We start from the raw sequence: 144,179 nt of genomic DNA, 5'->3' as shown, positions 1-144,179 counted from the left end.
TCCAATGCAACCTTCATCCCCGAATGCCCTGAAGGGGGCAAACAGGGGGTTAGATTGGGTTTGGTAAGATTCAAAAGGAGAAGTTTGGTTTTTTTATAACAGGGGTATGGTCAGATTCCCATTTTCCACCAGGGAAAACACAGTGGAAGATGTCACAATTCTTTTTTCATAATTTTTATGGTTCCCTGATGAGGTCCAATGAAATTTAAAAAATGGGTTTTTAAATGAAAGTTTCTAGCTGTCATGAATTTAAAAATTGTTTTTTTTGTCACCCAGTGGGAAAACCAGCTGTGAAGAGGGGAGGTGATAATAAAATTCCCCCCAGAATTGTTGGGAAAATTCTTTTCAATTCCTAGTAGAGGAATTGATTCTATATATTTTGTCTGGGGAAAACCAGTTATATACTATTGTCCATGAGACGTTGTCATTTTTATTGAAGAATGTTATTTACAACATGAATATTTTAAATGTATACCTAATTTAACAAAAATTTCACCACTAATGGGCCCCCCTGATTTTCCACAGAGAGAACACGTAATTTTTTATGTTGATCAACTCGAGGGCCGTTCAAAAGTATAACATCGGGGTTGTAATTTTAGTTCAACCCCGAAGGTAATTTATTTAAAAAAAATTGAACATTGTTGGAAAATTTAATCCCCATTATTTCTTGCACTTTGCTGTGTACTGGGGCTGAACGCCTGCAAGTAATGTCACAGTTGATCCACACTATCCCCCCTGGGCTGTCAAGGGGGGGAGGGAACTTTGGTGGTGCGGTATTAAAATGCCATCATCTTCACTAGAGGTAGTAAATTAACAGACTATTAGAATGTTTGAGCATACGAAAGTGAGGATGATATTCGTTCAGGGGAAACAGAGGCTCGTGAGAGAAGGGGGACTGTGGGGGTCCAAGGAAAATTAGGGAGGGAGTTACCCTGGGGAAAATTCCTGTTAAAAAGGGTCAGCCCCAAAACAGGGAGTAGGCACCAATTTTTGGGGGTTTTTTGTTGGTGTTACTTATCGGGTGAGGGAGGAAACCTGGGTTTCAAGGGGGCATCCCCAGGGGACTTTGGCTTTTTTTTAGATGAGAAGGCGCTTGTTATGAGAAGGCTTCATAATAGCCTTCACATTTTCTGGGGTAGGATGGGGGTGATCCCATTAGTCATTAAAGATCATTTAAAACCCCAGAGCAGAGTTGAATGTCACCACCCATGTCTTTTGGGCCCTCATATACATTAGTTGTTTCCGTCATATCCCCGGCTGTGGATACCCGGAAAATAGGGGGATGAGACTGAACCTTTTGTGTTTGTGTTTTTGAAAAGAGGGGTTTGATTGGGGGCTCCAAGAGGGGCAGAATTCCCAAAAATTGAACCATTTAGAGACTTAAAATCCCATTTTATCCAGGGAGAGGGGAAGGTTTGGGGCATGTTGGGGGGCCCGGGGGTGGTTTCTTTGAAGGGACAGTTTTTGGTCAAAATTTTTTGCTTTTTTCCTTTTAGGGCAAATAGCAGCAGCATGATGTTTCCGTTTCAGAGGGCGATTTGGGTGTATTTTTATTATTCATTTATAAGAATTCAAAAAAATGCCAAATTGCCCTTGAGTATGGATTTTTTGGGTTATGACCAAAGGATAACATTTAAAACATTGTTACACTGAAAACGTTAAAGAGATTTGGTCAGGGGCATCTGGGGCCAAAAAATTTGCCCTTTTTGAAAACAAATTTTGGTCTCCCGGGGGTCCAAGTATTAACTTTAATTTCCTTGTTGTTGTTTGGGGTTTGAGAATTTATTTTTACACCCCAAATTAGAATTTCGGCAAGTCCCCCAATTTCTTCCCAAAAATGTTTCATGAAACTGTTGATTCTGGCCACAAAAACATCCTCTGAGTTTATAGCCCCAGGTAACTGGGAAAACCGAAATCTTATTTTCAAGGGCATCATGCTTTAGTAGTTAGTAACTTTCTTCCGAAGAGGGGATGCTCCCGGTGGGTTTTTAAAAAATCCACTGGGGCAAAGGAGTTGAGCAAAAACGGAATTTTTTCATTGACATTTGATTTCCATCAAAGAAACTTATGATCCCCCGCCAGATTCAGGAAGGAAATCTGGCAAGGAGTTTTAACAAAAAAGGGGAAATTTCATGTTATACAAAAATCCATTTCAGCTGACTTAGAAAGGGCAGCCCCTTAAAAGCCCCCCCGAGAGGGGGGGAAAAGGGGCCAACAAAAACGGGATTTTAAAAAACACACGGGGGCCCCGGGTGGTCAAAAAGCTTTGGGTTTCTCCAAAGGAACGGAAAAAAAAAGATAGGAAAAAAGAAGGATAGCAATGTTTTAGTGTGTTTGTGTGGGCCAAAATGTAGGGGGAGGGAGGAAAGGATGGGGGGGTGGGGGTGAGAGGGGTGCAAAGGGGTCACCGCCTACCCCCTTTATGGATGGGGCCGAAGTCCCCTCAGCCTGTGAAGAACACAGGGTAACCAAGAAAATCTGAGCAACAGTGTTCAGAGTTGCCAGCTGAAGAGCAGGAAGAGACGCCTTCCACGGGGCTGGGGGGCTTTCCCTTTCGGTCCCACCTCTTTTAAATTGGGACCCATAGCCCCAGAAAAGTAGATGGGAAAAGGTTCAAGGGAGAATATTTGGTTTTTTCCCGAAGGTTTGAATATTCTACTTCCTACCACCCCATTTTTTTATTCTTTTTTAACAGGGGCAAAATTTGGAGGGAGAGAGATTTTTAATACAAAAGGAATAATCATGGATGTGAGAGAAAATGTCTAGAATATTGTTAATGTTTGTCAATGATTATAATACGAAAAATTTGCTTTTTAGAATCGGTGCCCAAAATACAGCAGGCACTTTTGATGCACTTTCCCTGAGCCCAAGGGTCTCTGAGTCTATGGGAACAATAATAATGATCGGCAAATTTAATTTTTTGACTTTTGGGGCCCTTTAAGCTGGCAGCACCTCCTTCCTCCTGGGATTGGGGAAGGATCAGCCCAAGGGAGATGCAATGCTAGTTCCACACCACTTCTATTGTGCCATCATCCAGGAACCAGATGTTTAGCTCACTGGTCAGTCTGACTGTGATTTCCCTAACTGCTATACAGAAGAGAAATGGTGCAAGAGGATATCCTTGCTGGACACCCTCTGATGATGTGATTTCATGCTCTCCAAACAGGAGCATTGATTCCTTGCTGTATCCAGCTGAAACAAAGGGGAAGAGACCAGGGAAATATTGTTGTACCGCTGCTAATACCACATCTCTTTTCAGGAGATTAAATGCATTCTTGAAGTCTAATTTTACCACTGCATTGTCCTCAGGCAGGTTGTTGATATACACCCTTGTTGCATGAACCACTGCTTCACTGCCTTGAGAGACCCCAAAACCAAGCTGGTTTGGTTGAAGCATCATGGCTACCTCTGCGCAAATGCTTCAGACAGCAGCTTTGGAAACGAGGCGGCGAAAAGTGTTGCCTACTACAATAGGCCTAATTTCCCCACCCTTTTTTTTAAGTGCACGAAGTGTTGCACCAAAAAAGAAAGGTTTAATTTCGTCAGGAATAAGACCAGCCAAGGAATTGTTGACGAATGTTGTGATCTCTGAAAGCAGTGTCTCTGCAATGTCCCCAATAACTGGATTAACCATTTCCTTTAAATGCTGTGGCCTTATCCCAGTGTAACCCCCAGCAGACCCAGATGGGAACGACATTATTGCTTTGTAAACGTCTGAGTCTTCCACGATCAATGGTTCCACAGTGGGGACAGAGGTGTTGGAACTGTTGGTGTCCCTGGTTTCCCTGGTTTCCGCCGTGTCAGCATCCCTGGGGGCAACTGTTTCTTCACTGGTAATGATTCTGATTGCCCCCACTATGTTGCCCTCTTTAATTTTCTTGTTCACCTGCACTCTGACTTTTTCACTGTCAGTGGAGTGAGTGGGGGTTCTGCCTCTCCTGTTTTTGTATTGAAGGGGAAGGCAAATGTGGTTATCAGTTCTAGGAAAGTCTCTTAAAGATTTAATGATCACTGAGGCTAGCCTCAATGATCATTAAAGGTTGATGGGTAGGCTCCAGGATGCACATGTTTATCGAGGGGAAACTGATATATCGGATCATTATTTAGTTGTAGCTACAGTTAGAGTAAGAGGTAGATGGGATAAGAGAAAAATGGCAACAACAAGTAAGAGTGAGGTGAAAGTGTATAAACTAAGGGAGGAGGAAGTTCGGGTGAGATATAAGCAACTATTGGCAGAAAGGTGGGCTGGTGCAAGTATGAGTAGTTGGGGGGGAGTGAGGGGTTGAAGAGGGTTGGAATAGCTTTAAAAATGCAGTATGAGAATGTGGGGCAGAAGTTTGTGGTTATAGGAGGGTGGGGGGCAGGAGGAAAGAGGAGTGATTGGTGGAATGATGAAGTAAAGCGTGTGATAAAAGAGAAAAAGATAGCTTATGAGAGGGTTTTACAAAGCAGAAGTGTTATAAGAAGAGTAGAGTATATGGAGAGTAAAAGAAAGGTGAAGAGAGTGGTGAGAGAGTGCAAAAGGAGAGCAGATGATAGAGTGGGAGAGGCACTGTCAAGAAATTTTAATGAAAATAAGAAAAAAAATTGAAGTGAGTTAAACAAGAAAGCTTAAGGAACGAATGGATTTGTCAGTTAAAAATAGAGTAAGGGAATTAGTAGATGGGGAGATGGAGGTATTGGGTAGATGGCGAGAACATTTTGAGGAACTTTTAAATATCGACGAAGAAAGGGAGGCGGTAATTTCATGCACTGGCAAGGGAAATAATCTCCCTCTCGCTTACATGCTCTAACCAGAGCCTCACTATCCTCGTGAAAACTTTTCACTGCTTTCAGTAACCTACCTTCTATTCCATACGTTTGCAACATCTGCCACATTGTCTCCTTATCCACCTTATAATATGCCTTTTCCAGATCCATAAATGCCACAAATTTCTCTTTACCCTTATCTAAATGCTGCTCACATTTATGTTTCACTGCAAGCACTTGGTCCACACACGCTCTACCCTTCCTAAAGCATCCTTGTTCATCTGATATCCTGCTCTCCGCCTTACTGTCATACACTTTACAAGGTATACTCAACAGACTTATTCCCCTATAATTTTTACTCTCTCTTTTGTCCCCTTTGCCTTTATGCAAAGGAACTATGCATGCTCTCTGCCAATCCCTAGGTACCTTACCCTAACCACTCCAAAACTATATACTAACCTGCCTTTAACATTTCTATCTTTATCCCATCAATCCCAGCTGCTTTACCCCCTTTTATTCCTCCTTGCCTGAAATCTCAGCTTTCCTATCTTCATCAACATTTAACAATTCCTCAAAATATTCCCTCCATCTTCCCGATACCTCTAACTCTCCATTTAATAACTCTCCTCTCCTATTTTTTAACTAACAATCCATTACTTCCCTAGGCTTTCAACTTATTAATCTCATTTCAATTTTTTTTCTAATATTCAACCAAATATGTTGATAACACCTCACCCACCCTCTCACTTGCTCTCTTTGTACATTGTTTCACCACTTTATTAACCTCTCTTTTTCTCTCCATAGACTCCTCCCTCCTTGTATCACTTCTACTTTGTAAAAACCTCTCATATACTAACTTTTTCTCTCTTACTGCTCTCTTTACATCATTCCACCAATCGCTCTTCTTCCCTCATGCACAAACTTTTCTGTAATCACAAACTTCTGTTGAACACTCTAACACTATATTCCTAAACTTACCACATACTTCTTCAACCCCATTATTGCCTATAGCTCATCTGTTCTCCAACAGTTATTTTTATCTTACCCTAACTGCCACCTCCTTTAGTTTATAAATCTTCACTTCTCTCGTACGTGTTTCCATTCTCTTTGTATCCCATCTACCTTTTACTCTCACTGTAGCTACAAAAGGTTATCCATGGAGGCAAAGAAGGGACTGTGCGAGAGTATAGTGGAACTAACACTTTATATGGGTGTGAAACAAGGGCTGCAAATGCTGCAGCAAGGAGGAGGCTAGAGGGAGTGGGAATGTCGTGTCTTAGGGCAATGTGACGTGTAAATATGCAGAGAAGTGTGTAGAAATTAGGAGTAGGTGAGGAGTTACTAAAAGTATTAGTCAGAGGACTGACGAAGTATTGTTGAGATGGTTTGGTCATTTAGCGAAGCTGGAACAAAGTAGAATGACTAGGAGAGCATATTAATCTGTAGGGGAAGGAAGGTCGGATAGGGGTCATCCTAGGAAAGGCTGGAGGGAAGGGGTAAATGAGGTTTTTATGAGCGTGTTAGATAGGAGTGAATGGAGACGAATGGTTTTGGGACCTAACGGGCTGTTGGAGTATGAACAAGGTAACATTTTGTGATGGGATTCATGGAAACCGGTTAGCCCGACTTGAGTCCTTAGGGTGGGAAGTACAATGCTTGCACTTTAAAGAACAGGTTAGAGATATTGTCTGCTTAGAGGAACATCTAAACTTCCATAACTGAGCGCCTCTGCAAGGACAGTGATTATGTATGAACTATGATGAAAGTTTTCTTTTATTTTCGGGTTTTTCTCACTATTTGGGTCACCCTGCCTTGGTGGTATACGGCCGATGTTCTTATATATATATATATATATATATATATATATATATATATATATATATATATATATATATATATATATATATATATATATATATATATATATATAAATAAACACTGATCTCTGGCTGAAGGAGACTCGAACCTACGAACCTTGGAACAAGATACACAGTGCTATACCATCCTCACCACACTGGACCAATACTTTGGCGTCCAGCTTGCGCTAGACGTTGATCCTTGTTCCAAGGTTCATAGGTTCGAGTCTCCTTCAGCCAGAGATCAGTGTTTGTGTATATTTCGTCAGCTCTTGCGAATTCCTTGCATTGTTAAAATCTCTAGTAAGGAGCTGATGCATGCAGGGGATGAGATGAAAAACTGTAAGCCTTCTCCCTGAAAGCTGGCTGCCTTGGATCAGCGTCTAGCGCAAGCTGGACGCCAAGGTATTGGTCCAGTATGGTGAGAATGATATAACACTGCGTACCTTGTTCCAAGGTTCGTAGGTTCGAGTTTCCTTCAGCCAGAGATCAGTGTTTATGTATATTTCGCCTGCTCTTGCGAATTCCTTGCATATATATATATATATATATATATATATATATATATATATATATATATATATATATATATATATATATATATATATATATATATATATATATGTGTGTGTGGTGTCGGTCCGAGCGTTGCAATTTTAGCATAAATAGCAACTCTCTTCATGCCGAATAAAGGAAGCGAAAATTTGAGTATGCAGTAATTTTGCAAGTGAATTAATCTTAAATGAGTTCTTCCTAATTGACTAGTTTTGCCTATTTGGTACATTATAATATATATATATATATATATATATATATATATATATATATATATATATATATATATATATATATATATATATATATATATATATAAATAATAGTAACATCCGACGAGTGATATTGATCAATAACAACACTGCGCTAGCCAGTACAACATCGAACCCATGTTGTACTGGCCTGCCTCATGGTGAGAACCACATGACGCTTTAAACCACAGGACTACCCAACCCTAAAAGAATGACGCAGCCAGCAGAGCTACCTGTTGGGCCGCCATCCGAAATTAGCGTAGAAGCTCCCACACATCCGTATGCCCTCGGATGGCGGCCCAACAGCTAGCTCTGCTGGTTGCACTATTCTTGTAGGGTTGGGTAGGCCTGTGGTTTAAAGCGTCATGTGATTCTCGCTTACCGTAAGGCAGGCCAGTACAACATGGGTTCGAATCCTTGGCTGTTGTTATTGATATATATATATATATATATATATATATATATATATATATATATATATATATATATATATATATATATATATATATATATATAGTGCGACCACTGTCAGCCTCAGAGTTATCTCTGAGTTACCAGACCTTGCCACGTGGAGGCCAGTGGTTCGTATTTAAGGTCCCCCCCCCCCCTCGCCTTTCCCAGGTTTGTGTGTCCAGGAATCCATCCGTGGGCCCCCGGATGTCTACCCTTCCTCACTTCCCTAAGGTCAGCCTCGCCTCTCTCTCTCTGCCTTCCAGCCTCAGCCTTCCCTAGGGTTATGTATCCAGGAATTCATCCGTCCGCCGCCGGATGTTTCCCCTTTCTCACTTTCCCAAGGTCAGCCTCACCAACCTGTATTCATGCCTACCCCAGGTTCATGTATCCAGGAAACCATCCGTCTACCGCCAGATGTCTTCCCTTCCGCACTTCCCCAAGGTCAGCATCAACTGCATGTATTCATGCTTTCCCCAAGTTCATGTATCCAGGAATCCATCCGTTCGTTCCCGGATGTCTCCCCTTCCCCACTTACCCAAGGTTAGCCTCAACAACAACCTTCCCCAAGTTTATGTGTCCAGGAATCCATCCGCTCGCTCCCGGATGTCTTCCCTTCCCCACTTACCTAAGGTCAGCGAGTTAGGTCAGTGCCTTCCCCAGATCAGTGTCTCCAGGAGTCCACTTGGTGTCACTTCAGGTGGAATCCCTTCCCCACTTCCCCAAAGTCAGCGGTATTCTTGCTTTACCCAGGTTCATGTATCCAGGAATCGATCCGTCTACCGCCGGATGTCTTCCCTTCCCCACTTCCCCAAGGTCAGCCTCAACTGCACGTATTCATGCTTTCCCCAGGTTCATGTATCCAGGAATCCATCCGCTCGCTCTCAGATGTCTCTCCTTCCCCACTTACCCAAGGTTAGCCTCAACAACAACCTTCCCCAAGTTTATGTATCCAGGAATCCATACGCTCGCTCCCGAATTTCTTCCCTTCCCCACTTACCTAAGGTCAGCGAGTTAGGTCAGTGCCTTCCCCGGATCAGTGTCTCCAGGAGTCCACTTGGTGTCACTTCAGGTGGAAATCCCTTCTCCACTTCCCCAAAGTCAGCGGTATTCTTGCTTTACCCAGGTTCATGTATCCACGAATCGATCCGTCTACCGCCGGATGTCTTCCCTTCACCACTTACCCAAGGTCAGCCTCAACTGCTGGTATTCATGCCTTTCCCAGGTTTATGTATCCAGGAATCCATCCGTTCGCTCCCGGATGTCTCCCCTTCCCCACTTACCTAAGGTCAGCCTCAACTACAACCTTCCCCAAGCTCATGTATCCAGGAATCCATCCGTTCGCTCCCGGATGTTTCCCCTTCCCCAGTTACCTAAGGTCGGCGGTGCCTTCCCAGGATCAGTGTCTCCAGGAATCCACTTGTGTCACTGAGTGGACTCCCTTCCCCACTTCCCCAGAGTCAGCGGTTGCCACCCTCAGTGACCTTGCTGAATGGAAACTTGGTCTTGTCTAGCTGGTCTACGGTAGTGACTGTCCAGGTAGGTGGAATTACTGGAGGGGACACACAGTAAACTGCGTCCAGTGATTACATCCACCAAGACAGCCTGGAACCGTAGACCAGCTGGACGAGACGAAGCTCGTACACAGCTCGGCCACCTCGGGGGCTAATTAATTACAATTTTGGAATTCCTCTTATGTTACACTATGAATTTATACTGAGAACAAGTTTTTTTTAACTTATTTAGCAGTTTAAATGTGTTTGTGAGCGACATTCTATGTGAAATATGTAAATATATAAAGATGAACACGTTTGAGGCACTAGTGGAGGACTGTGTGTCGTGTGTAACATGTTATTTTGTATAAATGAATGTAATATCTACGTGTTATTGTATATTGGTGTCATATGTACCTGTTCTTGTGTGTTCACGAATGTCATGTGTTCATGTTATTATGTATGAAAAAGTATCAAATTCAAGTCTTTAAATTTCCTCTATGAAAACTATAACAAATTTAAAATAATAGCTATTTCTGGTGTTTCGTAAATGAATTTGAAGGTCGGATATATACATACATGCGCGCACACTTATATATGTGTGTGTGTGTATATACAGAGTTTTACATAATGTGTTAATAAAGCTGTGTTTAGAGTGACACCTGGTCTACATGATGGCTTACTCTGTATATACTGTCTTCTGAGCAAAGTACAGTGACATCACACGTCTTTAAGACCACAGGTGACATCACACGTCTTTAAGACCACAGGTGACATCACACGTCTTTAAGACCACAGGTGACATCACACGTCTTTAAGACCACAGGTGACATCACACGTCTTTAAGACCACAGGTGACATCACACGTCTTTAAGACCACAGGTGACATCACACGTCTTTAAGACCACAGGTGACATCACACATCATTATCTAACACCAAGTTTTTTGTGTAAATCTTTACCGTCTTTCTTGCATATTATAACTTAATTCAACACTATTGCTCTCAAAACATTTGCTAAGATTAAATACATTTTTAACTCTAGTATATTTTTATCAAACCTATAAATCCACCTAAGTGTTGCTTCCCTTTATATAAGTGTTTTTCTCTTGGGTATTTCATTGTTTACACTTGATGCATATATTAATTTCCCTTTCATAATTCACACTCTTCTTTGGTACGTATATTTTGTCTTTTCCATCATTTCATCCATCATATTTCTGACACACACTTTATGGTCAACAGTCTTATTCCATTATAATTATTACATTCTTTAAAGTTTTCCCTTTTCTTTTATAAACATTATGAACAAAATCATTAAGTATTCCAGGACTTTATTACAACTGCCTCACAAACTTCAATATTAATACATTCTAAATTTACCAGTTTTATTCTTCTTATTGACTCATTTCTTATATTCTGACTGACTAACTGCTGACAGCAGAGTCAGCCAGGCTGACAGCAGAGTCAGCCAGGCTGACAGCAGAGTCAGCCAGGCTGACAGCAGAGTCAGCCAGGCTGACAGCTGTACCACGGAACTGTGCTCTTCTTTATTGTGAATTATTATGTAGTTCATATAAGTTTTCTTCTGATGTTTACTTTTCACTTTCATCTACACATACACATCACTACAAACACACTACTACGTACACATGTATATACATACATGTGTACACATACACATCACTACAAACACACTACTACCAGCACACATATATACATACATGTGTACACATACACATCACTACAAACACACTACTACGTACACATGTATATACATACATGTGTACACATACACATCACTACAAACACACTACTACCAGCACACATATATACATACATGTGTACACATACACATCACTACAAACACACTACTACGTACACATATATATATGTACATGTGTACACATACACATCACTACAAACACACTACTACGTACACATATATATACAAGTGTACACGTACACATCACTACAAACACTACTACGTACACACATATATACATACATGTGTACACATACACATCACTACAAACACACTACTACCAACACACATATATATACATGTGTACACATACACATCACTACAAACACACTACTACGTACACACATACATACATACATGTGTACACATACACATCACTACAAACACACTACTACCAACACACATATATACATACATGTGTACACATACACATCACTACAAACACACTACTATGTACACATATACATACGTGTGTACACGTTCTCATAAGCATATCTGCACTCTCCCACGCCATTGTTTAAATTAATGAGTTCTATATGAATAGTGTAAGAAAATTAAGAAAATTCTTGATCATGTTATTTAAATTTTCTTAAGAAACTGGAATGAATATTTTGATGAAATATTTTGGAAAAGGATATAAATATGTGAAGAAGTGATTAACTTCAGAGACTTGGAGTTAAAACAGAGATATTCTTATAAATTATCTTAATAAACATTTAGTTTAATTAGAATTAATTATTAAATAATTCTCTCAGTTTTCACATACTCTCTTCTCTCACCTCTTCAATAATGACATAAGAAACATTCACCACAACAGATGGATAAAAAAAAACTCGGTGATGAAAATAAAAACTATCAACCTGGATGATTCGATCTACTGATAATAAGAATTTTGGTGATGGCTGCCACAACCTGGCCAGTACGACTGTGTGTTAATGTCTCCCATACTGTTGTTATGTACTGTGATGTATCAATGTTAGCATATATTACACACTGAATGTTGTGGTGCACTATGTTGCAGAGATATATGACACACTGAATGTTGTGGTGCACTATGTTGCAGAGATATATGACACACTGAACGTTGTGGTGCACTATGTTGCAGAGATATATGACACACTGAATGTTGTGGTGCACTATGTTGCAGAGATATATGACACACTGAATGTTGTGGTGTACTATGTTGCAGAGATATATGACACACTGAATGTTGTGGTGCACTATGTTGCAGAGATATATGACACACTGAATGTTGTGGTGCACTATGTTGCAGAGATATATAGCATATAGCTGAAAAGTAATGAAAAAGACAAAACTGTAGAAGGGAACTATTGAATGAAGGAATTTGTTTCACAGGTGAAAGTTCCTCTCTGCTGTTATGTGTTTTTTCACCACCATCGTTGTGTTGTGATGTGTATAAAGTCTGTCTGATACACCAGAGTTAATAACACTGTATGTAACCTGTCTGGTAAATACCTGATAAAAAAACTTATTGACAGGATTCTTTTCTTAGGATTCTGTTGGTAGGAATCAAGTTTATAAGACTGGACGCTATTATGAGATTACTACTGGAAGGACTGTTACCAGAAGACTTTTAGTAGAAGACCTCCGGTAGGTTTCTGTGGGAAATAGTTTTGGCAACACTCTATTGGTAAGAGACTTTAGGTAGCGATTCGTTTGTAACGTATAAGATGAATAAAACGAGACTCACGATTGCCAACAAACCAAACCACGGGCGGGATTTGAACCCGCGGTCAGAGAGTCTCAAATCCCGCCCGTGGTATGGTTTGGTTAAGATGAATCAAGTCAGATGGTTTTACAGTGACATATAAAACAGTGTATTAACACACAAAACATGAAAGTAACTCATAAAACAGTACCATAACAATAAAAATGTATAGGGACACAAATCATTAGATAAACACATAAAAAAGTAAATTCAGACATAAAACAGTGTAGTGACAAATAAATAAGTACAATAACACATAAAAACACTTAATAACAAACAAACCATCATAATTACACACAAAAATATATGTAATATAAAACAGTACAATAACACAGAGGACCAGTACAGTACAATAACACAGAAGACCAGTACAGTACAATAACACAGAAGACCAGTACACTACAATAACACAGAAGACCAGTACAGTACAATAACACAGAAGACCAGTACACTACAATAACACAGAAGACCAGTACACTACAATAACACAGAAGACCAGTACACTACAATAACACAGAAGACCAGTACAGTACAATAGCACAGAAGACCAGTACAGTACAATAACACAGAAGACCAGTACAGTACAATAACACAGAAGACCAGTACACTACAATAACACAGAAGACCAGTACAGTACAATAACACAGAAGACCAGTACACTACAATAACACAGAAGACCAGTACACTACAATAACACAGAAGACCAGTACACTACAATAACACAGAAGACCAGTACAGTACAATAACACAGAAGACCAGTACAGTACAATAACACAGAAGACCAGTACACTACAATAACACAGAAGACCAGTACACTACAATAACACAGAAGACCAGTACAGTACAATAGCACAGAAGACCAGTACAGTACAATAACACAGAAGACCAGTACAGTACAATAACACAGAAGACCAGTACAGTACAATAACACAGAAGACCAGTACAGTACAATAACACAGAAGACCAGTACAGTACAATAACACAGAAGACCAGTACAGTACAATAACACAGAAGACCAGTACAGTACAATAACACAGAAGACCAGTACACTACAATAACACAGAAGACCAGTACAGTACAATAACACAGAAGACCAGTACACTACAATAACACAGAAGACCAGTACACTACAATAACACAGAAGACCAGTACAGTACAATACCACAGAAGACCAGTACACTACAATAACACAGAAGACCAGTACAGTACAATAACACAGAAGACCAGTACAGTACAATAACACAGAAGACCAGTACAGTACAATAACACAGAAGACCAGTACAGTACAATAACACAGAAGACCAGTACACTACAATAACACAGAAGACCAGTACAGTACAATAACACAGAAGACCAGTACAGTACAATAACACAGACGACCAGTACAGTACAATAACACAGAAGACCAGTACAGTACAATAACACAGAAGACCAGTACAGTACAATAACACAGAAGACCAGTACACTACAATAACACAGAGGACCAGTACAGTACAATAACACAGAAGACCAGTACAGTACAATAACACAGAAGACCAGTACAGTACAATAACACAGAAGACCAGTACAGTACAATAACACAGAAGACCAGTACAGTACAATAACACAGAAGACCAGTACAGTACAATAACACACAAGACCAGTACACTACAATAACACAGAAGACCAGTACAGTACAATAACACACAAGACCAGTACAGTACAATAACACACAAGACCAGTACAGTACAATAACACACAAGACCAGTACAGTACAATAACACAGAAGACCAGTCTTGTGTCGTGGTTTCATTACTATATAAACTGTTTTTGGAGGCTGATATTCAAATGGGAGGTGATTGATATTTGCTGTGAGCTTTCCGTTACCACGACTGACCACGAATCACAAACAACACTTAGCTCTGCTGGGAGTGCTGTATAATGTATAATGTTATTGAAATAACGAAAAAAAGCAACGAATATGATATTTAGAACATTAGATAAGTGGAACACGTACATGTGAATGAGTCACTTTGAGTAGGACCTGTCTACATAGATCTATAGGCCTATTCACTCTTCTTCATATCGTTTTAACAAAATTGGCATTCATTTTTGAGACATTATTGATCCCTCAATTTTCATCTTAAGAGGTAACTTAATGATAATGAAAAGGTCTTGATCCGAGGAACTAAAGAAATCTTTCTCAAACTCAATTTATTTGTATATTGTGTAGTTCTTCTATAATTGTAAAGTCTAAAACTAAACTGACGGTATTATTGTTCAATACAAGAATCTCAGTTAACTGAAGGAAACTGTGACTGTTGCTACACTGGAACAGTAACATTGTGACTGTTGCTATACTGGAACAGTAACATTGTGACTGTTGCTATACTGGAACAGTAACATTGTGACTGTAGCTACACTGGAACAGTAACATTGTGACTGTTGCTACACTGGAACAGTAACATTGTGACTGTTGCTACACTGGAACAGTAACATTGTGACTGTTACTACACTGGAACAGTAACATTGTGACTGTTGCTACACTGGAACAGTAACATTGTGACTGTTGCTACACTGGAACAGTAACATTGTGACTGTTGCTACACTGGAACAGTAACATTGTGACTGTTGCTACACTGGAACAGTAACATTGTGACTGTTGCTATACTGGAACAGTAACATTGTGACTGTTGCTATACTGGAACAGTAACATTGTGACTGTTGCTACACTGGAACAGTAACATTGTGACTGTTGCTACACTGGAACAGTAACATTGTGACTGTTGCTACACTGGAGCAGTAACATTGTGACTGTTGCTACACTGGAGCAGTAACATTGTGACTGTTGCTACACTGGAGCAGTAACATTGTGACTGTTGCTACAGTGGAACAGTAACATTGTGACTGTTGCTACACTGGAACAGTAACATTGTGACTGTTGCTACACTGGAACAGTAACATTGTGACTGTTGCTACACTGTAACAGTAACATTGTGACTGTTGCTACACTGGAACAGTAACATTGTGACTGTTGCTACACTGGAACAGTAACATTGTGACTGTTGCTACACTGGAACAGTAACATTGTGACTGTTGCTACAGTGGAACAGTAACATAGTGTCTGTTGTTGCTACACTGGAACAGTAACATTGTGACTGTTGCTACACAGGAACAGTAACATTGTGACTGTTGCTACAATGGAACAGTAACATTGTGACTGTTGCTACACTGGAACAGTAACATTGTGACTGTTGCTACAGTGGAACAGTAACATTGTGACTGTTGCTACACTGGAACAGTAACATTGTGACTGTTGCTACACAGGAACAGTAACATTGTGACTGTTGCTACACTGGAACAGTAACATTGTGACTGTTGCTACAGTGGAACAGTAACATTGTGTCTGTTGCTACACTGGAACAGTAACATTGTGACTGTTGCTACACTGGAACAGTAACATTGTGACTGTTGCTACACTGGAACAGTAACATTGTGACTGTTGCTACAGTGGAACAGTAACATAGTGTCTGTTGTTGCTACACTGGAACAGTAACATTGTGACTGTTGCTACACTGGAACAGTAACATTGTGACTGTTGCTACACTGGAACAGAAACATTGTGACTGTTGCTACACTGGAACAGTAACATTGTGACTGTTGCTACACTGGAACAGTAACATTGTGACTGTTGCTACACTGGAACAGTAACATTGTGACTGTTGCTACACTGGAACAGTAACATTGTGACTGTTGCTACACTGGAACAGTAACATTGTGACTGTTGCTACACTGGAACAGTAACATTGTGACTGTTGCTACACTGGAACAGTAACATTGTGATTGTTGCTACAGTGGAACAATAACATTGTGACTGTTGCTACACTGGAGCAATAACATTGTGACTGTTGCTACACTGGAACAATAACATTGTGACTGTTGCTACACTGGAACAGTAACATTGTGACTGTTGCTACACTGGAACAATAACATTGTGACTGTTGCTACAATGAAACAGTAACAATGTGACAGTTGCTACACTGGAACAGTAACATTGTGACTGTTCCTACACTGGAACAGTAACATTGTGAATGTTCCTACATTGGAACAGTAACATTGAGACTGTAGCCGGAACTGGAACAGTAACATTGTGACATTTGCTACAGTGAAACAGAAACAGTGACTGTTGCTACTGTGAAAGAGTAACACTGACTGTTCCTACACTAGAACAGTAACATTCTGATTGTTGCTCCACTGGAACTGTAACATTGCAATTGTTGCTACACTGGAACAGTAACATTGTGACTTGCAACAGTGACACAGTAACATTATGACTATTGCTAGACTGAATCAGTAACACTGAGACTTACTACAATGAAACAGTAACATTGTGACTGTTGCTACACTGGAACAATAACATTGTGACTGTTGCTACAGTAAAACAGTAACATTCTGACTCAATTACCTCCTCAATCGAATTGGTTAATGCAACCACTCCAACCCCAGAGAGATGAACCCCATCCTTTGCATACATATCACGTTTGCCATAGAATTTGTCCCAGTTATCAATGAATAGGATTGCAAGTTCCTTGCAGTACCTGTCTAGCTAGCAATTTATACCAATTGCCCTAGACATCCATTCATTGCCCACTCCCTTTCTAGGCAAGATGCTACATATGACTGGGATCCCTCCCTTAGCTCTGACTACTTCTATGGCTGACCTGTACTTATCCAGCAGCTCTTGTCTCTTGCCCTTCCCAATGTCATTGCCCCCAGCACTAAAACAGATAATATGCTTGTTCCCATGAGGAGAGATTACAAGCGCGAAGCTTGATGACATTGGAGGACAGACGAACGAGACGGGACATGATCATGATGTGTAAAATTATGAGAGGGATTGAAGAGAGAGAGAGAGAGAGAGAGAGAGAGAGAGAGAGAGAGAGAGAGAGAGATGGGAAACAGGGACAAGAAAGCACAACTGAAAGTTAGAAGCACAGCTATGTAAGGGATGTTAGAAAAGAAGCTCTTTAACCTCAAGATGTTAGAAAGTGGCACGAGGGGAAAAAAAGTGGTGGAGGCAGGATCATTCACAGCTTCAACAACAAGTGGTGGATGCAAGATCATTCATATCTTCAGCAACAAGTGATGGAGGGAGGATCACTCACAGCTTCAACAACTGAGTTTACACTGATGAATGATGAGCGAAGTAGCGACCAGAGGAGATCCGGACCAGGAACAAGGACTCTACCTCAGCAACCACATGTAAATATGTACAAGTAGACACGCACACTCACACACTCATGGTAGCATGGCAGCATGGTAGCATGGCAGCATGGGTTTAGAGCAGGTCGCTCCTCAACTACAAGTGCAAAAGCCAGGGCAGCGTGGGTTTATAGCAGGTCGCTCCTCAACTACAAGTGCAAAAGCCAGGGCAGCGTGGGTTTAGAGCAGGTCGCTCCTCAACTACAAGTGTAAAAGCCAGGGCAGCATGGGTTTAGAGCAGGCCACTTCTCTACTGGATCAATATCACATGTTGTTGGATACGGAACAATGTGGTATCTGAGGTATATGTTGTATGATACACAACTGTGTGGTATCTGAGGTATGTGTTGTATGATACACAATGTGGTAACTGATTTGTGAAGACTTACTTAAGCCTGTAAGATCTAAAGTTGGTCTTACCAAGGCTGGCTCCTCCTTAGGAAAATTATTTTTATTATCACACTGGCCGATTCCCACCAAGGCAGGGTGGCCCGAAAAAGAAAAACTTTCACCATCATTCACTCCATCACTGTCTTGCCAGAAGGGTGCTTTACACTACAGTTTTTAAACTGCAACATTAACACCCCTCCTTCAGAGTGCAGGCACTGTACTTCCCATCTCCAGGACTCAAGTCCGGCCTGCCGGTTTCCCTGAATCCCTTCATAAATGTTACTTTGCTCACACTCCAACAGCACGTCAAGTATTAAAAACCATTTGTCTCCATTCACTCCTATCAAACACGCTCACGCATGCCTGCTGGAAGTCCAAGCCCCTCGCACACAAAACCTCCTTTACCCCCTCCCTCCAACCCTTCCTAGGCCGACCCCTACCCCGCCTTCCTTCCACTACAGACTGATACACTCTTGAAGTTATTCTGTTTCGCTCCATTCTCTCTACATGTCCGAACCACCTCAACAACCCTTCCTCAGCCCTCTGGACAACAGTTTTGGTAATCCCGCACCTCCTCCTAACTTCCAAACTACGAATTCTCTGCATTATATTCACACCACACATTGACCTCAGACATGACATCTCCACTGCCTCCAGCCTTCTCCTCGCTGCAACATTCATCACCCATGCTTCACACCCATATAAGAGCGTTGGTAAAACTATACTCTCATACATTCCCCTCTTTGCCTCCAAGGACAAAGTTCTCTGTCTCCACAGACTCCTAAGTGCACCACTCACTCTTTTTCCCTCATCAATTCTATGATTCACCTCATCTTTCATAGACCCATCCGCTGACACGTCCACTCCCAAATATCTGAATACGTTCACCTCCTCCATACTCTCTCCCTCCAATCTGATATTCAATATTTCATCACCTAATCTTTTTGTTATCCTCATAACCTTACTCTTTCCTGTATTCACCTTTAATTTTCTTCTTTTGCACACCCTACCAAATTCATCCACCAATCTCTGCAGCTTCTCTTCAGAATCTCCCAAGAGCACAGTGTCATCAGCAAAGAGCAGCTGTGACAACTCCCACCCTGTGTGTGATTCTTTATCTTTTAACTCCACGCCTCTTGCCAAGACCCTCGCATTTACTTCTCTTACAACCCCATCTATAAATATATTAAACAACCACGGTGACATCACACATCCTTGTCTAAGGCCTACTTTTACTGGGAAAAAATTTCCCTCTTTTCTACATACTCTAACTTGAGCCTCACTATCCTCGTAAAAACTCTTCACTGCTTTCAGTAACCTACCTCCTACACCATACACTTGCAACATCTGCCACATTGCCCCCCTATCCACCCTGTCATACGCCTTTTCCAAATCCATAAATGCCACAAAGACCTCTTTAGCCTTATCTAAATACTGTTCACTTATATGTTTCACTGTAAACACCTGGTCCACACACCCCCTACCTTTCCTAAAGCCTCCTTGTTCATCTGCTATCCTATTCTCCGTCTTACTCTTAATTCTTTCAATTATAATTCTACCATAAACTTTACCAGGTACACTCAACAGACTTATCCCCCTATAATTTTTGCACTCTCTTTTATCCCCTTTGCCTTTATACAAAGGAACTATGCATGCTCTCTGCCAATCCCTAGGTACCTTACCCTCTTCCATACATTTATTAAACAATTGCACCAACCACTCCAAAACTATATCCCCACCTGCTTTTAACATTTCTATCTTTACCTCATCAATCCCGGCTGCCTTACCCCCTTTCATTTTACCTAGTGCCTCACGAACTTCCCCCACACTCACAACTGGCTCTTCCTCACTCCTACAAGATGTTATTCCTCCTTGCCCTATACACGAAATCACAGCTTCCCTATCTTCATCAACATTTAACAATTCCTCAAAATATTCCCTCCATCTTCCCAATACCTCTAACTCTCCATTTAATAACTCTCCTCTCCTATTTTTAACTGACAAATCCATTTGTTCTCTAGGCTTCCTTAACTTGTTAATCTCACTCCAAAACTTTTTCTTATTTTCAACAAAATTTGTTGATAACAGCTCACCCACTCTCTCATTTGCTCTCTTTTTACATTGCTTCACCACTCTCTTAACCTCTCTCTTTTTCTCCATATACTCTTCCCTCCTTGCATCACTTCTACTTTGTAAAAACTTCTCATATGCTAACTTTTTCTCCCTTACTACTCTCTTTACATCATCATTCCACCAATCGCTCCTCTTCCCTCCTGCACCCACTTTCCTGTAACCACAAACTTCTGCTGAACACTCTAAAATTAATGAATAGAAAAAAAGAACAATAACCTACAAATATAAACACTTTATTGTTAGAATTAAAAATATAAAACATTGAAATATGAACTTTTATCCTACTTGTAAGAAAAATGAAATGAAAAAAAAATGACATTTGAATTCAACGCTAATATGTACAGTTAAACTGGTGTGTCTGGTTGATGTTGTTGACACCGCGTCTTGTAGAAATTGTAGCCGTTGAAAAGCAGGGGTGTCACTAGCACGTTAAGAGACAATACAATAAGTGTTAGGGGCCCGAGACTGTTCAGCTGCCTCCCAGAATACATAAGGGGGATTACCAATAGACCCCTTACTGTCTTCAAGCAGGCACTGGACAAGCACCTAAAGTCGGTACCTGACCAGCCGTGCTGTGGCTCGTACGTTGGATTGCGTGCGGCCAGCAGTAACAGCCTGGTTGATCAGGCTCTGATCCACCAGGAGGCCTGGTCACAGAACGGCCCGCGGGGGCGTTGACCCCCGGAGCTCTCTCCAGGTAAACTCCAGGTATAGTGGTCCAAGCCGGACCCAAACGTCGGTACCAGTTTCACTCTCATAAATGCGAGTTATTTATGTATTGTTCCAGTCACTGTTTTGTGTATTATTCCAGTCACTGTTTTGTATATTGTTCCAGTCACTGCTTTGTATATTGTTCTGTTGTTTTCTTGTATATAGTTAGTTCACACTTGACTCTACGCAGACACACATCCCCCATACTGCAGGTGAACTTTTAATTAAATAATATAACATATATAAATCTTCTGATGCACTAAAAAAAAAACATACCACGGGCGAGGATAGAACCCGCGATCAGAGAGTCATAGAACCCCAGACCGACGCACTAGCCACTGTGCCAGTTAGCTACATCAATATTCATCGAATTTGGTATACTGATACACCAAAGGAAGGTTAGCATAGGCACCACTAACGCGTCGGTCTGGAGTTTTATGACTCTCCGTTCGCGGGTTCTATCCCCGCCCGTGGTATGGATTGTTTACAATCGTATCATTACGATTTCATGAGTCCAATGCACTGATAAGACCAAGTCAAGTGCTCTCAAGGACTGTATTACGAAGCAACTATTATAAATTTAGTTTTACTGGTGTTTTACAGGACTTTGAAAAAATTAAGATTTTTATTACATTACATCACATTAGCATCACTCTGTAACAATATACTGTCAACAAACAATACGTGTGTCTCTAGGTTACCCCTAGTATGGGCGATGCTTTCCCTACAACATTTCCTACCAGGAACTCACTTTCTCCTTATTAATATTAAGATCTTACATGTAGGATGAAACAAAGAATAAAGAGGAATACTTTCCTGGTAGGTTAAGCTATGTTAATATTTCTGGAGTCTCGTAGCTAGCGTCTTGTATTCCCAGGAGTGATTAACACTGCTATTGATGTCAGCTACACCTGGAGTGTCTAACAGTAATATTGATATCACTAGTAAACAACACCAGTTTTTAACAATACTATTGATGTCACTTGTCAGCTACACCAGAAGTGCTAAACAACACTATTGATGTTACTTTAGGAAGAATCATCTGCTGCACAATTAGGATATGCGGTTCTCTTGACAGCACTAGAAAAAAAAATCATTCTGAATACCAGAGATGCTGTACAGTACTTTCTTATAGCTGTACAGTACTTTCTTATAGCACAAGATCAGGAACCAGCCCCAACAACAGGAGCTATACAGCACTCCGGAAAACAGAGTCAGGATCATTCCCAACACCAGTAACACTTCATAGGTCCTCAGAGAGCACCAGAGTCAGGATCATTCCCAACACCAGTAGCTCTTTATAGCACCTCAGAGAGCACCAGAGCCAGCATCATTCCCAAATAATAAATCCTAACTAGTCATAAGTTTGATTATGTTACTCAAATATAGACACCTTGTATTGTGCCAAAACAAAACCATTCACATTGCTAAACTCAAAATTATGATGTAGTCACTTAGCCTTAATACTGTAATCTGTAAGGACTTAATGTTAAGAATCAATCTAAGTCTGCTCGAAATGCTTAGCCATGCTAGGTGTCCTAGTGGCTCCCTCTGTTATTAGTATTTTATAACATGTAAACCACAAAATACCCAAAACCTGTAAACCTCACATTGTAACCATTATAGAGAATAAACTTGAATTGAATTGAACTGAAACACCAGTAGCATTTTATAGCACGTCAGAGAGCGCTAGAACCAGGATCATTCCCAACACCAGTAGCACTTTATAGCACCTCAGAGAGCACTAGAACCAGGATCATTCCCAACACCAGTAGCATTTTATAGCACCTCAGAGAGCACTAGAACCAGGATCATTCCCAACACCAGTAGCATTTTATAGCACCTCAGAGAGCACTAGAACCAGGATCATTCCCAACACCAGTAGCATTTTATAGCACCTCAGAGAGCACTAGAGCCAGGATCATTCCCAACACCAGTAGCACTTTATAGCACCTCAGAGAGCGCTAGAACCAGGATCATTCCCAACACCAGTAGCACTTTATAGCACCTCAGAGAGCACTAGAACCAGGATCATTCCCAACACCAGTAGCATTTTATAGCACCTCAGAGAGCACTAGAACCAGGATCATTCCCAACACCAGTAGCACTTTATAGCACCTCAGAGAGCACTAGAACCAGGATCATTCCCAACACCAGTAGCATTTTATAGCACCTCAGAGAGCACTAGAACCAGGATCATTCCCAACACCAGTAGCACTTCATAGCACCTCAGAGAGCACTAGAACCATGATCATTCCCAACACCAGTAGCACTTTATAGCACCTCAGAGAGCGCTAGAGCCAGGATCATTCCCAACACCAGTAGCACTTTATAGCACCTCAGAGAGCGCTAGAGCCAGGATCATTCCCAACACCAGTAGTACTTTATAGCACCTCAGAGAGCGCTAGAGCCAGGATCATTCCCAACACCAGTAGCACTTTATAGCACCTCAGAGAGCGCTAGAGCCAGGATCATTCCCAACACCAGTAGCACTTTATAGCACCTCAGAGAGCGCTAGAGCCAGGATCATTCCCAACACCAGTAGCACTTTATAGCACCTCAGAGAGCGCTAGAGCCAGGATCATTCCCAACACCAGTAGTACTTTATAGCACCTCAGAGAGCGCTAGAGCCAGGATCATTCCCAACACCAGTAGCACTTTATAGCACCTCAGAGAGCGCTAGAGCCAGGATCATTCCCAACACCAGTAGCACTTTATAGCACCTCAGAGAGCGCTAGAGCCAGGATCATTCCCAACACCAGTAGTACTTTATAGCACCTCAGAGAGCGCTAGAGCCAGGATCATTCCCAACACCAGTAGTACTTTATAGCACCTCAGAGAGCGCTAGAGCCAGGATCATTCCCAACACCAGTAGCACTTTATAGCACCTCAGAGAGCACTAGAGCCAGGATCATTCCCAACACCAGTAGCACTTTATAGCACCTCAGAGAGCACTAGAGCCAGGATCATTCCCAACACCAGTAGTACTTTATAGCTCCTCAGAGAGCGCTAGAGCCAGGATCATTCCCAACACCAGTAGCACTTTATAGCACCTCAGAGAGCACTAGAGCCAGGATCATTCCCAACACCAGTAGTACTTTATAGCACCTCAGAGAGCGCTAGAGCCAGGATCATTCCCAACACCAGTAGCACTTTATAGCACCCCAGAGAGCACTAGAGCCAGGATCATTCCCAACACCAGTAGTACTTTATAGCACCTCAGAGAGCGCTAGAGCCAGAATCATTCCCAACACCAGTAGCACTTTATAGCACCTCAGAGAGCACTAGAGCCAGGATCATTCCCAACACCAGTAGTACTTTATAGCACCTCAGAGAGCGCTAGAGCCAGGATCATTCCCAACACCAGTAGCACTTTATAGCACCTCAGAGAGCACTAGAGCCAGGATCATTCCCAACACCAGTAGTACTTTATAGCTCCTCAGAGAGCGCTAGAGCCAGGATCATTCCCAACACCAGTAGCACTTTATAGCACCTCAGAGAGCACTAGAGCCAGGATCATTCCCAACACCAGTAGTACTTTATAGCACCTCAGAGAGCGCTAGAGCCAGGATCATTCCCAACACCAGTAGCACTTTATAGCACCCAAGAGAGCACTAGAGCCAGGATCATTCCCAACACCAGTAGTACTTTATAGGACCTCAGAGAGCGCTAGAGCCAGAATCATTCCCAACACCAGTAGTACTTTATAGCACCTCAGAGAGCACTAGAGCCAGGATCATTCCAATCACAAGTAGCACTTTATAGCACCTCAGAGAGCACTAGAGCCAGGATCATTCCCAACACCAGTAGCACTTTATAGCACCTCAGAGAGCACTAGAGCCAGGATCATTCCCAACACCAGTAGCACTTTATAGCACCTCAGAGAGCACCAGAGCCAGGATCATTCCAATCACCAGTAGCACTTTACAGTACCCCACAGAGCACTGAGCCAGAATCATTCCCAACACCAGTAGTACTTTATAGCACCTCAGAGAGCGCTAGAACCAGGATCATTCCCAACACCAGTAGCACTTTATAGCACCCCGGAGAGCACTAGAGCCAGGATCATTACCAACACCAGCAGCACTTAGCAGTACCCCAGAGAGCACTAGAGCCATGATCATTCCCAACACCAGTAGCACTTTATAGCACCCGAGAGAGCACTAGAACCAGGATCATTCCCATCACCAGTAGCACTTTACACTACCCCAGAGAACAGTAGAGCCAGAATCATTCCCAACACCAGTAGTACTTTATAGCACCTCAGAGAGCACTAGAGCCAGGATTATTCCCAACCCCAGTAGCACTTTACAGTACCCCAGAGAACAGTAGAGCCAGAATCATTCCCAACACCAGTAGTACTTTATAGCACCTCAGAGAGCACTAGAACCAGGATCATTCCCAACGCCAGTAGCACTTTACAGTACCCCAGAGAACACTAGAGCCAGGATCATTCCCATCACCAGTAGCACTTTACACTACCCCAGAGAGCACTAGAGCCAGGATCATTCCCATCACCAGTAGCACTTTACACTACCCCAGAGAGCACTAGAGCCAGGATCATTCCCATCACCAGTAGCACTTTACACTACCCCAGAGAGCACTAGAGCCAGGATCATTCCCAACACCAGTAGCACTTTACACTACCCCAGAGAGCACTAGAGCCAGGATCATTCCCAACACCAGTAGCACTTCATAGCACCTCAGAGAGCACTAGAGCCAGGATCATTCCCAACACCAGTAGCACTTTACACTACCCCAGAGAGCACTAGAGCCAGGATCATTCCCAACACCAGTAGCACTTTACACTACCCCAGAGAGCACTAGAGCCAGGATCATTCCCATCACCAGTAGCACTTTACACTACCCCAGAGAGCACTAGAGCCAGGATCATTCCCAACACCAGTAGCACTTTATAGCACCTCAGAGAGCACTAGAGCCAGGATCATTCCCAACACCAGTAGCACTTTATAGCACCTCAGAGAGCACTAGAGCCAGGATCATTCCCAACACCAGTAGCACTTTATAGCACCTCAGAGAGCACTAGAGCCAGGATCATTCCCAACACCAGTAGCACTTTATAGCACCTCAGAGAGCGCTAGAGCCAGGATCATTCCCAACACCAGTAGCACTTTATAGCACCTCAGAGAGCACTAGAGCCAGGATCATTCCCAACACCAGTAGCACTTTATAGCACCTCAGAGAGCACTAGAGCCAGGATCATTCCCAACACCAGTAGCACTTTACAGCACCCCACAGAGCACTAGAGCCAGAATCATTCCCAACACCAGTAGCACTTTATAGCACCTCAGAGAGCACTAGAGCCAGGATCATTCCCAACACCAGTAGTACTTTATAGCACCTCAGAGAGCACTAGAGCCAGAATCATTCCCAACATCAGTAGCACTTTATAGCACCCCGAGAGCACTAGAGCCAGGATCATTCCCAACACCAGTAGCACTTTATAGCACCTCAGAGAGCACTAGAGCCAGGATCATTCCCAACACCAGTAGCACTTTATAGCACCTCAGAGAGCACTAGAGCCAGGATCATTCCCAACACCAGTAGCACTTTACACTACCCCAGAGAGCACTAGAGCCAGGATCATTCCCAACACCAGTAGCACTTTACACTACCCCAGAGAGCACTAGAGCCAGGATCATTCCCAACACCAGTAGCACTTCATAGCACCTCAGAGAGCACTAGAGCCAGGATCATTCCCAACACCAGTAGCACTTCATAGCACCTCAGAGAGCACTAGAGCCAGGATCATTCCCAACACCAGTAGCACTTCATAGCACCCCAGAGAGCACTAGAGCCAGGATCATTCCCAACACCAGTAGCACTTTATAACACCACAGAGAGCACTAGAGCCAGGATCATTCCCAACACCAGTAGCACTTTATAGCACCTCAGAGAGCACCAGAGCCAGGATCATTCCCAACACCAGTAGCACGTTATAACACCACAGAGAGCACCAGAGCCAGGATCATTCCCAACACCAGTAGCACTTTATAACACCACAGAGAGCACTAGAGCCAGGATCATTCCCAACACCAGTAGCACTTTACACTACCCCAGAGAGCACTAGAGCCAGGATCATTCCCAACACCAGTAGCACTTTACACTACCCCAGAGAGCACTAGAGCCAGGATCATTCCCAACACCAGTAGCACTTTACACTACCCCAGAGAGCACTAGAGCCAGGATCATTCCCAACACCAGTAGCACTTTACACTACCCCAGAGAGCACTAGAGCCAGGATCATTCCCATCACCAGTAGCACTTTACACTACCCCAGAGAGCACTAGAGCCAGGATCATTCCCAACACCAGTAGCACTTTACACTACCCCAGAGAGCACTAGAGCCAGGATCATTCCCATCACCAGTAGCACTTTACACTACCCCAGAGAGCATTAGAGCCAGGATCATTCCTAACACCAGTAGCACTTCATAGCACCCCAGAGAGCATTAGAGCCAGGATCATTCCTAACACCAGTAGCACTTCATAGCACCCCAGAGAGCATTAGAGCCAGGATCATTCCCAACACCAGTAGCACTTCATAGCACCCCGGAGAGCACTAGAGCCAGGATCATTCCCAACACCAGTAGCACTTCATAGCACCCCAGAGAGCACTAGAGCCAGGATCATTCCTAACACCAGTAGCACTTCATAGCACCCCAGAGAGAACTAGAGCCAGGATCATTCCTAACACCAGTAGCACTTCATAGCACCCCAGAGAGCACTAGAGCCAGGATCTTTCCCAACACCAGTAGCACTTTACACTACCTCAGAGAGCACTAGAGCCAGGATCATTCGCACCATCACGGGGGCTATGCAACAAAATTATTTTATGACTTTACTCAGGCAGTAACATGTCGCAACCATTCTGAAGAACCAGAAAAGGTCTGAAAGGGTAATCATGTACGAGAGGCTTAGAAAGAAATTTATATTTTATGCCTGTGGGCCTTTTGAGTGCTAATGTGTATCATTATCCTGTTTTTGCTGCACTAATAAAAATGGAGAGGGAAGCATGGAAGATGTGACTGAATGGAACACTGAGAAAGAAGCTCGGGGTACATGTAGAAAAATTACTGCAATAAGAGGAATAATTCGCTTACATAAGTAATGGGATGGAAAAGGTGAAAGAGAAACAGTGAGTGAGAAGAGCACAGAGAACGTGAAAACCTGTTCTCACGTGAGAATGAGGAAAAATCAGAGACAGATAGACTGAAGATATGTATAGTCTAGAGACTTGGAAACGAAAATAAATGCAAGAAAAGATTTGATAAGAATTAATACAAAAAAAAAAAGCATACGAATACAAGTAGTAAAAGGAAGAAGGTGTTTGTGAAGGACCAGAGAAAGTCAGCATGTGTGTGGAACTTCCTGAACCTGGGTTCAAGTGTGTGGAACTTCCTGAACCTGGGTTCAAGTGTGTGGAACTTACTGAACCTGGGTTCAAGTGTGTGGAACTTACTGAACCTGGGTTCAAGTGTGTGGAACTTCCTGAACCTGGGTTCAAGTGTGTGGAACTTCCTGAACCTGGGTTCAAGTGTGTGGAACTTCCTGAACCTGGGTTCAAGTGTGTGGAACTTACTGAACCTGGGTTCAAGTGTGTGGAACTTACTGAACCTGGGTTCAAGTGTGTGGAACTTCCTGAACCTGGGTTCAAGTGTGTGGAACTTCCTGAACCTGGGTTCAAGTGTGTGGAACTTACTGAACTTGGGTTCAAGTGTGTGGAACTTCCTGAACCTGGGTTCAAGTGTGTGGAACTTCCTGAACCTGGGTTCAAGTGTGTGGAACTTCCTGAACCTGGGTTCAAGTGTGTGGAACTTCCTGAACCTGGGTTCAAGTGTATGGAACTTCCTGAATCTGGATTCAAGTGTGTGGAACTTCCTAAACCTGGGTTCAAGTGTGCGGAACTTCCTGAACCTGGGTTCAAGTGTGTGGAACTTCCTGAACCTGGGTTCAAGTGTATGGAACTTCCTGAATCTGGCTTCAAGTGTGTGGAACTTCCTGAACCTGGGTTCAAGTGTGCGGAACTTCCTGAACCTGGGTTCAAGTGTGTGGAACTTCCTGAACCTGGGTTCAAGTGTGTGGAACTTCCTGAACCTGGGTTCAAGTGTGTGGAACTTCCTGAACCTGGGTTCAAGTGTGTGGAACTTCCTGAACCTGGGTTCAAGTGTGTGGAACTTCCTGAACCTGGGTTCAAGTGTGGGTGGAACTTCCTGAACCTTCCTGAACCTGGGTTCAAGTGTGTGGAACTTCCTGAACCTGGGTTCAAGTGTGTGCAACTTCCTGAACCTGGGTTCAAGTGTGTGGAACTTCCTGAACCTGGGTTCAAGTGTGTGGAACTTCCTGAACCTGGGTTCAAGTGGAGCTGCTGCAACATATGTGGAACTTCCTAAACCTGGGTTCAAGTGGAGCTGCTGCAACATGTGTGGAACTTCCTGAACCTGGGTTCAAGTGGAGCTGCTGCAACATGTGTGGAACTTCCTGAACCTGGGTTCAAGTGGAGCTGCTGCAACATGTGTGGAACTTCCTGAACCTGGGTTCAAGTGGAGCTGCTGCAACATGTGTGGAACTTCCTGAACCTGGGTTCAAGTGGAGCTGCTGCAACATGTGTGGAACTTCCTGAACCTGGGTTCAAGTGGAGCTGCTGCAACATGTGTGGAACTTCCTGAACCTGGGTTCAAGTGGAGCTGCTGCAACATGTGTGGAACTTCCTGAACCTGGGTTCAAGTGGAGCTGCTGCAACATGTGTGGAACTTCCTGAACCTGGGTTCAAGTGGAGCTGCTGCAACATGTGTGGAACTTCCTGAACCAGGGTTCAAGTGAGCTGCTGCAACATGTGTGGAACTTCCTGAACCTGGGTTCAAGTGGAGCTGCTGCAACATAACTGTGGAACTTCCTGAACCTGGGTTCAAGTGGAGCTGTTGCAACATGTGTGGAACTTCTGAACCATGTTTAAACGCACTATATCGTAATTAAAATTAAACTGTTTGCTAAACCATTAAACGTTCTGATGGATGATTAGACATATTGCAGGATAATTAGACTCATGTTCAGGATAATTAGACTTATGTGCAGGATAATTAGACTTACTGCAGGATAATTAGAAATGTGTGCCGGATAATTGAAATTTCCATGGAATTTTAAAATTACTGAAGAATTATCTGTATTATTTTAGAATTATTAGACTTCCTGCAAGATTATTAGACTTGCTACAAGATTATTAGACTTACTAAGGGATGATGAGACTTACTGCAGGATAATTAGAATTACTACTGGATGTGGAGACTTGCTGAAGAATATTAAAACTTTTTGCAGGACGATTAGACTAACTGCAGGATAATTAGACTTTCTGCAGGATGATTAGACATATTGTAGGATGATTAGACTTACTGAAGTTTGATTTAACGTTCTGTGGAACCATAGGCTTATTTATTTTTAAACTTACCGTAGAAAAAAACAGACCTATTGCAATATGGTTAGAGACTTATTGCAGGATGGTTAAACTTGGTGTAGGATTTTTAGACTTAATATAGGATTGTTAGATTTATTGCAGAATGGCTAGTCTTGATGCAGATTGACTAGACTTACTATAGAATGACTAGACTCATTGTATGATGACCAAATTTACTGTAGAATGATTAGGCTTACTGTAGCATGACTAGACTAATTTTATAATGACCAGACGTGCGTAATGTTTAATGGCTAAACTTATTACAGAATGACTAGACTTACTGTTGAATGACTAAACTGACTGTGGAATGAGTAAACTTACTTTAGAATGAATAGGCTTACTGTAGAATGACTAGACTTATTGTATAATGAATAGACTTACTGTAGAATGACTAAACGTACAGGATTTATAAAAATATTGGGGTTCTTGGTGACTAGTCTTAGTTGCGTAATGACCAGATTTTCAATAAGATCATCACAATTAATGCATGATAATTAAAAATACTGTGGGATGATTGACTTGCTTTAGGGAGATTAGCTTTACTGCAAAATTATTAGACTTACTGGAGGATGATTAGATTTTGACGTTTACATGTACTGCAGGATTTCTAGAATTGCACTATAATTATTAGACTTAGTACAGGACTACTAGACTTGTTGCAAGATAAATTTATTTACTGTTAAAATATTAGACTTGTTGCAGGATATTTGGATCTGGGTTGGAATTTTTAGACAAGTGCCCTGATCAGGTCTGCTAAAGCTATGTATGGATCCTGCCTCCACTACATCACTTGCCAGACTGTTTCACTTCATGACAACTCTGTGACTGAAGAAATATTTCCTAACATCCCTGTGACTCGTCGGAATCTTCAACTTCCAACTGTGACTCCTTGTTACTGTGTCTCGTCTCTATCCACCTTGCCAATTCCTCTCAGTATTTTATATGTCGTTATCAGGTCCCTCCTATCCTCCAGTGTCGTCAGGTAGATTTCCCTTAACTCTTCCTCGTAGGAAATGCCTTTTATCTCCGGGACTAGTCTCGCTGCAAATCTTTACACTTTCTTTAATTTCTTGATGTGCTTGACCAGGTGTGGGTTCCAAACTGGTACTGCATACTCCAGTATGGGCCTGACGTACATGGAGTACAGAGTCTTGAACGATTCCTTACTGAGATGTCGGAACGCTATTCTCAGGTTTGCCAGGCGCCCGTATGCTGCAGCAGTTATTTGGTTGATGTGCACTTCAGAAGAAGTGCTCGGTATTATACTTGCCCCAAGATCCTTTTCCTTGAGTGAGGTTTGCAGTCTGTGGCCTCCATAGTCTGCCGTCTTCTTTGCCCTTCCCCAAGCTTCATTACATCACACTTGCTGGAATTAAACTCCAGGAACCATTTGTCAGATCAGGCTTGCGGCTTGTCCAGATCTTCTAGGTTACCTGATACCCGTCCGCTTGAATTCTCCTCACTAGTTTCACATCATCTGCGAACACACACACCTCTGACTCTATCCATTCACATATACATGAAACAGTACCAGACCTAGGACTGATTTTTATGGAATCCCACTTGGCATATGCACTCACTCTGACACCTCGTCACCGACTGACACTCGTTGTTTCCTTCCTGTTAGGTATTACCTGATCCATTGCTACTTTCCCTCCCACTCCTGCCTGCTCCTCTAGTTTCTCAACTAGTCTCTTGTATGGTACTGTGTCGAAAGCTTTCTTACAGTCCAAAAAGATGCAATCTATCTATCCTTCTCTCTCCTGTCATTCATTACCTTGTCATAGAACTCCAATAGGTTCATGAAACATGATTTTCCTTCCCTGAAACCGTGCTCGTTGTTGTGTATTAGCTTCTCTACTGCCTCCCTGCACATTGTGGCCACGTGTTACATCATTTCGTTTACTGTCTTTTTCTCTATCTCGCTAATCCACTGCACTGTGTGTGTGTGGGTGGGTGTATTCACCTAGTTGTGGTTGCAAGGGTCGATTGATAGCTCCTCTCCCCATCTCCTCGCTCGCTGCTACTAGGTCCACTCTCTCCCTGCTCCATGAGTTTTATCGTATATCTCCCTAAAGCTATATATGAATCTGCCTCCACTACATCACTCTCCAGATTGTTCCACTTCCTGACAACTCTGTGACTGAAAAAATACTTCCTAGCATCTCTATAACTCATCTGAGTTTTCAACTTCCAGCTGTGACTCCTTGTTACTTTGTCGAATCTCTGAAACTAATAATAATAACAATAATAATAATACTAATAATAATCTTTATTTCTACAAGTACATGTACAAGGTATACAGGCCTAGCTGATATCAGTGACATACTACTATATAGAAAGCCCGATGCTATGTAGAGCATTTCGGGCAAATTAGGTCAGTTTTGCCCCCAGGATGCGACCCACACCAGTTGACTAACACCCAGGTAGCTATTTTACTTATGTGTGAACATGGACAGCAGGTGTCTTAAATATGTCGTAATGTTTTTTCCCATACCGGGGATCAACCCCCGAACTTCAGTGTGTGAGCTGAGTGAGCTAACAATCGAGCTATGGGACACAAATAGCTATTTTTACCCATTTCTGCTGAATTACTTTCTACTCAATAAACTGCAATAAAAAACGAAAGGCACTTTTAGTAGCAAGCACAGGAACATAAAATACACACTAATTAAATTATCAGTCAATAAGAAGCAACAAACCAGGAGAGCAACTGAGACATGTCTCTGGATGACCACCAGGCAGCTCCTTTAATTCAGTATTGCCATCAATTGTAACCCTTCAGAGATGCCAGACAAAAACTTACAATACTCTTAAACTCTTTTAAACTTCATTTTAAATAGTTGTCCTGTGCTTATGTATCAAAACGAGTCTATAAGCAATAATGAAATTGGCTTAATTGACCTTTTAGTAGAAAAATATCGATATTTCAAAAAAATCATGATAATAATACAAGTACACACACACACACACACACACACACACACACACACACACACACACACACACACACACACACACACACACACACACACACACACACACACACGCACGCACACACACACACATGCAAACACAGATGAGTCAAAAAGATGTTAGGAAGTACAGTAGACCGTCATTTAACACGGTAGTTACGTTCCTGAAAACACCGTGTTAGGTAAAAAAAAACTGTTAGATGAACTGAAGAACTTATGGGAAAAATAGGGTTACGTTCCTGAGAGCCGCAAAAAAACCAATCAACTTTTTTTAGGCCTCCATATCTTACAAAAATAAAAGTGAAAATGTAATTGTAGTTCAGTGTTATGATGTATTATGTTGTTTTTACAGCTTAAGACTACAAATATGACAGAAATAATAGTATTTCTTACCTTAAATTGTGGGTGCTGGTGTTTGTGGATGATTGTGAAGAGAGTGTAGTTATGCTGTGGCCGTACTGGGCTGAGGTGGATGGTAGAGGTTCTCGTACTGAAGTTGATGGTTGTACTGGAGTGTCTAACCTGAAGCCATTCGATCAAGTGATTCAGAAAGTCAGTCAAGTGATTCAGTAAATCAGTCAAGTGATTCAGTAAGTCTCAAGTCATTCAGTAAGCCTCAAGTCATTCAGTCAGTCAGTCAAGTCATTCAGTAAGTCAGTCAAGTCATTCAGTAAGTCAGTCAAGTGATTAAGTCAGTCAAGTCATTCAGTAAGTCAGTCAAGTCGTTCAGTAAGTCAGTCAAGTGATTCAGTAAGTCAGTCAAGTCGTTCAGTAAGTCAGTCATGTCGTTCAGTAAGTCAGTCAAGTCATTCAGTAAGTCAGTCAAGTGATTGAGTAAGTCAGTCAAGTCATTCAGTAAGTCAGTCAAGTCATTCAGTAAGTCAGTAAAATCGTTCAGTAAGTCAGTCAAGTGATTCAGTAAGTCAGTCAAGTCGTTCAGTAAGTCAGTCAAGTGATTCAGTAAGTCAGTCAAGTCGTTCAGTAAGTCAGTCAAGTCGTTCAGTAAGTCAGTCAAGTCATTCAGTAAGTCAGTCAAGTGATTGAGTAAGTCAGTCAAGTCATTTAGTAAGTCAGTCAAGTCGTTCAGTAAGTCAGTCAAGTCGTTCAGTAAGTCAGTCAAGTGATTCAGTAAGTCAGTCAAGTCGTTCAGTAAGTCAGTCAAGTCGTTCAGTAAGTCAGTCAAGTCATTCAGTAAGTCAGTCAAGTGATTGAGTAAGTCAGTCAAGTCATTCAGTAAGTCAGTCAAGTCGTTCAGTAAGTCAGTCAAGTCGTTCAGTAAGTCAGTCAAGTGATTCAGTAAGTCAGTCCAGTGATGGTGGGGTGGTGTCGGGGGGTGACTGGGGACGGCGGGAGGTCTCCCCAGCTGAACCACAACAAGGCGGCCGCTTGAGGAAAAGGGAAGTTTTTTTTCCTTCCCGCAAACTGAACCGTGTTAAATTCATCATATCAAGTGTTACATAAAAATGTGCCGCAATTCTTCAGTCGTGCTGTACCCAAATCAAGCCAAATAAACTCGTGCTAAATGACGGTCTACTGTATTTGTTTAGTCATAGAGTTGTCAGGAAGTGGAATAGTGTGGCAAGTGATGTAGTGGAGGCAGGAGCCATAGTTTTAAGACGACGTATGATAAAGATCATGGAGCAAGATTACCTAGTAGCGATGAGTGAAGAGGCAGGGCCAGGAGCTATGTCTCGATCCCTGTAACCAATTACAGGGGAAGTTTTGACAACTCAAGCCCCCAAAAACCTCCCCTTGGGTCTTGAGTTTTTGACCAAAACCCCGCCTTTTTGGGGTTTGGTTTTAAAACTCAACCCCCCAGAAACCCCCCCTTTGGGGGGTTTTGAGTTGTTGACAACTCAAGGCCCCCTTGGGGGTCGGTTTTAAAACCCCAAGCCCCCAGCATTCCGGGGGTCTTGGGTTGTTGCAACTCAAGCCCAGAAACCCCCCGGGGGTCTTGGGTTGTTGAAAACTAAACCCCCCAGCATTTCCTGGGGGTCTTGAGTTGTTGACACCAGCCCAAGCCCCCGGGGTCTTGGGTTGAAAACTGGGGGCCCCAGCACCCCCCGGGTCTTGAGTTTTGAAACTCAAGACCGGAAATTCCCTTGGGGTCTTGGTTTTGACAACTCAACCCCCCAAACCCTTTTTGGGGGTCTTGAGTTGTTACAACTCAAGCCCCAGCCCCCCGGGGGGTCTTGAGTTTTGAAACCAAGCCCAAGCCCCTGGGGTCTTGGTTTTGAAACTCAGACCCAAACCCCCCTTTCCGGGTGAGTTGTTGAAAATTCAAGCCAAAACCCTCCCGGGTCTTGGTTTTGACGCTCAAGACCCCCCCCTTTCCGGGTCTTGGGTTGGCAGCTCGGGGCCCAGAAACCCCCTTGGGGTCTTGATTGGGCCCCAAAGACCCAGAAACCCCTTTCTTGGGGGTCTTGGGTTTTTGCCTCAGCCCAGCCCCCCCCTTGGGGGTTTTGGGGGTTTTGAAAACTCAAGCCCAAACCTTTTCCCGGGGGTCTTGAGTTTTGAACTCAAGACCCCAGCCCCCCTTGGGGGTCTTGAGTTGTTGACCTCAAGCCCCAGCCCCTCCTTGGGGGGTTTTGGTTGTTGCCTAACCCCCAAACAACTTTTCCTTGGGGGTCTTGAGTTGTTGACAACTCAAGACCCAGAAACCTCCTTGGGTTTGGGGTTTTGAAAACTCAAGACCCACTCAGGGTTTTGGGGTTTTTAAAAAACTCAAGAAGCCTCCGGGGGGTTTTGGGAGTTGTTGAAAACTAAAGACCCACCCCCTTTCCTTTGGGGGGTCTTGAGTTGTTGAAAACTAAAGTCCCAAAAACCCCCCCTTGGGGTTTTTTGGGTTGTCAACAACTAAAGGGCCCCAGCAACCCCCCCTTGGGGGTCTTGGTTTTAACAACTAAAGCCCCAAAGCCCGAGGTCTTGAGTTTTAAACAACTCAAGACCCCAGCCCCCTTTCCTTGGGGTTTGGTTTTTCAACCCAAAGGTTTAACCTCCCCATGGGGTTTTGGTTTTGACAACTAAAGGGCCCCAACAACTTTCCCTTCCTTGGGGGTCTTGAGTTGTTGACACCCTAAAAGGGGGACCCCCAACCCCTTCCCAGGGGTCTTTTTTGGGAACAACTCAAGCCCCCAGCACCCTCCTTGGGGTCTTGGGTTTTGAAAACTCAAGACCAGAAAAACCCCTTTTCCGGGGGTCTTGAGTTGTTGACCCCCAAGATTTTCGCCCTTTGGGGGTCTTGATTTGGGACAACCCCAAGACCCCAACAACCCCCTTTTGGGGGTCTTGGGTTGTTGACAACTCGGGCCCAACAGCCCTTCCGGGGGGGGTCTTGGGTTGTTGAAAACTCGGGACCCCAAACAGCCCTTTGGGGGTCTTGAGTTGTTGCCCTCAAGACCCCAGCCCCTTTAGGGGTCTTGGGTTGTTGAAACTCAAGACCCCCCCCTTCCCCGAGGTCTTGATTTGTTGACCCCCAAGACCCCAACCCCCTTGGGGGTGCGGGGTTGTTGACAACTAAAGGTCCCAGCCCCCCCTTTGGGGGGTCTTGATTTTGTTGAAAACCTGGGGGCCCTAACCCCTTTCCCTTGGGGTCTTGAGTTGTTGACAACTCAAGCCCCCAAAAGCTTCCTTGGGGTTTTGGGAGTTGTTGACAACTCAAGACCAGAGAAACCCCTTCCTTGGGGGTTTTGGGTTGGGGGCAACCAAGTTTCCCCAGAAACCCTCTTTTGGGGGGTCTTGAGTTTTTGACAACTAAAGGGACCCCCCTTTTTTCCACCCCTTGGGGGGTCTTGAGTTGTTGAAAATCTCAAGACCCCAAAAAATTTAAGGGGGGTCTTGAGTTTTTGACAACTCAAGATCCCAGCAACCCCCCAGGGGGGTCTTGGGGTTTTGACAACCCCAAGACCCCAGAAACCCCCCCCTTGGGGTCTTGAGTTTCAACCTAAAGGACCCCAGAAACCCCTTTTCCTTGGGGTCCGGTTGTTGACAACCCCAAGCCCCCAGAAACCCCCCCTTGGGGGTCTTGAGTTAAGAAACTAAAGGGGAACAACCCCTTTCCCTTGGGGGGTCTTGGGTTGTTGAAAAATAAAAACAACACTCCCTTTGGGGGCCCTTGGATTTGACAACTCAAGACCCCAGCAACTCGCGGGGTCTTGAGTTGTTGACAACCCCAAGACCAGGCCCCCTTTCCCAATTGGGGGTTTTGGGAGTTGTTGACAACTAAAGGGTCAAAAACCCCCCTTGCTGGTCTTGAGTTGTTGACAGCTCAAGATCCCAGCAACCCTCGGGGGGTTTTGGGAGTTATTGACAACTCAAAGACCAGAGAAATTTTTCCCCTTTTGGGGTCTTGGGTTGTTGAAAACCCTAAAGGGCCCCAAACAACCCTCCCTTGGGGGGTCTTGGTTTTTGAAAACCCGGGCCCCCCCTTCCCCCTTTGGGGGGTTTTGGGGAGTTTTTGACAACTCAAGACCCCAACAACTCCCCCAAGAGGGTCTTGGGTTGAAAACCCCAAGATCCCAGCAACCCCCCCCTTGGGGGGTCTTGGGTTGTTGAAAACTCAAGCCCCCAGCAACTACTAACAGGGGTTTTGGGGTTGGGTTGAAAACTCAAGCCCCCAAACCAACCCCCTTTGGGGGGTTTTGAGTTTTGCCCAACTAAAGGGCCCCAGCAGCCTCCCTTGGGCCCCGGGTTGTTGAAAACTCAAGACCCCAGAAACCTTCCCCCCCTTGGGGGGTCTTGAGTTGTTGACAGCTAAAACCCCGGCAGCCCCCCCGAGGTCTTGGGTTTTTGGGCCCCCAAGACCCCAACCCCCTTTGGGGGGTCTTGGGTTGTTGCCCTTTTAAAGACCCCAGAAACTTTCCTTTGGGGTCTTGAGTTGTTGACAACCCCAAGACCCCCAGAAACCCTTCCCGGGGGGTCTTGAGTTTTGACAAACTGGGGGCCCAACAGCCCCCCCCCTTGGGGTCTTGGGTTGTAAACAACTCAAGCCCCCCAAAATCCCTTGGGGTCTTGAGTTGTTGACAACTAAAGATCCGCCTCGGGGGGTCTTGAGTTTTGCCCTCAAGCCCCAGAAATTTTCCCCCTTTGGGGGTCTTGAGTTGTTGACATCTCAAGACCCCGGCACCCCTTTTGGGGTTTTGGGAGTTGTTGACAACCCCAAGCCCCAGCCCCTTTAGGTTTGGGGGTTGTTGACCTCAAGATCCCAGCAGCCCTTTGGGGGTCTTGAGTTGTCAACAACTAAAGGGCCCAGAAACCCCTTCCTTGGGGGTTTTGGGGTTTGTTGAAAACTCAAGATCCCAGAAACCCTCCCCGGGGGTTTTGGGGTTGTTGAAAACTCAAGCCCCAAACAACCCTTGGGGTCTTGGGTTGTTGACAACTCAAGACCCCCCTTTTTCCCCTTGGGGTCTTGAGTTTTGACAACTGGGGGCCCCAGAAACCCTCCTTGGGGTCTTGGGTTGTTGAAACTCGGGGCCAGAGCAGCCCCCCTTGGGGGTTTTGGGTTGTTGACAACTCAAGATCCCAGAAACCCCCCCCTTTGCTGGTCTTGAGTTGGGGGACAACCCCAAGGATCCCAGCAACCCCCCCTTTGGGGGTCTTGGGTTATTGACAACCCCAAGACCAGAGCACCCTTCCTTCATGGGGTCTTGAGTTGTTGACAACTCAAGATCCCAAAAACCCCCGGGGGTCGTTTGTTGAAAACTCAAGACCCCAACCCCCCGGGGGGTCTTGAGTTGTTGACAACTCAAGACCCCAACCCTTCCTTGGGGTCTTGGGTTTTTGAAAACTCAAGATCCCAGAAACCCCCCCCTTGGGGTCTTTTTTGGGTTGACAACTAAAGACCCCAGCACCCCTTTTTTGGGGGGTCTTGGGTTTTAAACTCAAGCCCCCAAAAACCCCCCCTTTGGGGGTTTTGAGTTTTGACAACTCAAGCCCCCAAACACCCCCTCCCTTGGGGGTCTTGAGTTGTTGACAGCTCAAGACCCCAGCCCCCTTTTTGGGGGGGTCTTGGGTTGTTAAAAAGCCCCAGCAGCCCTCCCGGGGGTTTGGTTTTGACAACTGGGGGCCCCAGAAAACCCCCCCGGGGGGTCTTGAGTTGTTGACAACTCAAGACCCCCCCTTTTCCTTTTGGGGGGTCTTGAGTTTTGAAAACTCAAGCCCCCAGCAACCATTTCCTTTGGGGGGTCTTGGGTTGTTGAAAACTAAAGACCCCACAACCCTCCCTTGGGGTCGAGTTTCAAAACTAAAGCCCCGAATTCCCCGGGGTCTTGAGTTGAAACCCTCAAGACCCCACAACCCTTGGGGTTTTGGGTTTTTCAAAACTCGACCCCCCTTCCGGGGGTCTTGGTTTTCCTAAAGACCCCCCATCCATGGGGTTTTGAATTATTGACAACTCAAACCCCCCTTCCCTTGGGGTCTTGGTTTTGACAACCAAGACCCCACCCTTTCCTTGGGGGTTTTGAGTTTTTGACAATTAAAGAGGCTCCCTTGGGGTCGGTTTTGACACTCAACCCCCAAAACCCCCTTCCTTGGGGTCTTGAGTTTTTGGGTTCAAAAGCCCCTTCCGGGGGTCTCCTCCGTTCTTGGCTGTGTTTGTGTGAAATTCTAGGTGTCACCACGTCCCTTACCTGTCATGTGTGGGAAAACTGGTGACCCCGCCACCTTTGTTTTTAAATTTTTCCCACGTCCCTTACCTGTCGTTGTGGTTCGGGGTGCCCCGCCCTTTACCTGTTGTGTGGGAAATTTGGTGACACCACGTCCCCCCTGTCGTGTGTAGGTAATGCGGTGACCCCGTCCTTCCCTGTCTTGTGTAGGTAATCTAGGTGTCCCCCGTCCCCCTGTCATCTGTGCGGGTAACTAGGTGACCCCACGCCCCTTACCTTCTGTGTGAGGTAATCTAGGTGTCCCACGTCCTACCTGTCTGGGGCTGGTATTTGGTGACCCCTCCTCCTGTCTGTGTGCTGTTCGGGTGACCCCCGCCCCTTACCTCTCATGTGGCTGGTTCTGGTGCCCCCGCCCCTTTCTGTGTGTTAATGCTGGGGTGGCCCCCGCCCTTACCTGTCATGTGTGGGGTAATGCTGGTTCCCCCGTCCTTCCTGTCGTGGTTGGGTTCTGGTGAAAAAACGTCCCCTGTCTGTTCTGGTAATCTGGGGTACCCCCGTCCTTACCTGTCATGTGTTTTTGGGGTAGGTGACCCCCGTCCTTACCTGTCATGTGCTGGAAATACGGGGTGTCCCCGTCCCTTTCCTGTCTTTTTAGGTTGCTGGGGTACCCGTCCCCCTGTCATGGGGCTGGTAATCTAGGTAACCCACGTCCTTTGTCATGTGTGCTGGAAATCTGGGTGCACCACGCCCCTTACCTTCATGGGGCTGGTATTCGGTGACCCCCGTCTTTTTCCCCTGTCTGTGTGCTGGAAATGGGTGACACCACGCCCCTTACCTGTTGTTGCGGTAATCGGGGTCTCCCTCTTTACCTGTGTGTGGGGGTAATCTGGTGGACCATCCCCCCTTCATGGGGGCGGTATCGGGGTGCCCACGCCCCTTTCCTGTCATGTGCTGGTTCTGGGTGAAACCCGTCCTTCCCTGTCGGGGCAGGTAATAAGTGACCCCCGCCCTATCTGTCATGGGGCTGGAAACTTGGCCCCCCCCCCACCTGTCATGGGGCTGGAAATTTGGTACCCGCCCCTTACCTGTCATTGTGCTGGTAATCTAGATGACACCCTAGGTGACACTACGTCCCTTACCTGTCATGTGTGCTAGTAATAATAGGTGTCACCACGTCCCTTACCTGTCATGTATGCTGGTAATACTAGGTGTCACCACGTCCCTTACCTGTCATGTGTGTAGGTAATACTAGGTGACACTACGTCCCTTACCTGTCATGTGTGCTGGTAATACTAGGTGTCACCACGTCCCTTACCTGTCATGTGTGCTGGTAATACTAGTTGACACTACGTCCCTCACCTGTCATGTGTGCTCGTAATACTAGGTGTCACCACGCCCCTTACCTGTCATGACTCACGACATCGTAATGACACGATTGCAAACAAACCATATCACGGGCGGGAATAGAACCCACGATCAGAGAGTCTCAAAACTCCAGACCGTCGCGTTAGCCACTGGACCAGCTAGCCACTTGCATTTGTGGTCACAGTGGTGCCTATGCTAACCTTCCTATGGTGTAGAAATTTACCTAGTTGGACGTATCTTATTGTGGCTAGCTGGTCCAGTGGCTAACGCGACGGTCTGGAGTTTTGAGACTCTCTGATCGAGGGTTCTGTCCCCACCCGTGGTATGGTTTGCTTACCTGTCATGTGTGTAGGTAATACTAGGTGTCACCACGTCCCTTACCTGTCACGTGTGCTGGTAATACTAGGTGTCACCACGTCCCTTACCTGTAGTGTGTGCAGGTAATACTAGGTGTCACCACGTCCCTTGCCTGTGTTTGGTCGTTGGTCAGTATTTAACGGTGTCTGATGGTTAGCCAATACAGTGAAAGATGAGCCTTGGGACGACTTACCTGGGTGTACGTACTATACCCGTAAAATGTGACACAGATATCGACGACTTCACTTTTGTCATCTCTCTGGACATTTCAAGTCACGATTTCAAAGCCTGTTCCACCACCAATGCCATTCCAGCCTGCCTTAACTTCAAGGGCACTCATCATATCTTTGCAGCCAAATGCCCACTAAGGAAGTGCTGACTAAGAAAATCATAGAAATAGCTAAGAAGAGCAGCCCCAAATCGCCAACATATGCCGCCATAACAACACTACCGTCTGATACCAAGAAATTCTTCAAGCTATACAACAGCACCTCCCCTCTCTCCACTTTGGGACGCGGTTTCTTCCAGGGTGCTGTACTGTAAGGTGTATGCGCACTTTGCTAATGCAGCCAACCCAGGCACATTCAGCACCACCATCAATGAACTATTCAAACTTAACACGTCTGCCTACGTTTTCCTTGACTGCACACCTTCAGCTGACATCCTTAGGATTCTTCCTAACGTCGTTAACTTCACTTCTCCTGCCGACCTATCTCCTACTGTCCAAACAACTGTTCCTGCACCTTCCACAACCTCGGACACCACCGCTCATGCTGCCTTGATCACCGCCTCCTAACCTGATGCTGCACCACCAGTACACCTCTCCACTGATTCTATCGACCCTCAGTCACCTTCTAGTACCAAAATAGACTTGTCTACTGAATACATGTCTGAAGAAGATATTAACGACTCTAGCACACCAACATGGGAAAGCCTTACATTCTACACTGCACCATCAAACGCTGACACCATGACCTGCACTGAACTCTACAATGGTCTCGGTGCAGGAACTGTCAAGTTTTCCTGCGAACAACCTCATCACTTCGCACTCGCCCAAGTTCTGGAATTCCTGAAGCCTCTTCGATTCACCTTTGGAAACAAGGCAAACCTGCCACCCTAATCGCGTCAAATAATATCATCAGTATGCCGCCCTCTAATGTTCTTACCTGCCTGTCCTATCCAGTGACGTAACCAGCTGCTATCTTGTCAAGTCTGTAGACCTCCAACTTCCACAAGACCATCGCAACAGAGCCTTCTTAAGTCTGTCCCATGATCGCCTGGTTGTTGGGTTAAGCCCTGGCTCTTTTCTACCGATAATGACACTCCGCTCCAACGTTTTTTTTCGCTTGTCCGGTCTGCCCAGCTGACCTCACTGGGGTCTTACCTAACCTCTCTTGATCTTGATCGTTATCTTGAACATTTCACGTGATCTGACTTGACCATGACTTGTTCATGAGATTTACTTGTCAACGGTAATATGTCCGTTCACGGTAGGGAGAATATTAGTAATGCTTTGCTTTACAAAGCAAACTCTTGCAGTTTCAACACAGATTTACCTCATTTGTCCTTAATAAATGTTCGTACACGAATGAGCAACACAGAATATAGTTCCGCAGTGGTACTTATTTGCAACTTGTTGGTAATTATTCAAGGCATTGAGAGTTTTGCTCTTTCTGGAGTTTGTCAGTGCATGACTCGGGTTTCACAAAGCACACCAATACGGCGATGAATGTTGTGTGGTTGAAGGCGACGAGGCCGTCGCCGGCGACACTGTCACTTCTTCACCGGTTCAATTTACATCCCCCAGTCCGTAATCTGTAATCCCCCTATTGCAGCCTCCAACACCTCTATTTACAGGCAGGTTGCTGGTGACATGATGTCTACATTTCTTAGGTGACAGCTCTGGCGTCTCAACACAATCAAGAAACGTAAAGTCCAGGTTACTGGGCATAATGCCACTACTTATATTATCGGGTTAGAATATTTAATGGTCTGACGATATAGAAGCTTCGTCAGATAAACCCGTGAATATATTTTGTTGGAGATTCTCCTGCTGTACATGTCAACATCTTATGTGTCGTTTTTATCTGCGCTTAATTTGTACCTCATTACTTAGGTTGTCTATATATGACAACGTTGACTGACAAAACTTCTTGTCTCATATCTGCTAATGCAAAGAAAAGGTCACAATCTACCATAGCCACTCCAGTACTGCCAGGGTGGAAAATTAGTGTGTCACACCAGCAGTGTGTCACACTGCTGGTGTGACACACTGCAGCGCCAGTTTGGAACCCTCACCTAGCCAAGCATGGATGGAAACTAGAGAAAGTGCAAAGGTTTACAACAAGACTAGTCCCGGAGCTAAGGAGTATGTCCTACGAGGAGAGGTTAAAGGAAATGGACCTGACGACACTGGAAGACAGGAAAGATAGGGGGGATATGATAGCGATATATAAAATACTGAGAGGTAGACACAAGGTTGCCAGAGACAGGAAGTTACAGAGATGGGACACAACAACAAGGGGTCACAGTTGGAAGCTGAAGACTCAGATGAATCACAGGGATGTTAGGAAGTATTTCTTCAGTCATAGAGTTGTCAGGAAGTGGAATAGCTTGGGAAGCGATGTAGTGGAATCAGGATCCATACACAGCTTTAAGAAGAGGTATGATAAAGCTCCCGGAGCAGGAAGAGTGATTGAGGTGCGACAAGTTGAAGAAGCGGGGCCAGGAGCTGTGACTCGACCCTGCAACCACAACTAGGTGAGTACATTGCAGGTGTAACACACTGCTGGTGTAACAGAGTGCTGATGTAACACACTGCTGGTGTAACACACTGCTCAAGTAACACACTGCTGGTGTAACACACTGCTCAAGTAACACACTGCTGGTGTAACACGCTGCTGGTGTAACACACTGCTCATGTAACACACTGCTGGTGTAACACACTGCTGGTGTAACACACTGCTGGTGTAACACACTGCTGGTGTAACACACTACTGGTGCAACACACTACTGGCGTAACACACTGCTGGTGTAACACACTGCTGGTGTAACACACTACTGGTGTAACACACTAATAGTGTAACGCACTGCTGGTGTAACACAATGCCGGTGTAACACTCTGTTGGTGTAACACTTTGCCGTTGTAACACACTACTGGTGTAACACACTGATGGTGTAACACACTACTTGTGTAAACTACTTGTGTAACATATTATTTGTATGACACACTGCTTTTGTAATACACTACTGGTGTAACACACTACTGCTGTAACACACTGCTGGTTTGATATGCTACTGGTGTAACACACTGCTGGTGTGACACACTGCTGGTGTAACACACTACCTGTGTAACACACTGCAGATGTAACACACTGCTGGTGTAACACTACTTGTGTAACACACTGCAGATGTAACACACTGCTGTTGTGTAACAAACTACTGGTGTAACACACTGCTGGTGTAACAAACTACTGGTGTAACACACTACTTGAGTGACACACTGCTGGTGTAACACACTGCTGGTGTAACAAACTACTGGTGTAACACACTACTGGAGTGACACACTGCTGGTGTAACACACTGCGAATGTAACACACTGCTGGTGTAACACACTGCTGGTGTAACACACTACTGGTGTAACACTCCGCGGGTGTGTAAGACACTACTGGTGTAACACACTACTGGTGTAAGACACTACTGGTGTAAGACACTACTGGTGTAACACACTGCTGATATAAGACACTACTGGTGTAATACACTACTGGCGCAATTCACTGCTGGTGTAACAGACAACTGGTGTGACACTGCTGGTATAACACACAACTGGTGTGACACGCTGCTGGAGTAACACACTACTGGTGTGATACACTGCTGGTGCAAAACACTGTTGGTGTGACACACTGTTGGTGTAACACACTGATGGTGTAACACACTACTGGTGTAACACTCTGATGGTGTAACACATTGATGGCGTAACACACTACTGGTGTAATACACTACTGCCGCAATACACTACTGGTGTGACACACTTATGGTGGGATACACTGCTTGTGTGACACACTGCCGGTATGACACACTGCTGATGTGACTCATTGCTTGCGTGACACGCTGCTGGTGTGACTCACTGCTGGTGTGACACACTGCTGGTGTGACACACTGCTGCTGTAACACACTGCTGGTGTGACACACTACTGGTGTGAAACACTGCTGGTGTAACACATTGCTGGTGTAACACACTGCTGGTGTGACACACTGCTGCTGTAACACACTGCTGGTGTGACACACTACTGGTGTGAAACACTGCTGGTGTAACACATTGCTGGTGTGGCACACTGCTGGTGTGACACACTTCTAGTTCGACACACTGCTTGTGTAACACACTACTGGTGTGACACAATGCAGGTGTGGCACACTGCTGGTGTAACACACTGTTGCTGTGACACACTGCTGGTGTAACACACTACTGGTGTGAAACACTGCTGGTGTAACACATTGCTGGTGTAACACACTGCTGGTGTGACACCCTGCTCTTGTAACACACTACTGGTGTGACACACTGCTGGTGTGACACACTGCTGGTGTGACACACTACTGGAGTGACACACTGCTGGTGTAACACACAGCTGGTGTGACACACTGTTGGTGTAACACACTGCTACACACTGCTAGTGTAACACACTGCTGGTGTAACACACTACTGGTGTGACACACTGCTGATGTAACACACTGCTGGTGTGACACACTGCTGGTGTAACACACTGCTGGTGTGACACACTGCTGGTTTGACACACTACTGGTGTGACACACTGCTGGTGTGAAACACTGCAGGTGTAACACACTGCTGGTGTGACACACTGCTGGTGTGACTCATTGCTGGTGTGAAAAATTGCTGGTGTAACACACTGCTAGTGTAACACCCTAATGGTGTAACATACTTCTGGTGTACCACACCACTGGTGTGACACACTGCTGATGTAACACACTGCTGGTGTGACTCATTGCTGGTGTGAAAAAGTGCTTTTGTAACGCACTGCTGTTGTGAGATACTGCTGGTGTGATACTCTACTAGTGTAACACACTGCTGGTGTGACGCACTGCTAATGCGAGATACTGCTGGTGTGACCCACTACGGGTGTCACACACTGCTGATGTGACACTCTACTGGTGTGACATTCTGCAGGTGTAACACAATATTGATGTAACACACTACTGATGTAAGACGCCACTGGTGTAACAGACTGCTGATGTGACACACTGCTGGTGTAACACATTGCTGGTGTAACACTCTGCTGGTGTAACACACTACTGGTGTGACACACTGCTGGTGTGACACACTGCTGATTTGACTCATTGATGGTGTGACACACTGCTGGTGTGACTCATTGCTGGTGTGACACTGCTGGTGTAACACACTACTGGTGTGACACATTGCTGGTGTAACATACTACTGGTGTGACACACTGCTGGTGTAACACACTACTGGTGTGACACGCTGCTGCTGTAACACATTACTGGTGTGACGCACTGCTGCTGTAACACACTGTTGGTGTAGCACACTGCTGGTGTATCGCACTGCTGGTGTAACACTCTGCTGGTATAACAAACTGCTAGTGTAACCCACTACTGCTGTGACACACTGCTGGTGTAACATACTACTGGTGTGACACACTCATGATGTAACACACTACTTGTGTGACACACTGCTTGTGTAACACACTACTGGTGTGACACACTGCTGCTGTAACACACTACTGGTGTGACACACTGCTGGTGTAACATACTACTGGAGTGACACACTGCCGGTGTAACACACTACTGGTGTGACACACTGCTGGTGTAACACACGACTGGTGTTACACACTGCTGGTGTAACACACTACTGGTGTGACAAACTGCTGATGTGACACACTGCTGGTGTAACACACGACTGGTGTTACACACTGCTGGTGTAACACACTACTGGTGTGACGCACTGCTGGTGTAACATACTACTGGTGTGGCACACTGCCGGTGTAACACACTACTGGTGTGACACACTGCTGCTGTAACACAATGCTGGTGTAGCACACTGCTGGTGTGGCACACTGCCGGTGTAACACACTACTGGTGTGACACACTGCTGGTGTAACACACGACTGGTGTAACACACTGCTGGTGTAACTCACTACTTTTGTGACAAACTGTTGATGTGACGCACTGCTGGTGTAACACAATGCTGGTGTAACACACTGCTGGTGTAACACACTGCTGGTGTAAGACACTGCTGGTGTAACACACTGCTGGTGTTACACAGTGCTGGTGTTACACAGTGCTGGTGTGAGACGCTGCTGGTGTAATATACTGGTGTAACACACTGCTGATGTGACACACTGCTGGTGTGACACACTGCTGATGTGACTCATTACTGGCGTGACACACTGCTGGTGTGACTAATTGCTGGTGTGACACACTGCTGGTGTAACACACTACTGGTGTGACACACTGCTGGTGTAACACACTACCGGTGTGACAATGCTGTTGTAACACACTACTTGTGTGACACACTGCTGCTGTAACACACTACTGGTGTGACACACTGCTGCTGTAACACTCTGCTGGTGTAACACACTACTGGTGTGACACATTGCTTGTGTGACACCCTGCTGGTGTATCATACTGCTCGTGTGAGATACTGTTGTGTGACACACTACTGGTGTGACACACTGCTCCTCTAACTCACTACTAGTGTGACACTCTGCTGCTGTAACACACTGCTGGTGTAGCACACTACTGGTGTCACACACTGCTGGTGTGACATTCTGCTGTTGTGACACAGTGCTGGTTTGACACAACTGCTGAAGTATTTCTTCAGCCACAGAGTAGTCAGTAAGTGGAATAGTTTGGGAAGCGATGTAGTGGAGGCATGATCCATACATAGCTTTAAGCAGAGGTATGATAATGCTCAAGGTTCAGGGAGAGTGACCTAGTAGCGATCAGTGAAGAGGCGGGGCCAGGAGCTGTGACTCGACCCCGCAACCACAACTAGGTGAGTACATTGCAGGTGTAACACACTGCTGGTATAACACACTGCTGGTGTAACACAGTGCTGATGTAACACACTGCTGGTGTAACACAATGCTGGTGTAACACACTGCTGGTGTAACACACTGCTGGTGTAAGACACTGCTGGTGTAACACACTGCTGGTGTAACACGCTGCTGTTGTAACACAATACTGGTGTAAAACACTGCTGGTGTAACACACTGCTATTGTAAAACACTGCTGGTGTAGCACACTACTGGTGCAACACACTATTGGTGTAACACACTGCTGGTGTAACACACTGCTGGTGTAACACTACTGGTGTAACACAATGATGGTGTAACACACTACTTGTGTAACATATTATTTGTGTGACACACTGCTGGTGTAACACACTGCTTTTGTAATACACTACTGGTGTAACACACTACTGGCGTAACACACTGCTGGTGTAACACACTGCTGGTGTAACACACTACTGGTGTAACACACTAATAGTGTAACGCACTGCTGGTGTAACACAATGCTGGTGTAACACTCTGTTGGTGTAACACTTTGCCGTTGTAACACACTGCTGGTGTAACACACTGCTGGTGTAACACTACTGGTGTAACACACTGATGGTGTAACACACTACTTGTGTAACATATTATTTGTGTGACACACTGCTTTTGTAATACACTACTGGTGTAACACACTACTGCTGTAACACACTGCTGGTTTGATATACTACTGGTGTAACACACTGCTGGTGTGACACACTGCTGGTGTGACACACTACCTGTGTAACACACTGCAGATGTAACACACTGCTGGTGTAACACACTACTTGTGTAACACACTGCAGATGTAACACACTGCTGTTGTGTAACAAACTACTGGTGAATCACACTGCTGGTGTAACAAACTATTGGTGTAACACACTACTTGAGTGACACACTGCTGGTGTAACACACTGCTGGTGTAACACTACTGGTGTAACACACTGCTGGTGTAACACACTGCTGGTGTAACACTACTGGTGTAACACACTGATGGTGTAACACACTACTTGTGTAACATATTATTTGTGTGACACACTGCTGGTGTAACACACTGCTGTTGTGTAACAAACTACTGGTGAATCACACTATTGGTGTAACACACTACTTGAGTGACACACTGCTGGTGTAACACACTGCTGGTGTAACAAACTACTGGTGTAACACACTACTTGAGTGACACACTGCTGGTGTAGCACACTGCTGGTGTAACAAACTACTGGTGTAACACACTACTTGAGTGACACACTGCTGGTGTAACACACTGCTGGTGTAACAAACTACTGGTGTAACACACTACTGGAGTGACACACTGCTGGTGTAACACACTGCGAATGTAACACACTGCTGGTGCAACACACTGCTGGTGTAACACACTGATGGTGTAACACTCCGCGGGTGTAACACACTGCTGGTGTAAGACACTACTGGTGTAAGACACTACTGATCTAAGACACTACTGGTGTAACACACTGCTGATGTAAGACACTACTGGTGTAAGACACTACTGGTGTAACACACTGCTGATGTAAGACACTACTGGTGTAATACACTACTGGCGCAATTCACTGCTGGTGTAACAGACAACTGGTGTAACACACTGCTGATGTAAGACACTACTGGTGTAACACACTGCTGGTGTAAGACACTACTGGTCTAAGACACTACTGGTGTAATACACTACTGGCGCAATTCACTGCTGATGAAACAGACAACTGGTGTGACACACTGCTGGTATAACACACAACTGGTGTGACACGCTGCTGGAGTAACACACTACTGGTGTGACACACTGCTGGTGCAAAACACTGTTGGTGTGACACACTGTTGGTGTAACACACTGATGTTGTAACACACTTCTGGTGTAACACTCTGATGGTGTAACACATTGATGGTGTAACACACTACTGGTGTAATACACTACTGCCGCAATACACTTCTGGTGTGACACACTTATGGTGGGATACACTGCTTGTGTGACACACTGCCGGTATGAAACACTGCTGATGTGACTCATTGCTGGCGTGACACGCTGCTGGTGTGACACAGTGCTGGTGTGACACACTGCTGCTGTAACACACTGCTGGTGTGAAAGACTGCTGGTGTGGCACACTGCTGGTGTGACACACTTCTGGTTTGGCACACTGCTTGTGTAACACACTACTGGTGTGAAACACTGCTGGTGTAACACACTGCTAGTGTAACACACTGCTAGTGTAACACACTGCTGGTGTGACACACTGCTGGTGTAACACACTACTGGTGTGACACACTGCAGGTGTAACACACTGCTGGTGTAACACACTGCTGGTGTGACACACTGCTGGTGTAACACACTACTGGTGTGACACACTGCTGGTGTAACACACTACCGGTGTGACAATGCTGCTGTAACACACTACTGGTGTGACACACTGCGAGATTTAATAGTTTGTGTGTGAATTTTCATCTGAGCTGCCTCCCGGCTATACTCCTCCAATTTAGGTGTCTCAAGTTGAAATCTCCTAGCAGTAAGATGTTTGGGGCAGGAGTTGGGAGATTTTCCAGACAGTGGTCAATTTTCTCAAGCTGCTCCTGGAATTGCTGGGAAGTTGCATCTGGATGCTTGTATACTACCATGATGACAAGGTTTTGGTTTTCAATCTTTACCAACAAAACTTCAATTACATCATTGGAGGTGTTTAGTTCTGTACAAATGAGCGACTCTGTGACATACAGCCCCCCCCCCCCCGTGTTGCTTGTTCAGTCTGTTGCATCGGAATAGGTTATAACCTGAGATCCATATTTCGTTGTCATAATGATCTTTTATGTGGGTCTCTGTGAATGCTGCAAACATTGCATTTGACTCCGTGAGCAGTCCCTCGATGTAAGGAATTTTGTTGTTTTTTGACGGCTTTTGACCCTGTATGTTTGCAAAGACAAATGTCGTTGTATTGGTGAAATTTAGGGGGGTTTTATTTGCTGGCTCTAATATCTGTTGTTGTGGAGTAGAGGCCAATGTCCGTGCCTCTGCTCCAGAAGTGTTTTCAGTTGGTGTAGGATTATTGTCATTTCTTGCCAGTCTAAATAGAAATGTGTTATATAAATTTGTGAACATGACTTAGTTGTACATGGAGCTGAACTTATCAAGTACATGGAGCTGAACTTTACAAGTTCAGAGTGAAGCAGCAACCCATGAATGGTCACGTCTTACACCAGCACTGATGCAACAAAGTAATTGTCACATAGTTTCTAGTACGATACTAGATGGTACTTGCAGAATGCATGCTGACAGCAGGAACCTGATCCGGAACTTGATGAGGAACCTATCGAGGAACCTGACCTCGAATCTAACCTGGAACCTTATTAGGAATCTGATTAGGAACTGACCAGTAACTCTGCAGGGAACCTGACTAAGAGTGTGATTAGGAACCTAGCCATAAATATTACCAAGAATCAGGCAATGGAACCTTCCAAGAACTTGACATGAAAACTAACCCTGGACTGACTAGTAAACATTCCTGCCACTAACCCTGGACTGACTAGTAAACATTCCTGCCACTAACCCTGGACTGACTAGTAAACATTCCTGCCACTAACCCTGGACTGACTAGTAAACATTCCTGTCACTAACCCTGGACTGACTAGTAAACATTCCTGTAACCCTGGACTACTGACTAGTAAACATTCCTGTGACTAGTAAACATTCCTGCCACTAACCCTGGACTGACTAGTAAACATTCCTGCCACTAACCCTGGACTGACTAGTAAACATTCCTGTCACTAACCCTGGACTGACTAGTAAACATTCCTGCCACTAACCCTGGACTGACTAGTAAACATTCCTGCCACTAACCCTGGACTGACTAGTAAACATTCCTGCCACTAACCCTGGACTGACTAGTAAACATTCCTGCCACTAACCCTGGACTGACTAGTAAACATTCCTGCCACTAACCCTGGACTGACTAGTAAACATTCCTGCCACTAACCCTGGACTGACTAGTAAACATTCCTGTCACTAATCAGTTGAACAAGTGGCCTATGCAAATCTTAACAAGTCCTAGTATCTGCCTCGGACGCAATTTAAGTATCATGCGAGAGGATCTCAGAGTTCAAAATATATTAAGCTGTGTCAACCTATTAAGTCACTTGAGAGATATGCTGAGTGAGGGAAAAGTGATGAGTGGAGTGATGCTGTCAGCGCTGAGAGGAAGTGATGAGTGGAGTAATGCTGTCAGCACTGATATGAAGTGATGAGTGGAGTGATGCTGTCAGCGCTGAGAGGAAGTGATGAGTGGAGTAATGCTGTCAGCACTGATATGAAGTGATGAGTGGAGTGATGCTGTCAGCGCTGAGAGGAAGTGATGAGTGATGCTGTCAGTGCTGCGAGGAAGTGATGTGTGGAGTAATGCTGTCAGCGCTGAGAGGAAGTGATGAGTGATGCTGTCAGCACTGAGAGGAAGTGATGAGTGATGCTGTCAGGGCTGAGAGTAAGTGATGATTGATGCTGTCAGCGCTGAGAGGAAGTGATAAGTGATGCTATCAGCGCTGAGAGGAAGTGATGAGTGATGCTGTCATCGCTGAGAGGAAGTGATGAGTGATGCTTTCAGCGCTGAGAGGAAGTGATGATTGATGCTGTCAGCGCTGAGAGGAAGTGATGAGTGATGCTGTCAGCGCTGAGAGGAAGTGATGATTGATGCTGTCAGCGCTGAGAGGAAGTGATGATTGATGCTGTCAGTGCTGAGAGGAAGTGATGATTGATGCTGTCAGCGCTGAGAGGAAGTGATGATTGTTGCTGTCAGCGCTGAGAGGAAGTGATGAGTGATGCTATCAGCGCTGAGAGGAAGTGATGAGTGATGCTGTCAGCGCTGAGAGGAAGTGATGAGTGATGCTTTCAGCGCTGAGAGGAAGTGATGAGTGATGCTGTCAGCGCTGAGAGGAAGTGATGAGTGATGCTTTCAGCGCTGAGAGGAAGTGATGATTGATGCTGTCAGCGCTGAGAGGAAGTGATGAGTGATGCTGTCAGCGCTGAGAGGAAGTGATGAGTGATGCTGTCAGCGCTGAGAGGAAGTGATGAGTGATGCTCTCAGCGCTGAGAGGAAGTGATGAGTGATGCTTTCAGCGCTGAGAGGAAGTGATGATTGATGCTGTCAGCACTGCTGTCAGCGCTGAGAGGAAGTGATGAGTGATGCTGCGCTGAGAGGAAGTGATGATTGATGCTGTCAGCACTGAGAGGAAGTGATGAGTGATGCTGTCAGCGCTGAGAGGAAGTGATGATTGATGCTGTCAGCGCTGAGAGGAAGTGATGAGTGATGCTGTCAGCGCTGAGAGGAAGTGATGAGTGATGCTGTCAGCGCTGAGAGGAAGTGATGACTGATGCTGTCAGCGCTGAGAGGAAGTGATGAGTGATGCTGCGCTTCAGCGCTGAGAGGAAGTGATGATTGATGCTGTCAGCGCTGAGAGGAAGTGATGAGTGATGCTGTCAGCGCTGAGAGGAAGTGATGATTGATGCTGTCAGCGCTGAGAGGAAGTGATGACTGATGCTGTCAGCGCTGAGAGGAAGTGATGATTGATGTTGTCAGCGCTGAGAGGAAGTGATGACTGATGCTATCAGCGCTGAGAGAAAGTGATGACTGATGCTGTCAGCGCTGAGAGGAAGTGATGACTGATGCTGTCAGCGCTGAGAGGAAGTGATGATTGATGTTGTCAGCGCTGAGAGGAAGTGATGACTGATGCTGTCAGCGCTGAGAGGAAGTGATGACTGATGCTGTCAGCGCTGAGAGGAAGTGATGACTGATGCTGTCAGCGCTGAGAGGAAGTGATGATTGATGCTGTCAGCGCTGAGAGGAAGTGATGACTGATGCTGTCAGCGCTGAGAGGAAGTGATGATTGATGTTGTCAGCGCTGAGAGGAAGTGGTGACTGATGCTATCAGCGCTGAGAGAAAGTGATGACTGATGCTGTCAGCGCTGAGAGGAAGTGATGACTGATGCTGTCAGCGCTGAGAGGAAGTGATGATTGATGTTGTCAGCGCTGAGAGGAAGTGATGACTGATGCTGTCAGCGCTGAGAGGAAGTGATGACTGATGCTGTCAGCGCTGAGAGGAAGTGATGACTGATGCTGTCAGCGCTGAGAGGAAGTGATGACTGATGCTGTCAGCGCTGAGAGGAAGTGATGACTGATGCTGTCAGCGCTGAGAGGAAGTGATGACTGATGCTGTCAGCGCTGAGAGGAAGTGATGACTGATGCTGTCAGCGCTGAGAGGAAGTGATGACTGATGCTGTCAGCGCTGAGAGGAAGTGATGACTGAAGCTGTCAGCGCTGAGAGGAAGTGATGACTGATGCTGTCAGCGCTGAGAGGAAGTGATGACTGATGCTGTCAGCGCTGAGAGGAAGTGATGATTGATGCTGTCAGCGCTGAGAGGAAGTGATGACTGATGCTGTCAGCGCTGAGATGAAGTGATGACTGATGCTGTCAGCGCTGAGAGGAAGTGATGACTGATGCTGTCAGCGCTGAGAGGAAGTGATGACTGATGCTGTCAGCGCTGAGAGGAAGTGATGATTGATGCTGTCAGCGCTGAGAGGAAGTGATGATTGATGCTATCAGCGCTGAGAGGAAGTGATGATTGATGCTGTCAGCGCTGAGAGGAAGTGATGATTGATGCTATCAGCGCTGAGAGGAAGTGATGATTGATGCTGTCAGCGCTGAGAGGAAGTGATGATTGATGCTGTCAGCGCTGAGAGGAAGTGATGATTGATGCTGTCAGCGCTGAGAGGAAGTGATGATTGATGCTGTCAGTGCTGAGAGGAAGTGATGAGTGATGCTGTCAGCGCTGAGAGGAAGTGATGATTGATGCTGTCAGTGCTGAGAGGAAGTGATGAGTGATGCTGTCAGTGCTGAGAGGAAGTGATGAGTGATGCTGTCAGCGCTGAGAGGAAGTGATGAGTGATGCTCTCAGCGCTGAGAGGAAGTGATGAGTGATGCTGTCAGCGCTGAGAGGAAGTGATGATTGATGCTGTCAGCGCTGAGAGGAAGTGATGATTGATGCTGTCAGCGCTGAGAGGAAGTGATGATTGATGCTGTCAGCGCTGAGAGGAAGTGATGATTGATGCTGTCAGTGCTGAGAGGAAGTGATGATTGATGCTGTCAGTGCTGAGAGGAAGTGATGAGTGATGCTGTCAGTGCTGAGAGGAAGTGATGAGTGATGCTGTCAGCGCTGAGAGGAAGTGATGAGTGATGCTGTCAGCGCTGAGAGGAAGTGATGAGTGATGCTGTCAGCGCTGAGAGGAAGTGATGATTGATGCTGTCAGTGCTGAGAGGAAGTGATAAGTGATGCTATCAGCGCTGAGAGGAAGTGATGAGTGATGCTGTCAGCGCTGAGAGGAAGTGATGATTGATGCTGTCAGCGCTGAGAGGAAGTGATGATTGATGCTGTCAGCGCTGAGAGGAAGTGATAAGTGATGCTATCAGCGCTGAGAGGAAGTGATGAGTGATGCTGTCAGCGCTGAGAGGAAGTGATGATTGATGCTGTCAGCGCTGAGAGGAAGTGATGATTGATGCTGTCAGCGACGCTCAACTATGAAAAACATTTTATTTTCGACTTATAACTTGTAATATATATGTATGACTCTTCTTATATTAGTTATGAATATGTCAACAGTAAAATTGCTAGATATATTAAGGTAGTATAACGGAGAGAGACTCTGGCGCCACCTTTATCCTCAGCTTCAACAAATATCTTTGAGCTGTAGCTCAACATTTTTAAGAGGATCAAGAACTATAACACAGCATCAAGACACAGGAGCTGTAGTACAACAGTTTTAAGAGGCAGAGCAACTAGAGATTATTCCAGTCGTATACTGCAAAAAAACATTAGACAGTACAAATGATGTTGCTTGATCCAAGGAATTGGAGTTACCCTGCACTTCCATGTATAAAACGTGTTCGCCTCTCAGTGACCTGTGGGTTTAGCTCGTACCTATTAATATAATGAAATTGACAAAAATTCAAGAGGCCCAAGAGCTTTAAATAAGTAAAATGACTCAGGAGCTAGATGTCAACTTTGTAGAACAATTAATTAACAAAATTTAAGATGAATTCAATGAAATATTCCGAAAAATTTCTTATTTTTATTTTGAAATTTTAAATAATATGAGTTTTAAGTTTAAAAATACGTTTAGTGATCAATACTCTTAAGTCATTGTGACCTGACCTGACTAGGTTGGGTGCCTCTATCCAGGAAAAAAATTCTCCTCCTATTCTATGTGCCTTAATTTTCCTCAATAGTCTCTGATGTGGGACCGTGTCAAAAGCCTTACTGACGTCCATATACACAATATCATATTCATTACCATGATCTACCTCCTCAAATACCGTAGTGAAAAAAGTTAATAAATTCGTAAGGCAGGAACGCCCCTATGTAAAGCCATGCTGAGCTTCGTTGATTAATTTATGCTTTTCAAGGTGGCTACGAACTGCCTCGGCAATTATTGATTCCATAAATTTTCCCACTATGGAGGTTAGGCTTATTGGTCTATAGTTCGAAGCTAAGGACCTGTCACCTGCTTTGAAAACAGGTATCACATTTGCCATTTTCCACTTATCTGGCACCATGCCAGTTTGTAGTGATATGTTGAAAAGATTAGCCAAAGGTTTGCTAAGCTCCTCTTTACATTCCTTTAGAACCCTTGCATACAGTACATCAGGGCCTGGGGATTTGTTAGGTTTTAATTTATCTATTTGCCTAAGAACCATGTCACTTGTGACCCTAATCGTGCACAGTTTATTATCGTCCTGTTCTATATAATTTATCATTTCTGGAATATCGCTGGTATCCTCCTGTGTAAAAACTGAGAGGAAGTATGTGTTAAAAATTCTACACATTTCCTTATCACTGTCAGTGAGCTGACCCGAGGAACTTTTGAGTGGGCCTATCTTGTCCCTGATCTTACTTCTGTATACCTGAAAGAATCCTTTAGGGTTAGTCTTCGATTCTCTTGCAACTTTAACCTCATAATCTCTTTTTGCTTTTCTAATTCCCTTTTTTATTTCTCTCTTTAACTGAATATATCGATTTCTTAATTGCCCCTCTCCTCTTTTGAATTGCCTATATATGCCTCTCTTTTGACCAATCAGATATTTTAATCTATTGTTCATCCATTTAGGATCATTTTTGTTTGATCTGATTTCCCTATTTGGAACATAATTTGACTGAGCAGCTAGAACTATGCCCTGGAAAGCGTCATATCGGCAACCATCACCACCTACCTGACCCTTAGTCAGGTCATTCCAGTTAAAGATTGAGACACTTATGCAGCATATGGAAATCTTTATTCAGGAAACGTTTCGCCACACAGTGGCTTCATCAGTCCAATACAAAGAGGATGGCGTAAGGAGGGGAGGAGAATGAGGTAATCAGTCCCTCAACCTGGAGTCGATGTGTTCAGTCCATCAATCTTGTAGAATGTACAGCATAGGGCCGTAGACGTGGCTTATATACTGTAGTGAGGTGACGTGAAGCAGATGGAGGCGGGGTCATAGTGGTACCATCCACTAGTCGAAGTAGGTCTTCGTCCAAAGGTTGAACAAGTGTTGAAGAATTCTTTGTAACAAGATCCCATGATGCTGCAGTGTCCGACAGTTGTGATGAATGGTTTGAAAAACCGACAAGTTGAAGATTGAGACACTTATGCAGCATATGGAAATCTTTATTCAGGAAACGTTTCGCCACACAGTGGCTTCATCAGTCCAATACAAAGAGGAAGGCGTAAGGAGGGGGGGAGAATGAGGTAATCAGTCCCTCAACCTGGAGTCGATGTGTTCAGTCCATCAACTCCAGGTTGAGGGACTGATTACCTCATTCTCCCCCCCTCCTTACGCCTTCCTCTTTGTATTGGACTGATGAAGCCACTGTGTGGCGAAACGTTTCCTGAATAAAGATTTCCATATGCTGCATAAGTGTCTCAATCTTCAACTTGTCGGTTTTTCAAACCATTCATCACAACTGTCGGACACTGCAGCATCATGGGATCTTGTTACAAAGAATTCTTCAACACTTGTTCAACCTTTGGACGAAGACCTACTTCGACTAGTGGATGGTACCACTATGACCCCGCCTCCATCTGCTTCACGTCACCTCACTACAGTATATAAGCCACGTCTACGGCCCTATGCTGTACATTCTACAAGATTGATGGACTGAACACATCGACTCCAGGTTGAGGGACTGATTACCTCATTCTCCCCCCCTCCTTACGCCTTCCTCTTTGTATTGGACTGATGAAGCCACTGTGTGGCGAAACGTTTCCTGAATAAAGATTTCCATATGCTGCATAAGTGTCTCAATCTTCAACTTGTCGGTTTTTCAAACCATTCATCACATTCCAGTTAAGCCCACCTAAGTAATTTTTCAGTCCTATGAAATCAACCAAGCGAAAGTCAGGGACAGAGACTTGATTGCCATTATTAGGGGAATTCCATGATATATTAAAACTGAGTGATTTGTGATCACTTTCCCCAAGCTCATCATTAACCTCAAGATTATTAATTAGTGTTTCACTACTGGCAAGAACCAAGTCAAGGAGGTTATTTCCCCTATTTGGCTCTGTCACAAACTGTTTTAAAAAGCAATCCTGGATCGTATCAAGAAAGTCACCTGACTCTAAATTTCCTGTCAAATTGCTCCATTCAATCTATCTATAGTTGAAATCTCCCATTAGCACAACATTTTCGTATGTACATGCCTTACGAATTTCGTCCCATAGAAGTTTACTGCACTCCCTATCAAGATTTGGGGCCCTGTAAATCACACCCAGAACCAGCTTTTCTCGGCCCTCGAGAAGCTGCAACCAAACAGATTCAGTGGCCGATGCTTCTTATTTTATATCTTGTCTAAAACAACAATTTAAATTGTCTCTGGCTTACATCGCTACTCCACCACCCTTCCTGTTGACCCTGTCAGTGTGGAATAATTTATAGCCTTGTATGTGACATTCAGAGGGCATCTCTCTATCTTTCAGATTTAGCCAGGTCTCTGTTATAGCAATAATATCTATGTTTCCTGCACTTGCAATTAATCTTAGCTCATCTATCTTATTTCTTACACTCCTGCTATTAGTATAGTAAACCTTAAGGAAGCTGCCCTCTGCTGTCCCCCTTTGTTTGCTGACCTGATCTATTGTCTTTATTTATAACTTCATGCTGAATGCCTTTTATACATTTACTGCTTCCAACCCTAGTGTTGCAACCTGCTTGTTTCACACACACCCCCATACCTCTATCTTCTATAAGTTTAAAATCATAGGCATTTCACCAATGGCCTTCTCAATTGAGTTTGCAAGTGCTACCACCCCAGCTCCAGAGAGTTTGTACCCTATCCCTTGCATACATATCATGTTTGCCATAAAAGTTGTTCCAGTTGTCAATGAATGGGATTGCAAGCTCCTTGCAGTATCTGTCTAGCTAGCAATTTACACCAATTGCCCTAGACAGCCATTCATTTCCTACCCCCATTCTAGGCAAGATGCTACATATGATTGGGACCCCTCCCTTAGACTTAATGAAATCTATAGCTGACCTGTACTTATCTAGCAGCTCTTCTCTCCTACCCTTCCCAATATCATTTCCACCAGCACTGAGACAGATAATGGGCTTGTTCCCATTACCTGACATGATATTATCCAACCTGTTAATTATGTCCCCAACACCAGCTCCAGGGAAGCACACTCTATCTCTCATCTTCTTATTCCTATTACAAAAAGCACGGTCAATATATCTTACCTGAGAGTCACCAACCACAAGAATGCGCTTACCTCTGTTAGCAGGGGCAGTAGTACCCTTACCTTCACTGGCCACTGAAGTACATTCATCCTGAAGAACAGAGAAGCGATTTCCTACCTTCAGATATTCACTCTTAACTTTCCTTATTCTGATTCTCCTCCCATTACTGGGAACCACTCGCCACTTGTAGCAGGTGCTGGACTGCACCTCACTGCTGGTAGCCGTTGCTACCTCCCCACCTACAGCCTCCTCACAGCGAGAGACAGACTGCACCTCACTGCTAGAAGCCTCATTTCCCACAATGCCAGCCACCTCACACTCTCTCCCAGACCCATTGAGGTGGACCTTCAGCCTCCTAATCTCCTCCTGGAGAAGCAAGACCTCCTCCTTCAACTCTCCAACCTCAATTTTTAAAACACTGCAGAAGCAAGCCATGCTTTGTAACCGTCCACGCTAATCCCCAAAGCAGCTCAGGGTCTGTGACCTCACGTGACGACTGACCACTGACCACTGACGACTGACCATTGACCATTGGCGATATACTCTGTACAATGCTCACCCCAAGGCTCTTCTCCTTTAGTGAGAGCTCGAGCCTTTGTCCCCCCTTTCTAAGCCTGTACTCCGTTTGCGGCCTTCTTTGCTCTTCCCCAAACTTCATAAATTTCCACTTGCTGGGGTTAAACTCCAATAGGTACTTGTCAGACCAGACCTGTAGCCTATCCAGATCCATTTATAGCCTTACATAGTCCATATCTGCTTGTATTCTCACCAGTTTTACATCACTTGCAAATGGGGATACCTCTGACTATCCTTTCCGTCATGTAATTCACGTAAGCAAAAAGTAGTACAGGTCCTAGTAGTGATCCTTGTTTAACTCCACTCGTAACATACACCCATTCCGACACCTCTTTATGGCCCATCACTTGTTTCCTTCTTGTCAGTTATGTTTTGATCCAGTGTAGTGCTCTCCTTGCTTGCTCCTCTTGTTTTTTTCCAGTGTCTTGTGTAGTACTGTGCAAAAAGCCTTCCTACAGTCCAGGAAAATGCATCCCTCTGGTAAACTAAAAGAAAACACAGTAAGTGACCGGGGTCCAGGACTATTCAACAGCCTCCCACCAGGCAGCCCTCTTGAAAGCCCCTGGCTGCCTTCAAGAGGGAGATGGACAGATACTTAAAGTCGGTACTGGATCAGCCGGGCTAGGATTCGTATGCTGGACTACGTGCGGTCAGCAATAACAGCTTGGTTGAACAGGCCCTGATCCACTGGGAGGCCTGGTCGGTCGTGACCAAGGAGGGTATTCCAAGGATCAATGCCTCAGGGGCACTGATCCTTGGAATACCCTCCAGGTAGACTCCAGGTACCTCTCTCTCTTGTTTTACTTCTGTTACCTTGTCATAGAACTCCAGTAGGTTTGCGGCACACGATTTACCATCCTGAGAGCTGTTTCAATTGTCATTTATGAATCCTCACATTTCTAGGTGCTTTACCACTTTTCTGATAATTTTCTCCATAAACTTAAATACTATGGAGGTCAGTGAGGCTAGTTTGAAGTTTAACACTACCTCTCTGTCTGTGTTGAAGATTGTTGCTACAAGCATACACAGTACCTCTGCTTCCTCCCTCACCATCCACGGAGACGTATTATCTAGTCTCACCTCTGGCATCACTGTCTTCCCTCAGTTCTTGCCACTGCTTTCTTGTTCTCTCTTGGTTGATGTACTTTCTTGTTCTCTCTTGGTTGATGTACTTTCTTGTTCTCTCTTGGTTGAGGTACTTTCTTGTTCTCTCCTGGGTGAGGTACTTTCTTGTTCTCTCCTGGGTGAGGTACTTTCTTGTTCTCTCCTGGTTGAGGTACTTTCTTGTTCTCTCCTGGTTGAGGTACTTTCTTGTTCTCTCCTGGTTGAGGTACTTTCTTGTTCTCTCCTGGTTGAGGTACTTTCTTGTTCTCTCTTGGTTGAGGTACTTTCTTGTTCTCTCCTGGTTGAGGTACTTTCTTGTTCTCTCCTAGTTGAGGTACTTTCTTGTTCTCTCCTGGTTGAGGTACTTTCTTGTTCTCTCCTGGTTGAGGTACTTTCTTGTTCTCTCCTGGTTGAGGTACTTTCTTGTTCTCTCCAGGTTGAGGTACTTTCGGTGGAATTATTCTATCACCCATAATGATGATTTCGTTGCTTCATCCTGTCCTGTGCTGTTACTGTTGTGAGAACCAGTTTGACTGCGACGTATTTTTAACCTTCTAGTACTTTCCAAGTCTCTGAGAAGTTGTCACCTGGGTCACTTCAGCCTCACCACCTATTAGGCTGTCTCACTGAGAGGTTGTCACCCTGGGTCACTTCAGCCTCGCCACCTGTTACGCTGATGATAGTCTGAGTCTCCTGTTCCTCCACCTGCCGTATTTTATCATGAGTTCTCCCTCCACGTCCCTTCAGTGTCCTGTAGCTCGATTGCTAGTGCGCTCAGCTTACACACTGAGGTACGTTGCTCGATCCTTGGTATGGGTGGAAATATTAGGACGTGTTTCCTTAAGACACCTGCTGTCCCTATTTAATAAAATGGGTACCTGGGTGTTAGTCGACTGGTGTGGGTCGCATCCTGGGACAAAATTGACCTAATTTGCCCGAAATGCTCTGCATAACAAGCGGCTTTCTATGTATCAATATGTCACTGATGTCAGCTAGGCCTGTATACCTTGTACATGTACTTGTATAAATACAGATATATTACTATTTATTATTATACTGAAGAGGCAAAATTCCAGCTACATTTTCTTGCGATATTTTTTTTTAACGGTTTTATTGTGAAGCCGGTAACTAAACTCAGGTTGGGGCATTACGCTCTGGTGGGGCAACTTGGGAAAATTTAGTTTCTCTTTGTATTTGCAAAGCGAACTCTTGTTCGCTTTTTTTTAATTAATCTTTGGTTGTAAAACCAGAGTATCATTTAAACCTGGATTGAAGACTGAGACATTTATGCAACATATGGGAATTTGTAGATGAATGGTTCAGAGAACCGACATGTTGATAAATTAGACACATGTGCAACTCTTGGGTATCTTTATTGAGGAAACGTTTCGCCACACAGTGGCTTCATCAGTCCATACAAAGGAGAATTTTGAAGAACAGGAGGAGAATGAGGTAATCAGTCCCTCAACCTTGAGTCGATGTGGTCAGTCCATCAATCTTGAATAGAATACGGCATACGTGCTGAGAAGGAGCTTATAAACCGTTGGCAGGAGAGGTGCAGCAGTCATAGGTCGTGTAACATTTGTTCAATGTTGAAGTAGGTCGTGCCCAAGAATTAGGCAAGCGAAGAATTCCCACGACCAATGACTGCTTCACCTCTCCTGTCAACGGTTTATAAGCTCCTTCTCAGCACGTATGCCGTATTCTATTCAAGATTGATGGACTGACCACATCGACTCAAGGTTGAGGGACTGATTACCTCATTCTCCTCCTGTTCTTCAATAAAGATACCCAAGAGTTGCACATGTGTCTAATTTATCAACATGTCGGTTCTCTGAACCATTCATCTACAAACCTGTCAGACACTGCAACTTCTTGGGATCTTAATACTTGGGAATTCTTCGCTTGCCTAATTCTTGGGCACGACCTACTTCAACATTGAACAAATGTTACACGACCTATGACTTCTGCACCTCTCCTGCCAACGGTTTATAAGCTCCTTCTCAGCACGTATGCCGTATTCTATTCAAGATTGATGGACTGACCACATCGACTCAAGGTTGAGGGACTGATTACCTCATTCTCCTCCTGTTCTTCAAGATTCTCCTTTGTATGGACTGATGAAGCCACTGTGTGGCGAAACGTTTCCTCAATAAAGATACCCAAGAGTTGCACATGTGTCTAATTTATCAACATATGGGAATCTTTACTGAGGAAACGTTTCGCCACACAGTGGCTTCATCAGTCCAATACAAAGCAGAATGGTGTAAGGAGAGGAGGAGTTTGAGGTAATCAGTCCCTCAGCCTGGAGTCGATGTGTTCAGTCCATCAGTCTTGTAGAAAGTACAGCATAGGACCGTAGACGTGGCTTCTATACCACACCTCCTTACACCTTTCTGCTTTGTATTGGACTGATGAAGTCACTGTGTGGCGAAACGTTTCCTCAGTAAAGATTCCCATATGTTGCATAAATGTCTCGATCTTCAACTTGTCGGTTTTTTAAACCATTTATCACATAAACCTGGCTTACTGTGTATTGTATTATTGTGTGTTATTGTATATTATTTTGACCAAGTTTATATTGTCGACTTCTATCTCGTAACCTTCATTTTGTAAAACCAGTGTATTGTTTAAACCAGGTTTACTTTGCAAAATTCTTACTCTTAGTTAATTAACACTCCCTAACACATAGTAAACAACTGTTGTTTATTAGTTTAACATTACTGCCTCGCAAATGTTATATAATATCAAGAATATTATACTCTTTAATTAAAGTTTTATTTCTACTTGTTGCATTACTGTGCAACACTGTATATACTGTGCAACACTGTATATACTGTGCAACACCGTATATACTGTGCAACACTGTATATACTGTGCAACACTGTATATACTGTGCAACACTGTATACACTGTGCAACACTGTATATACTGTGCAACACTGTATATACTGTGCAACACTGTATACACTGTGCAACACTGTATATACTGTGCAACACTGTATATACTGTGCAACACTGTATATACTGTGCAACACTGTATATACTGTGCAACACTGTATATACTGTGCAACACTGTATACACTGTGCAACACTGTATATACTGTGCAACACTGTATATACTGTGCAACACTGTATACACTGTGCAACACTGTATATACTGTGCAACACTGTATATACTGTGCAACACTGTATACACTGTGCAACACTGTGTATACTGTGCAACACTGTATATACTGTGCAACACTGTATATACTGTGCAACACTGTATACACTGTGCAACACTGTGTATACTGTGCAACACTGTATATACTGTGCAACACTGTATATACTGCGCAACACCGTGTATACTGTGCAACACTGTATATACTGTGCAACACTGTATATACTGTGCAACACTGTATATACTGTGCAACACTGTATATACTGTGCAACACTGTATACACTGTGCAACACTGTGTATACTGTGCAACACTGTATATACTGTGCAACACTGTATATACTGCGCAACACCGTGTATACTGTGCAACACTGTATATACTGTGCAACACTGTATATACTGTGCAACACTGTATACACTGTGCAACACTGTATATACTGTGCAACACTGTATATACTGTGCAACACTGTATACACTGTGCAACACTGTATATACTGTGCAACACTGTATATACTGTGCAACACTGTATACACTGCGCAACACTGTATATACTGTGCAACACTGTATATACTGTGCAACACTGTATACACTGTGCAACACTGTATATACTGTGCAACACTGTATATACTGTGCAACACTGTATACACTGTGCAACACTGTATACACTCTGCAACACTGTATATACTGTGCAACACTGTATACACTCTGCAACACTGTATATACTGTGCAACACTGTATACACTGTGCAACACTGTATATACTGTGCAACACTGTATATACTGTGCAACACTGTATACACTGTGCAACACTGTATACACTGTGCAACACTGTATGTACTGTGCAACACTGTATACACTGTGCAACACTGTATACACTGTGCAACACTGTATACACTGTGCAACACTGTATACACTGTGCAACACTGTATACACTGTGCAACACTGTATACACTGTGCAACACTGTATACACTGTGCAACACTGTATACACTGTGCAACACTGTATGTACTGTGCAACACTGTATACACTCTGCAACACTGTATACACTCTGCAACACTGTATACACCCCTCGTCCGTCTCAACATGTGTAAAAAGAAACTCATTGCGCATAAAAGGCCCTAAAATCTGGAATTCTTTATCTGAAGGTCCCTTGTCTGCCAATCACTTCAGAGTATTGTTAAAAAAACATCGCATCATCTTATAATCTAGACAGCAATACGCTATGTCAAAACCTGTTTTCATCCAGTTCTCCGTCACTTTTCTTCCAGCTTTCCTCAACTTCCATATATAGTTGGTAACATACATAGTCCCATTATATTTGTTTTGAAATTTAAAAAAACTTACTGTATTTTCACTATATTCAATCACTCCAGAAACCTGATCATTGAAACAGTTTAAATAATATGTAATTGTTTTGTAACTGACCATTTGGCATAAATTACTTTTCTTACTGTACTTTGTATTATAGTTAACAGCATAATGAGTCTTACATAATAAGTTATATCTAGTTCTTAAGTAACATGAAAGACTTATTAGTTACCCGAAATGTATTACATAATTACTGGCTTTATTTTGTTCCTACTATTAAACTAATTCATTTATCTAAATTATTTGCATGCCTCAAAAAAAAAAAATACTATCAATCATTGATCCTGAGTTGAACCTCCTTTCTGATCTTTCAATAATCAATCCACTGCAGATTAGGACTGCAAATATTACACTGCAAACCACGCCACAACTATCTTAACAACACCAGACAGTATTTACCTACAATGTCGTATCCCTAAGTAAACATAGCGATGACATCGCTGTTCCTAGAGACGCTAAAGGCAAATCCAACATTCATTATCTTGACTGAAACCTGGCTCACCCACACTACTACACACCTGCTGGCTCACCCACACTACTACAGACACAACCGAGTGAGGTGTACAGCCATACACACCTGCTGGCTCACCTACACCACTACAGACACAACTGAGTGAGGTATACAGCCATACACTCCTGCTGGCTCACCTACACCACTACAGACACAATTGATTGAGGTGTACAGCCATACACACCTGATGGCTCACCCACACCAGCACAGACACAACTAAGGTGTACAGCCATACACACCTGCTGGCTCACCCACACCACTACAGACACAACTGAGTGATATGTTCAGCTATACACACCTGATGGCTTATCCACACCACTACAGACACAACTGGGTGAGATGTACAGCCATACACACCTGCTGGCTCACCCACACCACTACAGACACAACTGAGTGAAGTGTACAGCCATACACACCTGCTGCCTCACCCACACCAGCACAGACACAACTGAGTGATATGTAGAGCCATACACACCTGCTGGCTCACCCACACCACTACAGACACAACTGAGTGAGATGCGCAGCCAAACACACCTGCTGGCTCACCTACACCACTACAGACACAATTGAGTGAGGTGTACAGCCATACACACCTGCTGGCTCACCTACACCACTACAGACACAACTGAGTGAGGTGTACAGCCATACACACCTGATGGCTCACCCACACAACTACAGACACAACTGAGTGAGGTGTACAGCCATGCACACCTGCTGGCTCACCCACACCACTACAGACACAACTGAGTGAGATGCGCAGCCAAACACACCTGCTGGCTCACCTACACCACTACAGACACAATTGAGTGAGGTGTACAGCCATACACACCTGCTGGCTCACCTACACCACTACAGACACAATTGAGTGAGGTGTACAGCCATACACACCTGATGGCTCACCCACACAACTACAGACACAACTGAGTGAGGTGTACAGCCATGCACACCTGCTGGCTCACCCACACCACTACAGACACAATTGAGTGAGGTGTACAGCCATACACACCTGCTGGCTCACCCACACCAGTACATACACAACTGAGTGATATGTACAGCTATACACACCTGCTGGCTCACCCACACCAGTACAGACAAAACTGAGTGGTATGTACAGCCATACACACCTGCTGGCTTATCCACACCACTACAGATACAACTGGGTGAGATGTACAGCCATACACACCTGCTGGCTCACCCACACCACTACAGACACAACTGAGTGAAGTGTACAGCCATACACACCTGCTGCCTCACCCACACCAGCACAGACACAACTGAGTCATATGTAGAGCCATACACACCTGCTGGCTCACCCACACCACTACAGACACAACTGAGTGAGATGCGCAGCCAAACACACCTGCTGGCTCACCTACACCACTACAGACACAATTGAGTGAGGTGTACAGCCATACACACCTGCTGGCTCACCCACACCAGTACAGACACAACTGAGTGAGGTGTACAGCCATACACACATGCTGGCTCACCTACACCACTACAGACACAACTGAGTGAGGTGTACAGCTATACACACCTGATGGCTCACCCACACAACTACAGACACAACTGAGTGAGGTGTACAGCCATGCACACCTGCTGGCTCACCCACACCACTACAGACACAATTGAGTGAGGTGTACAGCCATACACACCTCCTGGCTCACCCACACCAGTACATACACAACTGAGTGATATGTACAGCTATACACACCTGCTGGCTTACCCACACCACTACAGACACAACTGGTGAGATGTACAGCCATACACACCTGCTGGCTCACCCACACCACTACAGACATAACTGAGTGAGGTGTAAAGCCATACACACCTGATGGCTCACCCACACCAATACAGACACAACTGAGTGAGGTGTACAGCCATACACACCTGCTGGCTCACCCACACCAGTACAGACAAAACTGAGTGGTATGTACAGCCATACACACCTGCTGGCTTACCCACACCACTACAGACACAACTGGGTGATATGTACAGTCATACACACCTGCTGGCTCACCCACACCAATACAGACACAAATGTGTGAGGTGTACAGACATACACACCTGCTGGCTCACTCACACCACTACAGAGACAACTGAGTGATATGTACAGTCATACACACCTGCTGGCTCACCCACACCACTACAGACACAAATGTGTGAGGTGTACAGACATACACACCTGCTGACTCACCCACACCACTACATACACAACTGAGTGAGGTGTACAGACATACACACCTGCTGACTCACCCACACCACTACATACACAACTGAGTGAGGTGTACAGACATACACACCTGCTGACTCTCCCACACCACTACAGACACAACTGTGTGAGGTGTACAGCCATACACACCTGCTGACTCACCCACACCACTACATACACAACTGAGTGAGGTGTAAAGACATACACACCTGCTGACTCACTCACACCACTACAGACACAACTGAGTGAGGTGTACAGCCATACACACCTGCTGACTCACCCACACCACTACATACACAACTGAGTGAGGTGTACAGCCATACACACCTGCTGACTCACCCACACCACTACAGACACATCTGAGTGAGGTGTACAGCCATACACACCTGCTGACTCACCCACACCACTACAGACACATCTGAGTGAGGTGTACAGCCATACACACCTGCTGACTCACCCACACCACTACAGACACAACTGAGTGAGGTGTACAGCCATACACACCTGCTGACTCACCCACACCACTACAGACACATCTGAGTGAGGTGTACAGCCATACACACCTGCTGACTCACCCACACCACTACAGACACAACTGAGTGAGGTGTACAGCCATACACACCTGCTGGCTCACCCACACCACTACAGACACAACTGAGTGAGGTGTACAGACATACACACCTGCTGACTCACCCACTCCACTACAGACACAACTGAGTGAGGTGTACAGCCATACACACCTGCTGACTCACCTACACCACTACAGACACAACTGAGTGAGGTGTACAGCCATACACACCTGATGACTTACCCACACCACTACAGACACAACTGAGTGAGGTGTACAGCCATACTCACCTGCTGACTCACCCACACCACTACAGACACAACTGAGTGAGGTGTACAGACATACACACCTGCTGGCTCACCCACACCACTACAGACACAACTGAGTGAGGTGTACAGACATACACACCTGCTGACTCACCCACACCACTACAGACACAACTGAGTGAGGTGTACAGACATACACACCTGCTGGCTCACCCACACCACTACAGACACAACTGAGTGAGGTGTACAGACATACACACCTGCTGACTCACCCACACCACTACATACACAACTGAGTGAGGTGTACAGACATACACGCCTGCTGACTCACCCACACCACTACATACACAACTGAGTGAGGTGTACAGACATACACACCTGCTGACTCACCCACACCACTACATACACAACTGAGTGAGGTGTACAGACATACACACCTGCTGGCTCACCCACACCACTACATACACAACTGAGTGAGGTGTACAGACATACACACCTGCTGACTCACCCACACCACTACAGACACAACTGAGTGAGGTGTACAGACATACACACCTGCTGGCTCACCCACACCACTACAGACACAACTGAGTGAGGTGTACAGACATACACACCTGCTGACTCACCCACACCACTACATACACAACTGAGTGAGGTGTACAGACATACACGCCTGCTGACTCACCCACACCACTACATACACAACTGAGTGAGGTGTATAGACATACACACCTGCTGGCTCACCCACACCACTACATACACAACTGAGTGAGGTGTACAGACATACACACCTGCTGACTCACCCACACCACTACATACACAACTGAGTGAGGTGTACAGACATACACGCCTGCTGGCTCACCCACACCACTACATACACAACTGAGTGAGGTGTACAGCCATACACGCCTGCTGACTCACCCACACCACTACATACACAACTGAATGAGGTGTACAGCCATACACACCTGCTGGCTCACTCACACCACTACAGACGCAACTGAGTGAGGTGTACAGACATACACACCTGCTGGCTCACCCACACCACTACATACACAACTGAGTGAGGTGTACAGCCACACCACTTACACAACTGGGTGGGGTGTACAGAAAAACACCTGCTGGCTCCCCCACACCACTCAGACACAACTGGGTAGGGGGTACAGACCCCACACCCTGTTTTCTCACCCCCACCCCACATCCAAAAGTAGGGTGCCGACTCCACCTGGCTCCCAACCCTGAAAAATGATGGGGGGACATACACACCGCTTTCCCCCCCTCCCAGTCCCCAAATGGTGGGGGTGCCCCCCTGTTTTTTCAACCCCTACCGACAAACTGGTGAGGTTTTTACCATAACCCCTGTTTTTCCCCCCAATCGAAAAATGGTGAGGGGCAGGAACATAAATGTGACTCCCCCCCCCAAGAAAAATGGAGGGGGTAAAAATTTTAAAACCCCTGGCTCCCAAATTAAAAACAACTGGTGGGGGGAAAAAATACAACCCCCTTTTTCATTTGGAAAATAGTGAGGTGCGAAACCATTTTTGGTTTCCCCCCATACAGTTGGGGGGGTGTTAAAACTTTCAATGTGGCTTACCCAAACCCACATTGGTGGGGGTAAAACCTTTCCCTGTGACTCACCCCCCCACTTTTCCAAAACAACTGTGTGAGGTGTACAGACATACACACCTGCTGGCTCACCCACACCACTACATACACAACTGAGTGAGGTGTACAGACATACACACCTGCTGACTCACCCACACCACTACAGACACAACTGAGTGAGGTGTACAGACATACACACCTGCTGACTCACCCACACCACTACAGACACAACTGAGTGAGGTGTACAGACATACACACCTGCTGACTCACCCACACCACTACAGACACAACTGAGTGAGGTGTACAGATATACACACCTGCTGACTCACCCACACCACTACAGACACAACTGAGTGATGTGTACAGACATACACACCTGCTGACTCACCCACACCACTACAGACACAACTGAGTGAGGTGTACAGACATACACACCTGCTGACTCACCCACACCACTACAGACACAACTGAGTGAGGTGTACAGACATACACACCTGCTGACTCACCCACACCACTACAGACACAACTGAGTGAGGTGTACAGACATACACACCTGCTGACTCACCCACACCACTACAGACACAACTGAGTGAGGTGTACAGACATACACACCTGCTGACTCACCCACACCACTACAGACACAACTGAGTGAGGTGTACAGTCATACACACCTGCTGGCTCACCACACCACTACAGACACAACTGAGTGAGGTGTACAGACATACACACCTGCTGGCTCACCCACACCTCTACAGACACAACTGAGTGAGGTGTACAGACATACACACCTGCTGGCTCACCCACACCACTACAGACACAACTGAGTGAGGTGTACAGACATACACACCTGCTGGCTACATCAAGGGATGGAAGAACGCCAGTCTAATGCACTAATGAAATGAATGTACTCGTGCAATCTGCACCAGAATCGATCTGAGAATACACAGTACTGGAATAACCTTTTTACAATATTCCTTACAATACCCCTCCTTATAATACACCCCTTACAATCAAATAAAATCAAATCAAAGTTTATTCTCTATAAGGATTACAATGCAGGGTTTACAGATTTTGGTTATTGTGTGGTTTACTTGTAGTAAAATAATAACTACAGATTACTTAGATTAATTCTTAACCCTAAATTATAACAAATTGTTAAGTAAATTGACTAAATACTAAGTGACAAATACTAGTTTGTGAGTTTAGCCATGTGAATGCTTTTGTTTTGGCACAATACATAGTTTCTATATTGGAGTATCACAGGCAAACTTATGACTAGTTTGGAATCATTATTTTAAGATTAAGATACGTATTTCTGTGCTTATAGTCAAATGGGTGAGTGAGTGAGTGTAAGTGTGGACCATCTGGTGGTTTTTATGTAGTTAGTTGATGGGGTGTATCAGGGAGATAAGACGTTTCCTAACATTAGTTTTGAAGGTGATGGATGTGTCTGCTGTTCTAGAGTTTTCAGGTAGAGTGCTCAAGATTTTAGGGCCTTTTGACATACATTGAGTTTTTGTAAAGGTTTAGTCGGACACGGGGAATGTGTCCATACTCTTGCCATACTTTTCTTACTTCCCTTCTTACATTACTCCTCTTACAATACCCCTCTAATGATACCCCTCTTACAATACCTCTTACAATACTCCTCTTACAATAGGTATCTCCAGGTCACCATATACAAACACAACTAACTTAGGAAAGACCTGAAGGACTTAATCAGCTAAAGAAACATCAACTTCATTCAATGAGAAGAGCTCAGTAACAGACTTATTTAGTAACAATTACCTTACTAATACATTGAATAACCAAGACTACAAGAAAAACTAAGACTGCTATAACATAACTTGATAACATATAGACAAATGTTCTAGTTCCTCAAACAGCAGACATCTACGGACAAATATTCGAGATCCTCGAGCAGACAGTACTACTGATCACCGACCTAGTCACTAAATTATCAAACTTGACCAATGAAACTAGTAAAATCAGCATTATTCTCCAAAATAATAATTATATAGTGGAAATCATCAACTTCAATTAGCAGAGACAACTATACATTAACGTTCACACATTTCTTCATGCAATAAAACAGATTTTGCCGATTAAAAGCTAAACAAGTGCCAACAAAGAGATTAAATAACCCGTGACAAACTGACGACGTCCACAGCGCAATTGAGAAAAATTTTGTCTTACTAAAGGAAATAAAAATAAGGCTCGGAAGACAGTGGGTGGTAGTGTACTCAGCTCACACATTTGAGTCCATGGTTCGATAAACGGTATCAGTGGAAACGTTCGGGTGTGTTTCCTTAAGACACCAGCTGTAGGTGTTCATATTGCAATAATTAGGTACCTGAGTGTTAGATGACTGGTGTGGGTCGCATCCTGGTATCATAATTATCCTAATTTGCCCGAAATGCTCTGCATAACATGGGGTTTTCTGTATAGTATGTCATTGACGGCACTATGTAATGTTGTATACACGTTGTACATGTACTTGTACATATAAAAATTATTATCACTATTATTTTAAACCAAATGAACTTCCTCCTCCAAGCCTCAGAGATTGTAAACAAATTAAATAACTTCTTTGTGACTATTGGAACAATAATGGGTCCAGGGACTGTACCTCAACATTACAGACATGCAGTGCGTCCAGGGACTGTACCTCAACATTAGACACATAATGTGTCCAACGACTGTATCTGAACATTACAGACACGCAATGTTTCCAGCGACTGTATCTCAACATTGCAGACATGCAATGTGTCCAGGGATTGTACCTCAAAATTACAGGGACTGTACTTCAACATTACGGAGGCACATTACCCTGGTCAAGCATGTCAAGAAATAAGATTAATCCCGGAACTGAGGGATTCTGACTTTTTTTTGAGTTATCCTAGGTTATCTACCAGTAGTTTCATTGTGCCTATCCCTAAGCCCCAACAGTCTGATACATTTAGACCGATCTCCTTAACTAGTTGTCTTTGTAAAACTTTTGAAAGAATGATACTTAACAGACTGTACTACAGTATTAGACACCAACTTTTCCCTACCTCTATGGGTTCATGAAAGGTAAAAGTGTGCAGAACTGTATTTCCACCTTTCTCACTGCACACACCTCTACTAGTTTTACAACTTTTCTTGATCTAAAATCTGCATTTGGTATCGCGAACAGAACCGTTATACTACATGAACTAGCCAAAATGAATATTGGTGATAGCTTACTCTGCTGGATAATAGGATACCTGTCAAATAGAGTATTCTCTGTCCTCTACCTGCGGAGTACCTAGGGACATTTCTTTGGACTCGCTTCTGTAGCCTTACCTGGAGTTTGCCTGGGGGGGGGTTCCGGGGGTCGACGCCCCCGCGCCCCGGTCTTTGGCCGGGCCTCGTGGTGGATCGGAGCCTGGTCGACCGGGCTGTTGCTGCTGGCTGCACGCAGTCCAACGTCCGGGCTGTGGCTCGTACGTTGGACTGCGTGAGGCCAGCGGTGGCAGCCTGTTTGATCGGGCTCTGGTCCACCATGGGGCCTGGTCGCGGGCCGGGCCGCGGGGGCGTTGGCCCCCGGAGCCCTCTCCGGGTGGATTCTGGGTGGGGCTTTGGAGGTGAGTCTGGGGAGGTGTCTTTGGGTACACCGCAGGGAGGAGTTCTTAGTCCCATGCTATTTAATATTCTGATTAATGCTCTCCTAAATGCTGTACCTGCCTCACCTAAACATATAGCTATAAGCTATGCTGATGACATCATGATACATACAACAGGGCATAAAAAGATGAGCACCATTCTTAATGAAGTTCAAGCAATTTGTAATCGACTAGGCCTCATAATATCTTCCTCTAAAACAAAGATATTAACAAGCAAACGACATCCCCCACCCATCTATTGGCAGGGTGGAAAACATAAAACCCCCAAACTATGGTGCTAATGCTGTTACAACCCCAACTTGGGGCTAATTTTTTTTTCCCAAACACCAACCGGTGGTAATGTTGCTGGGCCACAACCCCAACTATGGTGCAACTGTTGTTGGACAACCCCAACTATGGTGATAATTTTTTGTTTTGGCCACAAACCCCAAAAAAAAGGTTCCCCGGGTTCTCCTCCCCCCCCCCACATCCCTAACTGCCAACACCAACATGGTCCCAAGTTCCCCAAAACCCCCAAACTATGGTGCTAATGTTCCACAAACCCCCAAACCCAAAAAGGTCCCAATGTTGCTGGCAAAAACCCCAATATGGTGCTAATGTTTCCTGGCAAACCCCAAACCCCAGGGCAATGTTCCGCCAACCCCCAAAATAGGGGTCCCAATGTTGCTGGTTTTACAAACCCCAACTATGGTGCTAAGGGCGGCTAAAACCCCCAAACCCCAGGGTTAATGGTTCCCCAAACACCAACTAGGGTTTAATGTTGCTGGCGGGGAAAAACCCCCAAACCCATGGTGCTAATGTTGCTGGCTACAACCCCAGCTATGGTGCTAATGTTGCGGGCCCCCCCCCAACTAGGGGCTAATGTTGCTGGCTACAACCCCAACTATGGTGTTAAATTTTTTTTTAAACAACCCCAACTATGGTGCTAATGTTGGGGCCCAAACCCAACTATGGTTAATGTTGCTGGCTACAACCCCAACTATGGTGCAAATTTTCTCACAACCCCAACTATGGTGCTAATGTTGGGTTTCCCCAACTAGGGTGCTAATGTTGCTGGCCAAACCCCAACTATGGTTAATGTTGCTGGAAAACCCCCAACCAGGTGCAAGGGCTGGAAAACCCCCCAACTACGGTGCTAATGTTGGGGCCCTAAACCCCAACTACGGTGCTAATGTTGCTGGCTACAACCCCAATTTATGGTGTTGATGTTCGGCAACAAAACTATGGTGCTAATGATGCTGGCTAAAACCCCAAACCCATTTCTAATGTTCCCAAAAACCCAACTTGGGTAATGTTCCTTACAACCCCAACTAGGTGCAAATGTTGCCTAAAACCCCCAAACTTTTGGGAAATTGTTGTTGGCTAAAACCCCCAACTATGGTGCTAATGGGTGGCTAAAACCCCCAACTGGGGGCAATGTTGCTGGTTTAAACCCCCAAACCATGGGGGAAATTTTGGCTGCTACAACCCCAACTAGGGTTTAATGTTGTTGACCACAACCCCAACTATGGTGTTTGGTTCCAAAACCCCCAAACCCATGGTGGTAATGTTGCGGGCCCAAAACCCCCAAACCATGGTGCTAATGTTGTTGGCTACAACCCCAACTAGGGTGGTTTTTCATCAACCCCAACTAGGGTTTAAGGCGCAAACCCAACTATGGGTAATTTGCTGGCTCAACCCCAAACCCCGGGGCAAATGTTGGGGCCCACAACCCCAATTTGGGGGTTTGGCTGGCTACAAACCCCAACTATGGTGGTAATGTTCTGGTTACAACCCCCCCTTCCAGGGCAATGTTGCGGGCCCTAAACCCCCAACATTCCCAAAACTTTAAATAAAACCCCCAACCATGGTGCAAATTTTGGGGCCCACAACCCCAAACCCAGGTCCCAATGGCTGGCTACAACCCCAACTATGGTGCTAAGGGCTGGCTCCAACCCTAACTATGGTTCTAAGGCCGGGCCAAAACCCCAAAATGGTGAAATCGTTGGTAAACCCCAACTATGGTTTAATGTTTACAAACCCCAACCAGGGCAAGTGTTGGCTAAAACCCCCAACTATGGGTAATGTTGCCGGCTCAACCCCAACTTTTGGGAATGTTGGGGCCCACAACCCCAGCTATGGTGCTACTGTTGTTGGCTAAAACCCCCAAACCCTTTTGGGCAAGTTGGCCACAACCCAACTATGGTGCTAATGTTGCTGGCTACAACCCCAACTATGGTGCTAATGTTGGGGTCCCAACCCCAACTAAAGGTCCCAATGTTGCCCACAACCCCAACAAATTGAAAATTGCTGGCAAACCCCAACCATGGTGCTAATGTTCTTCAACCCCAATTTGGTCCCAATTTTTTTTACAACCCCAAACCCATGGTCCCTAATGTTGCTGGCTAAAACCCCCAACTATGGTGCTAATGTTGCTGGCTAAAACCCCCAACCCATGGTGCTAATTTGGCCCTAAACCCCCAATTTATGGTGCTAATGTTGCTGGAAAAACCCCAAGGGGGGGAAAAAGAAAACCCCCTGCACAAAAAATGGTGCTAATGTTGCCCTAAAACCCCCAACCATGGTGCTAATGTTGTTGGCTCAACCCCAATTTATGGGTTAATGTTGTTCCCAACAACACCAACAAAGGGGTAATGTTGCTGGCTACAACCTCCCCAACATGGTCCCACGTTGCTGGCTACAACCCCACCCATGGTCCCAAGTTGCGGGCCCACAACCCCAATTTATGGTGCTAATGTTGCTGGCTACAACCCCAACTATGGTGCTAATGTTGCTGGCTACCCCCCAACCCATGGTGCTAATGTTGCTGGCTAAAACCCCCAAACCCATGGTGCTAATGTTGCGGGCCCAAAAACCCCAACCCATGGTGCTAATGTTGCGGGCCCAAAACCCCCCCCATGGTGCTAATGTTGCTGGCTAAAACCCCCAACCCATGGTGCTAATGTTGCGGGCCAAACCCCCAAACCCATGGTGCTAATGTTGTTGGCTACAACCCCAACTATGGGGCAATGTTGCTGGCTAAAAACCCCAACTATGGTGCTAATGTTGCTGGCTACAACCCCAACTATGGGGGCTGATGTTGCGGGCTCAATCCCAAACCATGGTGCTAATGATGCTGGCTACAACCCAACATTTCAATTTTTAAAACAACCCCAACTATGGTGAAAATGTTGCCTAAAAACCCCAACTTTTGGGAGGGTTGTTCCAAAACCCCAAATTTTCTTTTTAAAAAACAGGGTTTAATTTTTACAACCAACTATTTAAAAAAGGCCGCTACAAACCCCAACTAGGGTGGTAAAAAAAAACCCCACAACCCCAATTTGGTGTAATGTTTTAACAAAACCCCCAAACTATGGGGGTTGGGTTCGGGCCAAACCCCAATTATGGTGAATGTTGTTGGTAAAACCCCCAATATTGGAATGTTGTTCTAAAACCCCAACTTTTGGTGGTAATACAACAAACCAAACTATAGAAAAATTTGCTCACAACCCCAACTAGGGAATTTTACAAACCCAATTTGGGGAAAATTTTAAAATTACCCCCCCAAACTATAGAAATTTCCAAACCCCAAATTTTGGGGGAAAATTTGCAATTATTAAAACCCCAATTTTAATGGTTTTAAAACCCCCAAACCAGGTGAATTGTTAAACAACCCCAAAAAAGAAATTTTCCATGTTCCCTAATTTGGATAAAAATTTGGGTTAAAACCCAACTTTATTAAAAGAATTGTTCCCCCCTAATATTCCCAAAAAAAAATGCAAAAAACCCCAATAGGGTTTTAAATGTTCCTTACCCCCCTCAATTTCAAAGTTAATTTAAAAAACCCAAAAATTTAAAAAGGCACTTGGTTTGAAAAATTTAACCCCAACTATGGTCCCAATTTTGGGCCGGCTACAACCCCAACTATGGGAAGTTGCTGGCCAACCCCAGCAAAAGGTGAATGTTTGGCGGGAAACCCCCAACCCATGGGAATGTTGCTGGCTAAAACCCCCAAACCCATGGTGCAAGTTGCGGGCCCAAAACCCCCAAACCCAGGGCAATGTTGCGGGCCCACAACCCCAACTATGGTCCCAAGTTCCCGGCTACAACCCCAACTATGGGCAAGTTGCGGGGCTAAAACCCCCAAACCCATGGTGCTAATGTTCCCGGCTAAAACCCCCAAACCCATGGTGCTAATGTTGCTCCCACAACCCCAAACCCATGGTGCTAATGTTGGGGCCCACAACCCCAACTATGGGCTAATGTTGTTGGCTACAACCCCAACTATGGTGCTTAATGTTGCTGGCTACAACCCCAAACCATGGTGCTAATATTCCCTGGCTAAAACCCCCAAACCCATGGGGGGCAAATGTTGCTGGCTAAAACCCCCAAACCATGGTGCTGATGTTCCTCAACCCCAACTATGGTGCTAAGTTGCTGGCTCAACCCCAACTATGGTTTTTAATGTTCTGGCAAACCCAAAACCATGGGGGCCAATGTTGCTGGCCACAACCCCAACTATGGTGAAAATGTTGCTGGCTACAACCCCAACTATGGTGCTAATGCTGGGGCCACAACCCCAACTAAATTTAATGTTTGGCAAAACCCCCAAACCCAGGGGCTAATGTTGTTGGCCACAACCCCAACTATGGGGCAGTTGTTGGGGCTAAACCCCAACTATGGTGGAATGTTGCTGGCCAAAACCCCCAACTATGGTGAAAAGCTGGTTCAAACCCCAACTTTTTGGTGGTAATGTTGTTTTACAACCCCAACTATGGTGCTAATGTTGTTAGCTAAAACCCCAACTAGGGGTGGTAATGTTGCTGGTTAAAACCCCAACTATGGTGGTAATGTTGCGGGCCCACAACCCCAACTATGGTGGTAATGTTGCTGCTCAACCCCAAACCCATGGTTAATGTTGCTGGCTTAAACCCCCAAACCCGGGTGAAATTTTAAGGGGCCCACAACCCCAACCAGGTGGTTGTTCAAAACCCCCCAAACCCATGGTGGTAATGTTGGCTAAAACCCCAATTTGCTAATGTTGCTGGCTAAAACCCCAACTATGGGTGGTAATGTTGCGGGCCCAACAACCCCAACTATGGTCCCAATGTTGCTGGAAAAACCCCAAACCCATGGTGCTAATTTTGGGCCCACAACCCCCAACTATGGTCCCAATGTTGCGGGGCTAAAACCCCCAAAACCGGTCCCAATGTTGCTGGCTACAACCCTAACTATGGCCCCCAATTTGTTGCCTTTAAACCCCAACTAGGGGCTAATGTTCCCTACAACCCCAACTAGGGTGCTAATGTTCCTTTTCAACCCCAACTATGGTGAATGTTGCGGGCCCACAACCCCAACTAGGGGCTAATGTTGCGGGCCCAAAAACCCAACTATGGTGCAATTTTTTGGGGTTTAAAACCCCCAACTATGGGTAATGTTGCGGGCCCACCCCCCCAAACCCATGGTGCTAATGTTGCTGGCTACAACCCCAACCGGGGGTTAATGTTGCTGGCTACAACCCTAATTTGGTGCTAATGTTCCCAACCCTAACTATGGTCTAATGTTGTTTTAAAACCCCCAAAACTATGGGTTAATGGAACCGTAGAAATGATGAATACCCCATGTTAGGCCCTTTAATTGATTATGTTGCTCCCATGGATTTAGCTGGGAAAAGTTTTTTTCCCGACATTTGTTAATGCAAAATGAAGTTTCAGGATTTTTTCCCCTTGCCCCAGATCTACAAAAGTTTTAACATAAAGGAAGGGTTTTTTGGATTTCAAATATCAGTGATGGGATTGTTGAAATTAACACTGGGTATTAGAATGTTGAGAAACGAACCAGAATAATGCCAGTGAATCTTACCAATTTCTAGAGGTAAATACAAAAGATCAAAAATGGTTTGGGAAAACGTGAAATTGTTTTAAAAAAGTTTAAACCCCGGGTTAAAATTTTTGAATACTGTAGGAAAAAAGAGCTTTTCACCCTCCATGGAAGATGTGTTCTTTTAAATTCACATCCCTTACAATTTCCTCCCAAGAAGTTTCCATTGCTGGGTAACCCCTTTCCCTTTAAAATTTCTTGTTAGAGCAACTCCGGGAAGAAATTTCACCTAGCTGGCAGTAATAATTTAAATCCAAGTTATATACACTTTTGGATCAAACGGGAGTTTTCTGGCGGGGGCTGCATATGCTTTTGTTCCCAACCCCCTAAGAAAATTTGTTGAGTTGGGCATAAGAATTAACAACGGGTCTAATGAAACTGAATTGTTTTTTCCAAAGGGCTAAAGCTAACCTATGACACTGAGCTTGACTATCATAAATTACTGATTCTATGTCATCATTGAAGGCTCTGACTCATGTAATGACTGCAACAACATGCCTTGGGAGAAGCCGGGATAAAAACCCACAAATCAGGGAAAAAGGGGAATTTAACCAAACCCCTTTGGACCCCACCACTTTGGGATTACCCCCTTCATGAAAAAGTTAAATTTTTACCCAAAGAAAGAAAACCCAAAGGAGAAATGTAAAATAATTTTGGTTTTCAGCCAACATTGAATAAAAATTGGGAGAGAAGAAATAATGAAAATGATTGTTATAGGAATGGGTTAGAATGAGTAGATTTTAAAACCCCAAATTATAATAAAACATGAACGTAGATGATGTTTAGGGAGAAAGGGAAAATGTGAACAGACTGACTGATGTTGAAAAGGGCCCAGGCTTGGTTTTGGAACAAGTACTGACTGATGTTGTAGTCTGGGGGTTTAGGTTTTGGTAAATGTGTACTGATGTTGTAGTAAAGGGTTTTTAGGGGTAAAATTGACTGATGGTGGGCCAGGTTTAGGTTGGTTAAAATAGGGGACGAGTTGAGTGGCCAGGTTTGGCCATAAAAAAAGAATTACTGATTTGTAGGGGGGGCTTGGGCTTTTTTACAAGTATTTGGGAGTTTGGAGCCCGCAGATGATGATAAAAACAAAATGTAAATTAGGGGATCGGCATTGGTCACTGTTTTAAAACACTTGCTTAATTTTCCACTCATTGAGGAATACAGAGAAACAGTAAAAGCCTAGTAGACAAATTTTTATTAATGAAAAAAGATACTAAATATACTTAAATTTAAATTTTGTTTAAAAGATAAGTGAACTATAGATAAGATAAACCATTTTTTATCTGAAACCCCTTTGGGGCCTATTTCCCCGGCCTTTTTTTATCCAAATGCTCCACCAAATTTTCCAAAGGATGGGATAGGGGGTAAAATTTAAATAGCCCCCTTGGTGGAAAATCTAATCTGGGGAAAACCCGAAAAACCAAGGGAGAGTTTCAGTGCCCCCTGTTTTGGTTCCCTGTACACTCCACCGTTGAGGGGCCAAAAACACTCAGGTTGTTATTCTCATTTCCTTTGGGGCCCCCATTTCTGGGTCCAGCTATCAAAAAGAGCGGCCAAAAAAGCCCCGTGACTGGAAAGCCTTACTGCCCAGCCGTCCTTTTTAGCTGTTTCAAGCTGTTTCAACCAAGTTCCCCAGCATCATTCTGGCCCTTTCCTGAAAAAAACCCAAAAGGCCCCCTGTAAATGAATTTTTTTCCCAAAAAAATTTCCACTGCCCCAAGGTATACCTGATCAGGAGTCGAGTCCAACATGAGATCATAGTGGGGGTTTTTAAAGAATTTTCCCTTTTTATTGAACCCCTGGCGAGCAGTGGAGGGCGTCAAAGGATGAATTCGTTCGGGATTTGGGATCCAAAAAATATCCAAAGGGGAGGTGTTTTCTACAGGGGTCAGGGAAAACCCTGATTGATCCCCCCTTCGGATTCTAACAACAAATTTAGATGCGGGAACAATTTTTTTCTGGGCTGCGGGAAAGAAGACAAAAAATTTCTTTCTACTTTGGTTTCCCTCTCCCTCTAATTTTTAAGCCCTTCCGACCTTCAGCCCCATTTTCCCCTTCTTCAAAAAATTTTTTCATGGTTTTCCCCAGCAATTTTTGGATAAGAAAATAACACCTAAAAGAACATTAAATTTCACAGATTTTACACAAAATTCAAGACTACTTCCCTAGTTTGCGCAGAACAACAACAGTCTTACGTCAGTTCCCGAAGTTTATTTTTCCTGCATACTACGAATACTAAACAAAGGTTATATTTTTTCCCTTTTTCCCCCCAAAATTAAATTAAAAATGCAAAAAAAACTTCCAAACTATGTATACTACATTCTTCTCGTATACTACGTATACTCAAACTATGTATACTACATTCTTCTCGTATACTACGTATACTCAAACTATGTATACTACATTCTTCTCGTATCCCAGAACTCAAACTATGATATTACTTTCACCATCCCAGGATATAAACTATATATAAATATTCTTCTTAAAAATTTTTCTTTACCATTTGGGGGATATAGTCATGAAAATTCCCAGCACTATTTTAAATTTAGTAATTTATAAAAGGGGGTAAATTTTAGCCATCCTAGTACTTCCCACCCATCATAAACAAAGATATTTAATACTTTCCAAAAAAAATTTTTGACACGGGCCCAGGAGGGTTTTTGTTTTAACACCGCCCGGGAGGATGGCAAACCCGTCCAGGGATGGCTTGTCTAACACCGCCCGGGAGGATGGCTATTTCAACACGTCCGAGGAGGGCTTGTCTAACCCCGCCCGGGAGGATCGGTTTCCCCACGTCCGAGGAGGCTTGTCAAACCCCCGCCCGGGAGAATGGCTTGTCTAACCCCGTCCGGGGAAATTTTTTTCAACCCCGTCCGAGGATGGCTTCCCCCCAACACTGTCCGAGGATGGCTTGTCTAACACTGTCCGAGGATGGCTTGTCTAACACTGTCCGAGGATGGCTTGTCTAACACTGTCCGAGGATGGCTTGTCTAACACTGTCCGAGGATGGCTTGTCTAACACTGTCCGGGGGAGGGGTTTGGGTTCAACACGGGGCCGAGGATGGCTTTTTCAACACTGTCCGAGGATGGCTTGTCTAACACTGTCCGAGGATGGCTAGTCTAACACTGTCCGAGGATTTTGTCTAACACTGTTCCGAGAAAGGTTTTCCCCCAACCCCGTCCGAGGAGGCTTGTCTAACCCCGTCCGAGGATGGCTTTTCTAACCCCGCCCGGGAGGAGGGCCCTTTTTAAAAAACCCGCCCGAGGATGGTTTTGTCAAACCGTCCGGGGGGATGGTTTGGGTTCAACACTGCCCGGGAGGATGGCTTGTCAAAACCCGCCCGGGGAGGGTTTGTCTAACCCCGCCCGGGAGGATGGCTTGTCTAACACTGCTCAGTGGCACCCAGGGAAACCCCATCAAGTGGCGCCCGAGGAGGGGCTTGCAACACCGTCCGAGTAGAGGGTTTTTTTCAAAAATGTCCGAGGATGGCTTTCTAACACCGCCCGGGAGGATGGCTTGTCTAAAACTGTCCGGGGGAGGGCCGTCAACCCCGCCCGGGAGGGATGGTTTTCCCAACACTATCCATTTTTTTGTCTAACACTGTCTGAGGATGGCTTGTCTAACACTGTCCGAGGATGGCTTGTCTAACACTGTCCGAGGATGGCTTGTCTAACACCCCCCAGTGGCCCCCAGTCCCCCCAGTGGCCCCCCCACCGGGCGCCCGGGGAAGGGCCAGCCCGGCAACCTTCAAGTGGCGCCCAGGGCACGATACCGGGTTATCCCTTTCCCGGGCGGCCCCCGGGTAGGGCCGCCTTCCCCCGGGCGCCCGGGGCCGTGCCATCCCTCCCATACCATCAAGTGGCGCCCGGGGCAGGGCCTTTCCCCCATACCATAAAGTGGCGCCCGGGGCAGGGCCAGGCCCCCCTCCCTTTCGCGGCGCCTGGGGGCTGCCCATACCCCATCCCTTTCCGGGGCCCCAGGATGCCATGCCGCAAACCCTTCCCGTGGCGCCCAGGGCACGTGCCATGCCTGCTATACCATCAAGTGGCGCCCAGGGCACGTGCCATGCCTGCTATACCATCAAGTGGCGCCCAGGGCACGTGCCATGCCTGCTATACCATCAAGTGGCGCCCAGGGCACGTGCCGCCCCATACCATCGGGGGCCCCCGGCACGCCATCCCCGGTTACCACCAAGTGGCCCCGGGGCAGGGGCCATGCCTGCTATACCATCGGGGGCCCGGGGCAGGGCCATCCCCGCTATACCATCGGGGCCCGGGGAAAAGGCCAGCCCCCCATCCCCTTCTCGGGCGCCCGGGGTGCCGACCTCCCATACCTTCGGGCGCCCGGGGGCACGTGCCATGCCTGCAAACCCTTTTAAAGGGCCCCCCGGGGCACGTGCCATCCCTCATACCATCAAGTGGGCCCAGTGCCTTTGCCGGGCATACCATCGGGGCGCCCGGGGCAGGGCCAGCCTGCAAAACCATCAAGTGGCGCCCAGGGCACGTGCCATCCCTCATACCACCCGGGCCCCCGGCAGGGCCATGCCTGCTACCCCAAAAGGGGGCCCCGGGGCAGGGCCATGCCCCATCCACCCGGGGCGCCCAGGCAGGGCCATGCCTGTTTCCATCGCGGCGCCCAGGCAGGGCCGCCCGGGCTTACCATCGGGGTGCCCGGGGCAGGGCCATGCCTGCTATACCATCAAGGGGGCGCCCAGGCACGTGCCACCCCATACCATCAAAGTGGCGCCCAGGCACGTGCCATCCCCTCCATCAAGTGGCCCCAGGGCACGTGCCATCCCTCCGGCTTTCCATAAAGGGCCCCGGGGCACGTCCCATGCCGGGTTATCCACCCGGGGCCCGGGGCACGTGCCATGCCTGCTATACCATCAAGTGGCGCCCGGCACGCCATGCCCCCCATCCATCGGGCCCGGGGCCCCGGCCAGCCTGCTATACCATAAATGGCGCCCAGGCACGTGCCATGCCGGGCAACCATAAAGTGGCGCCCAGGAAGGCCATGCCTGCTATACCATCAAGGGGGCCCCCGGGGCACGCCATCCCCGTTAAAACCATCAAGTGGCCCCAGGCAGGGTCCCAAACCTGCTATACCATCAAGTGGCGCCCAGGGCACGTGCCATGCCTGCTATACCATCAAGTGGCGCCCAGGGCACGTGCCATGCCTGCTATACCATCAAGTGGCGCCCAGGCACGGCCATGCCTGCAAACCATCAAGGGGGCCCAGGCAGGGCCCCGCCTCCCTTCCCCCCCCAATGGCGCCCGGGGCACGTGCCCCCCTGCTATACCACGGGGCGCCCAGGAAAGGCCATCCCTCAACCATCGGGCCCCAAAACGCGCCAGCCCAACCATCGGGCGCCCAGGCACGTGCCAGCCTGCTTCCATAAAGGGGCCCCCGGGGCAGGGTGCCACCCCCGCTATACCATCAAGTGGCCCCGGGCACGTGCCATGCCTTTTTACCATCGGGGGCGCCCAGGCACGTGCCATTCCGCATCCCATCGGGCGCCCAGGCAGGGCCATGCCTGCTAACCATAAAGGGGGCCCAGGCACGCCATGCCCTACCATCTGGCGCCCGGGGCACGTGCCAGCCCGCTATACCATCGGGCCCCCGGGCACGTGCCACCCATACCATCGGGCGCCCAGGCACGGCCTCCCTATACCATCGGGCGCCCAGGCAGGGCCGCCTGCATACCATCAAGTGGCGCCCGGGGCACGGCGCCATCCCCGTACCATCAAGTGGCCCCCAGGCACGTGCCATACCGCTAAACCACCGGGCGCCCAGGCAGGGCCATGGCTATACCATCGGGGGGCCCAGGGCAGGGCCATGCCTGCTATACCACCGGGGGCCCCCGGGGTACGTGCCATGCCTGCTATACCATAAGGGGCCCCAGGCAGGGCCAGCCTGCTAAAACCACCCGGGAGCCCCGGGGCACTTTACCTTTCCGTTTAACCATAAAAGTGGCGCCCGGGGAACGTGCCATCCCTCATCCCTTTCCCAATGGCGCCCAGGGCAGGGCCATGCCTGCTATCCCAAACCCGGGGTTTCACAAAAAAAGCCTGCTATCCCCGGGTACGCCATTAAGTACACGAGTATCTTGTTGAGTTCAAAGAAACTTTTCAACAAAAAAACACATCCATTTAACCCCGGGGAAAGTATGTACGTGTATCTTTCATGATATTGAAAACGATAATGCTTGAGTCTACCACCTGTGTTCTGGACTTCATGACGGGGGACAAAGAATGCCAAAAAACATGAAATTGACGGGAGAACATCTTTTCCCCACATAAAATAGGCGGGGGCGGTCATAGATCTAAAAATCCCCCCGTCGCGAGCCACTGACCAGCTAGAGTTTTGGGACTCTGCCCCCGGGCCCAACCTTCCCCGGGGGGTAGGGTTTTATTTGCAATCGTGTCATTAGTTTTTTGGGAATCTTTCTCCTTTTTCCCGTAAAGGGGATGGCGGAGATTCATCTGAAAAAACTTGCTTTTTGTGGCCCCCCACAGTGGTGGCCCATGCAACCTCCTATGATTTATAATTATACATAATTGGATTAATTTATTGAACCCAGCGGGCCCGGGAGTGGTTTTAGCACGGTTTTAGATTTTTACGGACTCCCTGTCCTGGTTCAAACCCCCCCCGCACTGTTCCGTAGTACCATTTTTCTGAGAATTTCAAAAAGGAAAACGTTTGTAAGTGTAGCCCTTTTATACTTGATCCCTCGGTCACTGTGTGCGACTCAGAATGAATACCAGATTGTCGCCCGGGTTTCATTTTTTTTCCCCTGTGCTTAAAGTGACAGATCAGTTATCCCCCTTGCTAAATTGGTTTGCATTAATTTTTTTTCAACCAAGGAGAGTCATCCACTCCCCCGAGTTTGTTCATTCCAATAAAAAACGAAAGATTCCATTTTTCGTGTTGTTTCCCCATTTCCCAGGAACATCTTATTCTGCCCGTGGCCCCCCAGCACCCCCCCAGTGACTTTGTAAAGGAACCAGGAATTACGTATCGAACGGGCCAAGGGGTCCCCTTAGCAGAAGAGTATCCCGTTAGTAATTCCACAGTCACTAGTGAAGGGGCCCTTTCAGCTGTTCACTTTAAAAGGTGTTGCACACCCGGGAAAGGATCGTTAGCAAAACAAGCCAGATTAAAAATTTTTGGCCTCGTATGACAACGGGATATTTCTGAGATGTTAAGAAATGTAGTGTCTGCATGCAACATAAAGGTAATGCAAATTTTGGTCCTAATCCAATCCAAGTGTATCCAACTACTAGCGAACCGGGGGAAAGATTTGGGCCAGATCTGTTAACAAATTTCCAATTTTCCCCTCCGGGGAAAAAACATGGGGTCTTATGGGACCATTTCACCAGATATTGTGAGTTAGTTCCTTTTGCAGATAAATCGGAGAAGTAGCCAAAGGTTTTAAAGAACGCATTTTTGGAAAGGAACCACCCCAAGCCCCTAGTAACAGAAAAAAATGGAGGGAATTCTGAATGATTTTTCGAAAATTTGTGTACCTTGTACAAGATTTTAAAACCACCATTGTTCCTTCATCCTGCCAGCAATGGGGTTAGGGAACGAACCAATGAAATACTTGATGTCTTGAGAGCCCCCTTCTCCCAACAGTGAAATTTAAAAGAAGTCAACCGATGTGAGGGAAAAATTCGGGTTAAAGGGCACCCCACATTATGTTTTTGTAGGTGGGGTGAAAAAACTTTTTCCCTTTATGAGTTGTTATATTCAAACCTAAACCCAAAAATTAAACCCTTCGATGATTTCAGAAACCGACCAGTTTATCAAAGTTTTTTTAGAAGAACCGTGAAACACTTATAAATCAAATGAATTTACAAGAGTCCAAACCGAGAAAAAGCCATCCAAAATCAAAGTAGGTTCGAGATTTTGCTTAACTTTAAAAAACGTCTGCAATGCCAAAGCTTGATCAAAAGTTTGTTGGCCCTTATCGAGTAGTTGAACATTTTCCCCTGGCAATAAATAAAAGGAGAGAAATTAGTACTGTCAGTATACAGAATCGCATTTAGATCAAAAGGAAGGGTTAGTATGATGATGATGTTCCCCAGACTAATGTGACAGACCCCTGAAATCCCCGACCCCGTACTTTACCCCGAGAATCGTCGACGATAAAACCTGAATGTTTTTTTCCCCCATGAAACAACAGGTATTGAGAAACCCTAAATATCATTTGAACTCCCAAATTTCGTTTTGTTTCAAATACAGCATGATTTAAAAGGCCAGTGCAACAGAGTTTGATCCTCCCAGAGATGACACCATTCGCTTTGTCAATTCACCCAGCAGAGGGGTTAAAAAAAATAACCTGTATAGATGAATAATTACAGATCAACTTATGGGTTATTCAAAAATTTTTTTTGTTTTCCCTTTTCTCTCCAAATTTTGAGAGTTAAACAGTTAGATTTGAGTGCACCGAATCTCCCTTTTCTGTTAAACATTTTTCTTTTTATATTTCTTCCCAGAACCGGGGAGATCACATGAATACAGACGATCGATCAAAATTTTTTTATCACTTCTATTTTTAATCCCAATTTTGGGAGCCCTTCATTTAAGAGTTGTGTTTATAGGGTTAAACAAGTTTAAATTTGGGTAGGTTGCGAGACCCGGGTGGTTCAATGATAAAGTTTTGGGAGGTTTCTTACTTTATTGTTGTGGGGTAGTGGGTACAAAAGGCTTGTGTTTTTCCCCCATGGCCCGGGGGGGCCCACCCCAAGAGTTGGGGAGGCCTTGTGTCTTCCCCAAGCACCCCTTGTGGGGAGAGTGAGGGTCTGGGCAACTGGGGGGCAACGCCATAGGTGGCAGCACCAGATGGGGGAAAATATGAACGGGCTGGCAGACAGCATAAGGGGCCTGTGAAACAGTACAGGCTGTCACATACGCCGGCCACCCCACCCCAGCCGTCCTGACCCCAAAAACTGGTGGTAAAAAAAACTCGATCTCTCTCTGTGGGGAACAGGCACAGAACACAAAAATAAAAATATATATACATATGGACATGGAAAAATTTTACAGGGGGGGAAAAAAAAACATGTGGGGTGTAAACATCATGCCCATGGGCGGGTTTTTAAAGGGCATCACTGCACCCCCTTTCCCGTTTTGGAAAAGTTTACTGAAAACAGGGGGCATCGCTGTGGTTGGAGCGGGGTGATGTAACGGGACGGTCTGTCGGAACGGAAGGTCATTGGGGGGAGCCCCGCGGCCCCCCAAACCCTTGGGCACGACATGCTGGGCCCCGATGGGGCCCCGGCAAAACTCCCCGGGGCCAGGATTTTGGCAAGCAACCCAGAGGACATTTTGCCCGGTACTGTGCGGGGCCGTCACCCCCGGGCCCAGCGGAGCAGCGGGGCAGAGACGACCAGGCTAAACTTTCGGGGGAGTCGAATATCATACCCACCCAACGCAGGAGACCCTGGGTCGGACATCATCTGGCGGCCCGTTCATTGAAGTTTTGGAACGGGGGGATGACACAGCCCGCCGGCGGTTAACTGTGGCTTGACAAAAGGTCTTTCCCCCCTTGAAAGTTGACAGCAAAGGGGGGTTCAACATCCCCAGACTTTTTTCCCACATAAACTGCTTTCTGAAGGTCTGGGGAAAAGGGAAAAAAAAATTCGATGGGGAATCGTAGCAGGAAATTTTGCGAACTTTCATGGCGAGGGTATAAGAGTTTTCTGCACAAAGAGGGCTCCCCCAAAGAGCTGACTGATAAAACTGGCAAACGCATTGGTCACAGGGGGTGATTTAAACACAGGGTGCTATTCGGGTCTGGCTCAGCCCCAGGGACACAGGGAAACTTCACACACTCGGGGTACCCCAACATGGAACCCCGCCCGGAGGGGAATTTAAAAACACACAACATATTTTCTTTTCAATCTTCTCGAAAAACTGAAATAAACAGAAACATTTCTTTACATCGGATGTCAGGTGGGGCGGAGGGAATCAGCAGCATTGGGCGTCAGCAGACACTGGGGGGATGTCAGGCAAATCGCATGTCATGAAGTCGGGGGGCATCTTTTTGGGCGTCAATGTGATCAGGGCAGACCCAGCATGAGGCCCGGGACCTGGTTTGGGAACCCACGTGACTTGTAGATCCACGTGACATCGCCCCCCCACCCAACGTGGGGCCATGATCCACATGGCGCCAATCTACGGGATGCTGATCCATGTTTGGGGTGACTGGGCACTGAAAACAGCCTCAATGAATTCATGAAAAAAAGCAGAGAACACAACAGAGGGAGTGAGAGGGGTGAGTGGTGTATGGTAGGCTGGCGAGGTGTGAGGGGTACAGCAGGGCGAGGCAAGAAGCGCCACTTCCCCCCACAAAAAAGGGAGAAGCCACACTGGGTGCAAAAAACGCCACAAACCACCTCTGGCTTTTCTGAAAATTTTGCCGAGCTGAAAAAAACAACAGGGAACATACAAGGGATGCCCGATTTTAGAAAAAGGGGGGACGCCAAGGGGGCATGGGGCGATTTTCCGGGGGAAAAATTTTTTAAATTTTTCCCAAAATATATGCCCAAAGGTGTTTTAAAGTGTCTATAAGGGCAAAAATTTTTTGAAAAAAAAGAGTAGAACCAAGAGTTCCTTTTTTCATGCCGATGTGCGGGGGAAAGGATTGTTTTTTAATGTGGGAAGTTGAGAAAGCATGGAAAATTCCCCAAATTTTTTAAATTCACGGCGGCCTTGGGGTTTATAGGCCCCCATTTAAAAAGAAGTGTCAACTGTTCCCGGGGGGAGTGAGGGAACGTGATTTATGGACCATGGTAATAGAGTGGTAAAAAATGTGATAAGAGTAGGACGGGGGTAGGGGCCCCGCCCGGGGGTTTCCCGGGGCATACCCGGGGTTAATCCTGCTCATCGGGGGCCCGATCCAAGGGGGTGACCAATTTGTATAATAGTTAGAGAGAAATGCCCCCGGGAAAGGAATGAATCAGTGATAAAACATTGAAATTTAAAAGAATGGTTGAAATAACCCCTTTCCCGAGTGAACGTGTGACTCTACCGGGAAAATGGGGGAATGGAATCACGACTTAACCGGGAAAAAACCGACGGATACCCGCCCCCCCCGGGGAAAGAGGGAAACCCTGTTTTGGTGTAGCAGGACACGAAAAACCCAGATGGTGAATGGGAAAAAAAAGGGGTACAATCACCCACAGTTAAGTAAAACCCCTTTTAGTTTTAACAAAAACCCATGTTTGGGCCCGTGGGGGTTATGTTGTAATTAGATAGGTTAAGTGATCCAACAACAATGACCACCAGAGAAAATCGGGAAGTTGGGGGGTTATGTATAAATGTTTTCCTTTATGGGTGTATCCAGGTATCCTTCCCCCCCCCTCATTCAGCTAAAACCAATTTTAATCTATAAGAAATTAAAATTTAAATTTGGACCGTACTTGTTGCCACCCAATCCATACTGGTCTCGGGGTAGATATGGGGTAAGATTGTGAGGTCAGGGGGCCACTTTGGGGGACCAGGGGTGGTTAAGTTTTTTTCACATGTCTACACGGGGGGACTACGGTAAACAAATGATTGTCCCCAAATGAGATTACTGGTAAGGATATAATGTTGAGGTACATACAGGTAAAAAACCCTAGAAAATTTTTTATACTTTTTAAAAAAAATTCTCGAAGAAATTCGGTTTTTTTGATCCTGCTTTACCTGTGCCCGGGTGCTCAAATGGCAAAACACCAATCGAATAACTTGTTGAGAGACGGATGTTTGTTGTGAGGGGGATGAAGTGAAAAATTATTTTCCCTTTCCCCCCTCTCTGGGCAACATCTTTGGGCCACCGCTTTTCCCTCATTTATAAAAAAAGGATTATTTGGTGTTCTTTGGGGAAAGGGGGGTAAATGATACCCTTTAGAGACTTCTTTCTTTTTGTCATGGGGGTACACAGGTTGTGTGGGTTTTGCCCATGGGAAGGGAAGGGGCCCTTTCCCCCCGAGAGAGAGCTGGAGTAGGCCTTGTGTCTTTTCCCCGCTAGGGCCCCTTGTGAGAGGAGGGAGGGCAAAAAGGGAGGCAGGGGGAAGGGGGAAAAAGTTTATAGGGGGGCAGCACCAGCATGGGCGAAATGAACTGGTTTGGGAAAACAGCATAGGCTGTCTGTTATGGTTTTTACCTTTTTTAATATTGTTTCCAAAAGGGGTTTTATTTTAGTCAATTACGGGAAGCCTTTCCCTTCCAAAAATTCTCCTTTTTATAATGTTCAATTGTTGTGTACTTTGGGCATTGTATAGAATCGCCTGCCGCACGCCCGCCGCCTCCCTTGTTTGTTTAGGGTGTATGTCGGGGCAAATATTTTGCATCGCCGAGCCCCCGGCAGTACCCGTTACCAGTAACCAAATTTCCAGTAACCAGTTACCAGAGATGACTCCCCTACCAACCTTTTCTGTGGAACCCCCGACTGCTATTCATTGCCGCCATAGCATGTTTTGAATGCCGTTCCCCAGGGACTGGTGGGTCAGTCTGAGAAGAGAGGAGGAGGCAGGGCGGGGAAGGGTTTTTTCCCCTACTTTCCGTTTTTAAAAAATTTTTGTACTAACCAGCCCCACGGAAAATGTTTTTACCCCATCCACGTTATCGAACCCACATGGCACCGTGGTCGGGGTTTGGGATTTATTTCCCCACTTTATTTTGTGGGAAAATTTAAGGGGAAATTTTAGATTTATGCATTTCTTGAAGACAAAAAAAATATATTGGATCTTTCTTGGAAGACGGTGGTTCGAAACAGAAAAATATACTGAAATTTTGTCTTGGCAAACTCCTGAATTTCGGTGGGGAAAATTTTTAAATCTACCATGATTTTATTTTTAAAATAGGCAAAAGTCCTAAGAAACTAAATGTGAAGCTGAAATTTAAAAATTTTGCAGTTTGGGTAAAACTGCTCAACTTTTCCCAAAAAACCCCATAAAAATCTTTTTAAACCGTCGTAATTTATATTATATACATTTCTTTTAAATTTAAAGTAATATTTTTTTATTTTCTTATATTTCGTTTCCATTTTAGGTTACATGGTCTGAGACCAAATTTTGAGGCGAGGGTTCCTGAACCATTAACCCGAAAACCAAAAGAAACCTTTTATGTTTTTCCGGGGAGGGGTCGCTAATCAGTAGTTTTTTTTAGCAGGGGGTTCGTGGGAAACCCGACCTGCCATCCGCCTCACCCCCGCCAACAAGAAGAAAGAATGAAGTGGCGAAACTTTTAAAACGGGGTTGTATGGGGGTCCCCATGAGAACGATCCGCTGCCCCCTCCCTTACACTGCCCCCCACGATTACCATGGGGAAACGCCGCCCCAGCCATTATTTTTTGCCGCCCGTCGTCCAAGAATCCTCCCCCGGGAAGAACCGCAAATGTTTTTCCCGGGTTTAAAGTTTATATTTGCTAGGTTGGGTCCCCCGGCCAGGGTCTTTCCATGTGGGACCCGCAAAAGGTTTCCCCCGTTTTTAAAGTGTATTTATAGCAGTCGGCTCACAGTCAACGGGCCCCCGGCTTTTGTTTCAGCGAGGGGAAGAAATTTTGACAGTCTTCACATTAGTGACCCCCTTTTAAAATTTCTAGTAAATAATTACATAGAAAATTTTTTTATCTATGTATTTAACCCACTGAAAGAAAGGGGTTTACATTAGTTAATATGTTTTTATGGGTTTTTTTAATACAAAAAGTTTTACCATGGGTACTGTTCACCAGTACCCCGGGCCTGCCATAAAAGATGTAAGGAAAAAGCCAGGTTACAGCCTGGCCAGGGACAAAAAGAAAATTTTAAAACGGAAAAAATTGAGCAAGGGAAGGGGTAAAAATTGCACCTTTTTCTCCCTGGCCCAGACTGCAACCCACAAATGTAAGAAGACGGACACTTGTTTTCCCCGGCCAGACTGCAACCCACAATGTAAGAAGACTTACACACTTGTTTTTCCTTCCTGGCCCGACTTTAACCCACAAGTGTAAGAAGACTTCAAAACTTTTTCTCCCTGTCCAGACTGCAACCCACAAGGGAAGAAGACTTTCACACTTGGGTTTTCCCTGGCCAGACTTCAACCCCCAAGGGTAAGAAGATTTTGCACACTTGCCCCCCGGGGCCAAGACTGCAACCCACAAGGGGTTTTAAAAGACTTGCACACTTGTCTCTCCCTTTTCCAGACTGTAAAACCCCCAAGTCAACTGGCCCATGCTTGGCAGGTACAACCCAAAACCAAACCCACTAACAAAAAAATTGCCCAAGACTGTTCAACTGGGGCCCCCCAGCATACATAAGGGGGTTACCACAGACCCCTGGCAACCCTTTTAAAAAGGGACTGGGCAGGGACCTAAAGTCAGTACTGACCAAAAGGGGTGTGGTTCGAAGGGCAGCTTCGGCGTCCAACAAAAAAAGCCTGCTGGACCAGACTCTGATCCACCATGGGGGCCTGGGCCCCGGGCCGACGGGGGCGTTGACTGCGAAACCCTCTCCAGGGAAAATCATCAACGTTTAGCCAGGAATTATTGGGGTATATTTGGGAAAACCTACTTGGTTTTTCATAAAAACCCCTAAATCTTTTTTGGGATTCAGAGGATTAAGACTATATTATTTTCATTAAAAACACCATAGTTTTTTATTTGTAAAGGTTTTGGGAAATTTTGCGCTTGTCTTTTTTAAGTGCATCTGTTTCTTCCGACCACTGGTCAGTACCTTCCAGAAATTACATTTCGTAATTTCAAAAAGTAACTTCAATGAGTTTTTTTTTTATTATACCTTTTGGTAAAAATCAAAAAATTTTTAAAATTTTGTTTCTTCCCTTTTAAATTTTTAAGAAAGAATTTTGCAAACTAAGGAGATAAACCATTCACCCCTTTGGCTTTTTTTTAGACAACTGAGCACTATGTAATATGAAACTTTCTAATATAGGGACCATTAATTTAAAGTGGTAGTAATGGGGTTTGTTTTTCTGAGAAGGACTTCCTAAACGGGAAAAAAAATTCAGGGATTTATTCAAGCAAAAAAAAACACACACACACACACACACACACATCCCGCAGCAGAAATGAGCAGCAGCAGGGAGTAGCTGCGCACAAAGGTACAAAGTCTTGAGTATCAAGGGGGGAGGGGGTAACTGGAGGAGATGAAGGAAAGGGGAAAAAAAAATGGGGGAGAGGTATAGTTACAGAATTTTGGAACGAAAGGGAAAAAGGTGGGGAAAAAAAAGACCTTTTTGTGGAAATTTCTCGAGATTCCCGGGGGTCAAGGGATAATTTAAGGGGAAAAAGGAAAGGAATTGAACCCAGAAAACTAGGGGAAAAAAGGGGGGGAAGGGGAGGATTGTTGATTATCACTGGTTTTAGGGAAACTTTGGGGAAAGGGCCCATTTTGAGATATTGGGTGGTGTTTTTACCTGGGGACTCAAAAACCCTTATCAAACTTAAGGTGGGGCCCAAATGTCACAGGTGACAAGTTTTTTGAAAATTGGAAAGATTTGGGGGGAAAAAACTTTCCCGTCAATTTAGAAAGTAAGTAAGTAAGTAAATAAAAAATTTTTCCTTTTTTCAACAGAGATGGGAATGAGACAGAACTATACAATGGAAATCAGGTTAAGAAAAAAAAATATTAATAGGTGTACTTCAGGGCAGAAAAGGAGAGGAAATAAAAAATACAGAGAATGAAAGCAAAAGCAAAGACGCCAGAAGGAAAAAAGGGAAAAAACAGGGGATGCATCAAAGAGTGGGAAATATCTGGGTCCAAAAAAGATATGAAAATCCAAGTCCCCCCCCCCTCCAGTCCCAGAAACACCCCAAACATAATCCCGAAAAGCCATGGTCATCTCCCCCCCACACTGACAGTCCCCACTTCCCCCTCCAAGGGTAAGAACCCCTTTCCCCACAACTGACCTAAAACCCCCAAAACCCAACCCCAAACACCCTTATACCCCCAAACTTCCAATTTTATCTACATTCAAGATCTTGACCATCCACTGCAGAAAAAACTCCCGTACCTCACACCACCTACTTTCACCCACTTAACCAATGTGAAAGAAAACCAGAAATTCAGGGGTTTTTGAGAACTGAAAAGGGGAAAAGTACTGAATAAATGTAGTGGGAAATAGAGTATGCTTTTAAGAGCACCTTTAGAAGAAAAAATTTCATTCCAAAACCCAAAAAGCAGGGGGGGTTGGGGATGACAGCTCTAGACCTTTTTGGGTTTCAAAACAGCACACTTTTAGGTGCTTGCAATGTTTTCAGAAATGGAGAAAGCCCAGGGGATTGGGGTTTAGAGGAAAAATCTTTTGCTAAAAAGAGATGGGGATCAACAGGTTAGGGGCCAGAAAAAAAATGAAGACAAAATTTTAAAAACTAAAAAAGACATATAAAAGCCCATCAGTATTGAATTATTTAGTAATAATGAAAAAAATCAAAACATTAGTAAAAATATCTTTTAAAACCTTTTCCTCACACTCCTTGCCGTCCCCTCCTTTCCGTCACACTCCCTTTCCTTACACCCCTTTCCATTATAAAAGACTAACAGTCTAAACTCAAAAGTGTCTGGATACATCAGCAGGTTCCCCTTTTCGCACAAAAATAAGGGTCTAAGGGGGGAAAGGGGAAAAGATCCCGAATTTTTTAAAAAATGACCCACGACCTTAGGTAAATGCAATTTTATCTGGGAGCAGTGGGAAAACGGGGTACTGTTTAATATGTCAGTGTAGAACCGTATTTGGAACAAAGAACATATGAGAACACTGCAGCAGGCCTGTTAGCCCATACTTAGGCAGGTCCTTCCCAATTATCCCACTAAAAACATTTGTCCAATGAGTCCAGGGAAGAATCCTGGGGTATAATGAGAGGGTTTGGGGCAACGGCCCCGGGGCCGGGCTCAGACCGGCCCCGGGGGATCAGGGGCCCGATCAACCAGGCCGTTACTGCTGGCCGCACGGAAAACCCAAAGTACCAATCCGCCCGGCTGATCATGCTGACTTTAGGTGCCCACCCGGCCTTTTTGAGGGCAGCCAGGGGTTCCCTTAATTTTTCGGGTTTTTAAAAAGCCTTTGTTATAAAGGGAAATGAGCTGAAATAATTCACCAGGAGGCCTGGTCACAGACCTCGGGGGGTTTTACCCCGGGAAATCTCTCCGGAAAACCCCGGTTTTAATAACGTTTATCATATTTTATTTGGGTTCTAAAAAATTTTTTACAACCAAGAGGAGCAAGGAACAACTCCCCGGCTTCTGACTTTTAAGGGTTTTTAACAATTTTGTAGTTAAAAGACATGTATAATTTTTCAAAAGTTTGAAAAATATCAGTTTGGGTTAAACCCGAATCTAGAGGTTTGCCGGTCTGTCCCCTGGGAAGATTTAAATTGCGCCATTTGTCCTGTAGACATCACCCACAGTGCTTAAAATTTTTTCCCAAAAAGCTTTTCAACCCCCAAAACCCCAAAACCCCCCAAAAATTGGGGTAAGTTTTTGTTTTCACAGCGCGCACATAAACCCCACTTAGGGGATAATAGTTTTTTTTGACAAAAAAATTAAAAATTCCCAGTTTTTCATTGAAAAAAAATGGGGTGGGCATTTAAAAGTTCTCACAAAACAGTGAGAAAGACACTGTTTTTATCTTTTCCGTGGCAATACCCGTGAATGTCAAACAAACATTATAAACCTTTCCTATAAAACGGGAAATTAAAGTCCTGGGGCAACCCGGGTATCAGAATCTAAGAATGAAAGATTTTGATTCCACCCTCACCCCAACACCAGGCAAGAACGGTCCCCAAAAATAAACCGGGTTTCCCTATCATTCATCCAAAGACGAGATATTATTCATTATTCATGTGCTTTTAAAAAAGGTTTACCTCGTAAGCAATTTTATAGGGTTGTTTAAAAGGAAGGAGATTTTCCATGCCCCCCCCTCGCCTTTTCCATAATATTTCCCCTTTAAATCAAACTTTCAATCAGTTCATTTAAAACATGGTACGGGGTGGGGGGTTTGAACCCATGACAAAGAGGGGTCCTAAAACCCAGGCCAATTTTCAATCACTTTTAAGGCTTGTAACACCTGTACAAGGCTTGTAACACCTGTACAAGGCTTGTAACACCTGTACAAGGTTTGGTTAAAGAAAAGGTTTTTTAACACCTGTACAAGGTTTGTAAACGGTTTCAAGGGTTTTTAACACTTTAAAAGGTTTAATATTTTCACAAGGCTTGTAACACCAAAAGGGGGTTTTTAAAAACTGGGGGCAACGGAACACCTTTTAAAGGCTTGTAAAATTTTACAAGGCTTTAAAAACAAGGTTTGTAAACTGGCAAAAGGGTTGTAACACCTGTACAAGGCTTGTAATACTGTACAAGGTTTTTAACACATGTACAACGCTTGTAACACCTGTAAGGCTTGTAACATTTAAAAAACTTTAGCATATGCGTTTTTTAAAATGACAAGACTTGTAAAACCCCCACAAGGCTTTTTTAACACCGCCCAAAGGTTTTTAACAATTTTCAAGCTTGTAACACCTGTGAAGGCTTGTAACATTTACAAGACTTGTAAATATGTACAAGCCTTTTAACAAAAGCTTGAACACCTGTACAAACCTTGTAACACCTGTACAAGGCTTTTAAAATTTTACAAGGCTTGTAAATTTGTACAAAGCTTGTAACACCCGTACAAGACTTGGGACACATGTATAAGGTTTTTAACAATGTAAAAAGGGTTGTAACATTGGGGTTTTAAAAAAATGTACAAGGTTTGAAAATGTACAAGGTTTTAAACACATGTACAATTTTTAACACATGTAAAGGGGGTTTTAAAATGTACAAGGCTTTAAAACCACCCTACAGGGGGATTTGGCCCCGTTGTGTTATCGTGAGAAAATTCACCCCGTTAAGAGGTTCCCCAATGAATATCATGAACTCATCTAATTTTATCTTCCAGATAAGATAACAGATAAAAACAGGAACTCTGATTTTTTAAGTCCGGGCATTAAAAATTACTAATGTATAATCAATAATGTTAATATTTTTTGGGGTTTTTTAACGAGGTCAACGTTGTTTTATGGGTTTCAGAGATGTTAAGCATTGGGAAATTTAATTTTTTTCCAAAAAATTGATGGAAAAAATAAGTCACGACCCCACCCAGCTAATAAGAGGTCTCGCCAAAAACGGGGTTGTGGGTTTAATCAGACTGCAAAAGATAAGGGTGTGTCGCCGACCTAGCTTTAAAAGCTGTTTAATTGGTTTATCATAACCCCCCAGTGTTTTTGGGTTTTTTTAAATTTTTACTAATAACTTAGTCCAGAGGGTTGTTTTTTGGGGGATGTGTTTTTGCCCCCCAAAAGTATGTTCATTTTAATTGAAACTACCCCATCCATAAATTATCGCATTTGCTTTTCTGTTTTCGTAAGGTAAGGTCTAGGATCTGTCCCAATTCATGGAACAACTCGCCATATCTGTGAGGACAATTCTTCCTGGGTTACAAAAACCCCCCATACGACTTTAAAAAAGCTTTTAACGTTCTGTGGATAGGTCCCCGTCAACATTTATGATGAAACAAAAGGGGGACCCAAATTTTTTATCAGGAAGTTTGGGTTTTGTCCTTGTTTCCATTAAGGGCCCAGCTTGTAATTTTTAAAAAGAGGATTTGTGTTCGTGCATAGCTTGATCAACATCATTTGGGGATTGGCCAACATTAATAAAACAGGGTATTTCACTTAGAAAAACACAGGTAACCCCCTCCTTTTCTTTTTTCTGTTTCTTCCCCATCCATGGGAAAGGGGAGCCAGCAATGCCAGCAAAAAATTTTCCCTGAGTCCTTTTGTTCAAAAATGTCTTAACAGGATCATGCGGGGCCTTTAATGTTCAAAACGTGGAGCTCACGAACAGGCAGACAGGATGCTGATAGATTACCTCTGCATATTGTTTTCAGCCGGGTTTGATAGATGTGAAAGATGCGTGAGAGAGGAATTTCAGCCAAGGGGGGACCGGTTCTGTGGTCTTATTAAAGGGACAAAAAACCCCCTGCTGAACCGAGATGGGGGCATCTGGGTGGGGACGTGTCAAAAATGTTCACCAAAATGAGATTCTGGTTTGGTTTTTTCCGGGAAAAACTTAAAGAGCTGGTGGTTTTTTTCTGTCAATTTCCGTTTGCTACGACAGTGGTCTTCTTTATGGTGCCCCGGGGCCCGGAAGCAAAAGCTCTTGCTTCACATGGTGAGTGTCCGATTCGGGTTCCCGGGGGGGTTTTATTGAACGTGTTTTTTTTTTAAACCCGGTTGGGCAAAGTTTATCAATCTTTTAAAGTGGGTACCAAAGTTAGGGGGACTTTTGGGGCGCATCCCGGGACAAAAACCCCAATTTTTCCCGAAATACTTTGCATAACCCAACGACCTTTTAAATTTTATGTCACCGATGCAGCCCGCAACCCTTTTTGGGGTAAAAATTTATTTTTGTTTTCCCTTTGTGGCAGTAACTGCAGCTGAAATTCCCCCAAAAAAGACAGAAAGGGACCCTTCGGGAACCTGGGGAAACTTTAAAGGGGCCGGGGGATCTATTTCCCGCAAATTTGATTTCGGGATGATGGGGTTTTCCCCGGGGTGTTACGGAGGGGGTGACTGTGGGACCCACCTCTTCCTTCCCGTCCTCTTCAGTCCACCAAAATATTTCTGTGGGCCGTTTCCAGCTTAGCAATTGTTAAAGGGTTTTTCGATCAACTGGGGAGAAAAAAACCTGGGCCGGGGTCGACAGATGAAGCACTTTACCTGAAGACCGTTTTTAAAACAAGAAATTTAAAAAGGGTTGCCAAGAGACAGACTTTAAAAGCCAAATTACCTTTTGCTTTTTTTTTGCAAAGGGAATTTCCTCCCAAAAATTTTTGCTCTCACTCTCCCACCCCTTCCTCGACACACTTCTCTTTTCCCCCTTCAGACTCAGAGACAGAGGATTTCGCCTCCAAACCTCAAATGAGGTGGAAGATTTATACCCGATGTAGGTCCAAGGAAGAGCCCGGCCAGGGTTTATGCCCAACCCCAAACCCCTTTTTTAACTTCAGCGAGCGCGTTTCCCAGACAGCTAGACTTGTTTAAAAGGGGAAATCAATTGGGTTAAAAGAAACTCTGCGGGGATATAATTGGTGTTAATAACCTTCCAAGTGTTTTTGCACGAAGGGGTATATAAAAAGAAAACATCAAGAGATATATCTACAGATCCTTTGTCAGGTTTTTTTTTTTTTGGAGAGTTGTTTTTTGTTAGTTTGGTGTTAATTAAAAAAGGGTTTTGTGTTGTCTTCCAACTGGGCGCAATGTTAAGGGCAAGTTTGGGAAAACCATTTTTTGAATTAGGGGAAGGGTTTGGCTATTAAAATTGTTAGGTTAGGAACTTAGGGGTTTGGGTTAAAGGGTTTGGGTTTGGGTTGGGGAGGGGTTTGGGGAGGTTAGGCTAGGCTAGGGGTTTAAAAAGGGTTAAAGGGTTACAATGGAAAAAAAACTGGAAAACGATAACAGGCCCCGTGAACAGAAAAAATCAGTTACTAGGGGGACTCAATCAAATTTCAACTGTTCAAAAAATTTGTCAACCAGCCACCACTGTACTCTTTTTAATTTAAAAACAAAACCATATTTTCTGTTGGGGAAAAGGACGAGTTAAAAAAAACCCTTTAAACCCTAAACCCCGATGAACTACATCCCTTTTTATTGCTTAAGTCCTATCGACTATTTAAAGAGTGTCCTTCCCAAAAAAAATCCCAGGTCACAAACCGTCAAATTTTTGTTATTTGCTAAAATCGTGCAATAAACAAGCGGGAGGGACACTTTATGCTAACAGTTCTTGATGTTCTTGGGGAAAAGGGTAGGTAATCCAGGTACCTCAAGAAGTGAATATTAAAATTTTAAAATTAAGGTTTTTAGGTAAAAAACACTTATGAAAAAGGTAAATTTCGAAAACGTTTCAACAAAAAAACTTTAGCCCAGACAGAAAATTGATAGAAGAGACCCCGGGGGAGGAAACAATCCATCACCCTGGGAAAAACCCCGACCATGGACCAACCCTTCTCCAGACTGGGGGGACCGACCACCCAAAACTTTAAGGGGATGGGCTGATTAATCCCTTTGCGTCTTTTTATATCAACTTTTTTTTACCACTGATGAAGCCTTTCCGTGGGAGGGAAAAAATTTCGAAAAAAAGATACCCAACCGTTTCATAATGTGTTTCCCCCCCCAAAATTTTAAAAAAATTTTACGCGAAAACCTGAGTTAACAATTTTTGCCAGGTGCCTCTGGGTTTCAAAAATAAAATGTCGCTGTTAAGTTGTCATGATCAGACCAGATTAGTTCATTACTTTTGTAACTTTTCTCAGCCATCAAATCCCCGGGGTCCAGTTCCCCGGGCCAATTATGTAACCTTCAATCTTTCCACCACCCCCCACAGCATGGGTTTGGTTGGGGTGGGATAAAAACAACCCAAACTGGAAGGGTTTTTACCACTGGGCATGTTTTTTTTCTCATCCAGAACCCATATTCAGACTGAGCCGCCTCCCCTACTTATCAGAAAAAGCTTTGTTTGACATTTACTTCGCTTTAAAAAAAGACTTTCACAATGGTTTGGCGAGAACTGGGGGATGGAGAAGGAGAAAGAGAAGGAAAAAAGAGAGAGAGAGAGGAACCCCCAAAAAACCCAAAACAAAAGAAATGGGCAAAATGATGAAATAATGAATTAAATTTTTCAAAAATTTTTTGGGGCAGTTTTTTTTACCCTTTTTTACCCCTTTAAAAAAATCGGGGTTTGAATAGAAAGGGGTACTAGAATCAAAATTTAAAAATACTACCTAATTGTAGTGTGTGTGTGTGTGTGTGTTGTTGTGTGTGTGTGTGTGTGTCTTTTGTGTGTGTGTCTGTGTGTGTGTGTGTGTGTGTGTGTGTGTGTGTGTGTGTGGGGGTTTGTGTGTGTGTCTTTGTCTGTCTGGGTGTCTGTGTGTGTGTGTGTGTGTGTCTGTGTGTGTGTGTGTGTGTTTTGTGTTGTGTGTGTGTGTGTGTGTGTGTGTTTTGTGTGTCTGTGTGTGTGTGTGTGTGTGTGTGTGTTGTTGTGTGTGTGTCTTTTGTGTGTGTGTGTGTGTGTGTGTGTATGTGTGTGTGTGTGTGTGTGTGTGTGTGTGGGGGTGTGTGTGTGTCTGTGTTTTGTGTGTGGTGTCTGTGTGTGTGTGTGTGTGTGTTTTGTGTGTGTGTGTTGTGTGTGTGTGTGTGTGTTTTGTGTGTGGGGGTCTGTGTGTGTGTGTGGGGTTTTGTGTGTGTGTGTGTGTGTGTGTGTGTGTGTGTGTGTGTGTGTGTGTGTGTGTACTCACCTAATTGTGGTTACAGGGACGAAACTCAGCTTTCCCGGCCCCCCCCCTTCACTGATCGTTATGCCTCTGTCTGCTTCCCGAGCTGGGCATACCGTCTTTGGGATTGTTGCAAAAAAACCAGGGGGCAGCTCTGATGAAAAATCACACTCACGCGGGGCTTTTAAATTTTCTGCACAAAATTCAAATTTTTCCAGCAAAAATAGAGCCCATTTTGACTGAGAATACACTGACCCCCTTTTCACTAACAATGATGATCTGATAAGAAATATCACCATATCAAAAATAATATACTCCCGATCACAACATAAAGGTTCAGTCATGTATGGGGGAGCCCCAGACCGACATAATGAGATTAGTCACGAGGGGGCATTCACCAAATTCAACTTCAATAACAAAAATAAAGTGGGAACCAATAAAAACCCAAATCCCAACCGATATAAGCTGGGAAGAAAATACTTCCAAAACAGACCCCAACTTATGCCTAGAACAGGGTTAACTGGGGACTTGATTAAGGACAAGGTTTTTTCCCAAGAAAAAGGAGAAAATGTAAAACAGAAAGAGATGGCCTCCCCTTTTCAGGGACGGAAAAAAATAACAGAGCGGCTAAAAGAGGTCAAAATATCTGAAATGCGTAGGGAGACACTGGTCAGAGAAACCCGCGCATCGAACTTAAGCTAAAAAGAACTTTAGGGGTCAGGAATCCCAAAAAACTAAAAGCCATAAAAGAAATCGAAAGAAACCCCAAAATATTTTTCCCATGCCAAATCAAAAAGAGAAAACGTTTTAGTATTGGGCCCCTACTTAAAAAAGAAGGGGCCTCACGATGACAGCAAAGGGGAAAAGAGTGAGCTTTCCGGGGCCCAAAAATGACCGTTTTTTTGGGAAGCCGCCAAAGACCCAAAAGTCGAAGATCAAAATGAATTTTTTGAGAGACCCCAAAAAATTTTATTTTTAAAACAAGCCATTTGATGTTATCCTTTACGCCAAATACTTCGAACAAGGGATAATGAAAGCCCATGCACTCGCCCCAGGCCAGACTCATGGAACCCGTGTTTATCAAGAATCAAAAAAAGCCCCTATCACGAGCCTTTTCCATCCTAGGGAGGAGCAGGCATTGGGGCGTCCCAAAGGGATTAAAAAAAGGGCATAGCCCCCCTCCCCAAAGGCAGTAAAGCAAAAGGGGAAAGAACTACAGACCCAAAAGCACTAACATCCCATATCATAAAACTTTGGGTCCTAAGAAGCAAGATCACCACGGGACCCAGAAACCCATCAGTTACAAAAACCCAGGGGAAAATGGGTTTAGAAAATTTTTTCCTGTCTGTCTCAACTATTGGACCACTACGACAAGGTCCTAAAAAGCACTGGAAGCAAAAAAACCCGACAATATACAGATTTGCAAAAACCTTTTGACAAGGTGACCGGCGTAATAGCGCACAAAAAAAAGGGGAAAGGAATAAACAGGAAAAAATTTTCGATGACCCCCAATTTTCCCCACTAACAGAAACAGAGAGAAATCGTCAACAGAGTAAAGTCCGAGGGTTGGGAAAAGCTTTTTGTTCCACAAGGCCCAGTACTCGCTCCCATCTTGTTCCTCATCCCATCCGACAAAACAAGGGGGTGTCAGCCACAGCACCGTGTCCTTTTCCTTTTCAGATGACACCCGGGAAATTGCATGACAGTGTTCCCTTTCCCTTGCAGACATTCCAGGCAGACATCAACCAAATTTTTTTCAGTGGGCTGAGAAAACAAAATGAAGTTCAACGATGAGAAATTTCCCCAAATTTCCGATAGGTAAACATTTAGGGGAAAATTTAAACTTATCAGAGTACAAAAAAAATTCTGGCCACAAAAAAAGCGAAACACCAACGTCAAAGACCTAAATGATCCCTGGAGGATCTCACCCCAAAAACCCTAACATTGTATCAATCGCATCTGCCAGAAAAAAGACAGGATGGATAATTTTAGAACCTTCAAAACTAGGGGGCTTCCATGATGACACCCCTTTTAGGTCACTTGTTCTATCTAGGGGTGGGAAAATTGCTGCACACCAACAGCACCTTCAAGGGAGGGAAATTGCCGACCAGAAAAATTTTACAGAGAACTTTCACGGGCGCATAACGGAGATAAAAACCCAAAAATTGGGAGCGCTTGAGGTTCCTTAAAAACCCATTCCCCGGGAAAGCAGGAGGGGAGAGATACATGATTATAACACCTAAAATCCAGAGGGGCTAGTACCGAACTTTCACACGAAAAAACACCCCACTACGAAAGCAAAAAACTTGGGAGACGATGCACCATCCCCCAATGAAAAGCAGGGGGGGTCACTAGCACGTTAAAGACTATACAATAAGTGTCAGCCTGAGACCCTTCAACTGCCTCCCAGCAAATAAGGGGGGGTTACCAACCCGAAATTTCCCAGTCTTCGGTGGCACTGGGCAAGCACCCAAAGTCAAATTCCGGGTCAGCCGGGAGGCTCGTCGTTGGTTTGGTGCCAAACAGCAAAAGCCTGGTTGGGTCAGGTTTTATTCCCAGGAGGGCCCGGTCTCAGACGGGGGTTGGGAAGGACTCTCGGGAAACCTTCCGGTAAACTCTTCCAGGTATGTGTGGTTTTTGCCCCACTACACCTTTTTTAGGTTTTTCCACTTCCACGACTCGGGGGGAAGAAATACTCAACATCCTCCCGACCAGCCTTTAGTCTTCAGCCCTTTCCCCCGACCCTTTTTTTCTTTTGTCCCCTCTTGGGAAAAAACCTGTCTCTGCCCCCCCCTTTTCTATTTCACGCAGTATTTTTGATGTCGTTATCATGTCTCCCCCGACCCGCCTGCTCCAATGCGTCGTCAGTCCGATTTCCCCCAACCTTTCTTTTGTATGACAAACCCCTGAGCTCCGAACTAGCCTTGGCCCAAAACCTTTGGGACTTTTCTAATTTTTCCCGTGTTTGACCTGGTGTGGTTTCCAAACTTTCCGATACCCAGTAATTTGGGGGCCATGTAAAAGTGTTTCTTGAACGATTTCCCCACTTAAGGTATCGGAATTTTTTCCGGTTTTGGGGGCGCCCAAAGCTGCAGCAAAATTTTTTGGTTTATGTGGCCCTGGAAACATGCTCGGTGTTTGGTCACCCCAAGATCTTTCTCCCTGAGTGAGGTCTGTAGTCTTTGTCCACCTAGCCTATACTCTGTCTGCAGTCTTCTTTGCCCCTCCCAATCTTCATGACTTTGCATTTGGCAGGGTTGAATTCGAAAGCCAGTTCTGGACCAAATGTCCAGCCTGTCCAGGTCTCTTTGCAGTCCTGCCTCATCCTCATCCGATTTAATTCTTCTCATCAGCTTCACATCATCTGCGAATAGGGACACTTCAGAGTCTATTCCTTCCATCATGTCGTTCGCATATATCAAAAATGCACTGGACCTAGAAATGACCCTGTGGGACCCACTCGTCACAGGCACTCCACTGTGGTACCTCTTTCACGTACCATGACTCGTTGTTGCCTCCCTGTCAGGTATTCCTGATCCATTGCAGTGCCCTCCCTGTTATATGCGCCTGATCCTCCAGCTTCTGCACTAACCTCTTGTGAGGAACTGTGTCAAAGGCCTTCCTGCAGTCCAGGAAAATGTAATCAACCACGGAGGCCTGGTCATGGACCGAGCCGCGGGGCGTTGATCCCAGAATAACCTCCAGGTAACCAGGTAACCCCTCTCTCTCTTGTCTTACTTCTGTTACCTTGTGTGTGTGTGTGTGTGTGTGTGTGTGTGTGTGTGTGTGTGTGTGTGTGTGTGTGTGTGTGTTTATCCATCACTGTTTCTGAGGATATAAAACTACACTGGCTATCGTTATTACGAAGAGATTTGTCCACTTTCAGAAGAGTATGTTAAAAGCTATTTTCTAAAATAAATATTACACAGTATCCGGTATGATTATTATGTTTCCTAAGCAGTCTAATATTAATTATTAAAAACAATAAAATAACAATTCTTTTCGAATTAATTTCATTTATAATGATTTGTGGGTTGAGTAGCGTGGTAAGTGCATATTCCTTATTGCCAGCAAAGAGATGCCCGCGAGTCTGTGGTACCCAAAGTGCCACGTTGGGTCTCTCGCCCAAAGTAAGTATACCGAGACAAATGTATGACAAAGGTGTTCTTACAGAACGTTCGGATGACAATTTTTTCCAAATTAGTTTTCTATACTTCCAGTTGGACTCATGAAAACCCAAGTGGAATCATGGACTCACGAAAGAACTCAAGGACACTCAGTTGGTCCCATGGATCCCTATTTCACTCCTTTATACCCAAGGGGTTTCTTTGCTATCGATAGAACTTATTTTCTTCAAAGTGTACCAATATAAGTCAAGTTGGACCCAAGGAACCTCAATGGAACACATTTACAATCGTACTCCTGGACTCTCAGTTGGAGTCTAAATTCTAAATTGCAGCCCACGAGTCCCATCTGGATTTATGAATGCCTAAGTGACACTTGATTGGACTCGAATACTCTAACTGGTGTTGTGAAAGCTCACTTGTTTAGAGAAAAGCTTGGTAGGTCTCATTCATTCTCAAATGAGCCCATGGAAGTATAACTGGCTTCAATGACGTTCAGTTATTCACAAGAGCTCTCAGCTTAACTCCCAAACGTTCAGTTACTTTCGCGGACAGTCAGCTGTAATCATGGGTGCCAATTATCCTAATAAACATCAAGGTAGCATCAAGGATGTGCAATTAGTCTTTTGTACACCCAGCTGGGCACACAAATGTACACTCTGAATAAGACCCTAAACCGTCACATGGATGACCACTTGGGCTGTTAAATGCTGAAAAAAATAAGATTTATGGATACCATAGTAGTGTCTTGAATGCATATATCGACTACCATTTAAGCTCCAGGATGCTCACCTTGAGCTTCTGAATCCTTGGATGTCTAAAAGGTCTGTTTAACACTTAATTCGGCCTTTGGACGACCCAGTTAAGTTCTTCAAAGCTAAATTAAACTTATGAAACTCAAATGAGCTCTGGAGCTCTTAATTAGATTTGTGCTCTAGGATGCTCATTTAAACTTATTGACCCTTAGATTTATAGAACTATTGAACACTCATAATTGAACGCAGCTCAGTTAAGCTAATAAACCCCCAGTGGGGGTTAATAAGGCTTAACAGGAGTCAGGGACACTCTTTTGGTCTCAGGCACGACAAAATTAATGTATGGATGCCCAACTGAACTCATGGTTGCTTACTAGGACTTATGGATGTCCAACTGGCCTATTTGAAGCTCAGTTGGACTCAAGTAGGTCTGTGTGGCCTCTTCAACGATCAGTCAAGTCTCGTATACTTCATTCATGGAATTTTGTCTAAAGCAAATTTTCTTTCTCCCGCATATTAAGATTATATTGACCCTATTTTTCATATATTGGTCAGTGTGACATTTCATGCATGTATCTTGAGTTACTCCTGGGTAACTTTCTGCTGGGACTATACATCCTGGGTAACTTTCTGCTGGGACTATACATCCTGGGTAACTTTCTACTGGGACTATACATCCTGGGTAACTTTCTGCTGGGACTATACATCCTGGGTAACTTTCTACTGGGACTATACATCCTGGGTAACTTTCTGCTGGGACTATACATCCTGGGTAACTTTCTGCTGGGACTATACATCCTGGGTAACTTTCTGCTGGGACTATACATCCTGGGTAACTTTCTGCTGGGACTATACATCCTGGGTTGCTTAGTGCTGGAACTGCACGTCCTGGGTCATTCAGTGCTGGGACTTATTCGATAATGCCAGTACAGCACTTCTCTTGCAGGTCCTGCAGTTCTGGATTTTCCTATTTGCAATGGCCAATTAAGTGTCAAGGGGGTCACTCAAAGGACAGAAATCAGACACAGAAATTAATGTGTGATTTACAAATACATCCCCTTTCACCACCTCTATGTACATTGTTGACAAATGAACACGTTACAATACACTGAAGACACAACTATGCCAAAGATCTAGTGGTCATAATAGGATATGAGCCAGCTGTTAACTAGAGTGCCAGAAATAATTACCACAAGCTAGGTAATCAAGTAAGCTTAACAAATAACCCGAACATAGAACAGAGGAGCTTAAGACGACGTTTCGGTCTGACTAGGACCATTTACAAAGTCACACTCTTTTATGTGCGGGTTATTTGTGTATCGTTCCAGTCACGGTATTGTGCCTTTTTTTGTTATATAAGTTTAACATCACTCTTCAAACAAATCTGTGGCGCAACAGTACACAGCGCACCACGAATAATGACACCCTCGGTGGACGCACCATTCTGGGGAACCCCACAAGCACCATTACAGATTTAGGGTTCCACAGCGCCATCGGTCATCTTTAGAGCATAATGTCATAGAAAAAAATATAAAAGATAATAAGGCCGCCTTCATAGCCCTTACCCGCCACTGCTCAAAGTGCTCAATTGAAGATGATAAAAATAGCACAGTGTCAAAGCTCATTCTCTCTTAAAAACATTATAAGGTGAGACAGCTCTACCGAGCTAACGAAGTCTTAGACACAGATGACAAAAGCAAGATAAGGAAAAGGAACTTGATTACAGTTTTCCCAATACATAATATAGTAATAAAAATGTTCTTCAATTAATCTTAGGAAGAAATCAACGGCATCGTTCCCCACAAAATATTTATAATTGTGTTATCATATGGTTGGGCCACTTGCCTTGATTCCTCCTCTTCCTCTCTTTCCCATCCTTTTCCAGTTATTTCCATCCTTCCTTATCCTTCTTCCTTCCCATCTCACGACAGCTCTCGTCGTCTTAATCCTTAAATGGCTGTAGAAGCGACACTCAATACATCAACTGAACTTTCTCGGTCTGTATACTGTTAACAAAGGTCGGTAGTGTTGTCATTCTTGACCAGTATTATTATTATTATAATCAAGGGGGAAGCACTAAACCCGTAGGATTATACAGCGCCTATGGGGGGATGGAAGGCATTCAGGCTTAATTCAGGGAACTGGAGCACAGATCCAATTCCCTAGATCAAGAGCCCCTCACCAGCGTCAAGGAGCCTTCCTTAAGGGGAGGTCTTGACCAGTAGTGATGAACGAAGGACGAGAGGTAGATTTGGAAGCTCTCCAGTGCTAATAAGAATCAATGCCTCTATCTAGATTAAAGTGAATGATTGATGGTGCTTTACCAGTATTACCGAGAAGACAAACATCTGATATACAGTATCTCCTGCAGTTTGCAATAGCACTGCACTAGCTGCTCACTCACCAGCATCCACCTGAAAGTAAACTATTTTGTGTTACCAAGTGGCATGAGAACAGGAGCTGGAAATAACAGCCTCTGTTCTCCTCAAGCGTTCCTGACAACTAGCTGATCATGTGAGTTTAAATTTCTGGATAGTAAAGAAATAGGGTTGCAATGGAACTGTTCAATTAGATACCGAAAAAAACTATTAATGGTACACAAATAACCCGCACATACAAGAGAGGAGCTTACGACGACGTTTTGGTCCAGCTTGGACCATTTACAAAGTCAGTGTGACTTTGTAAATGGTCCAAGTCGGACCGACACGTCGTCGTAAGCTCCTCTCTTCTATGTGCGGGTTAGTGTGTCGTTCCAGTTACGGTATTGCGCTTTTTTTGTTATTTATGAACTATTAATGGTTTCTCAGATTTGGATTTAGTGAAGTTCATCAATGAAAAGTATATTTTAGGGTATTAAACATGTTGAAACGTTTAGCTTACACTGTAGCTTTCTTCAGTGTAATACAGAAAATGTTAGTATGGAGACAGCAGCAGCAGTGGCGAGGTAAATATGGTGGGATCAGTCCATCATCCTTGAAGGAGTTCTTGAGGTGGTCAGTCCCTCAGCCTGGAGAAGAGTTCAGCTCCATAGTCTGGAACAATGCAAAGTTGAAGCATGAGAATGGAGTCTATATATTGCCGAGGGTGAGAAGGAAAGTCTCCGCCTCCTGCAGTGTCTTGGAGTCCTTCCTTATCTTCGGTAACATATAGACTCCATTCTCATTCTTCAGCTTCACATTGTTCCAGAGGATGGAGATGAACTCTCCTCTCCGGGCTGAGGGACTGACCACCTCACGAAGTTCTTGAAGGCTAATGGACTGATCACATTATCTTTACCTCGCCACTGCTGTTGTTATCTACATATTTATTCTCGTCTGCATCTGACTGAATGGCCTATTGTGTATGCAAAATGTATCAACAATAAATATACCCAACTGTGGCACATCAATTTGTCTGTTTGCTCCTCCAGTCAGTCAGTAATACCCACTAAATTGTTAACATAGGCTCAACATCCTCCAATCACTGGTCAGTAACAACAAAAATCGTTGCCAAAGATATTTGAACATAATTAGGGTATTCTGGTGATACTAAATTCAAAAATGACAGCAGGTTTTCAAACTGCTTCTAGTTTGTGGGACATTGAATACCTACCTTCAGTTAACAGGGACACTAGTCATCACGCATTTATATATAGTGACAAAACTCCTGGAGAGCGAAACGTTGTCACAATAAAGTGTCAAATTAGTTGCACTTGTGTCCTTTTACTTAACATAGTATGTAATTCTACCAACATTAATACAACACTTAATATGATCAAAAATTCCCAACTAAGAAGTCATGTTGACGAGTGATCAATGGCGCCCCAGCTCATCCATCCTCCTTAATGTTTATATATCAACTCTCTCAATTATATGATCAAATAAAGGCTGATCAAAATGATATGAGATATACAGAACTAGACACCAGACACATGAGTGCCAACCATAAAAATATCAGCAGAAATTATCACACCAACCTCACGGAATATTAAACATTAAGACATCGTCTGGTAATTTTACAAATGCATGAACGCAGACAGACTGACACTATCAGAAAGGTGAGGATGAACCAGCAAGATTGGACCTTGTATTCACCTTGAGTAGTTCAAACATTGAGGACGTCACACACGCCAGGCTGTGATGATGGGGTGACAGAGAGATACAAATTTAACTATTTATACCAGACAGAAGAATCACAAACGAAACAAAACGCCATCAACGATATTGGAAAAAAAAATCTACACAAAACGCAAAAATCCAAGACAAGAACCACAAGTCGAACTGGCCCAGTAAATCACAGGAGGTTCATACACTGACCCAGTAAATCACATAAGGTTCATAGATTGACCCAGTAAATCACAGAAGGTTCATAGACTGACCCAGTAAATCACAGAAGGTTCATAGACTGACCCAGTAACTCACAGAAGGTTCATACACTGACCCAGTAAATCACAGAAGGTTCATAGACTGACCCAGTAACTCACAGAAGGTTCATAGACTGACCCAGTAAATCACAGAAGGTTCATAGACTGACCCAGTAACTCACAGAAGGTTCATACACTGACCCAGTAACTCACAGAAGGTTCATACACTGACCCAGTAACTCACAGAAGGTTCATACACTGACCCAGTAACTCACAGAAGGTTCATACACTGACCCAGTAACTCACAGAAGGTTCATACACTGACCCAGTAACTCACAGAAGGTTCATACACTGACCCAGTAACTCACAGAAGGTTCATAGACTGACAAAACCGAAGTAAAAATCGTAAGGTTCAGAGACCATTATAAATCAACGTTCAGTATTCACTAAACGAAAGCAGAATACAGAACATTATTTTATTACGTCTATTAATTATATATCTGACAGGCGCACGAATCCCACTGAATTCGAAAAAGAAATATGTGGAATTTCCACATCACCTGGGCTACATTCACTGAATTCATTATTTATAAAGGAGTGGAAAATGCCACTATCACGAGCACTTGGTATTCTATAGAGAAAGAGCTTAGAGTTTGGTGAAATATTAGAGCCTTAAGAACTGCATGCATAAGTCCTCTGCACAAAGAAGGCAGCAGAGAACTGAAAAAATGAATAACTTCTGCAGCGAAAGATGTTTTGGCAAATCAGATTCAAGCTTTCAGTAGATCTTAACTGAGAGCCATTCATGGCCCTAAATACAACGTATGTCATGCTGCATGATTGATCTAACAAGTGGTTATTGGAATTCAACCCCAGCAAGGCTTGGGTTTGAATTCCACTACGCCACTTGTTCACTGGCGTAGTGAACAAAGCAACAAACCTACTCACCTCTCTATCTCACACACAGACACACACACACACCAAGTATTACTGTCACACCCCATATTAACAAGCCTCACAACTGCGTTAACTAATGTTTATATTCTTGCTTCTAAAGACACTGGACCCGATACTAGTTGTAGAACCACAGCCACATGAGGAGTTTGGTAAAGTGTCCCTCAACCTACCAGGACTCCACCTAGCAGCTACACACGTCGAGAGGATGATCAACCAAAATATCTACGACGATATTTCACAAGGTGAGCGTTAATGTAATTCTCTGGGGAGGCCACCAGATTTACAGGGAACATGCACTTGTGCAATATGGCCAGTAATTACATTAATTCTTTTGACCAAGAGCAAATGAAAAGCGTGAACCCATTCTTCTTGAAGAGTTGGTGAGTAAAGTTGGTAACAATGTGTGCACCATTCTAGTACTGGTAATTACTGTGTTCCACTCCTCTAGTACTGCTAGTTACTGTGTGCCACACTTCTAGTACTGCTAGTTACTGTGTGCCACACTTCTGGTATTGCTAGTAACTGCGTGCCACACTTCTAGTACTGCTAGTAACTGTGTGCCACACTTCTAGTACTGCTAGTAACTGTGTGCCACACTTCTAGTACTGCCAGGAACTGTGTGCCACATTTCTAGTACTGCTAGTAACTGTGTGCCACACTTCTAGTACTGCTAGTAACTGTGTGCCACACTTCTAGTACTGCTAGTAACTGTGCCACACTTCTAGTACTGCTAGTAACTGTGTGTCACACTTCTAGTATTGCTAGTAACTGCGTGCCACACTTCTAGTACTGCTAGTAACTGTGTGCCACACTTCTAGTACTGCTAGTAACTGTGTGCCACACTTCTAGTGCTGCTAGTAACTGTGTGCCACACTTCTAGTACTGCTAGTAACTGTGCCACACTTCTAGTACTGCTAGCAACTGTGTACCACACTTCTAGTACTGCTAGTAACTGTGTGCCACACTTCTAGCACTGCTAGTAACTGTGTGCCACACTTCTAGTACTGCTAATAACTGTGTGCCAAACTTATAGTACTGCTAGTAACTGTGTGCCACACTTCTAGTACTGCTAGTAACTGTGTGCCACACTTCTAGTACTGCTAATAACTGTGTGCCACACTTCTAGTACTGCTAATAACTGTGTGCCAAACTTATAGTACTGCTAGTAACTGTGTGCCACACTTCTAGTACTAGTAGTACTGCGCGTGTTCCACACTTCTAGTACTAGTAGTACTGCGCGTGTTCCACACTTCTAGTACTAGTAGTACTGCGCGTGTTCCACACTTCTAGTACTAGTAGTACTGCGCGTGTTCCACACTTCTAGTACTAGTAGTACTGTGCGTGTTCCACACTTCTAGTAATACTGTGTTCCACACTTCTAGTACTAGTAGTACTGCGCGTGTTCCACACTTCTAGTACTAGTAGTACTGCGCGTGTTCCACACTTCTAGTAATACTGTGTTCCACACTTCTAGTGCTAGTAGTACTGCATGTGTTCCACACTTCTAGTACTAGTAGTACTGCATGTGTTCCACACTTCTAGTACTAGTAGTACTGCGTGTGTTCTACACTTCTAGTGCTAGTAGTACTGCGTGTGTTCCACACTTCTAGTGCTAGTAGTACTGCATGTGTTCCACACTTCTAGTACTAGTAGTACTGCATGTGTTCCACACTTCTAGTGCTAGTAGTACTGCATGTGTTCCACACTTCTAGTACTAGTAGTACTGCGTGTGTTCCACACTTCTAGTGCTAGTAGTACTGCATGTGTTCCACACTTCTAGTACTAGTAGTACTGCATGTGTTCCACACTTCTAGTACTAGTAGTACTGCGTGTGCTCCACACTTCTAGTACTAGTAGTACTGCATGTGTTCCACACTTCTAGTACTAGTAGTACTGCATGTGTTCCACACTTCTAGTACTAGTAGTACTGCGTGTGTTCCACACTTCTAGTACTAGTAGTGATGAGTGCGTTCCACACTTCTAGTACTAGTAGTACTGCGTGTGTTCCACACTTCTAGTACTAGTAGTACTGCATGTGTTCCACACTTCTAGTACTAGTAGTACTGCGTGTGTTCCACACTTCTAGTACTAGTAGTGATGAGTGTGTTCCACACTTCTAGTACTAGTAGTACTGTGCGTGTTTCTCACTTCTAGTACTACTGTGTTCCACACTTCTAGTACTAGTAGTGCTGAGTGTGTTCCACACTTACAAGACTGGACGTTTTAGCCGTCTAGACTTTAGTTAGTGGAAAGTGCTTGTCTTCCAGACTTCAGTTACTGGGAGGTATTTCTCTTCCAGACTTCAAATATGAGAAGTGTTATTCTTCTAGACTTCGGAGACTGGGATATTTTTGTTGTCCAGACTTTGGGTACTAGAAAGTGGTCCACCTTCAAACTTCAGGTACTACTAGGGTAGTAAGCTTCCAAACTTCAGGTACTGAGCGGTGTTTGTCTTTTAGACGTCCGGTACTGGTAGGTATTTACCTTCCAGACTTCCGGTACTGGGAGGACGGGGGAGATGAGTTCCGGCCGCTGGAAGGGTCGCTCTTGCCGCTCTGGAAGTTCCACCACGACAAGTCTCGCTTCCTGATCGTCGCTGACATCTGCTGGAGTCCCGTCTACCCTGATCTCTTCGCCGCTGCCTACACCGCTGGTAAGGCCCAAGGGATTAATGTATGGGATAGTGTGTGCCACTGATAGTGTTTTTTTAGGAACTGTGTTAGTCAGATTGAGTGTTTGTAATGACTATCCTCTGTAGAGTGCGAGTCAGCATTAGTGTTCCTGTCCTCCAGTGTCGTCAGGCCGATTTCCCATAATCTTTATTCATAGGACATTCCCCTTAGCTCTGGAACTAACCTTGTTGCAAACCTTTGTACTTCTCTAGTTTCTTGACGTGCTTTATCAAGTGCGGGTTCCAAACAGGTGCTGCATACTCCAGTATGGGCCTGACATACACGGTGTACAGTGTCTTGAATGATTCCTTACTAAGTGTCGGAATGCTGTTCTCAGGTTTCAGGCGCCCATATGCTGCAGCAGTTATCTGATTGATGTGTGCTTCCGGAGACATGCTCAGTGTTATACTCACCCCAAGATCTTTCTCCTTGAGTGAGGTTTGCAGTCTTTGGCCACCTAGCCTATACTCGGTCTGTGGTCTTCTGTGCCCTTCCCCTATCTTCATGACTTTGCATTGGGCAGGATTAAATTCGAGAAGCCATTTGCTGGACCAGGTGTCCAGTCTGTCCAGGTCTCTTTGAAGTCCTGCCTGTCCTCATCAGATTTAATTCTCCTCATTAACTTTCCATCATCTGCAAACAAGGACACTTCTGAGTCTAACCCTTCCATCATGTCGTTCACATATACCAAAAATAGCACTGGTCCTAGGACCGACCCTGTGGACCCCGCTCGTCACAGGTGCCACTGTGATACATCATTACGTACCATGACTCGTTGTTGCCTCCTGTCAGGTATTCTCTGATCCATTGCAGTGCTCTTCCTGTTATATGCGCCTGATGCTCTAGCTTCTGCACTAATCTCTTGTGAGGAACTGTTTCAAAGGCCTTCTTGCAGTCCAAGAAGATGCAATCAACCCACCCTCTCTCTCTTGTCTTACTTCTGTATTTTTATCGTAAACTCCAGAAGGTTTGTGAACAGGATTTGCCTGTGACAGTGTGAGTCATGGACAGTGTGAGTCAGGGACAGTGTGAGTCGGACAGTGTGGGGGCATGGACAGGTAGTCAGGACAGGTGGTCAGGGACAGTGTAGCTGGCGTGTGAGTCATGGACAGGGGAGTCATGGACGTGGAGTCAGGGGCAGTGTGAGTTGGACGGTTGAGTTGGACAGTGTAGCGGGGGACAGTGTGGTCATGGACAGTGTGGCTGGACAGGGGAGTCATGGACAGTGGGGCGGATGTGACCAGGATTATGTCGATCAGGAATGCGTGAATCTGAGAAAGTGTTTTCTGGGAGCTGTTTGGAGTGCAAGTTGGGGAGAGGGGGACGGATAATGGTTAGGGAAGTGGGGATAAGGATAGTAGGGGGTTAGGGTGTGGGATCGGGATGGTGGGAACCCTTCCAAACCCACCCCCAAACTCCCTTCTGACCCCCCCTTTTCTCAACTAGATACACCCCCAAAGGTGTGGATCAAGATAATGTGCATCGGAAATAATGGTTTGGAGGATAATATTTATCAGGGTTTTCCGTAAAGTAATGAGGATACGCGTGGGGAATAATTATATCCGGTACCGGTTAATAACGCCTCAGCTCAAAAATTAGTGTCCGGGCGTCAGGGATAATATGGGTCAGGGATAATATGGGTCAGGGATAATATGGGTCAGGGATAATATGGGTCAGGGATAATATGGGTCAGGGATAATATGGGTCAGGGATAATATGGGTCAGGGATAATATGGGTCTAGTGTGGGTCTGGGATAATACGAGTCAGGGATAATATGGGTCAGGGATAATATGGGTCAGGGATAATATGGGTCAGGGATAATATGGGTCAGGGATAATATGGGTCAGGGATAATATGGGTCAGGGATAATATGGGTCTAGTGTGGGTCTGGGATAATACGAGTCAGGGACAATATGGGTCAGGGATAATATGGGTCAGGGACAATATGGGTAAGGGATAATATGGGTCTAGTGTGGGTCTGGGATAGTACGAGTCAGGGATAATATGGGTCAGGGATAATATGGGTCAGGGATAATATGGGTCAGGGATAATATGGGTCAGGGATAATATGGGTCAGGGATAATATGGGTCAGGGATAATATGGGTCTAGTGTGGGTCTGGGATAATACGAGTCAGGGACAATATGGGTCAGGGATAATATGGGTCAGGGACAATATGGGTCAGGGATAATATGGGTCTAGTGTGGGTCTGGGATAATACGAGTCAGGGATAATATGGGTCAGGGATAATATGGGTCAGGGATAATATGGGTCAGGGATAATATGGGTCAGGGATAATATGGGTCAGGGACAAAATGGGTCAGGGACAATATGGGTCAGGGATAATATGGGTCTAGTGTGGGTCTGGGATAATACGAGTCAGGGATAATATGGGTCAGGGATAATATGGGTCAGGGATAATATGGGTCAGGGATAATATGGGTCAGGGATAATATGGGTCAGGGATAATATGGGTCAGGGACAAAATGGGTCAGGGACAATATGGGTCAGGGATAATATGGGTCAGGGATAATATGGGTCAGGGATAATATGGGTCAGGGATAATATGGGTCAGGGACAAAATGGGTCAGGGACAATATGGGTCAGGGATAATATGGGTCTAGTGTGGGTCTGGGATAATACGAGTCAGGCATAATATGGGTCAGGGATAATATGGGTCAGGGATAATATGGGTCAGGGATAATATGGGTCAGGGATAATACGGGTCAGGGATAATACGGGTCAGTAGTAGTGTAAGGGCTAATGTGGGACAGGGAGTGTTTAGAAGAGTGGAAGTGGGTTAGGGATTGTGTGTTTTAAGAACAGTATAAGTCAGGGACGATAAATGTAGCACGTGTGCAACAGCTAGGTATCTTTATTCCGAAACGTCTCACCTACACAGGCGGCTTCTTCAGTCGAGTGCAGAGGAATCAGCAGGAGCAATAGAGATGTAAAGACTATGTAATCAGTGCTTCACCCTTTAAGACGTAGTTTTGAGGTCAGTCCCTCAGCCTGGAGAAGAGTTCTGCTCCATAGTCTGGAACAATGTGAAGCTGAAGCGACAGTGTGGAGACTTATAATAGTGTCAAAGGTGAGACGCAGCCCACTAGAAGAAAGAATGTAATCAGTGAGAGGTCAGGTAACTCAGATCCACAAGTTATCGAAGATATTTTCTGTACCAAGATCCCGCTGTGTTGCAGTGTCTGACAGATAAGACATGTTCTGCAGTTGGGTATCTTTGTTCCGAAACGTTTCGCTTACACAGTAGGCTTCAGTCGGGTAAAGAGGAGTCAGCAAACACTGCAACACAACGGTATTTTGGTACAGAAAACATCTTTGATAAAATTTTTGCCTGACCATTAGTTACAAGTGAGAGGTGACGGATTTGAGAGGGACCTGCCCTCTCACTGATTATATTCTTCTACTAGTGGGCTACGTCTCACCGTTAACAATGTCTCCAGTGTCACCTTCACACTGTTCCAGACTATGGAGCAGAACTCTTCTCCCAGCTGAGGGACTGACCACCTTAAAACTACGTCTTAAAGAGTGATGGACTGATTACATTGTCTGTACATGTCTAATTTTTCTGCTGCCTCCTCTGCACTCGACTGAAGAAGTCTACTGTGTAAGCGAAACGTTTGAGAAATAAGATCAACTTGTCGGTATTGTGAGTCAAATATAACGCGGATCAGCATCAGTGGACAGGAAAAATGTGTCCCAGGTATAGTGTAAATCAGCGATGGTGTTTATCGGGGATAAAGTGGATCAGGGATAGTGTGGATCAGTGAGAGAGTAAGTCAGGGAGCGTATGAACCAATCACATTGTGAGTCAGGAATAGTGTTCTCACGGATACTGTTGGTCAGGGAAAATGTGTGTTAAGTGGGTCAATGACAGTGTGAATCAGGGGTAATGTTGGTTAGGGAAAGTGTGGCCTGGAAAAGCATGGACCACTGATAGTATGGTTCAAGGATAATGGTTCCCAGGCATAGTATGACCCAGGAATGATGTGGCCTAGGGACAGTATGGTCCAGTCACAGTCTCAGGCGATAAATAACGGTAGAAGTGAAACATTACCAATATCAACAAGTCTGGGTTCCAAATATTCGCTACAGTGAAGACCTTAAGAACAAGTGAACATCGCGGCAAGTAATGAACCAAAATTGGCTGGAAAGCCTCTCAGTATATTTACACTTTAATAACTGATGTCAATCACTAAGCGTTCCTGCTAGGTAGAAAATTCTTGGTAATTACATTGTGTTCATTCTGTTTTTTGAAAATAAACGCCAGAGATATTGTAAGTTTTACTTAGTTTGGGTCACGGATAATGTGGGAAATAAATTGTGTATCCCAGTGATATTATGTTCCAGGGATTACCTGGAGTTTACCTGGAGTTTACCTGGAGAGAGTTTCGGGGGTCAACGCCCCCGCGGCCCGGTCTGTGACCAGGCCTCCTGGTGGATCAGCGCCTGATCAACCAGGCTGTTGCTGCTGGCTGCACGCAAACCAACGTACGAGCCACAGCCCGGCTGATCAGGAACTGACTTTAGGTGCTTGTCCAGTGCCAGCTTGAAGACTGCCAGGGGTCTGTTGGTAATCCCCCTTATGTATGCTGGGAGGCAGTTCAACAGTCTCGGGCCCCTGACACTTATTGTATGGTCTCTTAACGTGCTAGTGACACCCCTGCTTTTCATTGGGGGGATGTTGCATCGTCTGCCAAGTCTTTTGCTTTCGTAGTGAGTGATTTTCGTGTGCAAGTTCGGTACTAGTCCCTCTAGGATTTTCCAGGTGTATATAATCATGTATCTCTCCCTCCTGCGTTCCAGGGAATACAGGTTTAGAAACCTCAAGCGCTCCCAGTAATTGAGGTGTTTTATCTCCGTTATGCGCGCCGTGAAAGTTCTCTGTACATTTTCTAGGTCGGCAATTTCACCTGCCTTGAAAGGTGCTGTTAGTGTGCAGCAATATTCCAGCCTAGATAGAACAAGTGACCTGAAGAGTGTCATCATGGGCTTGGCCTCCCTAGTTTTGAAGGTTCTCATTATCCATCCTGTCATTTTTCTAGCAGATGCAATTGATACAATGTTATGGTCCTTGAAGGTGAGATCCTCCGACATAATCACTCCCAGGTCTTTGACGTTGGTGTTTCGCTCTATTTTGTGGCCAGAATTTGTTTTGTACTCTGATGAAGATTTAATTTCCTCATGTTTACCATATCTGAGTAATTGAAATTTCTCATCGTTGAACTTCATATTGTTTTCTGCAGCCCACTGAAAGATTTGGTTGATGTCCGCCTGGAGCCTTGCAGTGTCTGCAATGGAAGACACTGTCATGCAGATTCGGGTGTCATCTGCAAAGGAAGACACGGTGCTGTGGCTGACATCCTTGTCTATGTCGGATATGAGGATGAAGAACAAGATGGGAGCTAGTACTGTGCCTTGTGGAAAAGAGCTTTTCACCGTAGCTGCCTCGGACTTTACTCTGTTGACGACTACTCTCTGTGTTCTGTTAGTGAGGAAATTATAGATCCATCGACCGACTTTTCCTGTTATTCCTTTAGCACGCATTTTGTGCGCTATTACGCCATGGTCACACTTGTCGAAGGCTTTTGCAAAGTCGGTATATATTACATCTGCATTCTTTTTGTCTTCTAGTGCATTTAGGACCTTGTCGTAGTGATCCAATAGTTGAGACAGACAGGAGCGACCTGTTCTAAACCCATGTTGCCCTGGGTTGTGTAACTGATGGGTTTCTAGATGGGTGGTGATCTTGCTTCTTAGGACCCTTTCAAAGATTTTTATGATATGGGATGTTAGTGCTATTGGTCTGTAGTTCTTTGCTGTTGCTTTACTGCCCCCTTTGTGGAGTGGGGCTATATCTGTTGTTTTTAGTAACTGAGGGACGACCCCCGTGTCCATGCTCCCTCTCCATAGGATGGAAAAGGCTCGTGATAGGGGCTTCTTGCAGTTCTTGATGAACACAGAGTTCCATGAGTCTGGCCCTGGGGCAGAGTGCATGGGCATGTCATTTATCGCCTGTTCGAAGTCATTTGGCGTCAGGATAACATCAGATAGGCTTGTGTTGATCAAATTTTGTGGCTCTCTCATAAAAAATTCATTTTGATCTTCGACTCTCAGTCTGGTTAGCGGCTTGCTAAAAACTGAGTCATATTGGGACTTGAGTAGCTCACTCATTTCCTTGCTGTCATCTGTGTAGGACCCATCTTGTTTAAGTAGGGGCCCAATACTGGACGTTGTTCTCGATTTTGATTTGGCATAGGAGAAGAAATACTTTGGGTTTCTTTCGATTTCATTTATGGCTTTTAGTTCTTCCCGCGATTCCTGACTCCTAAAGGATTCTTTTAGCTTAAGTTCGATGCTTGCTATTTCTCTGACCAGTGTCTCCCTACGCATTTCAGATATATTGACCTCTTTTAGCCGCTCTGTTATTCTTTTCCGTCGCCTGTAAAGGGTGCGCCTGTCTCTTTCTATTTTACATCTACTCCTCCTTTTTCTTAGAGGAATAAGCCTTGTGCATACATCGAGTGCCACCGAGTTAATCTGTTCTAGGCATAAGTTGGGGTCTGTGTTGCTTAGTATATCTTCCCAGCTTATATCGGTTAGGACTTGGTTTACTTGGTCCCACTTTATGTTTTTGTTATTAAAGTTGAATTTGGTGAATGCTCCCTCGTGACTAGTCTCATTTTGTCGGTCTGGGGCTCCACGCATACATGTCTGAACCTCAATTATGTTGTGATCTGAGTATATTGTTTTTGATATGGTGACATTTCTTATCAGATCATCATTGTTAGTGAAGATGAGGTCTAGTGTATTCTCCAGTCTAGTAGGCTCTATTATTTGCTGGTTTAAACTGAATTTTGTGCAGAGATTTAAAAGCTCGTGTGAGTGTGAGTTTTCATCAGAGCTGCCTCCTGGTGTTATTACTGCAACAATATTATTTGCTATATTCAGGGTCAGGGAGAGTGTGAGTCAGGGATTGCGTGGGCAGGGATAGTGTGGGTGTGAGAAAATGTAGGACGTAGATATGGATTAATCATACTATGACCCTGGGATAATGTGCTTCAAGAATAGTGTGAGACAGGAATGGTATGGGCCGGTGATAGTGTGGGTTTGGGATACTGTTGATCAGGGATAGTGATGGTCAAGGATAGTGATAGTAAGGCAAAGTGTTGGTCAGGGAAAGTGTGTTGCAAGGAGTCGAAGAGATGACCCCAAATGTCTGCAGATATCATAAGATGGTTCTTACCAATGTGAAGCGAGGCTTGTAGTTGGTCTAACTGATAAACAGAAAAGAGACAAACTTTTGGACTTTCAGAAGGCGATATCCGTCGAGCAAGCATGTCAGGAAGTACAACGAAAAAAAAGGGCATTGAAGATTTGACTGAGCGAGACGTCGAACGAGTCATAGCGTCCCAACATGACTCATGCTGGCCCAGGATAGCTGAACAAGTCCATCACTAAAGGTTATCACTATGTGCAGAGGGCAGAGATATAACAAGTGACGTGCGGCAGTCCCCAAGGAATGGGTTCATAATGACTCAAGAAATCGTAATGACACGATTGCAAACAAACCATACCCCCGGCCGGGATTGAACCCGCGGTCATAGAGTCTCAAAACTCCAGCCCGTCGCGTTAGCGACGTTAGCCGTCATGTTGACGGCAGTGAAGGGACTTGAGCTAGAGTTCGTCACGGCCACGCTAGCTGGAGATTCGTCTGTAAAAACTTGCATTTGTGGTCACAGTGGTGCCTGTGCTAACCTTCCTATGGTGTAGAAATATACCTAGTTGGATGAATCTTATTGTGGCTAGCTGGTCTAGTAGCTAACGCGACGGGCTGGAGTTTTGAGACTCTATGATCGCGGGTTCAATCCCGGCCGGGGTATGGTTTAATGGGTTCATAAGTGTAAATATACGAAAGTGTGGATCAGGAGTCAGGACAGTGTTAATATAAAGATATATAACACAGGCAAGCAGTGGGAGAAAGACACGAAATGCAATAACTAGGATAAGTTTACTGGAAAATTATCGGTCCTCGGACCTTGGTCACTCTAAATGTGGAGTTACCAAAGGATAGTGTGAATCAGGGATAATTTGAGTCAGGGCTTATGTGTGTTAGTAATATTGTAATATAATAATAGTAATATCTTTATTTTTACAAGTACATGTACAAGGTATACAGGCCTGGTTGACATCAATGACATACTACTATATAGAAAGCCGCTTGTTATGCTGAGCATTTAGGGCAAATTAGGTCAGTTTTGTCCCAGGATGCGACCCACACCAGTCCACTAACACAGCAGGGACACAGCGTGCGTGAGTCACGCCTTCCGTGATCCTCGAATATAAGTGTTTTTGAGGGTTACCCAAGTGTTCTGCAAGAGTTGTTAAGTGTGTCAAGGTAGCGAACAATTCCTTGAAGTGATTTACAATCTGCCTGAGCCACATAAGTGTGGGGAGAACCACAATTTTGTAAGTGATCTAGAAAGTAAAACGTGGTGGCGCAGTCAGAGCGGGCAGGCTAGTGTGAGTGCTCAGGCGACGGTGCCACGTGTCACCCAAGAAAGTTAACAAAGTGAAATAATTGTGACCAGTGAAAGAAATACAGTGAATAGGGTACATTATATAACGAGAAGAAATTGAGGTGGATCTATGCCAGGACGTCACATCGAGCTGGACAATCTACAGGCTACTACAGCTGCATTGCAAGTACTGTAATCACCTATGCATGGTTGTTTGGGTGTGGGGTTTCAGGTTCCAATTAACCGCCAAGCTGATTGTGAATGGTCCAACTCTCCTAGAACGATAAAGAATAGGCACTCAAGTACTCAATAAGGAATAGCAATTGGTAATCTATGGAACAAGGCGAGTAAGTTACTATAAGCCTAGGTGGTAGGACAAGCATAGAGGGCAACATTGTAAGTAGGTGCAGGTCAAGTCACAGGAGGGTGGGGGTCAGGTCACAAGAGGTTGTGGTCAGGCAAGGGACCACTGAGACTCCACATAACACTCCAACACACAATTCCACCTACTTTTCAGACACTTAATAAGCCAACACATAATTCCACACATAATTACACACACACACACACACACACACACACACACACATATACAGACTCACACATACATTCCCCCCTCCCCCACCAACCTCTCACTCCTTCCCTTGATCTCCCCTCTCTCATTCACGCTCCTCCTCCCCACCTCTCCCTCCGTCCCCCCTCTCCCTCTCCCATTAACCCCCTTGCTTCTCCCTACTTCTCTATCCCCATATTCCCCCCTAAATCCCCCTCCCCAACATCTCTCCCATATAGCCACGGTCCACAGTTCCTCCTCTACCTTCCCCCCCACACTCTGACAAACACACTACTAACCTAACACACAGATTTACATAAGTTTTCCATTCTGAGGCAATCAAAATAAAAGAAGTGGGTTGCCAGAGAGCAGGAAGGAAAACCAAGGGACAGGAGGATGAATCTGCAAAGGAAGATTGGGTAGCAGAGCTCACAAAAAGGGAACATTAATGGGAAAAGAAACTAGAAGAACTTAGCATGAGAATGGAAGAGAGGATAGATATGGAAAGCAGGAAGTAGGAGATGCAAGTCATAGCAGCAGAGGCTAGGATACAGAGATTAGAAGAGGAACTGAAAAATCTGAAACAGCCTGAAGAACTAAAGAACACTTTGGGAATGACATCAAAGACTGCTACCTCAGTCACAAATAAGGGGACTGTAGGGAAAGGAGCAAGACTGCATGTAGAAGCTCTATCAGAGGGAACTGTAGTAAATGAAAGAGCTAAGCTATATGTGGAGGCCCTAACAGACCACAGCAGAGCCCAGGGAAAGCCGAGAAGGGAAAATGACAGGCCACTGAGCCCAAGTACAATAGATAGTGAAACTGAAGAAAGGAAAGCTACAATGGAGGAAATTAAATTGAATGAGTGGATACACAAGGATATGCAGTGGGAGAATGAAAGGGAGAGGTCAGTCTTTGTGTATGGGCTCCAGGAAGTTGAAGGGGAAACATATGAAGCAAGAAAACAAGGGGGAAAATGCAATTGAAAGCATCATAAAGGCAATAGGAGAAGATGACATGACCCAGCTGGAAAATTTTCAGAAAATAGGGGGGTTTGCAAGAAGAACCCGGTCAGTGAAAGCCACTTTCAAAGCAGAATCGACTCAGACCAGGATCCTGCAGGAGAAAGCAAGATTAAGGGACATGCCGGCATACAGGAAGGTGTATCTCGACCACGACAGAACATGAGAAAAAAGGCAGAAACAGAGAGATGGTACAAAGGCGAAAGGAGGAAAGAGAGGGGATGGAGGAGACAGACAGGAGATCCCAGACCCAGAAAGAAGATCAAATACAGCCTCCCTCAACTTCCTATAGAAGCCCCCAACCAGGTCAACCCCAGTGCAACCAAACATTCTAAACCAAAACACCCATGCCATATCCAATGCCCCCACCCACTGCATTATAAACTCCACCCCCACAGCAACCACCCATAGTTCCTTATCAGGTCTCCCACTTCCCCAACCCCAATATACCTCCCAGACCACAGTCTTAGAAAAGAAGTTGAAGGTGTGGTATACAAATGCAGATGGAATAACAAATAAGTGTGAGGAGTGGCATGAAAGAATCAAGGAGACATCCCCAGACATAATAGCACTCACAGAAACAAAACTCACCAGAATAATAACAGATGCAATCTTTCCATCCGGATATCAAATCCTCAGGAAAGACAGAGGGAGGAGGAGTTGCACTGCTCATTAAAAACCAGTGGGGTTTTGAGAAAATGGAAGGAATGGATGGCACGGGCAAAAGGGACTACTTAGTAGGAACAATCCAGTCTGAGTTACATAAGGTGATAATTGCAGTAATGTACAACCCACCACAGAACTGCAGGAGGCCAAGAGAAGAAGACGATGAGAGCAACAGAGCAATGGTTGACACACTAGCCGAGGTGGCCAGAAGAGCAAAGTTACTAGTTATGGGTGATTTCAATCACAAGGAGATTGACTGGGAAACCTGAACCCCCGGGGGCCCCGAAACATGGAGAGCCAAGATGATGGATGGGTACGGGAAAACCCCTATGAAACAAATGTTGGAACACTAAAAAGGAGAGAGGGGGGGAAAAGATCCAGCAAGACGGACCCATTCCCCTTTTGAGTATTTCCTGACATCGAGGATTCGATGAAACCTTTGGGACCCAGGGGATCATGTGGGTTTTGGGGTTTGGGATTTAATAGTTGAGTTTCCCAAAGGGAGAGAAAAAGGGGAATAGAGGAAAAAAACCCAAAAAAGGGGGAATTTCCCTGGGCAGAGGAATTTCCTGCAAGACATTCAATGGAAGAGGGAACTGACAGGAAAACCAGTACAAAAAAAGGACTATGGGCAAAAACAAAAAGGGAGGCAAAAGGGAGGGTTTTGTCTAAAGGGGAAAAGAAATAATGGGGAACAGAACGAGCCCCTTTTTTCCAACCCAAAGGTGTGGGGAGGCAAAACAGGTGACAGAGAACGGAAAAGGTACAGAAGGGATAACCCCAGGAAAATTAAGAGTTTAAAACCCAAGAGCCAAAGGGAAATTACAGAAAAGAAGGGGGCCCCCAGAACAAAAAAAATGAATAGCATTGAAAGTAAAATTTCCGGGAACCCAATAAGCCACACGGGAGGAAAAAAAAGGGTCGAGGACCAGGTAACGACTGGGGGAAGGGGTGAGGGGATTTCTGGGGAAACGACTGAGAGGAATGGGGAGCCCAATAAGATTTAAAGAAGATTTACAGGGAAAACAGAACCCGGGGAAATTTGAACAGGGGCACCAACAAGTGCGAAAGAGGACACAAAAACCGGGCTATGAAGAACCCACAGGAATTTGAAAAAAAAGGGTGGACCAGACAAGTCCCGGGGGGTCCTTAGAGGGGAGCAAAATGTGTGGGGCCATTAAAAAAAAACCTTAAAATTTAACCATTGAAACTGGGCAACCCTGAGGGGGAAAGGGAGGAAATGTAGCCCCAACTTTTAAAAAAGGAAAACAGACATCAGGCCCCAAACTACGGGATCTGATCAATAACGTTAGTATGAAAAGCCATGGAGAAGACACCAGGAGGGGGGTGGTGGAGCACCTGGGGAAAAAATTTTAAATTGAAAACCCAAAAGACGGCCCCCGGGGAAAGGGGAAAACCCCGGCCAAAACCCCCATTGGATTTTTAAGGGACAAGGTAAAGAAGAAGACAAGAGGGGGTGGATGACTGCTTTTTTTTGGACGGGCGGGTTTCTGAACATTTCCCTCACAAGGGGTTTACTGAAAAGCGGGGAGGATAAAACCCAAACATAAAGGAAAGGCACTGCAATGGATCAGAGAATACCTGCGGGGAGGCAAGGGGCCATGGTACGAGAGGTTTTCACAGTGGTGCCTGTGGCGGGGGGTTTCCCAAGGGGGTCGGTCCGGGGGCCCTTTGGCTTTTTTGGTATAGGGAATGAATAAGGAAGGGGAAGACTCAGAAGTGTCCTTTTTTGGGGGAGATGATGGTTAATGAGAAAAAATCAAATCGGATGCTAGGAAGGATTTGAAGAGCCCTGGACAGGTTAAACCCCTGGTCCAGCAACTGGCCCCTTGGGGAACCCCCGCCAAAAAAAAGTCAGGCGATTGGGGGGGCGGGAAGCCCGCAGAACAATATCCCCCGGGTGAAAAAAACCCACCCAAGGGAAAAAGATCTGGGAGGAGTATAACACCGAGCATATCTCCCTGAGGCGCACATCAGGGGGGATAACTGCGCAGCATAGGGGGCGTCGGGGAAAACCCTTAGGGAAAAAGGTTCCATACCTCAGGGGGGAAAATCGTTAAGACTTGATCCCAGGGGTCGTCGGGGGCCCAAAACTGGAGTATGCAGCACCAGTTTGGAACCACACCTGGCCCAACGTCAAGAAATTAAAAAAAGTGCAAAGGTTTGAAACAAGCCCAGTCCCAGAGCTAAGGGGATTGTCCTGGGGGAAAAAAGGTTGAGGGAAACCAGCCTGACGACACTGGAGGACAGGAGGGTCGGGGGGGAGACATTATAGCAACATAAAATATAAAGGGAATTAGACAAGGGGGAAAAAAGACATTTTCCAGAGAGGGACACAGACAAAGAGGTCAAATTAATTGAAAGCCCTGGGATGAGTCGGGGGGATGTTAGGGGCATTTCCCAAGTCACAGAAAGCCGGGCCGGGGAAAATAGCCTAGAAAGAAAATTTTAGGGGGAGGGGAAACCCATACATAGTTTTAAAAAGGGGAGGAGATAAAGCCATGGAGCGGGGAGAGCACCTAGTAGCAGTCAGTGAAGAGGCGGGGGGACCCATGACTGACCCCCGCAACCACAAATAGGGTTTGTACAAATAGGCGAGTAATTTGGGGTTTACCCCCACCAGCCCCCTAACACCCAGGTTTCCCCTTATTACTGATGGGTGGACAGGGGGAAAAAGAGGGGGGGAACACGCCCCGTGTTTTCCCCCTTTACCAGGGGAATTTGGGGAAACCCCCCGCCACCGGGAAGGAGAGTTTTTTTGTAAACCCCGAGCCCAAAAATAGTGTAGGCCGGAAAAGGGGGGCCCGAGAGTGGGGCCCAGAGGGGTGGGCCCGAGAGGGGGGAATGGGTTGAGAGTGTGGGTCTAATGTGGGGCTAGAGGGGTGGGGGCTGAGAGAGTGTGGGGGCTAGAGGTGGGGGGCCCAGAGGGTTCAAAGGGTGTGGGGCTGGGGGTGTGGGTCTGAGAGGGGGCCCGAGAGGGTGGGGGCCCAATGTGGGGCCGAGAATGTTTGAGAGGGGTGTGGGGCTGAGGGTGGGGCTGGGGGTTGGGGCTGGGGGGTGGGGTCTGAGTGGGGGGCTGAGGGGGGTGGGGCTTTAGAGGGGGGTCTGAGGGGGAGGTTGAGAGAGGTGGGGCGAGGTGTGGGCTGGGGATGGGGGGCCCATTGGGGGAATGGGTTTGGGGAGGGGGGCCCGAGGGAATTTTGGGCCCGGGGATTGGGGCCAGAGGTGTGGGGCTGAGGGGGGGGGGGGTTTTAGAGGGGGTGAGGGTGGGTCTGAGAGAGGGGGAAGTGGTGTGGGTCTGGGGGTCCTGAGGTGGGCTGAGGGGTGGGGCTGAGGGGAGGGGCCCGAGAATTTTGGGCCCGAGAGGGGTGTGGGGCTGAGAGGGGGTCTGGGGGGGTGAGGTGGCTGAGAGGTTGGGTCTGAGGGGGGAAAGGGGGTGGAAATCCAAGGCCCAACGAGAAAAGAGGTGACTCGGGGTTGACTGCCCACCATAATTTTTTACCAAAAAAAATTTTTAAAATTATTTATGAGAAACAAAGAAAATTCTGTGACGCCATTTTTGCCTATTTTTGTACGGGAATGCAGCCTTTCTGATAAACTAATATTTTTCCAAAAGTTAACCCAAATTTGGGAAAATTGCTAACTTTATGATCTTTCAACAGTGTCACTTTTACACCCCTCTTACAACAGGGACTCCCCTTATTTCCCCTCTTACAACAGTCCACTTATAAAACATCTTTCAAAATGGTTTACTTAAAAAATCTAAACAGTGTTTTATTTTTTAAAACATCTTAAACAGTGTCCACTTTTTAACCCTCTTCAACAGTGCTCACTTATACACCATTTACAAAGTGCTCACTTATAAAAATTCTTCAAAAAACCCATTTTAAAAATCTTAAACAGTTTCCCCACTTATACAATTCCCTTTCAACATGTTTTTTTATACAAATCTTTCAAAAAAGGCTCACTTAAAACATCTTACAACAGGGCCAATTATACATCTTACAAAAAGTTTTTACTTTAACAAAAAATCTTAAAAAATATTTCATTTTTACAAAATCTACAAAAGTGCTCACTTTAAAAACATCTTTTAAAAAGTGTCCATTTTTACATTTTACAAAAGGTTTTTTTTATACATCTTTTAAAAGTCTACTTTTTACAAATCTTACAACAGGTTTTACTTAAAAACTAATTTTAAAAAAATTACTTTTTACAAAATCTTACAAAAGTGTCCACTTTTACATCTTACAACAGTGTCACTTTTACATTTACAACAGTGCCATTAAAACATTTTTAACAGGGCCCCCTTTTAAAATCTTAAACAGTGCTCACTTTTTAAAACATCTTTAGTATTTATTTCATCATCTTACAACAGTGCCACTTATACATCTTACAACAGGGCCCCCTTTTTTACATCTTAAACGTGTCACCTTTACAAATTTTAAAACAGTTTAATTTAGGACTTACAAAGGGGCCTTACTTATACAACATCTTACAACAGGGCCCATTTTTAATCTTTTAAAAAGTGTTTTTAAATTATACAAATTTACAAAGTTTTCACTTATACAACATCTTCAAAAGCGCTTTACTTATAATCTTACAACAGTGCTCACTTATACAACATCTTACAAATGCTCACTGGTACACCACTTACAAATAGTCCCCCTTTTAAAATCTTACAAAAGTGTTTTTTTATACATCTTAAACAGTGTTTTCTTATAAACATCTTCAAAAGTGCCTTAATTTTTACAACATCTTTTCAAAAGTGTCCACTTATAAAATTTACAAATGCCACTTTTTAACACTTTCAACAGTGCTACTTATAAACATCTGACAACAGGCCACTTATAAACATCTTACAACAGTTTTACTTTATAAAACATTTACAAAAGGGTACTTATACAAACTTACAAAAGTTCACTTATACAAAATCTTACAACAAAAAAACACTTATACACCAAACAAACATGGGCCCCTTTTAAAACATCTTTCAAAAAGGCTCACTTATACAAACATCTGACAACAGGTTACTTTTTACACCATCTGGGGAAAAATGTCACTTTATAAAATTCAAAAAAAGTGCCCTTACTTTATAAACATCTGACAACAGTGTCACTTATAACCATCTTTACAACAGGCCATTTTTACAAAAATCTGACAACAAAGGCCCCATAAACATCTGACAAAGTGGTTTTACTATAAAAATCTGAAAAAATGTCACTTATAAACATCTGGGAAAAGGTTTTTCAAATTTTTAAAATCTGGGCAACAGTGTTTTTTAAAAATCTGGCAAAAGTGTCACTTATAAACATCTGACAACAGTGCTCACTTTTACAATTTTTCTTTTACAACAAAGGGTCACTTATACACCATCTCGAAAACAGTCCCATAAACTCAAAAGTGCCACCGGGGTTCTCAATCCTTGTTTGGGTTTTTTAATATGTTTAAAATTTATCAACCCGGGGGGAAACGAGGGTTGAAACCCCAAAAGGGTTTAATTAGCAACCCCTTTGAACATGAAAACAGATTAGCATATTAATAGATATATTTTTAAAAAGAAAATACCATTCCCCCCTTCATTCCGATGTATCCCAAAATGAGGAGAAATATGTTAATATTTTCCGGGGGCAGAAAACCGGGGGGGGTGGGATGCTTTTCCCTATACCTTTTAAAAATCCCCCCACCCGGGGAGTCCCAAAACCCCGAAGGTTTCCTCAACTTCCACCCCGGGGGTTTGTGCTGCAACTAGGGGCAGAGGGAAACAGGTGGCCCGCGTGTTTTCCTTACGCCCAGGTAACCCCTTTAAACCCGTCTCAACCCAAAAGATAATTTAAAAGGGAGGTTCCCAAACCCAAAAAACCCCTCAACCAAAAATGTTTTCATCTTACAAGAAAGTTTTTTCGAGCATATGAGCGAGCGGCCAAAATATAAAACCCGTCCCCAGTAGCAGGGTGGAAAAGTTTAAAAGGGTAAGTGAGGGGAGGACCATACATTGCTTTTGGGGAAAGGAAGGGTAAAGTTTTGGAGCAGGAAGAGGACTCAGAAAAGGGCCAGTGAAGAGGCAGGGGGGCCCGGAGCTGTGAATCGACCCAGCAACCACAATTTGGGTGGGGGACAATTAAAGAGTACATGGCCCTCCAAGGAAAAAGAGTTTCCCCACAAATTATCATGACCCCGGGCAACTCCCTGCACTACCTCAAAAATAAATGTAATGCCACAGGGAAACCATACTTTTTAAACTAAAAATAACATCAAACAATTTTCATAAGAGCAAGTTATTTTCTTACTTTTTAGGCCAAGGGGGGGATTTTTACCCGGTAGTTTAAAGACACCAAAAAAATCACTGACATAAGAAAAAGTCTGAGTCCTGGGGGCCTTTTTCACTGGGAAAAAACCCCTTTGGGAATAAATAATGAAAGGAAATTTTAAAGGGCATTGGGGAAAAATAAATATTTAAAAATTTTATCCGGGACCTTGATCACTTGACAAAACCCCGGACCGAAACGTTTTCTAACAAATATGTTAAGTGTTTTCACGTGTCTTTCTGCCCCCTTTTTCACTAACATACAGAGGACAAAAAAGTATATATGGGCTGGGGGTGAGGGTGGGGGAAACAGTGACCCGAAAAAAAAAATTTTAGAGGATGGGGCTTGGTGGATTACTTAGTAAAGAAAAAATTTTGCAATTTCCAGCACTGTCTCTAAACCCAAAATTTCCCAAAAAATAAATTTGATGGTACTTCAAGGGAAAGGCCAAACCCCCTAACAAAACAGGGGCCAGAGATTTCATTGTCTACTCCGCCCCATCCCTATAATATTTTTTTCGGGGCCCGGGTTTCCCCCACCTCACACCCTTTTAATAAATTGGGGGGAATTAAAATCACAAAAAAGGGAAATGGTTGAGGGGGAAGAAACCAGAAATGCAAAAATCTGGGAAGATAAGGAGGGGAAGGGAGAGATAAAAAAAAGATTGTATACCATTTATTTAAAAAGGATGCTGTAGAATGCAAAAAGTAAGGGAAAAAAGAGTTATGGGCGCAATACCGGTGGGATAAAGAAGTACCATTTAAAAAGGGTTTCCCTCGGGGAAAAGGGTCTGGGTGAATATAAAAACATAGTTTTAGATGGGGGCAGATAACAGGAACGTAATTTGGGGTTTTTTAAAAAAAAAAACAAACAGGGGAAAAATGGGAGTTAAAAACGGGGCACCCCGGTTACCTTTTAAGGCCATTTAACCATTAAATAAGCCAAGGGTATGGGAGAAAGATAAAGGGGGAAACTTAAGGTGGATTTGGGGGGTTCGAGGGTTAGAAAAACTAAAGTGGGGGAGGGAAAACACATAAACAAGGGCTGGGGGCACAAAAAGGGGTTGTGGATTGGGGTAAGAGTGAAGAGGGGGAAAAAGAAGGTGGGCTAAATCCCGCATCATTTTCTCAGTAACCCCGAGATACCAATGTTTTAGAGGGCAAGGGCGGAAAGGGGGGAACTTGATGGGGGGGAGGAGGAGGAAAGATCAAAAGATAAAAAAAATTAAAAATAGGGGGAAGAAAGGGGGAGGGAACTGGGTAAAAAAGGGGGAGGGGGAAGGGGAAAGGGAAAGGACTGACGAGGAGGATGAAACCCACACTGAACAGAGGCCCGTTAGGAGGTAAGAACCAGGGACAGAGACTGGGGGAAAAAATTGGGGAGAAGATGGGGAAAGGGGGGGAAAAAATTTAACAATGGTAATGTTTTTAAACCCCTTGGGGGGAGGGGGAGGGGGTTGTTTTCAAATCTCTGTGACAAAGGAAAATTGGGGGGTGAGAAAAAAGAGGTGGGGAAAAGAAAAAGGGGACAGGTGGATTAGGGGAAATTTGGGAGGGACTGGGGGGAACAAATTCCCGAGGAGGCTGGAGTTTGGGGCCCCAGGGTTGGGGGGAGCAACCGGGGGAAAAAAGAAAAAAACCCCGGAGGCAAAGGGGTGAGAAGTGCCATAGCATAAGGGGAAAACCTTCCCCTTTTTTTTATAACGGATTTCTCAACCCTTTAAGTAAAAATTTAAACAAAAGGGAGTTGGGGTGGGGGTTTTTGGGAAAATTTAAAGGGAAAGAGGGGGGTAGGGCTAAAGACGTCTTTGGAGGGCCCTCGGCACCCAGACTGAGCATTTTGGCCATTGGGCCCGCAAATTTCCCCTGGGTGGGCAAAACACCAGCAGTTTCAAACCGTTGGATGTAGGGATCACCTTGGGAAATTGTAAACGATGTCCCACAGTATAAACCGAGAAAAGGAAAACTCCCGGGAACAAAAATTGCGAGAGACAGGAAGGGTATCGTCTCTCCCCGCGGCCGGAGGACGGGGTCCCAAATTTTTGGATTGGGAGGTCTTGGGGTCTTTCTGTTCCAGAATGTCACCGCCAAGAAGGAAAAAGGAAAGACAGACTAATTAACAAAAATTGGGAGAATGGGCAATTTTCAGTCACAGGAAAAGCATCTATGGTTGTAAGGAGAAAGATCGGAGCTTGACAAAAACATTTTGGGACTGTGACGATGCATGCAAAAGCCCCCGACAGCATGAAAGGATATATCCGAGTCCCCAACCAACATGGGAGGAGCAAATTTTAAAACCATGATCGGAAAAATAGTCAAAATAGTAGGTAGCAGAGCAAAAATTTAGGGCCACTGGTGGGTTGAAACATAGGGGGTGGGGGAGGGAGGTCCTGGTCTTTTCTGGGCAGAATGAGGGAAGGGGAAACAAAGAAGTATCACGGTAAGGGCCAAAAACGCCGCACCTAGAGGGAGATGGAAGCATGGCAAAAAGGGGTAAAAGGTGGGGTGTAAAAGAGGGGCAAAGGGGGTGGGAAGGGGGGGGGATGGGGAGAGGGGGGAAAAGGGGTATGGAGGGTGAGGAGGATGGAAAAAAGGAGATTGGGGGAACCCGGCCTTCGGGGGGAGACCAAAAAATTTTAATTCCTCAGACCCAAAAGCCCTCTTCAATGCCCAAGGAACTCCCTTTTAAAAGGAAAAATAATGCAAAAATCCGCAGTTTAAAATTAGGGGGTGCGGGCAAAACTATTATCCAGAGGGGGTGGGGGAGGTGTTGGTTTTGGGGATTCGGGCATGAGAGGAAAAGGAAAAAGGGAAAGACTTGAGAGGTTTAAAATTTTAGTCGAGGGGAAAGGGGGGGTAGGGCTTTTGGGAGGGGAAAAGGTTGGGGGGGCGGGGAAAAAAGGTTTTTTGAGGGGCCGACTTTCCCGCAAGGGGGTGAGCGTGTTAGATAGGGGTGGGGAAAGGAGGCAAATGGTTTTTTAAAACTTGACGGGTGTTGAGTGTGAAGGGGTTCAATGAAGGGATTTTAAGGAAACCGGCAGGCCGGGCTTGAGTCCTGAGTTAGGAATTACAGTGCCTGCACACTGAAGGAGGGGGGAAAATTTTAGTTTTATAGCTGTAGGTAAAAACGCCCCTGGGAAGACATTGATGATAAATGAAAGGTGAAAGTTTTTTTTTTTGGGGTAATTTTCCTTGGGGGGAGACGGCCGATGTATTAATAAAAGTATTTTTGCCCTTTTTATATCAAGATTTATTTTGAGCCATTCCAGGTTTAGCAATTTACTGTGACTTAGTGGAGTAAGGTGTATGCTTAAAAAGGGGGGAAATACAGTCCTAAACCAAAAAAACCCCAAAGAGATGTGCAAAGTGAAGTGTTCTTTGGGTGTATTTTACAGCCCCCAAGTCACCTGGGGGAAACTTAAAGCTGACTTTTTAAAAGATTTATATATTCCCCCAGGTATGCAGAAAATTTTCTTTCAAATCACATTTATCGCCTTTTTAAAGAATTAACTTTTTTTTTGTCTTCCACAAAGTTATTAAAGGGTTTTTTTGCCCATTTAGTTAGTCTTTCTCATGTTTTTTAAAGAGGTTTTATGAGCTAAAATATGGGGCAGGTTTTTCTTTTATAACCCTCTAGTATATTTTTGTGTTTTGGGAAAGAACCTTGGGGTGTGGTTTTACTGTATATATATATAAAAATATATAATATATATATATATATATATATATATATATATATATATATATATATATATAATATATATATACACCACACACCAGATAGCCTTTTATTTCCACCCGGGGCCCGGGACTTGGGCCCGCCTCCAATTCCCCATATTAAAAGGTAAGGTTTTGTTTAATCAGGCATACTGCTATATAGAAAGTCCCCAAGTTTTGAAATTTAGGCAAAATTTGGTCGTTTTCCCCGGATGCACCCATACCAGTCCACTAACACCCGGACCCATTTTACTGATGGGGAATATAGACAAACTGACAAAAGGGAAAACGCCCAAAGCCTTCCCTCCCGGGGAAACGAACCTGACAATTTTGCCGGGGATGACTTTGCATTTTAAAGGGGAAAATTCACCCAGATAACAAGAAATGACCTCCCGGCCCCCCTTTTTCCCAACCCCGGGGTCATCTATTTTAGGTAAAAGTTTTTAAAAAATGGGCAAAAACAAAATGAAAAAAGGGTACCACTGTTGTATTACAAAAAGGGAAAAAACCATGGGAGTATTACCCCCCGGGCAATTGGGGTGTATAAAAGGAACTTATCCAAAACAAGGGCGGTATTGTTGGGGATAACTACCACGCTGGGAAGGGAAACCAATTTTAAAAGTTAGAATGACAATGGTCGGGCACTTCAGTCACCAGCCAGTGGGGCCCGAGTATGTTTGGGGGGTAGGGAGTGATATGCCGGTATAACACAAAATACCCCTATAATGGTATTTGGGGGACCAGTGCTGGGGGAGGTAGGGGGTGGCTGTTTTAGCAAAAACTCGGTTTTAAAAGGAGGTCCGGGCTGGTTCCCCGGGGAGGGGGAGAAACATTGGGCGTGTTTTCACACCGGTTGCCCGGGTTCCCCCCCATCAGTAAAAATGGGGACCGGGGGGTTTGTGGATTGGGGGATCCTGGGACAAAACTGATCTAAAATTTAGGGGAAAAGTTCTATAAAAAGTGGCTTTATATATAGGATGTCAATTTATGTCTGCAGGTTTACATGTTTTTTTACATGTCAGTTATTCTGTACATGCTTGTACATGAATATGGTTGCAGTTTTGTCATAAGCATGGTCTGTACATGTTTGTACATGTTGGGGTTTGGGCTGGGCATGGTTTGGAACATGTACTTTAGAAATGGGTGATATGAAGAGTTTTTAAGGGTTTCCACCCACAGCAAGGGGAGCCCGGGGGTTTGGGTGGGGGGAGGTACTGGTAATGTATGAGTCCGGTCATCCCAAAACCCGTCCAGTGATCATACCACCCCGCACCACGGTGGCAAACACTTTTCCAGTGGTACAGGTGAGGTCATATTAACACTGTTAATTTTCCCCGAAAGACACTTCATTTTCTTTTCACCACTGGGTCAAAAAGGTTCACCCTTTACCATAAAATTTAAAAATTTTAAAAAATGCATTATACAAAAGATGTTTAATGTAAATTGATATCTAACATTGTCCTTCTAAAAATATACAAACCCTTGTAATCCTTCCATTTCACAACTAATGTTTTAACCCCCTTACATTGTACTTTTTCTAATGCATCCCTACGTGGGAATAAAATTTTTCATCTAACATTACCTGGGGGGTTACTCGGGGGTTATTTCCGGGATCAACGCCCCCCGGCCCGGGCCATGACCAGGCCCCCGATGGGGTCAGGCCGACAATTAGGCTGTTCTGCCGGCCGCAGCAGTCCAACGTACGAGCCCCCAGCCCGGCTGGGTCCGGCACTGACTTTTGGGAAACTGTCCAGCCCCTCAAGGCACCCGGGGGTTTTTTGGGGAATTCCCAAGTTTTATGGGGAGGCTGTTGAAAGTTTTTTGGTCCCTGGGGAAATTATGGTGTTTTTTCCAGGGACCAATGGCGCCCCCACTTTTTTTTGGGGGGGATTTTTCATCGCCCGGCCAGGGAGTATTTTTGTGTGCAGATTTGGGACCTTTTCCGGGTTTTCCAAGGAGATAATTTTATATCTCCCTCCCGGGTTCCAACGAGGGAAGCCATGCTTAAAAAAGGGTTTCCCCCGGAAATTAAGGGGCTTGGGCAGGGAAACTTATACGTGCAGTAAAGGATCTCACCCCTTTCTAGATCTGCGATTTCACCTGCGAATGGAGATTTTAAAGGCCCGCAGTTTTCCCACTTGAGAGAAAAGGATTTGAAAGGACACGGGGGCCTTGCATCCCCTGTGGAAAGTTTTTTAATCCATCCTATCATTTTTTTTGCACGGGGATCGTGGCACTGTTGTGACCCTTTGAAAGTGAGATCCTGACATTACCCCCCCGGCCCTTTTCTTATTTTTCCGCTCTATTGTATGGCCGGGAGTCAGTAGAAACCCTTGTTCATTTATTATCTCCCATTTTTCCAAAGGAGATTTAATTCTCCTTGAACATTATTGTTTACGTGTACGGAAAACTTTTTTATATCTTCTTGGAGGAACCCGCCCTTTGGCAGATGACACCCCCAGAGATCCTATATCACCCCAAAGGATGAAGGTGCGGGTATTTCTGTTTTTCGATAGAGGATAAGGAAAAGATGGGGAAGTACGTCCCCGGAAAGAGCTTTACATCACCCTTTGATATAATTTCCTGTTGCCCACTACTCTTTGTGTTGATTTTTAGGGAAGATCCACTCCCCCCTTTCCCCAGTTTTTCCCTTTAAGTTTTTTAGGGGTATTACGCCATGACGCATTTGTCAAATGCTTTTAAAGCTGTATATTACATCTGCATTCTTAAAATATGTACAAGTTTTACCCCTTGATACAAAATTGTAAAATTATAATAAAATTACATCACTTCTTCACTTAACATTGTATATTTTGGGATATATGTAATATACTTCCCCTAATACACATTTAATACTATAATTTATTTTTAACTGCAATATACAAAACATTATATATAATTATTACTCATAATACTGTATACCATGTTTTAAGAATTTTCCCCATTTTAAAAAAGGAAAATTTATTAAAAGAAAAAAATATGTATTTACAAACACTAACTGGTCGCTGGAGACTGAACCTACAATTTTGAGCAAAAAGGTGGTTACCACGTACCACACTGGTCCATTCCCTTTGGCCCCCACTCCCCGACGCGGGGACGAAATGGTCCGTGGGCCCAAAGAGTCGTCGGGCCCTTTTGTGGGGGTTTTGTTTTCAGGAGGGTCCCTTTTGTTATTTAACGCAGACTTTTGGGGTCCGCCCAGCACGGGCAGGCATTTTGGGAAGTTGAAATTTTAGCAGATAGGGGGAATTTTTATTAGGAAATGCCGACAGTGGTTTTACAGTCCAATAAAAAAGAAGGGGGAAGGAGGAGGAATGGGGGCAGCTCAGCCGGATGTGCTGTCCATTCTTGAGAATGTACAGCAAGGTCCGAGATGGTTATATATGAGTGGGGGTGGGGGAAGCAGGCGGAGGGGTATATGGGGCAAGACCCCAGCGCAGTGTTGACAGTTGTGATAATGGTTTGAAAACCGACAAGTTGAATTTGATGGATTTTAAAAACCGAAAGTTGGGATTTTGTTAAAAAGAATTCTTAAACATTTGTTCAATTTTGACGAAGCCCTATTTGATTAGGGGAAACCCATGACCCGCCTATCCCCCCCACCTCACTGCTTCCCAAGCCCACGCCCCATCGCATTCAAAGATTGATGGATGGAAAAATCGACTCCATGGGGAACTGATTACCCAACCCCTCCTCCCTTACCCCTTTCTTTGTATTGATATGGCCACTGTGGGAAACTTTTCCGAATAAAGATTCCCATATGCTGATAAGTTTTCCCACTTCAACTTGTGGTTTTTCAAACCATTCATCCAGTATTGTTTGCTTTCCATCCCCTGCATGCCCGAAGAATTTTTTACATTCCCGCAGAAAACAGAAATATTCAAAAACCCAACTCAGGCGACAGAGTTTTTAAAAGGTTTTACGTATGGGTAAAAGGGCTTTAGGATTATTATAATAAAAGAAAAATAAACCGAAAGGGTCATGCAGCACTGCAGGGGAGAAAAAAGGGTTTGCATAAACAACTAGGGGAGAGGGGGCGATGAGGGCAGAAAAGGGGGAAAAACAAATAACCCACATAGGGAAAAAAGGAGCTTAGACGACGTTTTGGTCCGATTTGGACCATTTACAAAGTCACACAACCAGAAATACAGACCTAATAAGGAGAAGGGAGGTGGAGTAGTAGAGGGCAGCAGCAGCAGCAGTAGTAGTAGAGGTAGCCAGTAGAGTAAAAAGTAGAGTGGGTGGGGGTGGTGGGGGTGTGGTGGTGGGGCAGCAGAGTAAAAAAAAGGGGGGGAGGAGCCAGTCAAAACAATGAAAGGACTCCTAGATCCAATAGGCTACTGCAGTGTTTCCTTTCTTTTGTTCTTTTGTTCTTTAAAGAAAGGGGGGGCACCGGAGCCAGGTGCCCACAAGGAGCTACCCAAGGGGGCTTGCCCAGGGGAGCCTAGGTGCCCCAAGGGGGCCAGGTGCCCACAAGGAGCCGGGCCCCCAAGGGAAAGGGGCCCAAAGGGGGCCGGGCCCAAGGGGGCCCAGCCCAAGGAGCCGGGGCCCAAGGGAGCTAGGTGCCCCCAAGGGGCGGCCCCAAGGAGCCAGGGGGGCCCACAAGGAGCTAGGTGCCCCAAGGGGCCAGGGGCCCCCAAGGGGGCTAGGGCCCCAAGGGGGCCAGGGGCCCAAAAGGGGCTTTGGTGCCCACAAGGAGCCGGGGCCCCCAAGGAGCCAGGTGCCCACAAGGGGGCCAGGTGCCCACAAGGAGCCAGGTGCCCACGGGGAGCTTGGGGGCCCAAAGGGGGGGCCCACAAGGGGGCCGGGGCCCCCCAAGGGGGCCAGGTGCCCACAAGGGGGCCCAGGGGGCCCACAAGGGGGGCCGGTGCCCCGGGAGCTAGGTGTCCCAAAGGGGGCTTTTGGGGCCCAAAGGAGGCCCCAAAAAGGGGCCAGGTGCCCACGGGGGCCAGGGCCCACAAGGGGGGGAAGGGGCCCCCAAGGGGGCAGGGCCCACAAGGGGGGCCAGGTGAAAGGGAGCCAGGGGCCCCCAAAGGGGCCAGGGGCCCAAGGGGGCTAGGGCCCCAAGGGGCCAGGTGCCCACAAGGGTATGCCCACAGAGGGGGGCAAGTACAGAGGTGGGGGGGGGAAGAAAAAAATAAAAAAGAAGGAAAGAAAGAAGAAGAAGGACAACCCAGAAAAGGGAAAGAGGAAAGGGGGAAAGGGGGAAGAAAAAAAAAAATGGGGTTTAAACAGGGGGGTTCATGTTTGGCATTTAAATGTGGTGGAGAGGAAGGACTACAGAGACGAAGCCAGGGCAATTCCCCAAAGGGTTGTGTATTAGGAGGATTCAACCAGAGGCGACTGTTGTTAAAATAGGAAGAAGTTTTAGAGAAGACCAGCAATAGGGGTGACGGGTTCTGAGTGAAGAAAAGATTTTTTAGTGTG

Source organism: Cherax quadricarinatus, unplaced genomic scaffold, assembly GCF_038502225.1.
Source record: "Cherax quadricarinatus isolate ZL_2023a unplaced genomic scaffold, ASM3850222v1 Contig256, whole genome shotgun sequence".
Classification (NCBI taxonomy): Eukaryota; Metazoa; Arthropoda; class Malacostraca; order Decapoda; family Parastacidae; genus Cherax; species Cherax quadricarinatus.
This window is presented reverse-complemented; position numbering follows the sequence as displayed.